Source organism: Salvelinus alpinus, chromosome 17 (assembly GCF_045679555.1).
Source record: "Salvelinus alpinus chromosome 17, SLU_Salpinus.1, whole genome shotgun sequence".
In the NCBI taxonomy this organism is placed as follows: Eukaryota; Metazoa; Chordata; class Actinopteri; order Salmoniformes; family Salmonidae; genus Salvelinus; species Salvelinus alpinus.
Window position 1 is genome coordinate 20,905,667 of NC_092102.1, and position 127,799 is coordinate 21,033,465.

Consider the following 127,799-nt stretch of genomic DNA (forward strand, 5'->3'; position numbering starts at 1 on the left):
TCTTTTTAAGAGGCCATTAACTCAGTTCTCACGCAATTGCATAGCATATAGAAATATTGCGAAACATGGGCTTTAGAGACATTTATTTCATGCCATGCATCAACCAGCTATTAGGAGCTGGCTTTCGCCGCTCACTCTGAATGCCAGGGCTCTCATTAAGAGTTTGATTTGATTGCATTTTCAGTGATGTCAGTGATTAGAAGGACAATGGAGCTCTGAGTACCCGACCATTAGTAAGTTTGGTAGGCTACTAATGAGCAATGGCATTCAGAGTGCAGTGTTGAAGAAGCCCAGCTACGTGGAAATTTAACTGCGGTCATGACTCGTAACACGGTCACCGTAACAGCTCTTCTGCATGTATCTAAAATGTATTTTTCTCCACACAGGGGCAATTGGTCCACTGGCTTGCCCAAGCGTAATGAGGCGAAGACGGGGGCAGACACCACGGCAGCAGGGCCTCTGTTCCAGCAGCGGCCGTACCCCAGCCCTGGAGCTGTACTCAGGGCCAACGCAGCCAATAAAAAGCCCCCCAGTGATGACGATGACGACTGACCACAGGGCTTCACACTCAGCAGGGTACACAACTGTGGGCTCCTTGCCTGCTACGTTTGGATGAAGTTACCTTTCTATTCTCAGTCCATACACTACATGGAATGTGAGACCCCTGCTGACAGAATTTATCTGGTGAGGCGGAAACAAGTTGTGCTTCTGCACATGTGTAAATATTACTTGGTATTTTTTTGTAATGTTACCTGTAGGCTACCATTGATCATCAGATGAGTGGCATTTGCTAAATAAATGCTAAATAAATGACTTGTGCTGTTTTTTTCCCTTTTTGAAAAGAGGCTACATGTGCAATGCTATTGCAGTAAACATGGCAAGTTAAGGGCATCATTCTGAATATATTAGTATTACCATATATACATACAGTTGAAGTCAGAAGTTTACATACACCTTAGCCAAATACATTTAAACTCAGTTTTTCACAATTCCTGACATTTAATCCCAGTAAAAATTCCATCTTAGGTCAGTTAGGATCACCACTTTATTTTAAGAATGTGAAATGTCAGAATAATAGTAGAGAATGATGTACACTGCTCAAAAAAATTAAGGGAACACTTAAACAACACAATGTAACTCCAAGTCAATCACACTTCTGTGAAATCAAACTGTCCACTTCGGAAGCAACACTGATTGACAATAAATTTCACATGCTGTTGTGCAAATGGAATAGACAAAAGGTTGAAATTATAGGCAATTAGCAAGACACCCTCAATAAAGGAGTGGTTCTGCAGTTGCTGACCACAAACCACTTCTCAGTTCCTATGCTTCCTGGCTGATGTATTGGTCACTTTTGAATGCTGGCGGTGCTTTCACTCTAGTGGTAGCATGAGACGGAGTCTACAACCCACACAAGTGGCTCAGGTAGTGCAGCTCATCCAGGATGGCACATCAATGCGAGCTGTGGCAAGAAGGTTTGCTGTGTCTGTCAGCGTAGTGTCCAGAGCATGGAGGCGCTACCAGGAGACAGGCCAGTACATCAGGAGACGTGGAGGAGGCCGTAGGAGGGCAACAACCCAGCAGCAGGACCGCTACCTCCGCCTTTGTGCAAGGAGGAGCACTGCCATAGCCCTGCAAAATGACCTCCAGCAGGCCACAAATGTGCATGTGTCAGCATATGGTCTCACAAGGGGTCTGAGGATCTCATCTCGGTACCTAATAGAGGTCAGGCTACCTCTGGCGAGCACATGGAGGGCTGTGCGGCCCCACAAAAAAATGCCACCCCACACCATGACTGACCCACCGCCAAACCGGTCATGCTGGAGGATGTTGCAGGCAGCAGAACGTTCTCCACGGCGTCTCCAGACTCTGTCACGTCTGTCACATGTGCTCAGCGTGAACCTGCTTTTATCTGTGAAGAGCACAGGGCGCCAGTGGCGAATTTGCCAATCTTGGTGTTCTCTGGCAAATGCCAAACGTCTTGCACGGTGTTGGGCTGTAAGCACAACCCCCACCTGTGGACGTCAGGCCCTCATACCACCCTCATGGAGTCTGTTTCTGACTGTTTGAGCAGACACATACACATTTGTGGCCTGCTGCAGGGCTCTGGCAGTGCTCCTCCTTGCACAAAGGCGGAGGTAGCGGTCCTGCTGCTGGGTTGTTGCCCTCCTACGGCCTCCTCCACATCTCCTGATGTACTGGCCTGTCTCCTGGTAGCTCCTCCATGCTCTGGACACTACGCTGACAGACACAGCAAACCTTCTTGCCACAGCTCGCATTGATGTGCCATCCTGGATGAGCTGCACTACCTGAGCCACTTGTGTGGGCTGTAGACTCCGTCTCATGCTACCACTAGAGTGAAAGCACCGCCAGCATTCAAAAGTGACCAAAACATCAGCCAGGAAGCATAGGAACTGAGAAGTGGTATGTGGTCACCACCTGCAGAACCACTCCTTTATTGGGGGTGTCTTGCTAATTGCCTATAATTTCCACCTGTTGTCTATTCCATTTGCACAACAGCATGTGAAATTTATTGTCAATCAGTGTTGCTTCCTAAGTGGACAGTTTGATTTCACAGAAGTGTGATTGACTTGGAGTTACATTGTGTTGTTTAAGTGTTCCCTTAATTTTTTTGAGCAGTGTATTTCAGCTTTTATTTCTTTCATCACATTCCCACTGGGTCAGAAGTTTACATACACTCAATTAGTATTTGGTAGCATTGCCTTTAAATTGTTTAACTTGGGTCAAACGTTTCGGGTAGCCTTTCACAAGCTTCCCACAATAAGTTGGATTTTGGCCCATTCCTCCTGACAGAGCTGGTTTAACTGAGTCAGGTTTGTAGGCCTCCTTGCTCACACATGCTTTTCCAGTTCTGCCCACAAATTTTCTATAGGATTGAGGTCAGGGCTTTGTGATGGCCACTCCAATACCTTGACTTTGTTGTCCTTAAGCCATTTTGCCACAACATTGGAAGTATGCTTGGGGTCATTGTCCATTTGGAAGACCCATTTGCGACCAAGTTTTAACTTCCTGATTGATGTCTTGAGATGTTGCTTCAATATATCCACAATTTTCCTCCATGATGCCATCTATTTTGTGAAGTGCACCAGTGCCTACTGCAGCAAAGCACCCCCACAACATGATGCTGCCACCCCTGTGCTTCACGGTTAGGATGGTGTTCTTCGGCTTGCAAGCCTCCCCCTTTTCCTCCAAACATAACAATGGTCATTATGGCCAAACGGTTCTATTTTTGTTTCATCAGACCAGAGGACATTTCTCCAAAAAGTACGATCTTTGTCCCCATGTGCAGTTGCAAACCGTAGTCTGGCGTTTTTAATGGCGGTTTTGGAGCAGTGGCTTCTTTCTTGCTGAGCGGCCTTTCAGGTTGTCGATATAGGACTCATTTTACTGTAGATATAGATACTTTTGTACCGGTTTCCTCCAGCATCTCCCAAGGATATACCAGACTTTGAGGTCTACAATTGTTTTTGAGGTCTTGGCTGATTTCTTTTGATTTTCCCATGTCAAGCAAAGAGGCACAGTTTGAAGGTAGGCCTTGAAATACATCCACAGGCACAGTTCCAATGATGTCAATTAGCCTATCAGAAGCTTCTAAAGCCATGACAAGCTTTTTAAAGGCACAGTCAACTTCTGACCCACTGGAATTGTGATACAGTGAAATAATCTGTCTCAACAATTGTTGGAAAAATGACTTGTCATGCACAAAGTAGATGTCTTAACCGACTTGCCAAAACTATAGTTTGTTAACAAGAAATTTGTGGAGTGGTTGAAAAATGAGTTTAATGACTCCAACCTATGTAAACTTCAACTGTATATTTATATATATATATATATTAGTATTGCCAACAGCATGATTATGCCATTACTGTTGTAATATTGCCACTTGAGTCAGGACAAAATGGCTTTGCTGTTGACATGATTTTATTACAAAGATACACTGACAAAAGTTACTCACTGTACATACACTCTTGCATTTTATGACCAAACTTTGTCAAATGAAAAGGACATGTTTGGATGTTTGGGGCAGGTTGAGATCAGTGTTGAAGTGGAGGATAAACACCCTTGAACACTTTACGCACCTTTTTATTTTGCGCAAGCGTTTACCCACCTAATGTGGAAAAATGCATTGAACGTATGGGGAGGGTTACTTTATTCCCCCACCAATATTTTAACAGTACATCACTAGTTATATGGTAAAAGCGGAGGGTGTCAGTGATCTCCCCCTCCTACGTAATGGCAGATGGAGTCATAGTCCAGGGTGAAGACTTTCTCCTCATATCTGTCCAGCTGCACCATGGCTCTGCTCCTGTCTCGGTCCCTCTGGAGAATACGACCTACCTGAAACACACCACGTCATTAACTACAGACACTTCAATTACTTGTATATTTAACATTTTGTACTCCTCAATCCAATCAGTAATAAAAGCTATGAAACAAATCCGCATGGATATTTTACAGGCAAAGTGATAACGATGAGCCTACCAACCCATCCACTCACTCACCTGCCCCCTGTGTTCACCGAGTACAACCATGATGTCCTCAGAGTCAGTCTTTGGCACAATGGTCTCCAGCATCGTCTGTTTCACATCTATGTTATCATGAAGACATAAGGGCATCATTGAAGGAAAAATAGATGAGTAGAGGGAACACCAGTTAAAAGAATATGGGTTGGAGTAGGTAGAATGTAATTCAGCAGTAAAACTCACCATCTAAGAATCTGCCCTCCTCAGTACGACACACACAGATGTTTGGCGACAAGACATCCTCTATTCGCATCTTCAAAAAACAGCATAGGACATTCATTAAATTGATTCTAAAGATCAACACCACAGAACTGTAGTGGGCCGTAAAGTGTCAACAGGCAATGAATTGTGCACCTAGTGTTCATACCTTTGAATTGTAGTATTTTCCCCCTTTGAAGGCTTTATCTACAAAGCGAACTTTCAGGTCTCTCTGGAGCCAGGAGGGGGCAGCAGGAGGTAGCTTTGCCTGGGGCTTCTCTCTAAGGAGAGAAGGGAAAAGGTGATAAACAAAAAAAATCATTTGAAGCAATTATTTACTCTCAAATCATTTTATTATGTGTTATCAAATGAAATGGTGTGAGTAAATAATTGCTTTAGATTTAGAATTTATGAAGGAGTACTATAATCCAACATAAACATGAACTAATCCAAGTCATTAGTTAACCTCTTGTATTGAAAAAAATATATACAAATCCTACACTTCCAACCTCATCCCATATTTTCAGGATCCTCTACCTGTCCTGACTAGAATCCCGGTGTTTCCTTTTTCTCTGGTCCTTCCCTCCATCTCTGTCCCTCTCAGAAGATCTACTTTTCTTCCTCTCCTCTTCCTTGTTACTCCTCCTTTCTTTCTCCTCCCGTCTCTGCCGTTCCTTCTCTTTGTGGGCCCTGCTGAGGCGACCTGATTGGTAGAAAGATAGTGTTACATTCGCAATGTCACTAACAGTCCAAGGGGGCTCCATTAAACAGTTTCATCACAATGATCAAGTAGTCTCATCTGCATTATTGCTATGGTAGTGCTGATACATATTGACCTATTCAGCAATAACAAATAAGCCACATGAGAGCAGTACAATTTGCCTGTTCACAAACAGTACCAGTGTATATTTGACTGACATTGCTTATGTGTGAACCTCCCTCCACTCCAGAAACGGGTCCTTCTGATTACTGACAATAAGAGCAGTGACAGCATGGCTGTTTTGGGTTGGAATGGTAAAAGGCCAGATGGCTCCTTTTCACACAGAGACTCAAATGTCACTTAGCTAAAGGAGAGAGCGAGCCTATGGAATCAGCCCAGCTCATCACTCAACAACAGACCAGTCTGCCCTTTGGTTGTTTTTTTCCCCCTTGTTCTGGTCTAGAACCTTCCACCCATGTAGTGAGTGGGTGTCTCAGTATTGCCAAGACAACAATATTGGAAATAGTAATGGAAAGAACATTTCCATGACCCTGTATGACATTTGTTTGCTCAACTAAATTATTCCAATATTTTACGGTAAACAGGTTCAATGTCATTTCAGAGAGCAATCACAAAACTAACATGGTGGTAGGAGAGACTTACTGAGGTCTTTGCCGTTTTTGTCATATTCTGTGCGGTCAACCAGTTTCAGTGCATATTGACTGATTGTCACAGTCTTGCTACCAATCGCAAGCTTGACCACTACTCGTGCATTGTCCGGATCAACTCCTTCAATCTGTAACATAGGAATGTTGGGGCAATAGGAGGGGTGTTGCGAGGAGGGAGAGACAAAACAGTCAATCAGTGTGCAAAGGCACAAGTAGAGAGACAGTTACATTTGAGCAAAGTAAAGCTAATTGTCTTGCTATGAAACAACAACTATGACGCCTAAGATGGCCTACGAGATAGTGATATGCCACAGTGTTATGTTCTCAGGAGATTGCTGTTGCTTTCTGTAGTTCCAGAGAGTCCAGACAAACAAAGCCAGAAATCTCACCTTCCCGTACAGGTCCTTGTGTGCTCCAGACTCCACCAGCACATGGCCTCCAGGCCCCAGGACTAGGGTCTCCTCCTTCCGCTCATCGCCTGGCTTTGGGGGCCTCCGGGGCCCGCTGGGCTCCAGGTCCCTTATAGCAGAGCGGTCAGCTCCCAGACCCAGACCCTTCGGCCTCAGCTGGTGCTCTATGGGCTTCACGTCCCTAGAGAGAGGAGAGAGAGAGAGGGGAGAGAGAGATTAGGTGGGAGCAGGGTGAAAGTAGATTCTTCCTGGTATGGGGTCCCTCCTGTGTGAGAATGCGCTTCTTAAAATCCACCTTTTTTTTTTTATGGGCTTAATCATAGAATGACATATGGAATCCGTATTCATTTCATAGCATCTCTATGAGCCTAATAGTCAAGATTTGTCATTTAACTTTGAAAATGTATTAGCCTACCTTTTCATGTGGCATAAACACAACCTGTCATGTATTCATCTGATTGTCAAACAATTACTTCAAAAGGCTCATGTAGTCTACTTGTGCATGTTACTCAAGGACGGTGGTTTTTCAGCCTCATTCAGATATTTTTCTGCTTATAATTTCCAACATCTTGTTAGTCAACTTGTCTATAATTAGATAGCCTACATGCAGCTTCTCTTCTGTCATTACTTGATGCTTGTCTAGAATTCTAAATAAAGCCTTGCTCCCCAGAACAATGTCATACATCGATAGACTGATCAATGCATCATCAACAATCTAGTTGACATCGGTAAAGTTCTTTCATTCCTGCTTCTCTCACGGAGCGAGGATTTAGGGACAATGGAGATTTCCAAATAACGCCGGTTTCAAGGAAATCAAAAGCTTTGAAAACGATCCAACATGTTTCTGATAGTATTTCAGTTAATCTTGGATGCATATTTTATGTGGTTGAAAATGAAATACTGTCAGCTTTAATGTTGCTGAAAGAAATTGCTCGTTTAGGCTACACAACAGGTCCCTAAGCGCATATTTTCATTCTTTCAAGATGCTGAAATGAATCCTATTTCTCCACTCCTATTCCCGAGACAAAATGTAGATTTGTTCTGTAATTTTACTGCGAGGAACACTTCATTCAGCAGGAGTTAACATTATAATAGGCTACATGTGAGGCCTACAGTCTACAGTCAGTGTTCAGACTTCAGTTACTATTCCAACGATTAGGCTACTCCACCCATTTGATAGGCCTAAAAGTAAAGAGATATCACTTACAAAACACCAAAAAGTGTTATGAATGACATTGACAATTGCCCATTCATTAGGTCTACACAAGTCAATTCGCTAATTTTCCATGCGGTCATGATAAAGTGTAATAGCCTACAGTTTTCATGGAATCTGTGTATTAATGATCGTGATAGGCTCATGTTTTACCGGTATTGCGTACCCCACACTATTTGCTTTGCTGGGACTTCGTACCTGACCGTTCCGGCTTACTGTCAACCCTGGGTGAGAGTGAACTAGGAAGTATAATGGGATGAGATAGACCCCTATGTCTATGAGTCAATGGGTTTATATTTGCAGACTAGCAAACAGATGGGCTTGAAGATTAAAAACAACAGTGGCCAACCACAGTAAGATTGCATTACTAAAACTACATTATTTACTGTACTCTGGGGAAAACAGCATAATCATCTTATGTCATTACTTATTTTCTGTAATATAAGTCCGATGCCAAAAACCTGATGCAACAAGAGTGGATAATATTGGCATTATAAATAAAGCAGACATAGCAAACCAGATATTTTAAAGGCATTAAAAATAACACAGGGATTGGGGATGAAGACTGACTATGAGGGAGAATACGCACTGTTTGAAGGTCCGCCCGATGCCCTCTCCGGCCTTCCAGCCCATCCCCTTCAGCATGGCTAACCCGTACACCTCCACAGGAACACTGTCATAGTCTGCCTCTGTGGACTGAACACACAGCAATTGATCAGACACACGTCACATTCTATATGCAGTCTCAGATAGTGAGAAAAACAGACATCACTCTTTACACACCCACTGGTACAGTCTAATGCTCTGTACATCTGATTGTCATTTGTGTCAGCCTGCCAGATAGTGTTTCTATAGACTGACAGATGCTTGTGTATGTCCGGACTCCATACACAGACAGAAATAGCTGATTCCAATGTTGTTGTTATACAATCCTTTGGCTCTAGGCTGACAGACTCAGTCAGACCAAGTTGACAGAGGTCACCAACCACATCACAGCAGTGTAGAGACATGCTGCTGTCATTCATGTGGGTGCTGTCTGTCCCAGTGCCATGCTCCTCACTAGCTCCCTTATGGGCTCTGTCTGCTCTAGGGGAAGCTGGGATCCCACAATAGTGGGAGAAGCATGAAGGTGGAATGAGCCAGCTCCTCAGCCCCTCCCTAATACGGTGCCTTCAGAAAGTATTCATACCCCTTGACTTATTCCACATTGTTGTGTTACAGCCTGCATTCAAAATAAATAAATAATAATTCTCACCCATCTACACACAATAACCCACAATGACAAAGTGACTTTTAGAAAATTAAATACTGAAATACCTCATTTACATAAGTATTCACACCCCCAGTCAATATTTTGTAGAATTAATTTCCCACGGTCTGGTGGAAAGCAGACTGAACCAGGTTTTCCTCTAGGATTTTTTCTGTGCTTAGCTCCATTAGTTTATTTTTTGTCTTGAAAAACTTCCCAGTCCTTAGTGATTACAAGCATACCCATAACATGATGCAGCCACCACTTATGCATGAAAATATGTAGAGTGGTACTCAGTAATGTGTTGTATTTGCCCCAAACATAACACTTTGTATTCAGAACAAAAAGTTAATTGCTTTGCCACATTTTTGGCAGTATTACTTTAGTACCTTTTTGCAAACAGGATGCATGTTTTGGAATAGTTTATTACGCTACAGGCCTCCTTCTTTTCACTGTCAATTAGGTTAGTATTGTGGAGTAACTTCAATGTTGTTGATCCATCCTCAGTTTTCTATCAAATCATTAAAACTCTATAACTGTTTTAAAGTCACCATTGGCCTCATGGTGAAATCCCCGAGCGGTTACCTTCCTCTCTGGCAAACGTAGTTAGGAAAGATGCCTGTATCTTTGTAGTGACTGGGTGTAGTGATGCACCATCCAAAGTGTAATTAATAACTTCACTATGCTCAAAGGGATATTCAATGTCTGCTTTTTTATTTTTTTATTCCCCATCTACCAAAAGGTGCCCTTTGCGAGACATTGGAAAACCTGAATCTGTGAATCTGTGTTTGAAATTCACTGCTTGACTGAGGGACCTTACAGATAATTGTATGTGTGGGGTACAGAGATGAGGTAGTCATTAAAAAAACAATGTTAAACACTATTATTGCACACACAGAGAGTCCATGCAACTCATTATGTGACTTGTTAAGCACATTTTTACTCCTGAAGTTATTTAGGCTTGCCATAACAAAGGGGGTTGAATACTTAGACTCAATACATTTCAGCTTTTCATTTTTAATTACTTTACAATTTTTTTATTCGAAAAACATAATTGAACTGACATTATGAGGCATTGTCTGTAGGCCAGTGACAAAAAAAAAATGTAATCAATTTTAAATTCAGGCTGTAACAACAAAATGTGGAAAAATCTCAAGGGGTATGAATACTTTCAGAAGGCACTGTATCTAAAGTCAAGACAGATGTGAGATGACAGTGATGAGAGGGTGGGAGATGGGTGATGAGGAAGATATGCAGAGAGGAAGATGACTGTTGGTCTCTAGGGAGAGGGAGGGCAAGCGAGTGTCATCTCATTCGTAAGATGCTGTCAGATCTGAAGTGAGTACGTGTCATGCACACACACACTTCTCTGTTGGCACGGTTCGGTTTGGTGGAAATATCCTGCGGTCAGCACTTTCACACAGTCTCTGGTTTCAGTCCCAGTTAAACTGGTCAGTCCACCTCCATCTGTCATCGCACACATTCTGTTGATCTGACTTTCACACACTTGTTAATCCATCACGCGCTCTCATTCACTCATGCGTATCATAACTTTCCATCTCTGTTTAGGAATCAACATCTCTCTCGTAATCTGACAACTTTCAGTCTGTTCAAGTTGCCCATCCTAATTTGACCTCACACATAACATTTGCTGTGAAAATGCATTGAATTTACTTCACAGTCTATTGACACAACAAGACCCAAGAACCAGACGGTCACGGATAAGGTTCCTCTGACCCTCGCCCCATACTTACAGACTCCGGTCGCAGGTCCACCTTGATGTGGTCTCCATCCTCAAACCCCTGTGGAGCCTGGTTCTGCATCAGCAGGGGGATGGTGAGGTTGGGGTCTGCTTGGTCCCCATTTTTCCACTGATCAAGCTGCCTCTGAGATTCTGAAAGAGAGATGTGATATTGAAAGAGTGATTAAAGTATTAATGGTGGATTCACAACATTAGGATAAGGTGCTAATTTCTGAGAGGCTATCTTCACTGAAGTAGGAACTGAAGCTGACACAGACATGCACCTTCAATAATTTCTTTGACAGCCTGTGATTCCACTGAGTCCTGCTCCTGAGAGGGGGGTTGTGTTTTGGCCTTATCCCTCCCTCCATCACCGTGCCCCTGGACCTGGCCAGCTCTGTTTTCCTGCCTGCTGCACCAGCGATTCCTTTGGATGAGTGGAATGATCAGCTCCTTTGGCTTCTCCACAGGCTTGATACTAAGACGGACAAAGGAGGTAGAAAGCATTTACTAACTACACAAAACAATTAGCTTTGCAAAGGCTATGTCCCAATTATCTCTCCTTCCTCCCAAAGTGTGCACTTGTTTGCTTTCCTTCACTGACTTGAAAGGAAATGACTGGTATAAGAGATATCGTGAAAATTCCCACAAGCCCATGGCTCCACCAATCCAGATTTTTGGGAAGTAGTGAGGGATTGTACACATTTCAGGAGAAAGTAGATATTGGGACGCACCCCCAGGCCTTTTCTCAATTAGATTGAGTCCTCCTTTTGAAATGGGTCAAAGGTAAATCGAGGAGAGGCCGCGAGAGGGGAACGTCAATGACTGTTTATATGAATGGACAAAGCCATCGATCACGTGACACCATTCATTCCTATGTGTAGACTCAATAGTGCATTTGAAGCCAAGGTAGTCGGTTAAGATGGTGTCTAATGTGGTAAATTTATGTAGACATACATTTGAGTTTGAGCTACTACAGAAAGTAACGTTGCAAGCTAGCTCAGTGCTGCCCCCTCTCATTGAGTACCTCAAGATACTGCAGGCTGCCATTAGCTACAAAGTCAATTATCCTTATTACTTTTCCATATAACTTCTTTAAAATAATTGGTTCAAGGACATACATCTGATGTAATAGAAGCAATTATTGGTACTGTGATTGTCTTCAAGAAATGTATTTATTTACATGATGGACCACGAAGATTGCCATTTTCCCCTTCACTATAATGGGGGATTCTGTTCTCTGCAAACAATGCCTGCAGTACCGAGGTCGGCCTTGAACTTTGTGGGTTCAATGAGAGGGGGCAGTCGTTCTGGTGAATGTGGACAAAAATGGCTTGTATAAAACATACTGAACATCGTGCAATGTGAATGGGCTAAATAACAATGTGATTTAAATGTGTTTTCTAAAGTTGATTATAACAATTATAATAATAATAATATTTAGGCTATTAACTATTTTCCTTTTTTGATATTGTTAAATAAAATTCTAGGTCTGCTAACATTTCCTAATAACATTTTACAAATTTCGACCATTATTATTTTTTACCATCTTCATTGTGGGAGAAATCGCCAGGTCACAGCCTTATTCTTTCTATGTCTTGCTTATTCTTGCTTGCTTCTCAGAGGTTCTATCGAGGAGGGGAGGACACTCTTCAGTTAGCCTACTAACGAATTGACATCTCCTCGAACACTTACCGGTTTCCATGTCGTGGAGGAAAAGGGAAAAGGCACAGCAAGTCGGAAGTTTACATACACTTAGGTTGGAGTCATTAAAACTCGTTTTTCAATCACTCCACAAATTTCTTGTTAACAAACTATAGTTTTGGCAAGTCGGTTAGGACATCTACTTTGTGCATGACAAGTAATTTTTCCAACAATTGTTTACAGACAGATTATTTCACTGTATCACAATTCCAGTGGGTCAGAAGTTTACATACACTAAATTGACTGTGCCTTTGAACAGCTTGGAAAATTCCAGAAAATTATGTCACGGCTTTAGAAGCTTCCGATAGGCTAATTGACATCATTTGAGTCAATTGGAGGTGTACCTGTGGATGTATTTCAATGCCTACCTTCAAACTCAGTGCCTCGTTGCTTGACATCATGGGAAAATCAAAAGAAATCAGCCAAGAACTCAGAAAAAATATAAAAATTGTACACCACAAGTCTGGTTCATCCTTGGGAGCAATTTCCAAACGCCTGAAGGTACCACATTCATCTGTACAAACAATAGTACACAAGTATAAACACCATGGGACCACGCAGCTGTCATACCGCTCAGGAAGGAGACACGTTCTGTCTCCTAGAGATTAATGTACTTTAGTGCAAAAAGTTCAAAATCAATCCCAGAACAACAGCAAAGGACCTTGTGAAGATGCTGGAGGAAACAGGTACAAAAGTATCTATATCCACAGTAAAATGAGTCCTATATCGACAACCTGAAAGGCCGCACAACAAGGTTGAAGCCACTGCTCCAAAACTGCCATAAAAACGCCAGACTACGGTTGGAACCGCACATGGGGACAAAGATCATACTTTTTGAAGAAATGTCCTCTGGTCTGATGAAACAAAAATAGAACTGTTTGGCCATAATAACCATTGTTATGTTTGGAGGAAAAAGGGGGAGGCTTGCAAGCCAAAGAACACCATCCCAACCGTGAAGCACGGGGGTGGCAGCATCATGTTGTAGGGGTGCTTTGCTACAGGAGGGACTGGTGCACTTCACAAAATAGATGGCATCATGAGGTAGGAAAATTATGTGCATATATTGAAGCAACATCTCAAGACAGGAAGTTAAAGCTTGGTCGCAAATAGGTCTTCCAAATGGACAATGACCCCAAGCGTACTTCCAAAGTTGTGGCAAAATGGCCTAAGGACAAAGTCAAGGTATTGGAGTGGCCATCACAAAGCCCTGACCTCAATCCTATAGAAAATGTGTGAGCAGAACTGAAAAGGTGTGTGCGAGCAAGGAGGCCTACAAACCTGACCCAGTTACACCAGCTCTGTCAGGAGGAATGGGCCAAAATTCACCTAACTTATTGTGGGAAGCTTGTGGAAGGCTACCCGAAACGTTTGACCCAAGTTAAACAATTTAAAGGCAATGCTACCAAATACTATTTGAGTGTATGTAAACTTCTGACCCACTGGGAATGTGATGAAAGAAATAAAAGCTGAAATAAATCATTCTCTCTACTATTATTCTGACATTTCACATTCTTAAAATAAAGTGGTGATCCTAACTGACCTAAAACAGGGAATTTTTACTGGGATTAAATGTCAGGAATTGTGAAAAACTGAGTTTAAATGTATTTGGCTAAAGTGTATGTAAACTTCCGACTTCAACTGTAGGTGTCCTAGCCTACCTCTTTCAGGTAATACAGTCAATGCAGTATTAGCCTTATATTTAACTAATTCGTGATGGTTATACATAATAAGCTTCTAACCTTTGTCTCATGCGCAATACGCAAGCACCTGTACTCCGCTGGCCTCTCCTTAAAAAACACTCCTTAACTCTTGGAGTCTCATACAGGAAGAGCTAGACTCGAATAGCTTACTGGACATTGTTTTTTCACCATTTCTTATTCGAATAGGGAAGCAAGCTCTTTTTTTGCTGAATGTTAAATACAGCAGCCAAAAGACGCTCGATGGCGGTAGGCTTTAGCAGTTATTTATTCAGACCCATAACCATTCAATCTGTGAAGAGAAGTGAAAGCCTTCTGCATCTAATTCTAGTCCTAAACTATTCAAGGTTGTCATTATAATGAAGATAAGGACAACAAAACTGGTTCCATCTAACTGTTGAAAGCGAGGAAAGAAAGAAGCAGCAATAGAGAAAGGTAGGCTAATAACTTTAGGGGAAATATAATGAAAAGGTATATACACGAGTCAGTCTACTAATTATACAGTGCATTCAGAAAGTATCCAGACCCCTTGACTTTTTCCACACTGTTACATTACAGCTTTATTCTAAAATGGATTCGTGTTTTTTCCCCTCATCAAATCTACACACAACACACCATAATAACAACGCAAAAACTGGTTTTATACATTTTTGCAAATTAAAAACTTAAATATCACATTTACAGAAGTATTCAGACCCTTACTCAGTACTTTATTGAAGCACCTTTGGCAGCAATTACAGCCTTGAGTCTTTTGGGGTACGACGCTACAAGCTTGGCACACCTGTATTTGGGGAGGTTCTCCCACTCTTCTCTGCAGATCCTCTCAAGCACTGTCAGGTTGGATGGGCAGCGTTGCTGCACAGCTATTTTCAGGCCACTCCAGAGATGTTCGATCGCGTTCAAGTCCGGGCTCTGGCTAGGCCACTCAAGAACATTCAGACACTTGTTCCGAAGCGTTGTCTTGGCTGTATGCTTAGCGTTGTTGTCCTGTTGGAAGGTGAACCTTCACCCCAGTCTGAGGTCCTGAGCGCTCTGGAGCAGGTTTTCATCAAGGATCTCTCTGCTCCTTTCATCTTTCCCTCGATTCCAACTGGTCTCCCAGTCCCTGCCGCTGAAAAAGCATCCCCACAGCATGATGCTGCCACCACCATGCTTCACCGTAGGGATGGTATTGGCCAGACGATAATCGGTGCCTGGTTTCCTCCAGACGTGACACTTGGCATTCAGGCCAAAGTGTTCAATCTGGGTTTCATCAGACCAGAGAATCTTGTTTCTCATGGTCAGAGTCTTTTAGGTGCCTTTTTGGCACTGAGGAGTGGCTTCCGTCTGGCCACTCTACCATAAAGGCCTGGTGGAGTGCTGCAGAGATGGTTGTCCTTCTGGAAAGTTCAGAGGAACTCTGGAGCTCTGTCAGAGTGACCATCGGTTTCTTGGTCACCTCCCTGACCAAGGCCCTTCTCCACTGACTGCTCAGTTTGGCCAGGCGGCCAGCTCTAGGAAGAGTCTTGGTGGTTCCAAACTTCTTCCACTTAAGAATGATGGACGCCACTGTGTTCTTGGGGACATTCAATGCTGCAGAAATGTTTTGGTACCATCCCCAGATCTGTGCCTCCACACAATCCTGTCTCGGAGCTCTACGGACAATTCCTTTGACCTCATGGCGTGGTTTTTGCTCTGACATGCACTGTCAACTGTGGGACCTTTATATAGACAGGTTTGTGCCATTCCAAATCATGTCCAATGAATTGAATTTACCACAGGTGGACTCCAATCAAGTTGTAGAAACATCTCAAGGATGATCAATGGAAACAGGATGCACCTGAGCTCAATTTCGAGTCTCACAGCAAAGGGTCTGAATACGTCTGTAAATAAGGTATCCGTTTTTATTTTTTAATACATTTGAAAAACTTAAAAAAAAAAAGTTTTTGCTATATCATGAGGTATTGTGTGTAGATTGATGAGGATGTATTTATTTAATCAATTTTAAAATCAAAATGTGGAAAAAGGGAAGGGGTCTGAATACTTTCCGAATGCACTGTACAAATAGGCCCTATTATATTGCAAAATTAAAACCAATCTTGTAACTTTGTAGGCTACACATGCTGCACCAGAATTGCATGTTCTCTTCAGCTTTTGAACAATGTGCGTTTGAATGATGTGTGTAATTCCAGTCCATATAATACAATACATTAATACAGTTCACACTCAAAGAAATTTGCCAACTGGAGTTGGGTAAATAAATGAAACAGAGCATATATCTAGCTACATCTATGGGCTTTTATGTTTTTCTGTCGTGCATAATGTGCAGTAGCCTATATCATAAATGGCACAATCATTTGGGCTTGGGCTCATTAAATGTCTTTAATATATGGCTCATAAAATGTATTTAATATATGGCTCATCAGGCTCAGGTAGCATCAGGTTAGAGCTTTGGTCAACATGAAAATTCTAATCAAATCCAGACATTTATATGCTTTATAATGCTTTTGAATGACACTTCCGGTTTTGGCGGGAAATACCAGGTTACCCGGGAGAAAAAGTGATTTATTCTCAGGATGGCACACTTGTAAAATACCGGGAAAATATTCAACCCTAGTGTAGATGAACGGAAGGACACCGGTTAAAGAAGTATTTTCAAGCCTTGAAACAATTGAGACATGAATTGTGTATATGTGCCAGTCAGAGGGTGAAAAATGTACAGCGGGGAGAACAAGTATTTGATACACTGCCGATTTTGCAGGTTTTCCTACTTACAAAGCATGTAGAGGTCTGTAATTTTTATCATAGGTACACTTCAACTGTGAGAGACGGAATCTAAAACAAAAAGCCAGAAAATCACATTGTATGATTTTTAAGTAATTAATTTGCATTTTATTGCATGACATAAGTATTTGATACGTCAGAAAAGCAGAACTTAATATTTGGTACAGAAACCTTTGTTTGCAATTACAGAGATCATACGTTTCCTGTAGTTCTTGACCAGGTTTGCACACACTGCAGCAGGGATTTTGGCCCACTCCTCCATACAGACCTTCTCCAGATCCTTCAGGTTTCGGGGCTGTCGCTGGGCAATACGGACTTTCAGCTCCCTCCAAAGATTTACTATTGGGTTCAGGTCTGGAGACTGGCTAGGCCACTCCAGGACCTTGAGATGCTTCTTACGGAGCCACTCCTTAGTTGCCCTGGCTGTGTGTTTCGGGTCGTTGTCATGCTGGAAGACCCAGCCACAACCTATCTTCAATGCTCTTACTGAGGGAAGGAGGTTGTTGGCCAAGATCTCGCGATACATAGCCCCATCCATCCTCCCCTCAATACGGTGCAGTCGTCCTGTCCCATTTGCAGAAAAGCATCCCCAAAGAATGATGTTTCCACCTCCATGCTTCACGGTTGGGATGGTGTTCTTGGGGTTGTACTCATCCTTCTTCTTCCTCCAAACACAGCGAGTGGAATTTAGACCAAAAAGCTCTATTTTTGTCTCATCAGACCACATGACCTTCTCCCATTCCTCCTCTGGATCATCCAGATGGTCATTAGCAAACTTCAGACGGGCCTGAACATGCGCTGGCTTGAGGACCTTGCGTGCGCTGCAGGATTTTAATCGATGACGGCGTAGTGTGTTACTAATGGTTTTCTTTGAGACTGTGGTCCCAGCTCTCTTCAGGTCATTGACCAGGTCCTGCCGTGTAGTTCTGGGCTGATCCCTCACCTTCCTCATGATCATTGATGCCCCACGAGGTGAGATCTTGCATGGAGCCCCAGACCGAGGGTGATTGACCGTCATCTTCAACTTCTTCCATTTTCTAATAATTGCGCCAACAGTTGTTGCCTTCTCACCAAGCTGCTTGCCTATTGTCCTGTAGCCCATCCCAGCCTTGTGCAGGTCTACAATTTTATCCCTGATGTCCTTACACAGCTCTCTGGTCTTGGCCATTGTGGAGAGGTTGGAGTCTGTTTGATTGAGTGTGTGGACAGGTGTCTTTTATACAGGTAATGAGTTCAAACAGGTGCAGTTAATACAGGTAATGAGTGGAGAACAGGAGGGCTTCTTAAAGACAAACTAACAGGTCTGTGAGAGCTGGAATTCTTACTGGTTGGTAGGTGATCAAATACTTATGTCATGCAATAAAATGCAAATGAATTACTTAAAAATCATACAATGTGATTTTCTGGTACACTTTTGTTGAAGTGTACCTATGATAAAAATTACAGACCTCTACATGCTTTGTAAGTAGGAAAACCTGCAAAATCGGCTGTGTATCAAATACTTGTTCTCCCCACTGTAAGTGCCTTTGAATGTGGTATGGAAGTAGGTGCCAGGTGCACGGTGTGTGTCAAGACCTGCAACGCTGCTGGGTTTTTCCACACTCAACAGTTTCCCGTGTGTATCAAGAATGGTCCACCACCCAAAGGACATCCAGCCAACCTGACAACTGTGGGAAGTATTGGAGTCAACATGGGCCAGCATCACTGTGGAACGTTTGGCACCGCGATGAATTGAGGCTGTTATAAGGGTAAAAAGGGGCTGCAACTCAATATTAGGAAGGTTTTAATGTTTGGTGTACTCAGTGTTTAAATCATTGGTTCAAACAATTGTACCGGTAGAAAGCAAACTGACCAAGGCGGAGAAATCATGGCGGAAGTGAATTCGGAGTTTGAAATGAGAAGCGAATTGAGTTGTAGAAGAGGAAATGACAACAGAAGTCTCGAAGAATGGAATGAAAAATAAAAAGTATTGATAGTTGAAGGGGATGATGGTATATATCAGACAAGGGATTTGTTTCTTGTTGGGATACGATTTTTTGATGAGTGTCTCGAAGAGGGCAAATCATATGTTGGGAGAAGTTAAGTCAGAGTGACCAGGAGTGGGCTTGTCCTGACTAATTGTTTGTCTGAGAAACTGAGGAAGAGGGCCTCACAAGAATCGAGTCACCTGAAGCATCGTGCTCTGAACTCCGGAGTAGAACACCTGTTAAGGGATTCATTTCCGGGGTGTGGATGGAAGTTAAGGAGAACAACCTAGTGACGAGAATCCCAGGTGTGGTTAGTGCCTGTTGCTTGACCCGCATGGTGGATGGAAGAAAGAAAGTTTGTCGGTTCTATAGTTTTTTTTTGATGATGAGCACCTCCCTACTCATGTAAAGCTGAGGTATATGAGGTATGCATTAAGAGCTTTTGTCCCCAAACCATTACAGTGCAGAAATTGTAAAGAATTTGACCATGTTTTAAGTGTGTGCAGACTGGTGGAGTATACAGAAGGTTGGAGTGAAGAACGTCCATTTTGGAGTGCCCTGTAAGGGTGAAAGAGGTTGATGAGGCAAAAGTTAGGGCGGTCCATCGGATCTCAAAAGAGCAAGTGAAGTTGAAGAAATGGTAGTAGATGCAGAAATGCCCATAGTGAATAGGGCTATTTGTCAACCAAGAGAACCGGGCATGCTGTACGTAAAGTTAGTGGATGTGTGGTGTTCAATGCAACTGTGATAAACTGCACGGCTCAAGTATAAAGGAACTCAAAGAAATAGGACATCATTGTGGCTGCGGCAGGAAGCTATCTGGGGCAGCAGGAAAATATCTGAAGCTTCAGGAATTCACAGCGGAAGATTTACAAAGGTTATTGGCGATGGAAGATGTGCTGTCCTCCTAGGCTCCTACTGTGTAGGGATCTGACATGGATAATTATTTTTAACAGATGAGGCATGGAGCATGTTGATGAGTGATTTTCAGGTAGACAGTATGAGTTTTTTTTATCCACATTTGTCTTTTAGGATCTTTTATTTTCATCCCACACAGTTGGTGGTGACAATACACCTTTTTGCATGTAGTTCACTATAAAACCCAAAGAAGAAGACATTTAGCTATGGATGGACATTGTGGCTATGAGGTGGGGGTAACGGACAGGAAAAATGGAGAAAAGTGGAACATATTATAAGTAAATATGGAATGGGGGAATGCACATGCCTTCTGGAAGATCTGATGAAGGTGAAGATGGTGGACAGAAACAAAAAGGTGGAACATATTTTGAGTGAATATGGAGTGGTGTATCACGCATACCTTTTGGAAGAGCTACAGAAGGAAATTGAACATGACGAGAGAAGATGAATTAACTGCGGTGGCAGGTTCGGTGAAGACCACCGAGTTTGAGCCTTGTCCTGAGTTGATTCTGGCCCAGTGTCAGTGAGATTTTTGGAGAGAATGGATCATTGCCTTCTGGCAGATCCATATGTAGTGTTAGGTTGGGTGGAGAAGAGGTTGGGGAATGTTGGGTGGGTGAAAGTGACTCGAAGTGGAATTGTGTTGATTCTTTGCGTTTCTGCCGTCCACTAGGAGCGTGCGCTCTGCACCACGTAACTGGGGACAAGAACTGGGACTTGCTTTCCTCTGGAGCAGGGCGCTGTTAAAAGGAGTGATAGCTGGAGTGGCGTTGAGGAGGATCAACTGAAGTTGAAGCTTCCCGGTGTCTGTGACACCTGCCATTTGGTGAGATGCAAACCCGTTGGAGAGCGGTGTGAAACACACAAGACACGGTCTGTACTCTTGAGTTTTGATGCAGGCTTTACCAGATAAAGTCAAGTTAGGATGTGTCAGTTATCCCGTGAGTTTTTGTCCCAAATCCATTAAGGTGTTTTAGGTGTCAAGCTTATGGTCATGTGGCAGCAGTGTGTAGGAGGGAAACCCCTAAATGTGAGAAGTGTGCAGGAGGACATGAGACAAAGGAATGTGTATTGGTGGATAAAATTGTGTGTGTAAACTGTACGGGTACCCATGGTGCTGGATATCACAGCTGCCCAGCGAGAGAAAGGCAGGTTCAGGTTGCCAGGGTCAGAGTAGTGCAGAAGGTGTTGTATGCTGAGGCAGTGAAGAGAGTAGTAGAAGAAGCCTGGTCCAGGGTGAGGGATCCTAAGAGGATTCCTGTGAGAGGCCAGTAGAGTGATAGGAATAGCATGTGCTTCCGTAAGTTTTTTGTTGTTGGTGTTAATGGCCATGGATGTCAATTGTACCGCAGGAATGGAATGTAAAAATCACAGAGAATAGGTACAACATTTTACTGCAGAAAAGTTGCATGTTTTGACCAATAGTGTCCCATCCTCCCAGGCTGCTGGCCTTGAGTAGGATCAGATAGGTCCAAATTAGTGGAATTGTGTAGATGTTTTAATGGGTGCAGCCAGGGTTAGTTGGTATGGCAATTTTTCACAAAGTGTCATGAATTCATACAAGGGAATAGTAGCCAATGCTACTACAGAATAGTAACATGCACCAATATTTGTTTGCGTGCCGCCATAATACCAAAGAAGAAGAAATGTAGCTACCGGCAAAGAGTTTCTAAACCGTAAAGTCTTTGCTACCGGTAGCTAAATACATAGCTAACTAGCGAATACATAAAGGGACAGCAACATGTTTATTCAACATACAGGCTAGTAACGTTATTAGCTGACTACTAGGCAACAATATGTATTAATGCAACTGTATTTAGACACCAACATTAGAAGCTAGCTAACGTTAGCTTACCTTAGCAATTCTTTCCCATCGACTCCGGTTAAATAATCTCGCTCATCTGCGTTGATAGCTTCATCCCGACTAGATTTTAATTTAGTTACAGTTTTGCTAAAACCAAAAGATATAGCCCCTGATTTCCTCTCTCCTTGTTGTTGATGTGCACTAGATGTTGATGTATCAACATGAACGTTCCTGCTGTTTTGCTCCTGTTGAGAGGCCGCCATGTTTGCAATACAAACTCTATATGGGATGCTTAGGACGTCCCGACCCTAAACATAACAATTTTACATTTAATCTTGGGATGTGGGATATACATTGGGATATTGGGATATGCACGGACCATGTTTTTTGCGATGTAGGAGGAGAGAAAATAGAGTTTTAGGTAATGCAGTTTTATGTGGACCGAAAGCTCGATTTGATGGATCAGTTTAGATACCAAGTAGCGGTGCGTGGGTAAAATCACTGGGGTAATTGTGTTGTTTGCTCAATAGCCTGTTAATTAATATGTCTTGCAACCGTGATATATAGGCTTAACGGCCAAGACAATAAGAATAATAAATTCAACCACACCTTTGTTTTATCACAAAACCGGGTAGCAACCTCTGTCCATTGAAGTCCACAAAGCATATTGTGACAGATAGGTACATGACCTACAGCATGGTCAAGCAAGTTAATGTTTTGGACGTTTTTGGACCACTAAACAACTATTGATTTAGAACCACAAAGAGTTACCAGGAGCTGCCTCCACTATTCCAGCACCATTTCAACTTCAACATCAACAAATCACCTCTGACCGCTTAGTCTAATACAGTGACAACTAAAAGATACCAAAAACAATTTAGTCCAATCAACGTAAGCTAAATATGTGGCTGTCCATGGTTCTGATTTCTGTGTGTGTGTGTGCGTGCGCATTCGTGCAAATAGAAAACATGTTGACTCACCCTACTTGTAGAGAAACACCAATGCCATCCTCTCTTTCATGTTGACAAAACGGTCTATCACTCTGTCATACAGTACACACTTTTATTTAGTGTTGTCCTAGGCTACCTGGCTAAAACGCTTGCTCGCTAGCCTAACTTACATTTATGGGCAACGTTAGCTAGTTAACATTAACCTTCTACATCTAGCTACATATTGAACTTCCATCCTCTCTGGCATGGGGCACAACAATGTATGAATTAATGGTTGGATCAGAATCGCCATTCTAATCATTTGCCAGTACTGTAAACCACAAGTCCAAATCCCTATCTCCATCCATGGCTAATTTAGGAACGGTACAATTTTAGCTAGCAGGCTAGCTAGCCACTGGAGGACAACAACACAACGAGATGCAACAATTCAAGTTTTTCTGTCCATTATGTATGCTCTCAATGGGATTTGATAGGAGTGACGCCAAAATCCAAGCTGGCTTCCCCTAACACTTTTTTTGGGGTGCGCCAGGACCATTCAGTTGATTTTGCTCAGTTTACTCAACGCTGATTGGCTAATGTTTTATACTTTTTTTGTCAAGAGAGGCCAGATGCTTGTTGGCTTCCCTTGCCTTCAATGCTAATGCCGGCAACAATGGCATACTTGTTTGGACCAGACAGCATCAGATAGATGGCCTACACGTAGAGAGACAGAGGGGCGCTGTTTCGCTCACTCAGATGCTTTCTCCTGAGAGATACATTCAGCCTCTTGCGAATTGAACGAAAATTATGAAACAGACAAAAGATACATGATTGTATGTATTTATTTTAATTTTATATTGGTACATTACTGGGGGAAGCCTGGCTTCCCTTGGCATCCATTAATACATGCCACTGTTAGACACTACATTTCACAAAATGCCTTTATTATAGGGAATTTTCTGTTGCACAACTGAATACATTCTACGGAAATGTGTCTTCCCCATTTAACCTAACCCCTTTGAATCAGAAAGGTGCGTGGCTGCCTTAATTGACATCATCAGCGCCCAGGGAGCAGTTGTTGTTTGGGGTTAACTGCCTTGCTCAAGGGCAAAATAGCAGGTTTCCCACCTTTTGGCTCAGGGATTCGAATCAGCGACCAACGCCAGTAGTCGATTGTACCTTTAATATATGTTGTATTTTATATTAGAATAGGCGTTGCAGATTCGATGCCCAACCTGAGTTAGTCCAATGTGTTATTTAAGTTTAGTCCATTACTTCAACATACTGTGTTTGATGTTTGTTATGTCAACCTCTCATCAGACTAGCCTAATGCTAAAAGATGAGCGGATCGGACAAACTAAATAAAGTGAAGGATAATACTGTAGGCCTGCACTGTAGGGGCGGTTCTTTTTCCCCAACTTCATTCCCCCCCCCCCATGCCCCACCTCCCTTGGTGCTCATTTGCGTTATCATTGTTTCTCTTTGCTTTTTGTGACCGAGAACATTATGCTAAAGTCCCACGCAATTTTGACCTGTTCAACTGCCGCAAGGCATCGCTATCGCGCTCTGACAGCATCGCATCTCCAGTTCCGTAACACCTCTGTCCAGTTAAAATCAATATCGCCGCGTGTCTTTTCTTTACATCATTGGCCTCAACTACAGTGTAAAAATTCGGTTTAACGTCTACAACCAAACTGATTTATCAAAAGAAGATAAAAAGCAAAGGGATATGCCGAGAAGAAAGCAGGAATTATGAAGGTGAGCATCGGTGTCTGGACGAGGTTCGTGTGTTAGCCTATCATTTCTGCTACCAACCAATAAGTGAAGAGTTAAACATAGACATAGCCCACGTTAAGTTAAACACCCATGCCATGCATCCATTATCACAACTAACCCCAGGCTGTCCATGGAATAGCCTACCAGGCTCTTGATTTATAGAGTAAACCTGTCAGATTTGCAGTTTTTTTTGCCCGACTGTTTTTTTCCTCTGTCAGATCACGGGTCTCGTGCTCAGCTGTAGAGCATCCTGTACAACAGTGTCCAAATACTCCGTCTGGCGTGCACATCGCGTCTGAGTGTCTCTACAGAAACTATCGATAACAGCTGTCAATAAACTCGCTTAGTCCGATTTCAAATAGCTTGAATTGAATATATTTAGAATAGAAACGTATTTTCCATTTATTTTTTCATATTCAATTGTGACTGTTGGGGTCAAGTGTAGTTTCGGTCGGGTCAATGTATATAGACGCGTTTAAACGTCTCCTCTTTGAACGGCTAAATTGCTTGAAAAGAATGTGTGTATGTCAGCGCCAAGGCAGGTCAGTATTTTTCCCTAAATATTAGGATAACAATGTGACCATGTGTTGTGAGAGTGTGGGCTCCTTATACAGAGGATGAGGGAGGGAGATCTTCCTGATAAAGGTGACAGTTGACTGGTCAAAGTTGACCTGTAGGTTAGCTTTCAGTTTTAGCTTCTTGAATGTTTTCTTTGTACAGTATTGTCAGAATGTGATTGTTCACCAAAATGTTTTTTCTATTATTGTCTAAGAAGTAGACAATATAATCAAGACGGTCTCAACATTGTAAGAAATATAATTTAGTTTCATGCCTTGATTCCGTGTGATACCCAAACAAAAATGTAGAACAGTTAATAATGACAGAAGTAATATAAGTAGTCATCCTACTGTAATACTAGTATTCAATGGACTTGTGCCAGTTTTGCAATTAGTGTTGTCATAGACACAGCTTTTACATATTTCATGCCTGCAAAATCTACTGTGCAGTGTGTGTTTGTGTGACAAACGGCTTGTATGTTGTTAATCAAATGAAATGCACACATGTTCTTGAATATCTGTGTAAGTAAGCATTTGTAAGATTGTGTGTGCTTGTGCATGTTTGTTTGTGTGTCTCTGTGTGTGTTTCACTATCAGTTGGTGTGCAGGGTGTGTCCCTGCTTGTTTTGAAGTGATGGATGTGTGACCCTGACTTCACACAGAGCGTTGCTCTGGGCTCTGGGAGCAGTCAAGGTTATAGTGATATTATGAATCATGAATTAAGGCCAGGCGAACCAGAAACATGTGGCGCTATCCCAGCCACTTGTACTTGAAGACTACTGTCCCTCCACAGCTCGGCACACACTGTATCCCCAAGAGACCTGATCTTTCTCTCTCATCTCCTCACCTATTGACACCCACAGGTTTACCCATTTTAGGACTCAGTTGCTGATGGCATATCCTTGACTTTTCAAGGTCTTGTTTTTGGCATGTGCTTTATCTCTTCATATCTCCTTCTCTTCATCCCCCTTTTTTCTATCCATTCTTTCACATAGTCTTAACCATCTGTAATTAACCTGAAATATATTTGGCCGTTTGCCAGCAGTCTTCAACATTTTTCCCACTAACCAGCTAATGAGAGAATAGCAGATTAAGTGGGAAGTGACATTCTCTTGTGTAGTATTACTTTATGTCACCAGGGAGTTGTTGATTCTCTAATGATGTGCTTGTTCTTCCCTTCACACTCATGCATATTCATGGTTTTAAGGTGTGGTTAGGGGAGGAGGAGGTGGCGGACGGAGGATGTGCGGTAGTTTACCCTTGACAGGGCAGGGCTACACAGACACTCCCCCATCTGTGGACCGAATCTTTGCTCTCTGTTACTGCATTGGAATTCTGTAGTTGTAGCGTTCACTGTCTATTCTAAGACCTTGTCTCAAGTGTAGCAGTTAATGTTTGGGTTGGCCATTCTATTATTAGTACTGAACAGAACTGGCTCCCATTTCCAAGATTGTTTCTTCCCTATTTAACGTGTGTTGCTCATCTATCCATATAATTTGATAGGCACACAGACATACAGCAATACTTTGACTAGATACGTGTTTGCTAAGTGTGCAGACGTAAATAACCCTCCAATCGGGCATGCAAATCAATTTAATGACAAATCAGTAACAGCGTGTGAAATAACAATTGCACTGCAATAATTTGAAAAGCCTGGTGGTGGTATGCTTGAGTCAGTGTGAAAACTAGGATCAATGTCAGGTGGCAGGGAACTGTTGGAGCAGTGTGGAGGGAGGGTCACCTTCACCCATCCATACTGAATCAGCACAATCCTCCACACACTCTAACACACATGCACACGCACACAGGCTCTCCAACTCCCGCTCAGTTCTGCCTCAGGTTACTGTACTGTGATCTCGCAAAACACCAAACCACACCTCTCCACCTCCCTTTTATCAGTTCATTGCTTCTCCAGAAAGACAGCCAGCCATAATGGTTTCATCTTTCCTTTATTTCCTGGTCCTCTCTCTTTCTTGCGCTTTCCTTTATTTTTTCCTTTCTTACTTTCTCTCTCTTTTCTTTCTTTTTTTATCCCATTCTCTTTCATTCTTTCTCCCTTCGTTCCTTTCTGCTTTTCATTCTCTGCTCCGTCTCATGTTTTAGAGAGAGTACTTATCCCTAATCTGAGTCAAAGGAGCTACGATGCCTCACTGACCATTTTAATTAAAGTGAGCTCTCTGCCTGACGATGAGATCTCATCGCTGACCTCATTGAGGAGTGATATGCTTCCTGGCAGACTTGTAAGGAACCTGTTGTTGTATTTTTCTTCATAGGAGTGGAGTACTACTGGATGGCTAAATAACACTGCTTACTTGCCCCATGCATTACTGTGTTCATTTCAGGTTCAACTGAATGTTTCTGTACTTCACTCCTTAGGTAAAGGTGACTCTCTAGACTGCCATCTAAACAGAGGGGTTGTGTTTATGTCTGCATATTTCATTTTCCATCTATCCTCAGATCACTCCCATTCTGTACTGTGTGTTAAGCACCATTGTGAGAGGTGTACAAAAGGATGACATGAATAGACCTGAGGCGCACACAATTCATGGAGGGGAAGAGAACATCTCTGATTGAGGGTATTGAATGGAATATCTATCGGATAGACGGGTTTACAAAGAAATGCATCTTACATTGGGGTTAATGTATGCCACAGGTTTTGTGTGTGTGTGTTTGTGTCCATGCTAGCATGTTTGAGACAGAAGGAGTTATTTTTAGTTTTTCATCCCACAAGCATTTAATCTTTTATTTTTAAATCTGCCACTGCTGTCTGTTTTGTGTTGAGCAATCGCATGTCCTAGATTTAATAGTGAGTGAGCATCAGAGAGTTTTAACACATGTTGCTGCACAGCTAGTTTGCGTAAATATTCTGCAGGGGAGGTCCAAAAACAAGATGCTGATCAAGATTAAAATTGAACGCTAGAAGAAACCCTCATTTGCATTTCCTGTCTGTTTAAAGAGAGTGGCCTTGCTGTATCCATTCTATTAGTTACACTGATATCTAAGGTCGCTGGCTATTTAACATGCTTTGTTAGGCTGACCTCCAATACGGACAAGCCATTGTAGGATGGTGTAAGATCATGCACCATCAAGAGCATTCTGTCTGGTTGTATCACCGCCTGGTACAGCAACTACACTGCCCGCAACCGCAGGGCTCTCCATAGGGTGGTGCAGTCAGCTGACTCAGCCCAACACATCCTCGGGGGCACACTGCCTGCCCTCCAAGACATCTTCAACACCCAGTGTCACAGGAAGGCAAAAAGATCATTACGGACCTCAGCCACCCGAGCCACAGCCTGTTCTCACTGCTAACAGGTGGAGACAGTAAAGGTGCATCAAAGCTTGGACCCGAGAGACTGAAAAGCAGCTTCTATCTCCAGGCCATCAGACTGTTAAACAGTCATCACTAGCCGGCCTCTGCCCGGTACCCTGCCTTGAACCTCAGACATTGTCACTAGCCGGCTACCAACCAGTACTCTACCCTGCACCTTGGATACTGCTGCCCTACTGTATGTACTGTACATCTGTGTACGCAGTGGTGGAAAAAGTACCCAATTGTCATACGTAAAGTAAAAGTAAAGATACCTTAATAGAAAATGACTCAAGTAAAAGTGAAAGTTACCCAGTAAAATACTACTTGAGTAAAAGTCTTAAAGTATTTGCTTTTAATATACTTAAGTATCAAAAGTAAGTGTAATTGCTAAAATATACTTAAGTATCAAAAGTAAAAGTATAACTCATTTGAAATTCCTTATGTTAAGGAAACCAGACGGCACCATTTTCTTGTTTTTTTAATGTTCGGATAGCCAGGGGCACGCTCCAACACTCAGACATCATTTACAAACAAAGCATGTGTGTTTAGTGAGTCCGCCAGATCTGAGGCAGTAGGATGACCAGGGATGTTCTCTTGATAAGTGTGTGAATTGGACCATTTTCCTGTCCTGCTAAGCAGTAAAAATGTAACGAGTACCGTTGGGTGTCAGGGAAAATGTATGGAGTAAAAAGTACATTATTTTCTTTAGGAATGTAGTGAAGTAAAAGTAAAAGTAGTCAAAAGTATAAATAGTAAAGTACAGATACCCCGAAAAACTACTTAAGTAGTACTTTAAAGGATTTTTTACTTAAGTACCTTACACCACTGTGTGCACGCAACTAATAAACGTTGATTTGATTTTGATTTGAGTTGAGATTAGGAGCAGAGAACTCAGATAAATACAGGTTAGAATTAATGAAGGAACGGGCTTAGTGCAGTAGAAGGGTAAGATGTTGTGACAGTGGGTTAGATGTAAGGAATAAACCGGAGGTTGATTTATCCAACAGGCTGGGCTTCCAATAATGTTGATTCAGTTATACAATCCCAGCTTGGCAACAGAAACCATTGTGTTCAATCTTTTCAGTGTGTTCAATCTTTACAAATGCTTTTTAAATGCTTATACTAGGGGCACTTAAATAGTGTTAATGCTTGTAAATGTGTATAAATACAGACCTCATTCCACCAGCACTTGAAAATGTGTTTTGTCTTAGTTTCTCCTCTTCATAATGTCTGAAGAAAGTTTTCTGTGATCAGAGTAGATCTTGTTCGGAGAGATAAAGCTACAGCTATATATAAAAATACATTGACATGGATGAAGGATGGCAGATAGATTGACACTAGAAGCACTGAGATACTCAACAGATCTGACAGTCTCTTCACCGTGAAGGCATTCTGTAATATCGCTACAGAGGCGATACCAGGTGAGATACTGGGTGAGATAGCAAGAAGCATGGGGCTACTGTAGCAGGACTGAGATAGTCTATTGCCTGTGTTATGTCCGGACCAATGGCCTTTTAAAGTATAGCATATGCTGCTCCAAATGATGCCTGTCTAAATGCTCTCTCCCCCTGGTTTTCTCCAGTCCTGTCCTGATAAATCTGCAGAGCTCCACATCTTTTCCATTTTCCAACACACTGCAGGAGCTGCTTAGCTGTGGAATTCAATTAGCCACTGTCTTAATTGAGGCGTTTTGCTTCCACCGTTTTCTTGAAGGTTTTTGAGTATTGTACGCCCTCCAATGTCAAACATAGTGTCTCTTGACTTGTTTTATTTTTTTACTAGACCTTGAATGATTGAACTAAACCCAAGGCCTCATCTGAAACGGTGTTCTCTTTAGTGGGGAACTAATGTTGTGAATAAATTATCACCCTTGAGGTCTAACCTGAACTGAAAGAAGCGGCAGGAAAATTGACCATGAAATTAAAGATATTGCTTGGTTCTAGGGTCTTCCCATTGTGCAGTTTCTCGCTGTTTGGGGTGCTGTTTGGGGTACTGTTTGGGGTGCTGTTTGATGGCATTTATATTACAACGAGAGGGTCAGGTAGGTGATATGTGAGTGTGTGATACAGTATGTGACTGTTTGGTTTTGGTTTCATATTAGTATTCAATCCTAGTACTGCCTATTTTCACAGGAGGAAGATAAATGAACTATTTACAATCCGGTATAGTAAATGGATTGTTTAGTATTCAATGCAAGAAAACAAACATGTTGTATGTCCCTCAGAGCTGAAAAGTACATACTTCAAATGGAGAAAATCAAATGCCTGTTTATGCTTTTCATGTTTTCCCTCTATATGCAGCCTGAAGCAGTAGCTATTCATACTTTCATAATTAAAGAATAACGATCAGATAGGAATGAAGATTGACCTCCAAGAATAGCTTCCACGGGGAGATGAATACGTTAAGGTCTCTGTCAGGACGGACTGGTATGAAATTTCCTCTGAAAGACAAGATGGCAGAGCAGATCACTGGGAGGAGGAAGCCTGTGAAATAGGATATGTATTGGTCAGCTCTTCCCTCTGCTAAAGGCCAGCATTTTCAATACTGGGTGCTTTTTATAGTGCTAGATATCCTTGAATCTGTATATTGTGTTCTCTTTCAAGCCATTCAATTGCAGTCTGAAGTATTGCTGTTTTTATTTGTAATACGTGTCTTTCAGAGAGTTATCGACTTACCGAAGGATTCTCTACGGAAGTTGAAGTGTGATTTCTTTTGACAGCTCTTGTGTCTTGCAAATTTAGCAATGTGTTGTTGAACCATCTTTTAACGGTCAGGTTTTCCTAACTGTATGTTATATTGAATTCAGGACAGATACACACATTTTTTCTTTCTTTAAATATTCAAATGTTAAAATGTTCAACCAGTTGAAAGAAGGACATTTCAGTACAATCACACAGCACTAGAGACAAAGTCTAGGGAACTATGCTGTGTTGACTGGCTGTCTCTGTGTGAGAGAACAGGACTCAGAGGACTCCGCCTCACCAGAGCTGACACTGTTGTCCCTGAAGCTACAGAGATCAAGACAGCAGCTATGAACACCACACCACAGCGGGCATCTCTTGTAAATCTTACCACAGCCAGAGGCAGAGCCATGCAAAACCCAAACATGGGGGAACCAGATAGGATAATACATCAGAAAATAGCATTTAAGCATTTATAGCTCAGAAGATAGAAATCTTTAGATAGAGTGCTTGGGATCTCAAAACGTACTTACATTTAATTCAAACATGATGGAGTCAGGGTAATGCTTTCAGAAAGATGAAAAGATCACATATGTCGATGCCAATATCATTTGTCATGCGTTATTGTTTTCTTATACCATGGCATTGTTGAATACTTGTTTCTGGTTGCCTTGAAGGACATTCTAGAGTGTGCATTCCCTATAACACACGTTATATTTGCACAGTAGAATTCAATGGTTATAGTTCATTCTTACATGTTATATGTTTGAGCTTCTTTTGTAAGCAAAAGTTGAATTGAAAACATTGGCATTGTTGAATTCAATTTTCATAATGGCAAGCTTGGACCGATGGTTAGCTAAACTAGCAAGTCTGTTTGTTTGGTTATCACGGCAACTACTGTATCTACACTACATGACCAAAAGTATGTGGTCACCTGCTCGTCGAACATCTCATTCCAAAATCATGGGCATTAATATTGAGTTGGTCCCCTCTTTGCTGCCATAACAGCCACCACTCTTCTGGGAAGGCTTTCCACTAGATGTTGGAACATTGCTGCGGGGACTTGCTTCCATTCAGCCACAAGAGCATTAGTGAGCCCGGGCACTGATGTTGGGCGATTAGGCCTGGCTCGCAGTCGACGTTCCAATTCATCCCAAAGGTGTTCGATGGGGTTAATTAAGGTCAGGGCTCTGTGCAGGCCAGTCAAGGTCTTCCACACCGATCTCGACAAACCATTTCTGCATTGACCTCACTTTGTGCATGGGGGCATTGTAAGCTGAAACAGGAAAGGGCCTTCCCCAAACTGTTGTCACAAAGTTTGAAGCACAGAATTGTCTGCAATGTCATTGTATGCTGTAGCGTTAAGATTTCCCTTCACTGGAACTAGTGGCCTAGCCCAAGCCATGACAAACAGCCCCAGACAATTATTCCTCTTCCACCAAACTTTACAGTTGGCACTATGCCTTGGGGCAGGTAGCGTTCTCCTTGAATCCACCAAACCCAGATTCGTCCGTCGGACTGCCAGATGGTGAAGCGTGATTCATCTCTCCAGAGAATGCGTTTCCAACGCTGCAGAGTCCAATGGTAGGGAGCTTTACACCACACCAGCCGACGCTTGGCATTGTGCATGGTGATCTTAGGCTTGTGTGTAGCTGCTTGGCCATGGAAACCCATTTCATGAAGCTCCCGATGAACAGTTATTGTGCTGACGTTGCTTCCAGAGGCAGTTTGGAACTCGTAGTGAGTGTTGCAACTGAGGACAGACTATTTTTATGCGCTACGCTCTTCAGCACTGGTTAGTCACGTTCTGTGAGCTTGTGTGGCCTACCACTTCGCGGCTGAGCCGCCGTTGCTACTAGACGTTTCCACTTCACAATAACAGCACTTACAGTTGACCGGGGCAGCTCTAGCAGGGCAGAAATTTGACGAACTGACTTGTTTGAAAGGTGGCATCCTATAACGGTGCCACATTGAAAGTCACTGAGCTCTTCAATAAGGCCATTCCACTGCCAATGTTTGTGTATGGAGATCGCATAGCTATGTGCTCAATTTTATACACCTGTCAGCAACGGGTGTGGCTGAAGTAGCCGAATCCACTAATTTGAATGGGTTTCCACATACTTTTGTATATATAGTGTATCTAGTAAACTTGCTAGCTACTTCAGTGGATGTTGAACACATTTCTCACGGCAAATGTGTTAAATTATAGGAATAATCAATTTGGGGCTCTATGCATTCTCTGGAAAATAATGCAACTCCGTGGAAGGTTAGTTCCACTCCGCTAGTGCGTCGTGGAACACACCTTTCATGTCGTTAATTATTTTCCATAGAAAGCATAGCCCCTCGTTCATTGTCCCTTACATATGGTATTAGATTGTGTATGCCTTGTTTCATGCTCATTCTGTATTTGGTGCATGTGTTTTATTGATTGGGGGTCTCTTTGTTTGTGTGTACTCTGTGTGTGGGTGGAAGGATGTATGGTTGGGAGGTTCAGCTGCAGAAGGTCTCACAGCAGGACAGAAAGAGAGGGAGTGTGCAGAGAGGACCATTGGCGATCAATTAAGAAATAAGCATAATTTTCTACCTATGTTTTTTCTCTGGAAACAGTACCTACTCATGACTTTGCTCTTTTATCACTTTAATTTTCAGACTCACTTGGCTCTGGATGAACAGAAGCATAGTGATGAGATGTTTCAAATAAAACAGAACTCATTGGCCCCCATAGAGCAGACCAGACTGTAACCAAGCTCTGGCTCCTGTCGCCCTGCAAGGTCAAACCGGCGACTCCACTGCCAACCCCAGGCTGTGTGGTGCCTCTCTTTCTCTCTCTATCTCTCGCTCTCTCTCTCTCACTCTCTCTCCCTCTCTCCCCACACCCACGCTCTCTCTATCCCCCTCTATCGCTCCCACCTCTCCCTCCGCCCTCTCTCCTCCCCCTCCCTCGTCCTATCAGCTGTGGCGCCACCAGCCAGGGGAGATGGAAGAGGATACATGGCTGATCAGCCAGCCAGTCAGTCAAGAGGAAGTGATTAGGCCTGTCCCTTCCTCACACTACATAAATTAGTGTCATTAGGTGTGCTGGCCCTGGGCAGGTGGGCCTGGGGGGAGACTCTGCTATCCTCACTTCCTCTGCTAAAAGCCAGCCTTCCTGTCCCTCCATCCCATCCATCCCTGGGTCACTAAGTCACCGCATGTTAAGGCATCAACACAGGGAGCCTTCTGTGATAACAGAGAACTCATTATTAGGACAATAAATAATTACACAGTGCTTAAACATTACCATTTTTGTTCTCCCTGCCTTTCATTATATGTCAGTCCCTCAGTACCGTGTTTCTCGCTTAAAATCGATCTTTATTTTTGTCTGTCTCAGTCTTTCATCCATACACCTACCCCATCCGTCCCTGTGTTGGGTAAGTGTACCGTCTCTTTGTCTCTAAGATCCGTGTGTCTCCTGTGTAACAGTCTGACAGTACTGCTCCCATCCTGTCAGACCGAGGCACTCTCTCTCAGTCACGGTGTAGGAGCACCCGCCCTCTCTCACTGAGCCGCCCACCTGCCACTTCACTGGCTCTCAACAAAGACCTTTAAAAGTCAACTGTTGGAAGAGGCATCACACTTAACTTACAATGCTGTTCTTTTGGAATTCTAGACATAGTGGTGAATCATGCAACTCACACAGCCTACAGTGCAACATGTCCAGTGCAACACATCTGTTGACTGCATACATTGACTGCATACTCATTTCCATAGGCTGCAATATCTGATTCGAAAGCAAACGTTTCCTCAGCAGGAGTTTCAGTGAACATGGAATAATCATGATTCTTCATGTCTGGAAAGAGGCTTTATAGAAGTATATTACAGTAAATGCAGTTCTTATGAGATATAATTGAGACAACAGCATTTTACTGTCAATTTATTTCAGATTTTTCTGTTTGTATTGAATGACCCATATCAATAACAGGCATTCATTTACAGTACCCTATGAGGTCTCCCTGGCAACAGACTAGATCTTTCCATCAGACTGCCACGATGGGAATATACCTACCCGTATGTTTTGTGTGTTTATGTTGCATATTGTGTATATACAATAGAAAAAGTGTTCCATTGAGGTAAAGCAGCATCAGTATTGAGTGTGACAGTTGAGCGTTTGACAGTTTGTTTACTGTATTTCAGTTCGACCCACGGTCAAGTACACAGTGTTTGTATAACACACACACAGTTTCCATGTCATTCTGCTTCACATGCAGGTCCTCTGTGCTAAAGGAGGGAGTGCTTGAACTCAGTGCAGTCCTTTTACTGCAGTTGTTTTGTATTGAAGATATGATATGCTCTTTACATTTTCTCAACAGTACCTTGGGAAACGTCAGGTTAATGAAATCCTGAGACATGAAATCACACCTTAATAACACGATTGTGTCAGTGACACTGTCTTCCCTGTTTCTGTCTCACACCCTCTCTCGCTCTCCCTCTCTCTCTCCTCCTCAGCTCTTTTGCTATGTCTAAGGCAGCCGTGAGGAAGCTGCACTGGCGCTCCAAGGTCCAGGAGAGCTTCATCCCCCTGGTTGGTTCCTCTGGGGAACTGGGGGTGGCCGTGGGTGGCGGAGCTGACTATGGAGAGTTCCCATTCGTCACCGCAACCCCCGGGGGCGGGTTCACAGTGGGCGACATCATCCTAGAGATTGGGGGTACCCCTGTGTTAGGGATGACACTAGGAGATGTCCGGGGGGTCCTTAACTCCTGCCTCCATCCCATCCGCATCAAGACGGTCTCACCAGGTACTGTATGGTTCGGTATGGTAACTTACTGGTCTGGGGACACATTGTGAATGCTGCTGCTTCATCCGTTAATCTCTTAAATCGTTGTCAACCCCAACTTCTCCTTCACATGATAACACTATGTGAATAGTCACACTGCCTCCCTTAGGCAACTCATAGAATAACAAGCTTCCCAAGTGGTTATCCAAACATAGCTCAATAATCACTGATACTGGGAAAAACAAACTTGACACAACTGTAAGTCTCAGTCAAACCACCAGAGTTTGCTGGCCCAAAGTACTTAGCACCTCTGAACGTAATTTGTGAACCGAGTGTGCACTGATTTTACACGTAGAATCGCATGAAAAAGTCAGCAGTCAGACGTCTACTGCGGGCGGTCCCTAAAACACAGTGTGTGGAGAGAGGGAAGTGTTCAAATTCCCGATAACACATGTGACAAGGAGTCCAGAGAGGGCTGTGCCGATGTGACGATACAGTTGTCTATCAACCTGGAGGGGCCTTGGAATTTATAGAGGGGGGTGGGGTGACGGATGTCTTTGTTAGGTCTGAACGGAGCAATATGTCAGCACTATGTCACCTGACCGTGGCTCCCCATGGCCTTGCTGGGGTAGATTGATGGCTGAATCGCCAGCAGGACTGTAAATGGGGCCCTTTAATCCTGGTCCCTCTGCCGCTGGTACATCCATTATCATTCTGTGAGCCAGGCGGTCAGGCGAACCTCCCTACCTGGCTATTGCGACTGCATGTACTTTGAACAGAGATGGATGGGCTGAGCTGTAATGTGCTGCTGTACTGCCTGTGCTGTAGGCCTACACTTCCTCATTTCTCCTCCCCCTCATGCTCCTCCTCTTCCTCCCCTTCCTCCGCCTTCTACACATCCTCCTTCCGCCTCCTCCTCCACAGTCCAGGCCGTCAGGAACACCATAGTGTTTTCAGGCTTTACACCACTAATGATCTGATATGAGACTAAGTAAGTGTGGCAAATGATCCCTTCATTATATCTGTGTGACACACAAGGATTAAAGGGCTTGTACCAACCCTGTCCATGTTTTGACAGACAAACACTATCATTCCTGTCTATGATGACCTTGAAAGCTGATGTGTAGGACAACACCTTACTTAATTGTGATGTGCCGTGTTGTGGTGAAGCAGTGTTCATGGATGTACATCATATGTGCTTTTGTCTAGTACATTCTGTTGTTTCTGTGAAAACAACATAGCTCTGTGAAAGCAAGCACTCCAGTTCATTTTACTTACAGTATATATGACAACATTAGTCTGATGTATTTTTTATATTCATAAAGCACAATGCTGGACAGCTGTTTCACAATGCCAACAAAAGCCTCTCATTATTTCTCACAGGAAGCTGCAGGCCCGGGTCTTGCGCGTCATACTGACCATATGTGGCGGATCATGTGTAGGATACTACCTGTGCTATTACATTTTTATTACAGAGACGTTTTAATAGCAGCACAGCGGATTCAATCTGCACTCACATCTGGGCCCAGCATAGAGTACAGGCCACTTTACCAGAGACAGAGGGTTGGGAAGCAGTAGCAGCAGGGGCAGGGAAGGAGTGGACGTGGTGGTGGTCGTCTGTCAGTGTGACGAGCAGGGAGATGCTCTCAGGCCATCCATAACACCAAGTGACTTGTCATCAGAGGCCGTAAAGCACTTGAGATTAAACGAATAGATCAGAGAGTGAAATAAGTGCCTGGGCCAACAGCCCAGCCTGCTGTGTGACAGCACCACACCGCCTCTGTGTTATTAGGCTATGCATGAGAGGCCGGGAAATAATATATTATGTACTCGAGATGACTGATAAGGTGTTAAGAAGGAGATGTAGTGTTTATTAGAGAGGGAGGGATTGGGAAGGAGGGGGTTGGAATGATATAGGGGTAAATCAAAGCTACTGTAGCAATACAGTCTGGGGAATGTTGGCTTGGGCTGTCACTCTCCTTTTGACAGGGTATACAAATATTTACACAATTCGTCAGTTTTTGACAGTTGCGCTGATTTAGGCAAGTTCTCTCTGTCTGTCTCCGTCTCTCTCTCTCTCTCGTCCCTCTCTTCCCCCCCCCTTTTCTGTTTCTCTCTCCTCTCTCTCCCTGTCTCTGCCTCTCAGGCTCTGCCTTGTGTAAGGACCTCAGGCTGTATCTGAGTAAGTGCTTCACTCCAGGTTCCATGGACAGCCAGCTTCAGCAGGTCATCCGGGAGAACCTCTACCTCCGAGCAGTGCCATGTAAGTCCCATGACGCTGTGCCCAATACCTCTCCCTCTAACTGTGCCCGTTACTGACCCCTGTTGCTGTAACTTGCAAGTCCCCTTGAAGTCCTTTGCAGCTATGCCCTCTAAATCCGTTGGGACGCTATAATTGTGAGTCCCCCTTAGCTGCACCTCTGTATCTGTTCCAGAGGCTGTAACATGTGAGTCCATTATAGGTTAGTAAGTACTTTTTAATAATAGAAATAGGAATTAGTATCTCTATGCTCATTACATATCTGGACATCACATCTCAACATTTAAACACATTAACAAGTTCCTTATCTAATACATTCATTTAGATTTAGAGTAGACCTACATGGCTGGCACTATGAAAACAGTGTTAATTGGTGTGCAATCACAATCAGAGCCGGGAAAGCTGTTTTTGCCACCTCCGTGTGTAAATATATGCACATAGACATGTGTTGAGTGGATTTAAAAAGTGATTTGTCAACCCTGGCTTCATCAGTCAAACATTCAATTACAAGTCAAGTTTAGGTGAGAGAAAGCACCTAGAGGAATATTCCCTAGGACATTTCCATGGCAACTATCTGTATTGTTACACTGTTAACTTTATCCAGTGTGGCAGTTAATCCCCCGGCTTGTATCGGTAGCTTTTTCTGTCTTCATTTTATGCTATTTCACAGGTTCATGTCTGTTATCTCTTTCTTGTTTGTTTACATATTAATTTTCTCTTTATTTTGTATGTGTTTTCATCTATTTATATAGTTAACATCAATTACTTTGTTCAATGATAATGATTTTAAAGTTGTCTAAAACATTTGAAGCAAAGACTTCTGGGTATATAGAGCATCGGTTGCTCTCTCAATCCTCTCTCTAAGGGCCAGAGTGATGTCACAGTGAGAGTGGACTGGAGAGGACTATGGTGTGGATTTCTGTCAAGCTCTTATTTTGGTGTCATATCACTGACTGGTGTAATATCTGTCTGATAGGTTTGGCTTGTGTCATGTTGTCTCTCTTAAACTGTCATTAGTCTGCCTGGCGGGCTGGCCACAGACCACTCTGGCCGTCCATAGCCTGGCCAGCCCACGGCGATGGGGAGTTTGGCGCTAATCTCTTGTTTAGCCAGGAAGTAGGTCATGTGGAACAGTCTGCCAAACCAGTCAGCCTCTCCACCACGTATCTCACACACACACACGCGCAGGTTAAAACTCCCAAGAATTCGCAAGAAAACAGCAAGACATTCTGTGTCTTTGAGCTTTGAACATTGAGACATACAGGACATTCACATAAAAGAGGCAAACACATTCTCCAAGCCAAAGTCCTTTTACATAACAATTCCATTTATCCAGCTTGTAATTAGATGGGGGTGGAGGTGATGGATCAGTCTGATCTTTAGTCTGTAGCATCTGTACTATAAATATGTCCAGCATTTATGGATTATGGATTAGAGAGCCTTGTGTACAGCCGCCCTGGCGCTGCTAGACCCGGGTGGAGATAGACTTGTGACACAACTTCCTGCCTGGCTCTCTAAGTTGGAGTGACAGCGAGGCGGCACGCTCATCCCCTGGCTGTGTAATCCTCTGATCTGCAGGAGATGGATGACACAGTAAGATGCTGCTGCTCTCCCGCTCCCTTCTATACCAACATAGACAAACACTGTAACAATGTTGAAATCCTAGTTTAGCCCACTTGCAAAAACACGAGCAAGTCAGCTCAAATGACACTTGTATTACTTCATGATATACATCTATGCTCCTCCTAATATTCCAGGACACAAACAACCTATTGGGGGAATGAAATGTGTTATTTATACAAATGTAAAAGCATTGAGGTAAATGAAGCTAGTTACCAACTGTAGATCACAGACGGGGTGAATGGTGTATCAATGGAGTCAATCTGAAAGCCTCTTATGTACTTTTCTAGGCCTGCTTTACTGTCTCAGATCAATATGTTTTTAAGATGAGGTGGCAAACCATGGCTTAGCTGGCAGTTAGCAGTGGATGATAAGTTGCGTCCTATTATATTCATGTTTTTTGGATGTATTGCCTTTTTAAATAAGTGGTTCATGTTTATAATATTTTATTTTGAAATATATGCAAAAGAAAAATGTGAATTGCTATTTGAACAAAGTCAGTGTGTGGATATCCTCACTGTATTTGTCTTTTGTTCTTAGAAGACCTGAGAAATAATGGATGTGCATTTTGCTTTGAAAGTATCTCAGTCCCCTCGCTATTTAAACATACTGTGTACTCTACTCTGCATTATGTTGCCCCTGGCAAGAAATATGTTTACACACAGTGACTCTTCATAAGAGCATGACATGAAAAAATGTAACGCTAAACAGAATTAAGTAAATGCAAGTCATTTATCAATAATTTAGAGGTAGAATTAAATTAAAAGCAGATGTGCGTTCGTGCCTCGGGGGAGGGCGGGCAGTAGACAGCTACCTAATGTCTCTGTGGGTTGTTGTGGTGCATCCAGTCATTAGACAGAGACACAACATTATGTGTTGTGTCTCTGTCTAACACTCTGTTTAACACTACATACCACATACTCTCTTCTGGGAACTATTTGTAAATATGTCTAGTTGCATCAAACTGTATGTGTCTCTCCTATCTGCCCTTTACTTTGCATAGGATGAGTCAATTTCAGGAAAGACACAAGGACAGCTGAATTCTTTACCATCCCCAGTAAAGAATGGAGTGATCTCCATGAATTCTAAATTACTAACATATAAAAACTGTTGTATTATTTACATTATTTTCCATTTAGTATATGTTGGCCTGTAGTGATGTTGGCCTGTAGTGATGTTGGCCTGTAGTGATGTTGGCCTGTAGTGATGTTGGCCAGTAGTGATGTTGGCCAGTAGTGATGTTGGCCTGTAGTGATGTTGGCCTGTAGTGATGTTGGCCTGTAGTGATGTTGGCCTGTAGTGATGTTGGCCAGTAGTGATGTTGGCCTGTAGTGATGTTGGCCTGTAGTGATGTTGGCCTGTAGTGATGTTGGCCTGTAGTGATGTTGGCCTGTAGTGATGTTTGCCAGTAGTGATGTTGGCCTGTGGTGATGTTGGCCTGTGGTGATGTTGACCTGTGGTGATGTTGGCCTGTAGTGATGTTGGCCAGTAGTGATGTTGACCTGTAGTGATGTTGGCCTGTAGTGATGTTGGCCTGTAGTGATGTTGGCCTGTAGTGATGTTGGCCTGTAGTGATGTTGGCCAGTAGTGATGTTGGCCAGTGGTGATGTTGGCCTGTGGTGATGTTGGCCTGTGGTGATGTTGGCCAGTGGTGATGTTGGCATGTGGTGATGTTGGCAAGTAGTGATGTTGGCCTGTAGTGATGTTGGCCTGTGGTGATGTTGGCCTGTGGTGATGTTGGCTAGTCAGTTTTGCCCACTGTGGGTTTGATCATGACAAGTTCTGACTCCTGTTCTGTCTTTGACTGACAGATGTGTCTTGGTGTTGATAAGAAGCTCTGCTTAATTACCCCTCTACTCCTAAAACTCCTATCTCTCTCACTCTTTCTCCCTCTCCCTCCCTCTCTCCCCTGGCCCATGGGATCAGTGGGGGGCCTGAGGGGAGACGCATGGAGGAATATGTCAATAATCCCAGCTATCTCCTGCTGACATGTCATATATATCTCAGAGGAGGGCATTGGTAATGAGTCCTAGCCCCCCACACACACATTTCCTACTTCCTCAGTATTAGCATTAGTGAGTCTACTCTGTCCTGAGGGGAGGAGAAGAATTCTACACACGTCAGAGGGCATCAGGAGATTTGCTATCAGATGTTTTATTAGAGGCAGAGCCTCATCTTCTGTTGCTGATTGGGACGTATTACCTCGCTCTAACATGGTATAAAGAGGAGAGACAGGCAGTGTTGTGTGTCTGTGTGTCATTGTCATTGTAGTGTGGAGTGCTGTGCCTTCCCTGATGGTGAGACAGCAGTGCATTAATCATATGTTTTATGGAGTAACTGGGTTTGACTCCCTCCTACTGGCCCCACTCTGCCATGATACAGTATGTGCTCCTCCAGGAGGAGGAGAAGGACAGGAATTTGACCTTAGCTTGTTGTTTGGAAGGGATCCATTTAAGACTGAGGCCTGATTATGTTTTTTTTGGAAGGTTTACAAGCTAGTTTCACCCATGCTGACATGTAACAAGTAAGCAATTGATTTAACCCCTTACACTCGTGGGAATTGGCATATATGGATGGGGATAAATTGAAATGTTTCTTACAGAAGAAATATGGAAAGCATATGCATAACTATGGTAGCTATTAAACCCAGGGTATAACGCCATGTCATCTTGTAACTCTACATCTAACATAGTGATCATAAATGTTGACACTGTATATTACATGAGTTTTATGATATGGAAATGTGAAGTGCACATTTTGACTCACGGGTGTTTGGCTTGCTTGTATGACATCAAAGCAGTATTTATTATAATCCTCAACGTCTCATTTTACGAGTCCTCTTAATTTACAGCCTTTCCCTCAGATTAGTTTTTTTTATACTAAAGTTAGCCCAATTAGCGGGATCAATTTCTTGTCATGTGCGGTGCTCAAGTTCAGAAAGTCTGTCAGTCAAAACCCATACAGAGCTGTGAAGCGCAGAGCCTGAGCTCTGAGGTCATGTATAGCATGTTACTGTACGGCCACTGTGTTCCAATGTAGGCGCTTATCAGTGTCCAAATCTGCAATTTTCAACCCGTATACGGGTACAAGTGTAAAATGCTACTAATCAACCTACAGATATTGGATCTTAATTTGACCAGTTTTGTTGCAGCAATATAATTTTTTGCTGCAACAAGTTTAGTCCATTCACACTTTTCTGCTGATGTAATGGCGCTTGATCAGTGGTTAGGCTATTAGCTGGCCGAAATTAGGCTACATGAAAAGTGCAGTACTGTTAATATAGCCGTGTGTTATTGCGGGTTTTCACTGAATTTCTGTTAATCCTGTGGTGCAGGAAAATTCTCAGCAACAACAGAGTGATCAAATTATGATCTGACATGTGTATCTTCCTTTCATCTCTAAGAAAGAATATGAAGTGCTGTAGACATACAGTGCCTTCAGAAAGAATTCACATCCCTTGACTTTTTCCACATTTTGTTGTTTTACAGCCTGAATTCAAAATGGATTAATACCCTTTTTTTCTCTCACCTGTCTACACACAATAACCCACATTGACAAGTGAAAACATGTTTTTAGACATTTTTGCACATTTTATTGAAAATTTACATAATTATTCACACCCCTGTGTCAATACATGTTAGAATCACCTTTGTCGGCGATTACAGCTGTGAGTCTTTCTGGGTAAGTCTCTAATAGCTTTGCACACCTGGATTGTACAACATTTGCATATATTATTTTTTGAATTCTTCCAGCTCTGTCAGGTTGGTTGTTGATCATCGTCAGCCATTTTAAAGGCTTTCCATAGATTTTCAAGCCAATTTAAGTCAAAACTGTAACTAAGCCACTGAGGAACATTCAATGTCGTTTTGTTAAGCAACTCCAGTGTATATTTGGCCTTGTGTTTTAGGTTATTGTCCTGCTGAAAGGTGAATTTGTCTCCCAGTGTCTCCCCCTAAAAAAACTAAATTGCAGGTGACAAACATACCCATAACATGATGCAGCCACCACCATGCTTGAAAATATGAAGAGTTGTACTCTGTGATGTGTTGTGTTGGATATGCCCCAGACATAACACTTTGTATTCAGGACATAAAGTTAATTTGCCACATTTTTTGCAGTTTTACTTTAGTGCCTTATTTGCAAACAGGATACATGTTTTGGAATAGTTTATTCTGTACAGGCTTCCTTCTTTACACTGTCAATTAGGTTAGTATTGTTGAGTAACTCCAATGTTGTTGATCCATTCTCAGTTTTCTCCTATTACAGCCATTCAACTCTGTAACTGTTAAAGGCACCATTGGCCTCATGGTGAAATCCCTGAGTGGTCCTCTTCCTCTCCGGTTAGGAAGGACACCTGTATTTTTTATCTTTGTAGTGACTAGGTGTATTGATACACCATCCAAAGTGTAATTAATAACTTCATCATGCTCAAAGGGATATTCAATATCGACTGAGCTTACAGATAATTGTATGTGTGGCGTACAGATATGAGGTAGTCTTTCAAAAATCATGTTAAACACTATTATTGCACACAGAATGAGTCCTTGCAATGTATTATGTGACTGTACATATCCTAATTGCACATGCTATATACAGTATCAGTTTCAATACTTTTTATTTCATTTCATGAGGGGTATGCTAATGCATTAAGTTCTAACAGTGAACTGTGGAGACAGATTGGGATGTGTAACTCTCTCTTGACTCACTCTCCAGGCACGACCAGACTGCCCCATGCTGGGGAGATCTCAGGTGTGGACTACAACTTTGTCTCCATAGAAGAGTTCTTCTCTTTGGAGGAGTCAGGAGCTCTTCTGGAGAGCGGCAAGTTCAAAGGTGAGGAGAGGAGAGGTATTTACTCGCTAAGTCATCTCCCTCTGACTTCAACTGCATTTCATTTCATAGACATTCTTTCATGATCAACACACTGTAGGTAGCATATTGTATATTGCAGAGCATAGAGCATGCTAGTCTATCTATAGGGTTAACCCACAAACCAGTCCACACAGTCCCTTACCAGGCAGGCACATGGCTGGTGAATATCATTAATATAATGGGATATAAGAACAATTTCTCAGAGGAAGCCTTATTACTTCCATGTAGTTAATGACACCAGGTCTTGAACAGGTCTCAGTTGCTCCAACCTGCACAACCCACCCCAGTCAGGGGAGGATTAAAGTTGGACCGCTTCCTCTGATTAAAAAAGCAACCCCGGATTAGCATGCATAATTCATATGAGTTTAATGGGCACAATAAATGCCATCTTCACTTTGCCTCACATGTGACATTGATGGCGGTACGGCTCCTGCAAAGCAATCCGGAGAATCAGCGAGTCTGCAGTACAGTTACACTATGGTTGGATAACCTTGACGAGTACATCAGCAACTTAATGTTTCTCTGTACTGGAGCTGGAGGAATAGATTTAAGTCATTTGATTTGTACTGCAGCTGCCACAACAGAAGGATATAATTGAAAAAGTATACTGTACTGTACTGATCCCTAGGTTGGATGGTAAATCTATGTGATGTATGCATTGCACTGGAACACTACCATCATAATATTTAGGATTGACTGTATTTTCTATATTTCATATAATGATAGCCATTTCAACTGTGTGTTTGGGATCTCCATCTCTAGATTAAATCGCTTTACCTCTTGTCCTTTTTATCCTTTTCACAATATTATTTGTTTTATTTGTTTATGTATTTTTATTCTTGCCACCAAAGACCAAAAGCCAAAAGTACCAATATGCTTCTAACAATGCAAATATATCTTATTACCTCACTTTATACGTCACTCTCTCTCCCATCCTGTTTTCTCCCAGGGAACTACTACGGCACCCCCCGGCCAGTACACATTGGTCCAGAGAGTCCTCCCATCACCTACCAGGAACACCGCAACCTGCTCCGGAACTTCCGAACACGCAGCAAGTCGCTTAGCAACCTGGAGAAAGCAGCCGAGGAGGGGGAGAACAGCGAGGAAGATTCTGGCCTGTCAGGCAGGTTTACCAAAGACAGACTGTCCCGTAAGACTATATGGGTGACCAATCTACTACAGTCATATAGTGGTAATAAGTAGTAGTTGTATTAGTAGTAATTATAATAGTAGTAGTAGTAGTAGTAGTAACAGTTGTGGCAGTAAATCATGTTTAATTCAAAACCTTTTTGTGATTTTAAGTTGCCAAAATGTGTGATTTGTTTTCCTCCATTTTATTTAGCTAAGTATGGTGGCCAACAGCTACTGTAAACTGTATAGACCGCCTTGTCCCTCTGTACCTCTGAGTTTTTGATGGCCAAATGAATCAATGATGGGCATGATTAGTATGCTCCTAGCTCTTTGTGAGGCTGTGGCTGCATCGATCGCTGGACCTGCTCCAGAGGAGGGTCTAGCTAACCGCGGGCAGGCTAGGCTGTGTGGCAGGCAGGGAACAGGCAGAGAGCAGGGAGTTGTCCATGGTCCTGACCTGTGCTGCTGAGTCATCTATCGCCAGGTCGGGTGGTGCTGAACAGAGCGCTTGCTGGGCTGGCTCTGACTGCAGCTCTGGGTGTGCAGCAGGCCACATCCTCCCACGCCTAGCACATTCTAAAGGACAGGAGGGTCGGGAAAAGCTGTTTACATATAGTTTTCAAGTTGTATTAGTCGTATGTACGGGATACGCATGGTATACATCGTCCAACTAAATGCTTATATGCAAGTTCCTTCTCGACAATGCAACAACAATAACAAATAGTAAAAAATAAGAATATGAACATAAAGTAAATGACAGTAGAATAGAATAAACGTTTGAGCATAATTATAATACTGGAAGGCACAATTTATAGTACAATATTTACACGTGTTTTGGGGAAGAGGGGCGTGGGAGGTAGTGTATAAACTGAGCAGTACAATAAGATTCTGATAGCAGCAGTTGTGACGTGTGTGTGTGTGTAGCATGAATGCATATATGTGTTTGTGTGTATATGTCTCCGTGGGTGTGTGCATGAGTTAGTGCCTCTGTGCTAAGGTGAAGAGAATCAGAGCATGTGGTCAGTCCAGTTCAAGTGTTCAGCAGTCTGATGGCTTATAGATAGAAACTGTCTCTGAGCCTGTTGGTATCAGATCTCATGTTCCGATACCGCCTGCCCAACGGTAAGGGAGAGAACAGCTAATGTGTGGGGTCCTTCATGATGCTGTGTGCCTTCCTCAGGAACTGTTTTAAGTAGATGTCTTGGATGGGTGGGAGCATGGTCCCAGTCATGTTCTGGGCCATCTTCACCACGTGCTGGAGGGCCTTGCTGCCATGGACGAAGCAATTCCCGTACCTGGCCATGATGCAACCGGTCAGATCGCTCTCGATGGTGCAACGGTAGTATTTGGAGAGGACCCGGGGCGGCATGCTGAATTTGAACAGGGAGTACAGCAGAGGACTGAGGACACACTCCTGGGGGGCCCCCTGTGTTAAGAACCAGTTTGGAGAAGGTGTTGTTCCCAATCCTCACAGCCTGTGGTCTGCCCGTCAGGAAGTCCAGTTGCAGTGGGGGGTGACCAGACCCAGGGCTCTGAGCTTGGTGTCGAGCTTGGAGGGAACCATAGTGTTACTGAACTGTAGTCAATGAACAGCAGTGCATGCCTTGCCTTTTGCGGTTTTTGAAACACTTAACTCAATGGATCTGGATCTGTAAATGTGAATTTAAAGCTGTAAACTACATTCAGTGTAGCCAATGTCCATGATTTCAGAGAGAAAGTTATTCAATGGTTCTATTTTCACTGAGTGTAGGCTATCTGAGAACTTCTATAGTAAGATGTGTCAAACACAAGTTTTCAGTGACATCATTTTCACTGTCCTCTTTATTGACGCTCCAGGTGGATTAGTGGGTATCGGCAATGCATATCCCGTCTCCTTGTCCAGAGGGTCCATTGGAGGGGATGGCAGTGCCATGGAAAACGGCCATGGCAGCACCAGTTCCAGGGTGCGAGCAGTGATGCCTAAAAACTGGGAGGTAGCCTACAGCGACTCAGGAGAGCCTTTCTACATAGAGTGAGTGACTATTCTATTCTATTCTATTCTATTCTATATGGATAGATGCTCTCTTTGACTGGTCCGGGATCAGTTTCCTCTAAATCTTGAATGTGCTGACTTGTAAATACTGTTATATAGCATTACCATGGTGATTGATTGATGACTTTGAGGTGGCCTGTCTGTCACTCTCTTTCAGCCATAACTCCAAGATGACCAGCTGGCAGGATCCTCGTGCACAGAGCAACAGAGAGACAACGCTTGACAAAAATACATGTGAGCTCTCTCCCATGGAAATACTGCCGTAGCGTTTAACTCAGGGTTTCCCAAACTCGGTCCTCAGGACCCCAATGTGTGCACATTTTGGTTTTTGCTTTGATGATTTGAATCAGCTGTGTAGTGTTAGGGCAAAACCCAACATGTGCACACCTTGGGGTCCCAAAGACCGAGTTTGAGAAACGATGGTTTAACCGTTGCACTGCCTAATAATGCTGTCTGTACATTAATTAGACTAGGATCATAGGACCATAGGCACAGTGAGCCTGTTAATAGAGTCAAATGAAATGAAATGAGCTTTTAGTAGAATTTAGATACTGTGTAGTGATTAAGCCCTAACCCGATAACAGCAAGCCAGAACCTGGAACTAATGGCAGGGAGCCATTTTGCTAGCTGCTATGTCTGACAGAGGCCATGTGTTGGGCATGACACTGACAACCTACTATCATAATTATGTTATGTGATTCACAGATAACACAATAATACGTCAACGTTTGACCATTATAGCTGATTATAGCAGTGAGAAATCCCATCTGCCATAATATCACGAGTAAAGCTGGTCTGAATCTGTTGAGTGGATTGCAGTTTACTGTTGTAACCAGCAGGGGGCGATACATATCAGCCAGAGTTTGTTTCCTTTCAAGGAGCTTGAATCTTCTCTGTGGGACATTATGACAGGAAGGAAAAAACACTTTGCCTGCATGTCTATTTATTTCTAAACGTTTTGCACTAAGTGCCATCTGGCCATGAATTTTCAGTGTTGTGCATCTCTCAACTCAGCTCTAAGTGGCACATTCTAAGCAGTTTACACATTCACACACACAGGGTGCAACCTCTCTCTGTCTCTCTCTCTCTGTTGTTCTCTCAACCTCTTCATAGTGACCTTTATTTCCTCTTTACCTTCCAATTGCACAAAACCTCTCTGTCTTTCTCCCTCCCTGTTGTAAGCCTCTCTCTCTGTGTTTCTTTGCCCTTCTCGCTCTTTTCTATATCTTTTCCCCCCTCTCTTTCCATCCCTCCATCGCTCTTTCTCAGTACCAGGGTTCACAGACGAGCCAGGGGAGCTGAGGGGTTTCTCTATCCACACACGCTTCTCTAAAGGTCCCAGGGGGTTTGGTTTCAACATCGTGGGGGGCAGCAGAGCCAGGGAGTTCCTCCAGGTCTACAGTGTCACGCCAGGGGGACCTGGAGCTCTCAACACAGGTAGGAGAGGAGGAAGAAGGGAGCGGAGGGACAGGACAATATACAGAGATGATTGTCATTTATGCAAAGTTGTAAAGTTGTGAATGGATTGAGAATGTGATTTGAAACAGCAAAAATGCATTTAAAACTTTCTTTGATAGTAGAAAACAGACTTTTCTAGAGATATGTTAGATTCCGCTTCCCTACGGTATCATAACTGGGCCAATGTTGATATCATGTTCCTCGTAAATGCCCTCCCAGGCCCAACTAATACTGTGCCCGTGCCCAGTCATGTGAAATCCATAGATTAGGGCCTAATGCATTTATTTCCTTATATGAATTGTAACTCGGTAAAATTTTATAAACATTTCGCTACACTCGCAGTAACATCCGCTAACCATGTGTATGTGACCAATATCATTTGATTTGATTTGAAATCTTAGAAATAGTTTTTGTTCTGCATGTATACATTTCTCTCTCCCTCAATCTCTCTTTCTGTCATTCTCTCTCCCTCCTCTCCCTCAATCTCTCTTTCTGTCATTCTCTCTCCCTCCTCTCCCTCAAACCCTCTTTCTGTCATTCTCTCTCCTGACTGGAGATGGATTATAGTAGTGGGATTTTTCTGTGATCTCTCACAGAGAGTACATCTCAATCAATCCCTAATCCTAATGGTTTGCATGCCATAATCTATCATCCAATGCATCAACACACGTACAGTACCAGTCAAAAGTTTAGACACTACTCATTCCAGGGTTTTTCTTTATTTTTACTCTTTTCTACATTGTAGAATAATAGTGAAGACATCAAAACCATGAAGTAACACATCATGTAGCAACCAAAAATAGATTTTAGATTTTAGATTCTTCAAAGTAGCCAACCTTTGATTTGATGACAGCTTTGCACACTCTTGGCATTCTGTCAACCAGTAGTATTATGTAGTGTTATGTTGTATTATGTATATTATATTATGTCTTTTATTTGTCTTTTTGTTTCCTGTTTGGAGCCCAGGAAGCAAGACAGCGGCTAATTGGGGATCCCAATAAAATATGAAATACTACTACACACACCCAAAAACACATGTACACAACAGTATACGAAGATAGTATACCATTTATGAACTACAGTACATTGTTGTGTCCCTTCAAATTATTTGCAAAGTACAGTACAGAGTGTAGGTTTGAAATGTATACTAATGCAATGGGATAACTTCACCAGTCCTCCCTCTCAACCTCTCCTATCTGTCCATACAGCAGATATCCTGGTTTACATCAACGGCGTCTGTGTCCTGGGAACGTCCCACAAAGAAGTGGTAGAGATGCTGAAGGCAGTTCCTGTGGGCCACAGTGTGGACATGGTCCTCCGAAGGGGATACCCCATGCTCTACAACCCCGACGGCTGCCCCAAGCAGCCCCATCCTGGGTTCACCGACATCTGTGACCCCTTCCTCCCACCCACCACCACACAGCCCCAGCCCTCACACCAGCGCCTCCCCCTCCTCCGCCCATCCACAGCCCCAACCCAGACCCAGTATCATAATCTCAACGGGGTCCTTTCTCACCACCATGACGTGGGTTATATGGGTCCAGGAGTGAGGCCAGGACTAGATGCCAATGGGAATGCCACCTCCACAACTACCCAATCACCATCCTCTTACAGACACTCCAGCGGTCATCTTTCTCACTCCGCTGACCCACCATCGTACAGACGATCCAGTCGCTACCTATCTGACTCCACCTCCCCTACACCACCCTCATACAGACAATCCAGTGGTAGCATCACTCCCACCACCCCCCCGGTCCGCCCGCCCCGCTCACTGAGGGGCCTCGCCCGCCTGCAGGCCTCTGACAACTGCCAGAGTGACAGCGAAGTGGTCTCAGCCATCGGCTCACACAGGTATGGTAGAACACGCAGACACACACACACACACTGATATATATACACACACACACACAAACAATGTCATTTAGAGGTAATTTACTCTCATGGAGAACCCTGACTATCTTTCTTTCTCTTTTCATTCTCTGCAGGGCATTCATGATCCGTAACCACAACAATAACTCCCTCTATACCCCCCCTCAGCCCCTGCGTTACAGAACCTCTAAGAGTGACCTGCCTGAGAGTGCCCTGTCCACCTCCTCCACCCTCCCTGTGTCTAGACTTCCCATGCCCAAGTCAGAGACACCCCGTCTCTCGTCCTCCCCTGGCGGAGGGGCGTACTCCCGCCTCATCAGGCCCCAGGCCTCCCTGCTGAGACCCCCTCCCACCCCTGACAGCCCCCACCTCAGCTTCAATGGCTTCCATGGCTATACCAGCGGCAGCGGCAGCCCCATAAGCATCTCGTCTCCCGGGGCGATGAGCCTGGGCAGTGGCTTTGGGGTGGGAGGTGGGGTTGGAGGTGGAGGGGAGTTGGTGCCAGTGGCCCTGGCTCAGTGTGAGGGTGGAGGGGGAATGGGTTTCAGTGTGACGGCCGGGGGACAGGGGGGAAGGCTGGCCCTTGTCAAGAGGGTCTGGGACAGGAGGCAGTGCTCCTCCCTACAGCCAGGGGATGCCATCATGAAGATCAACGGAGCAGACGTCCAGAGTCTCAGCTTTGCACAGGTACTGAGGAGGGAAAAGAGCAGAGAAAGAAGATAAGGAAAGAGATGGAGAATAAGTATAGGGACATTTAGATCAGATATAATAAAGTGATGCTTTTCCATCCAGGTACAACAGGTTCTCCAGGAACACACCAAACAAGGAGAAGTGGTCTTATTGGTTCACAGAAGAGGTAAGAACATGAGCTAGTTTCCTGCAAACTTGTTCTCAAGTGTTTTATTTTATTTATGACTATATTCTCAGCCCAAGTGATGAATAGAGACTCAAAACATTTCTCAAGAATTCCTTTGTCTTTAGTGATGTTATTTCTCTTCTTCAGGTTCACACCGTTCTTCCATCTCCCCCAACTCTATGCAAAGAGTCCCCTCACCACTTCTCTGCCCCCATCCTCCACCCGTGGCATCAGACAACAATCCTTCACCCCCTGCGGACGTCCTGATCCTACCCCGTCCCTCCTCCACCCCTCCTCCCCCGGCCATGGTGCGCTCCTCTCTGGTCCAGAGCACCAGTTTCCTGGAGTCAGTCCCAGTCACCCTCACCATGGAACCCAAAGACTGGCTGAACGAGGGCATGGAGGATGAGGGGGACAGGGAGGTGGTGATCCCAGGACCAGGGCAGGAGGGAGGGGGACGGAACCGTGTGCCCCGGGGGGTTGATGTGGAGCTGAGGAGGAAGCCAGGAGAGGGGTTCGGATTTGTCATCGCTTCAGAGGATGTAGAGAACAGGAAAGGTGAGAACTGATTGATTTGTAGCAGAGCACTTGCCACATTACGTCTTCTAATTGGTTGGATTGATGACTTTCACTTTTCCCAATTCCCCCCCCCCCCTCTCTTGAATGGTTAGGTATTATAATGGAGTTACTGCAGAAAATAGGAAGCATACCTTTTAAGACGAAATCCCTTATCGTGTCCCTTAACAAATGTCATCACCCAGTGAAAAGATGGCCTTCAGCTTGAAGAGAAAAGCTTCCCAATTGGCCATACTGTTCTGTAGGATGTTGAATATATTATGATGGCTGCATGACAGTCATTGAGTCATGATGTTGAGTCATAGGTCTCTGTCACGTAAAGACAGACCTCCCCACCCCCAGTAGTCCCATGATGACATCATCCTGCTCGTTATGTATTTAGTGTTTTGAACAGCACTACAGATACTATGGAGTCAGAAAACACAGTAACAGTCCAATGACAGCATGTAATGCACTACGTGTATCATCATTATGCTAAAGTTGGGGTGTTGTGCTGCTTCCTTCCGTGTGTGTGTGTGTGTGTGTGTGTGTGTGTGTGTGTGTGTGTGTGTGTGTGTGTGTGTGTGTGTGTGTGTGTGTGTGTGTGTGTGTGTGTGTGTGTGTGTGTGTGTGTGTGTGTGTGCGCATCCTTGTCTGTATCAAGGTGTTATATATTTGTTATAGGGTGTAATATTTTGTGTGGTGCTGCCCAAGTGTGCAAGTGCATTTGATTAATATTTGTTAGTGTGTGTGTGTGTGGGTATCGCATGTGAACTCGCTGCACCTCATGAAAATCAATGGAATCGATAGTGATATTATCCATGTGAAGCCCCATGCCACAGGGCTATTAGGACCTAAGCCACACAGGGTTTTATATGTGTCAGTGCTCTTATCTAAATCAGCCTGTCAGCTCCATTTGCCTCCCACAGAATAACCTTCTGATGATAACACACTGCTTTACACTCATAGTCTTAATGCTACTGTAACCCTACACTGCATCTCTATCACATTTAGTTAACAGCACAGAGATTCTTGAAAGTTAGATCAATCCTTGTCCAGCAGGGACATTTTTTTTTTTATATAGTTAACCAATTTGGATTTTGTTGTGTTATTTAAGCTTACAAATTATATTTAGGGGAATTTGTTTTTGGAATTTTATCAATATTTTCGATATTATTCATTTCCACGTCGGCTCTATACCTGTAAATGCCCTTATCCGGAGCAAGGGATCCCAATTTCAAACCCTCCAAAAAAGTGTTTAAAATTAAACAACTGGCTGAATATTAAATGAAAAAGGATATTTGTAGTTTCTTGCAATAGCCCTCTCTGACTTTAAATAATATTTCTCTTAAAACTGTGATTTCTAAAAAATGTGTCTGGGAATTTGGTCAACTCAGTCAGATTTATCTAAGATCCTAAATTAATAAGGAATGAGCAGGGTTAGCGACACCATAAGGACCCCTTCTTCTTGTCTTCATTACATCTACTGCAACAAGACCACTCATGGTCTGGAAAGTTCTCTACTTTTGATAGATTAAACAAACAATAAACAAACAATATTGAAATCACCATGGTCACAACCATAAACTGTCAACTCCATCTGCCTGATAGATTAAGATAGGATATGAATTTTGGTTCAAATATGTTTATTTTAATTAGGTTTTAGAGTCATGAAGCAACTGATGAAAAGTACAATTGCTACTTTGTATACCACTTGAATGAAGAAGACAAATTCAATTTTTGTCAACTTTTGTCTAACGTCAACTCCGTCAGATTGCTGAAAGCTCTGATAGAATGGTGATGTTTTAATTGGTGATTTTCAAGTGAATCATTTTCTATATTTTACAAGTGTTTATATTGAACTTTTATTTTTAGAGGCAGAAATATGTCTGTTTTAAGTATTTGTTGTCAACTCCGTCAGTGGCTTGTCAACTCCGTCAGTGGCTTGTCAACTCCGTCAGTGGCTTGTCAACTCCGTCACTGATGGCTAACTCCCTTAAGATCATTTTTTTGTTGTCAATATTCAGAAAAAATATTTGAGACAATGTTCTGCAACGTATGCTTACACTATTGATGTGTTTGATGGGCTAGATCTGATCTAATGTTTGCTTTATAAATGTTGTTTTATGTTCTGAATCTAGAAAACATGCCAAAATGCTAACGAAATTTGCCCTGGAACATTATATAGTACAATAAAATAAAACAAAAATAAGTTTGAAGATTTGTATTGCATATTTGAATAATCTATTGTGAGAATTAAACCATAAAGGCCTTTAACCCTTTGACGCGTACGAACACACGGGTGTGATCGTTTTACAGTGGTCCCTGCAGCATACGCTCAAACCAATGTGATTAGAACACTTCATTAGAATGTCTAGTTACGATTGACGCAACAGTCAGTGTTTGAGCTGGACATTTTGCACAAACACAGTCTTTACAACGTAATGTCCTCAATGTGAGCAGTTTATTTCTGGATGCATTGTTCAGACAGTCACAGAAGTAGCAACAACAACATTTGAGGGCCGCCGCCGGTTAACTTTCCTGTTGGGTAACAATCACATTTTGGAACAATGAGCGCATTCTGACATCGCGTTCATAAAAAAACTCACACTGGTGGAACCGTTAGAGATATTTGGAACTCACACCTGAAAAGGTTAAACACTTGTTGGGCAATACATTTACAAATGAAATGCTTTTTATCTTGTCTGACGGAGTTGACATAAATCCAGTACTTTGCATTTTCTGAAAATATGAAATCATTATTAGGTTGTTCCTTTACATGGTGTGATAGCTGATACTTTGGTCTATCAAAATATATATTTCAAATGTTGTTAATATTAAGAAAAATATTTGTGGGAAAAAAAGTAAATTGTCTCATCTTTCAAGAATCTCTGAGCACAATGAAGCTAGTTTGTGTAATCATTATGGCTGTGAAGGGGAAAACATCCCACCTGATTAGCTATTAGCTAGAGGGCACTAATTATATAGTGTAAAACTTCAATTAAATGGCGAGTCTCAAATAGCCACCTGTCCCTTTTAATAGCCAGGCAACAGCACACATTTCAGCAAATAAACCCCTGTTTCAAATAAACACCAGGTGTAAATTAAATGTTTACAAGGTTACCATGAATTACCATGAATTGTTTACAAGGTTTGCTGTTTGCTTTGTTCCATAAAATAATTCAGTACTGACTTGGAGAAATTATGGCAATCATCCTTTTTTATCGGCAGTAAGAAACTGCTAACAGCTGAGAACTGCTGCTAGCTAACTTGCAAGCACAACAAATCAACAACTTAGGGAGATGAGACTCCCAGAAATCAACAACTTAGGGAGTAGAGACTCCCAGACATCAACAACTTAGGGAGTAGAGACTCCCAGACATCAACAACTTAGGGAGTAGAGACGCCCAGACATCAACAACTTAGGGAGTAGAGACTCCCAGAAATCAACAACTTAGGGAGTAGAGACGCCCAGACATCAACAACTTAGGGAGTAGAGACGCCCAGACATCAACAACTTAGGGAGTAGAGACTCCCAGACATCAACAACTTAGGGAGTAGAGACTCCCAGACATCAACAACTTAGGGAGTAGAGACTCCCAGACATCAACAACTTAGGGAGTAGAGACGCCCAGACATCAACAACTTAGGGAGTAGAGACTCCCAGAAATCAACAACTTAGGGAGTAGAGACTCCCAGAAATCAACAACTTAGGGAGTAGAGACGCCCAGACATCAACAACTTAGGGAGTAGAGACGCCCAGACATCAACAACTTAGGGAGTAGAGACTCCCAGAAATCAACAACTTAGGGAGTAGAGACACCAGACATCAACAACTTAGGGAGTAGAGACTCCCAGAAATCAACAACTTAGGGAGTAGAGACTCCCAGACATCAACAACTTAGGGAGTAGAGACGCCCAGAAATCAACAACTTAGGGAGTAGAGACTCCCAGAAATCAACAACTTAGGGAGTAGAGACTCCCAGACATCAACAACTTAGGGAGTAGAGACTCCCAGACATCAACAACTTAGGGAGTAGAGACTCCCAGACATCAACAACTTAGGGAGTAGAGACTCCCAGAAATCAACAACTTAGGGAGTAGAAACTCCCAGAAATCAACAACTTAGGGAGTAGAGACCCTCAGACATCAACAACTTAGGGAGTAGAGACGCCCAGAAATCAACAATTTAGGGAGTAGAGACTCCCAGAAATCAACAATTTAGGGAGTAGAGACTCCCAGAAATCAACAATTTAGGGAGTAGAGACTCCCAGAAATCAACAGAAAATTCACAGTCAACAGCTAATTATTAGAATCAGGTGCGCTAGATGAGGATTGGAGTGAAAAACTACAGGACGGTAGCTCTCCAGGAACAGGGTTGGAGAGCCCTGGTGTAGATGATAGCACAGTATACTATCCATTCCATGTGATTAATTATCTCACTGCTCTCTCCTCTCTTTGTATTTGCCCCTCTGACCATTCAACTCAAATGCAGTTCAATTTTCTTTATGGGCAAAGCTACCATACATTAATGTTGTCGTAGCAGGATTAAGGTTGTAGGTCTTTCGTTTTCTCGCCACGACAGGACAAAGGCTGTCTCTCGCTCCATTATCTTCTCTCTCACCCACATTTCACCCCTGTCTTATCTCAATAACTCTTCTCTCCCTCTCGATCCCTCCCTCTCTCTTTCTGTATCTCGCTCCTCCCATAATCTATTATTTTCTATATACCTCACCTCACTCTCCCGCTCGTGAGCACCCGCCCCCTCTATCGCTTTCCACACCCATTCGCTCTGCAGTAAAACAGTTCAGTCTGGTTTCTCTAAAGATTAAAACTCTCTCTCCTCTCTCTCTCTCTCTCTCTCCCTTCCGCCCTCTCTCTGACTTCAGTGAGACGCTACGCTGGACCTTTCCTCAGTGGAGCAACACCAGGGATATGTTTATTGTTTCCTATTGATCTCACTCCCAGGCATTTGGATCTAAGCATCTCCAGGCTGTTTTAAGGGAATTCAGGCTTTTCTTTGCGCTACGTATGTTATTCAAAGAGTCATGTTGGAAAGACTACAGTCTGCTTTGAAAACTGTCAAGGACTCCAAACGTAATTATGTTGCGTAGTTTACGTTTAATGCACTTAGCTTTGGATAGTGGTGGTATTTATATGTACGTGTTTTGGCTTTCTGGTTTCTGGTTGAATGCTGTCTGTCAAAGTTTGATGCTTTGCTTGAGTTGTCACACTGTATGAGTATGTGTGTGTGTGTGTGTGAGAGAGAATTTTGTTTAATTTAAATTAACATTACAGATATGCACCAGATGCTGTCAATTAGTTCAACAGCTGCAATATGTTTCTCGTCCTTTGTTTCCTCGGGCACCATTGGCGTTTGAGACATTCATGGTATACTGTAAGCAGTAGCTTAAACAGTTGTTGTACTGTATTTGAGGATGTAATCCTACAAGTGGTTATAGTACTGGTAAAATAATCAGTAGTAGTAACATTAGTAATTGCAACAGTAGTGGTAGTGTTAGCAGTTTAACAGTGGCAGCTTAGGTAGCAGCCAGCAGGTATGATAGTACTGTAGTAATGGCAGTAGCAGGTTTAATAGTAACATCTGTTGACGTAGCTGCGTAGCAATCATGCTAGTTATCAGTTGTGCTAATAGCATTAGCAAGCATGTAACGTACCCACTGCCTCTCCTGGCTTTAACACATTTCCTCTATATGCGGCCTGCGGTGCTGGAGGGATCTCTGCACTGCCTGATTGCCTGAAGCATGGGAGCTGTAGAGGTACTGTTATCAGTACTGAGCGGTGATCAATGCAGCGCGTCACAGTCACAGTCAGCCTGCTCTGCTACTGGGCATACTTTACTGCAGTGGGATTACTCCTGACAGACAGGAGAACAAGGAGAGCCAGAGGAAATATATGTGTGTGTGTGTGTGTGTGTGTGTGTGTGTGTGTGTGTGTGTGTGTGTGTGTGTGTGTGTGTGTGTGTGTGTGTGTGTGTGTGTGTGTGTGTGTGTGTGTGTGTGTGTGTGTGTGTGTGTGTGTGTGTGTGTGTGTGTGTGCGCGTGCGCGCGTGCATTGCTGATGCATTATGTATGATAACACTATCTTATAAAACTCTGCTCTGATTTGACCTGATTGCAGTTTCATGCCTGGGTCACCCAGATTGTACTCAGATCTGGAGAGAGAATTTAGTCCTTTGACTCATTTAAAACAATGATTATCCGGATGTGATCCTCCACACACCACATCTGCCTGACTATCATAGTCTGGGATTACACTCTTGTTGATTGTACAGCAACAATGGGACAGATCAGGAAGTACTTAGTGTACTGTATGGTTTTCATACTAAGACTAGGAGGAGGGAAGGGGAGGGAATGTGGCATCTCTGATGCATGAGTATCTGTCTCTGGGTGTTGATGTTGTCTGATTGGTTATATAATGATGATGGCAACACAGGACAGCCAGCTGTCACCACACACAGCCCAGTACACCTAGGAGAGAGAGAGGGGGGCTTTGCGAGATGGCGGAGGCAGGCAAGAGGGTGTTACTGTATGGCAGGGTGAGGGAAACGAGGGAGAGAGAGAAAGGGAGTAGGGAAGAAGGGAGAGAGAGGAGGTTGGCAGATGGTCCTGTAAGAAGCTTTTCAAATCAAATCAAATTCTATAGGTCACATACACATATTTAGCTGATGTTATTGTGGGTGTAGCGAAATGTTTGTGGTCCTAGCTCCAACATTGCAGTAAAGTCGAACAATTCACAACAATACACACAATCTAAAGTAAAAGAATCGAGTTAAGAAATATATAAATATTAGGATGAGCAATATCGTAGGGCATTGACTAAAATACAGTAGAATAGAATACAGTATAAACATATGAAATTGGTAAAGCAGTATGTAAACATTATTAAAGTGACTAGTGATTCCATGTCTATGTACAGTTGAAGTCGGAAGTTTACATACACTTAGGTTGGAGTCATTAAAACTCGTTTTTCAACCACTCCACAAATGTCTTGTTAACAAACTATAGTTTTGCCAAGTCGGTTAGGACATCTACTTTGTGCATGACACAAGTAATTTTTCCAACAATTGTTTACAGACAGATTATTTCACTTATAATTCACTGTATCACAATTCCAGTGGGTCAGAAGTTTACATACACTAAGTGTATGACTGTGCCTTTAAACAGCTTGGAAAATTCCAGAAAATCATGTCATGGCTTTAGAAGCTTCCGATAGGCTAATTGACATCATTTGAGTCAATTGAAGGTGTACCTGTGGATGTATTTCAAGGCCTACCATCAAACGTAGTGCCTCTTTGCTTGACATCATGGGAAAATCAAAAGAAATCAGCCAAGACCTCAGAAAACAAATTGTACACCTCTACAAGTCTGGTTCATCCTTGGGAGCAATTTCCAAAAGCCTGAAGGTATCACATTCATCTGAACAAACAATAGTAGTACGCAAGTATAAACACCACGTGACCACACAGCCGTCATACCGCTCAGGAAGGAGACGCGTTCTGTCTCCTAGAGATAAACGTACTTTGGTGCGAAAAGTGCAAATCAATCCCAGAACAGCAAAGGACCTTGTGAAGATGCTGGAGGAAACAGGTACAAAAGTATCTATATCCACAGTAAAACGAGTCCTATATTTCGACATAACCTGAAAGGCCGCTCAGCATGTAAGAAGCCACTGCTCCAAAACCGCCATAAATAGCCAGACTACTGTTTGCAACTGCACATGGGGACAAAGATCATACTTTTTGAAGAAATGTCCTCTATAATGACCATCGTTATGTTTGGAGGAAAAGGGGGAGGCTTGAAAGCCAAAGAACACCATCCCAGCCGTGAAGCACGGGGGTGGCAGCATTATGTTGTGGGGGTGCTTTGCTGCAAGAGGGACTGGTGCACTTCACAAAATAGATGGCATCATGAGGTAGAAAAATTATGTGGATATATTGAAGCAACATCTCAAGACATCAGTCAGGAAGTTAAAGCTTGGTCGCAAATGTGTCTTCCAAATGAACAATGACCACAAGCATACTTCCAAAGTTGTGGCAAAATGACTTAAGGACAACAAGGTCAAGGTATTGGAGTGGCCATCACAAAGCTCTGACCTCAATCCCATAGAAAATTTGTGGGCAGAAATGAAAAAGCGTGTGCAAGCAAGGAGGCCTACAAACCGGACTCAGTTACACCAGCTCTGTCAGGAGGAATGGGCCAAATTCACCCAACTTATTGTGGGAAGCTTATGGAAGGCTACCCAATACTAATTGAGTGTATGTAAACTTCTGACCCACTGGGAATGTGATGAAAGAAATAAAAGCTCAAATAAATAATTCTCTCTACTATTAAACGGACATTTCACATTCTTAAAATAAAGTGGTGATCCTAACTGACCTAAGACAGGGAATTTTCTACGAGGATTAAATGTCAGGAATTGTGAAAAATTGATTTTAAATGTATTTGGCTAAGATGTATGTAAACTTCCGACTTCAACTGTACAGCAGGGTTGAGTAACCGGGTGGTAGCCGGCTAGTGATGGCTATTTAACAGTCTCATAGCCTTGAGATCGAAGCTGTTTTTCAGTCTCTCGGTCCCAGCTTTGATGCACCTGTACTGACCTTGCCTTCTGGATGATAGCGGGGTGAACAGGCCATGGTTCGGGTGGTTGATGTCCTTGATGATCTGTTTGGCCTTCCTGTGACATCGGGTGCTGTAGGTGTCCTGGAGGTCAGGCAGTGTGCCCCCGGTGATTCGTTGGGCAGACCGCACCACCCTCTGGAGAGCACTGCAGTTGCGGGCAGTGCAGTTGCCATACCAGGCGGTGATACAGCCCGACAGGATGCTCTCAATGGTGCATCTGTAAAAGTTTTTTTGGGTTTTAGGGGCCAAGCTGAATTTCTTCAGCCTCCTGAGGTTGAAGAGGTGCTGTTGCGCCTTCTTCACCACGCCGTCTGTGTGGGTGGACCATTTCAGATTGTCGGTGATGTGTACGCCGAGGAACTTGAAGCTTTTCACCTTCTCTACTGTGGTCCCGTCGATGGTGAAAGGGGCGGGCTCTCTCTGTTGTTTCCTGAAGTCCACGATCAACCTCTTCATTTTGTTGACGTTGAGGGAGAGGTTATTTTCCTGGCATCTCACCACCTCCCTGTATGCTGTCTCGTCATTGTTGGTAATCAGGCCTACAACTGTTGTGTCATCTGCAAACTTGATGATTGAGTTGGAGGCATGCGTAGCCATGCATTCATGGGTGAACAGGGAGTACAGGAGGGGGCTGAGCATGCACCCCTGTGGGGCCCATGTGTTGAGGATCAGCGAAGTGGAGGTGTTGTTTCCTACCTTCACTACCTGGGGGCGGCCCGTCAGGAAGTTCAGGACCCAGTTGCACAGGACGGGGTTCTAACCCAGGGCTTAATGATGAGCTTGGAGGGCACTATGGTGTTGAAGGCTGAGCTGTAGTCAATGAACAGCATTCTTACATAGGTATTCCTCTTGTCCAGATGGGATAGGGCAGTGCGATGGCGATGCATCGTCTGTGGATCTATTGGGGCGGTATGCAAATTGGAGTGGGTCTAGGGTGTCAGGTAAGATCCTTAACTAGCCTCTCAATATCATCCTTAACTAGTCTTTTAGCCGAGTTAGTTTAGGAGTTTAATGAATGAAGCCAATGCGTTCATTTTCTTGATTTCAGTGAATTATTGCGTCATACTTTTTAACGATATTGGTTCATTTTGTAGGGTTGAGATTGCATTTTTCATGGAAACAGACATGACATTGTATAACGATTATCCATTTCCCATGTCAATCCTCAGTTATGATCTTACATTTTTTCAGAGAAGCACACACACACACACACACACACACACACACACACACACACACCATGGGCCACCTTAGCTGCAGTCTGTGTCTCTGATGTTGTGCATGACAGTGAGGGTGAGTCAATGGAGTGTGAGTGATGTTTTGTAAACTGAGTTGAGGGAGGTGGGGCTGGGAAATGCTGGACAGGGTTCTTCTCACAGTCAGGGAAAATGTCAAGCAAGCACAAACATCATAGACTGAATAAAGTGTGTGGTTTGGTGTGTGTGTATGAAAGAGAGAGTGTATTTAAATAGGTCAGTATAGACCAGGTTACTGTCCTTTGCTAATAGTAGGCTAATTATGCAACACATTTCTTGCCTACAGTTTAGAAAAGGACTGCAGTATTGGGATAGCGAAATGGACAGAGGGAATTATTACATTATGTATAGAATTTATAAGAGTCAAGTCTTTGCTTGTCTCTGGTACTAAAAAAGATTGAAACACACACAGTTAGAAGACATGTTGTACTTGAAAATGTTGTCAAATGAACAAGGACAAAAACTCGTCCTTGGCGTGTCAGGGGGATGGAGGGATAGGCTGATTGATGGGGAAATGAAGGAGGAGAGGAGAGCTTTGGAGATGGGAAGATAGAGAGTGTACAGACTAAGTGCAGTCATTGATTATATAACCCTGCCAAAAACAGCATAGGCTTAATTACAGCTTGTTTTGAGGGATTCTGGCCCGAACCAGGATGATTTAGATCCCCTCTCTCTGTTCCCACGTGTCCCTTTTAGATGACCTCGCTCAATAGCTCTTCACTCTAATTAGCAACCAATTCAAACAAAAATACAAGTATTGGTGAGGAACAGGTGAGGAACAGGTTTGTGTCAATCTCTCTCTTCAAGTGTTAAAGTTTCTACTGCAGCACTGTACTTCAACCAATGGTTTGGTGTCTGAGGTTTGAGGAACATGTGCTCTTGTATGATCCTGTATGATACAGGACTAATTAGGGGTTTATGAGATGGTGGAACTGTGGAACTTCACCCTCTCTCTCCCTCTCTCACTCTCTCACTCTCTCACTCTCTCACTCTCTCACTCTCTCTCTCCAGCCGCCTCCCTCCTCCCTCACCGGTTCGTGACGGTGCGTCGGGGCAGTCCTTCGGCGAGGAGCGGTCAGATCCGACCCGGTGACCGGTTGGAGGCGGTCGATGGGCGTTCTGTGGTGACCCTACCCCACCGGGAGCTTGCCCATATCCTGCGCCGAGCTGGAAACACCCTACGCCTGACCATCATCCCCCGTCCTAGCACATGTGAGTGCAAAGAAACACACCTGTATACACACACATATTTACACACATACACACACAGCCTATACACTCACATTTAAGAAGAAAATAAACTAACCTCCTCCCCATTCTAGTTCACAGGGTCACTAAGACACTGTCAATGTTTTCTGTGTGTACATGCATCCAGTACCTTTTTACTCTCCGTCTTCATTGACATGCTAACCTCACCCCTCCTCTCTCTCAGACTCATCCAGCCTATCAGAGACCGCAGACTATGACCCCAATTACAGAAGCAGAAAAGGGCACAGGTCACGACCCAAGGTGAGGGCAGGGGCCATCGGTCCATTATGTGTGTCTGAGTGAGTGTATAATGTCCTCGGTCAGTGCTTCCTTTCCACAGAGACATTCGCACTCGCTTTCACCGTTTCTCTGTCTGTGTATCTTTCTCTTCTCCGGAGACTGACATGCACCTCTCTCTCTCCCTCTCTGTTTCTTCTTTAGCATGACTCTAGGTATTACAGTGTGGATCTAGACCGCGGCCCAACAGGTTTTGGGTTCAGTCTGCGGGGGGGAAATGAGTACAACATGAGTCTGTACGTACTAGGACTGATGGAGGGAGGACCTGCCTCACGCAGCCACAAAATACAGGTGAGTGTATTGTTTTAGAATGTTGGACCAACCGAGGGTACCTCTTTAAAGAATGCTGTGTCTAATGTTTCCCTGTAAAACTGTAAGTTACCTCAACTTTAGGACTGTGCTGTAACTGTGTGCTGTAGGTAAGTGACCAGTTGGTGGAGATCAATGGGGACAGCACAGCAGGGATGACCCACAGCTTGGCTGTAGAGCAGATACGCAGGGGAGGACACCGCATACACCTGGTGCTAAAGAAAGGCAACGGATACGTACCAGATTACGGTAAGACACAGAAAAGGACCGGGGGGTAGAAGTTGGAAGCACTGTAAAACCCCAGAGACACTCCTTCCACAGCACAAACTGTCACTCAGTTTCACTTGATTTTAACAGACTAGGTGGGATGAGGACTGAGGATAAGGTGGCGGTAAACTAGAGAGAATCAGGACATTCAACTGAGCATAACCACTAGAGAATCCTCCTCAAACTGTCAAACTTCTGTTGTTTATCTCTCTTGGCTGTATTATATCTCTCTTGGCTGTATTATATCTCTCTTGGCTGTATTATATCTCTCTGGCTGTCTTGGGTGTATAACCTCTTACCCTTCTACTAAATTACTAACAATGCTTTTCTTTTTTCTCTTTTTGGGGCTTTCCTTCCTTTTATTATTTCTCTCCTTGTGATTCATTCTTTGAACCCTTCATCTCTCACTTTCTCTCTTACCTTCCCTCTTACCTCCCCACCACGTTTTCCTTTGCTCTCTCTTTATTTCCTGTCTTCTTTCCCTGTTTTATTTTACTCCACATCTTTCTCTTCTTCTTTGCTCTTCCTCCGTTCCTCTTCTCTCCCTGTCAGTGGAGCTGTCCAGTCTGTCTCTATGTATGACCAACTCCAAGCTAGGCGAGCCTTGCTTCTATGTCATCGGCCGGACAGAGAATACGCGGTTGGTAATCGTTCCTGTTAGTCCTCCATTTATTTGTCTCCTCCTCAATCCCTATCTTGTCTCTACTGTTGTCCTTACTGTTGTCTTTAATGTTGTCCCTATCTTGTCTCTACTGTTGTCCTTACTGTTGTCTTTAATGTTGTCTCTATCTTGTCTTTACTGTTGTCTTTAATGTTATCTCTACTGTTGTCCTTACTGTTGTCTTTGCTGTTGTCTTTACTGTTGTCTTTACTGTTGTCTCTATCTTGTCTCTACTGTTGTCTTTAATGTTGTCTCTATCTTGTCTCTACTGTTGTCTCTACTGTTGTCTTTAATGTTGTCTCTACTGTTGTCTCTATCTTGTCTCTACTGTTGTCTTTAATGTTGTCTCTACTGTTGTCTCTATCTTGTCTCTACTGTTGTCTCTACTGTTGTCTTTACTGTTGTCTTTAATGTTGTCTCTATCTTGTCTCTACTGTTGTCTTTAATGTTGTCTCTATCTTGTCTCTACTGTTGTCTTTAATGTTGTCTCTATCTTGTCTCTACTGTTGGCTTTAATGTTGTCTCTATCTTGTCTCTACTGTTGGCTTTAATGTTGTCTCTATCTTGTCTCTACTGTTGGCTTTAATGTTGTCTCTATCTTGTCTCTACTGTTGTCTTTAATGTTGTCTCTATCTTGTCTCTACTGTTGTCTTTAATGTTGTCTCTATCTTGTCTCTACTGTTGTCTTTAATGTTGTCTCTATCTTGTCTCTACTGTTGGCTTTAATGTTGTCTCTATCTTGTCTCTACTGTTGGCTTTAATGTTGTCTCTATCTTGTCTCTACTGTTGGCTTTAATGTTGTCTCTATCTTGTCTCTACTGTTGTCTTTAATGTTGTCTCTATCTTGTCTTTACTGTTGTCTTTAATGTTGTCTCTACTGTTGTCTTTAATGTTTTCTCTATCTTGTCTTTACTGTTGTCTCTATCTTGTCTCTACTGTTGTCTCTACTGTTGTCTTTAATGTTGTCTTTTTTGTTTTCTTCACTGTTGTCTTTAATGTTGTCTCTATCTTGTCTCTACAGTGGTCTTTACTGTTGTCTTTAATGTTGTCTCTACTGTTGGCTTTAATGTTGTCTCTATCTTGTCTTTGCTGTTGTCTTTGCTGTTGTCTCTACTGTTGTCTTTACTGTTGTCTTTGCTGTTGTCTTTACTGTTGTCTTTGCTGTTGTCTTTGCTGTTGTCTTTGCTGTTGTCTCTACTGTTGTCTCTACTGTTGTCTTTAATGTTGTCTTTAATGTTGTCTTTGCTGTTGTCTTTGCTGTTGTCTCTACTGTTGTCTTTACTGTTGTCTCTACTGTTGGCTTTAATGTTGTCTCTATCTTGTCTTTGCTGTTGTCTTTGCTGTTGTCTCTACTGTTGTCTTTACTGTTGTCTTTAATGTTGTCTCTACTGTTGGCTTTAATGTTGTCTTTAATGTTGTCTCTATCTTGTCTTTACTGTTGTCTTTGCTGTTGTCTCTACTGTTGTCTTTACTGTTGTCTTTAATGTTGTCTCTACTGTTGGCTTTAATGTTGTCTCTATCTTGTCTTTACTGTTGTCTTTAATGTTGTCTCTATCTTGTCTTTACTGTTGTCTTTGCTGTTGTCTTTAATGTTGTCTCTACTGTTGTCTTTACTGTTGTCTCTATCTTGTCTTTACTGTTGTCTTTGCTGTTGTCTCTACTGTTGTCTTTACTCTTGTCTTTACTGTTGTCTTTGCTGTTGTCTCTACTGTTGTCTCTACTGTTGTCTTTACTGTTGTCTTTGCTGTTGTCTCTACTGTTGTCTTTACTGTTGTCTTTACTGTTGTCTTTGCTGTTGTCTTTGCTGTTGTCTTTGCTGTTGTCTTTAATGTTGTCTTTAATGTTGTCTCTACTGTTCTCGTTGTTGAAAATACCTTTTGTGTCTCTGTGCGTTGAAACCCTCATTGTGAGACCATGATCATCCACATGCTGAAATGTTGAGACAGGGGTGCCAGTTAAGTCAATGAGAACAATATCCCTTGGTTGAATTGATGTGTGTGCAACCTTGCCACTAGAATCTTCTAAGTGTTGCTCAATGCAAAAGAGAGCTAGTGATCTCTACGCTTCAACAATGCAGGAGACATTTTCATGAGAGCACACAATGTTGATATACTGTAATGGTTATAACGAAGGGTTACCTGGAGGTCAGGGAAGTAGCAGCTGTTGAGAACACAACCTGCACACATACAGCTACAGTTTCTTACAAGGATTCCCTGTGAACTCTGGAGTTCCTCTACAGTGGTTATGTAACATCACCTGCTTCTCTAACTCTCCTCATTCTCTCCACCTATTCAATGTGTTCTCTCTGTTCCCTACTTCCTGGGTTCCTCCCTGTGTGTTCATCAGGCCGTGAGCGCAGAGTCACCTCCCCCTTCCTCCCACTGCAGCACCCCAAGGAGCAGAGTGTGGCTGCAGTAGACCTGGCCCGCCGGGCGAGCCGCAGCTACAGGTCCAAGGTGAAGAAGCGGGGGAGGTCTTCGAAAGGGAGAGAAAACAAGAAGAAAGGAAGTAGGTCAGGGAGAGGCAGAGGCAGCAGCTCAGAGGGAGAGGAAGGAGCAGGGGAAGTGAGACACAGCCCTGATTCAGACCCTGGTCCTGAGAGACAGGAGGAGGAGGACAGTGAGACAGGAGGCAGCGGCCTGAGAGAGAGGACTCAGGTGAGAGAGAGGGATAGGAGGAGGAAGAACAGGAACAAGGGAGGCTCTCACAGTTTACCCAGAGATGCCCTGAGGAAACATAACAACGATAACATACACATAGAGGCAGAGAGGGGGAATGAGAGAGGGAGGGAGAGAGAGAGGAGGAGAGATAGAAAAAGGAAAAGCAGGAGTGAGGAGAGGGTCAGGAAGAGGGAGAACAGGAAAACAGAGGAAGAGGAGGAGGTGAAGGAAAGAGAGGAGAAGAAGGATGTGGAGGAAGAAGAGGTGGAAGAGGAGGAAGAAGATGAAGAGGAAGATGCTTATCTCCCCATTACTAACAAAAGGCTGCCCAGGCCCAAGCAAGACTGGGAGGAAGAGGATGTGGAAGAGAGGGAGAGGAAAAGGAGAGAATGGGACATGGAAAGAGAAAGGGAGTTGGAGAGTGAGAGGTTGAGGGAGATAAAGTGGGAGAGGAAGAGGATAAATGATGAGGAGAGAGAAAGGTCTCAGTCCCTGAACAACCTGCTCTCCTTGGAGTCTCGCATGGCCTCTCCACTACAGAGAGATCCCTTCTCCTTCCTAACTCCCTCCTCTGAGCTGGAGCATGCAGAGTCAGTAACCAGCCACTCAGATGGCAGTGTGTATGCTGCCAGTGTCTCTGGCCTCTCGCTGGCCCTCACAGAGGGGTCTGTTCTGGGGACCCCGGCCCTGCTGCTCCCAGGCCCCTGGCTCAAACCCAGCCAACAGAGAATCACTGAGGTCATACAGGAGAACAGGCTTGCAGGAGAACAGAGAAAAGGAGGGAGAGGAAGGGGAAGAGGAGTCATGGAAGAATCGGGAATATAGATAGCAAAGCAAACATATACATGCTGTTTGAGGAAACCGTTATCATATCAAGGGTTCATGATCAAGAAGAGTACCAAACTGTATCCCCTCTCACATACCGGTATATGCTTGCTTTTTAAAACTATACTCAACACAGTTAGTTTTATTGTGACGCTTTTGATATGTCATATTATTTAGTAATATTCTTTGTGCCTTTTGACAGCTGGTTTCTGACTGATTTTACTGTTGACAATGTTCATTTGTAAATATTTTTAAATGTTCCAGTGGAACAGAAATCAGTTTCTCTCTTCTCCTCTGTGGAAATCCCCTAGTCCTCTTTCTGTATACAGCACCTTTCTCTGCTCTCCTTCAGGAGTTGCAATAGAATTGTCCTCCTGCAGTTTTTAGGAACTGGCATGGTCTTTCTCTCTGTAGTGATACATGCCACTGTACTTAAGTATTGGAGTTTCAGTTCCCTTCCACTGTAGATAGAGAGACAGCATAATACCTCATGATACTGAGCAATAATATGCAACAAACCCAGGCTACACTTTGTCCAGGGAATGTGAAGGGAAGGGTTGGTATCGTATAGTACCTGCAACTCCTACTGTCAATCCAACTGTTCTGACATAGATGCTGTTCTGTGTGTTCATTTGATTGTGATGACTTTCAGAGGACCGTGACTTTGACAGCCAGTTTGTGCTGTGTGTGCAATCTATATACTGTCTAAATATTTGTATTAAATACATATCTAAATGCTATTGTATATACAATATTTAATGGAGCCCTGATTAGTATTGTTGGTACTGTGAAATATAATAATACATATAAAAGATAAAGGCTACTGAAAACATTTTAATCAATATTATAGACTTGTGATTTCATGTTATTGAAATGAATGTTGTGATATTGGTTAAGTATCAGGGTAAACCCTTCTATCAAACAAATCTTACCAAAGTAATACAGCATGCATAAATATTTCAATTGTCAAAATGTTATTTCCTGGAAGTAAGAACAGAGACACTATCTATTCTACAGTAGTGCTGTGCCCTCTTCAGTAGTGGTGGAGAGTTGACTCCAAAAGAGTTGATTCCTTGACCACAGAGAGTCAGAGTCGACTCTTAAAATCCCAATAGGATCTGACTCCAGCAGATATCTTATCACGCCACTGACGCTGTGAGACATACGAGATGAGACAGGAGGTCGAAGGTTGCCAGATAGGATTGTATGTTACCGCCACCAACAGCATGGGTACACACCAACAGTATGGGTACACACCAACAGTATGGGTACACACCAACAGTATGGGTACACACCAACAGCATGGGTACACACCAACAGTATGGGTACACACCAACAGCATGGGTACACACCAACAGCATGGGTACACACCAACAGCATGGGTACACACCAACAGCATGGGTACACACCAACAGTGTGTGTGGTGTATCTCTTGTTGTGATGGCGTGTTTTGTCCTATATTTTATTTTGTATTTTTTATCCCAGCCCCCGTCCCCGCAGGAGGTCTTTTTCCTTTTAGTAGGCCGTCATTGTAAATAAGAATTTGTTCTTAACTGACTTGCCTAGTTAAATAAAGGTTCAAAACAATACAAGTACTAGCTAGCTGCACAAGCAACCGTGGTTAACACTACTCCCTGGACCAGAGCTAGTGTTCACAGACAGCACGGCGTCAGCGCACATAATCTTCAGCCGGATACTTCAAAAAATCAGAGTCATTCAAAAAAAATGTGCCGTGGGAACTAGGCTGATGTTGGCTACTGGTTAAGCCTAGAATATTTTGGTATCAAATGGCTCCATATGCATTGCTAATCAATCACCCAGTTCAGCGCACACACTCTGACAATGCAGCTGTAGCTAATTGGAGCTAATTTTGGAATGTTTTGTCAAATTGAAGTCGGAGTGGAGAAAGAGTCGACTCCAACCGCTCTGATAGCAGGAGTCAGAGTCGGATTCAACTCCCAAAATCCCGGAGTCGTTCATCACTACTCTTAAGTGCCACTTGCAGTTGCCTTGGTAACCAAACCCATACTGAACCATTAAGCTGGCTCATACTGTGTATGTGGCATTTGGATAATGAATGAGTAGTGGGTGTGTCGTTATAGTCCCCTGTCATGACTAAAATGATCAAATATCTACGTATTTGTCCTGTCTATTGATCTTCAGTAAAAACAGCCAACGACTCCTGACATTGAGTTATCTGAATAAATAAAGGACAAGATATTAAATCAATCTGTCAGTGCTTTGCCAAACAATTGGCAGACAATTGTAAGCCAGTTATGGGAGTTAGGGCCCAAATATGCTATTTTTGTACAGATGTATTTTTTAAATCCCCAGGTATTGAGATATATAATCAATAAACCAATATATATTAAGTTAAAGTACTGAAAACTAAATACAGGAAGACATATATTGCTTTCAATTGACATCCTATTCAAAACATTTGGAAATGGCGCTGTATGTATTGAATTATATGACCCACCGAAACAGTGTTGTGAGGGAAGCAACTGAGTATGTATAAATTAAAGATGTTGTCTAATTTTAGATACAGTTTTTACATTCTTTTTCTCATGCCAATGTAAAAAAAGCAGAGGTGTCACATCACAACTAGCACAGCACGTCTCCAGTGTTAACCAGAATATGAATCAATTATTACACATCAGCACATGACTACCGAACCAGTCCAGTTAAGCTCCATTTTTTATTGAGAATGTTGTTGTTACTGTTGTAACTTGTGTTTTTCAATGCTTCGTTTTTTCATTTTCCTAAAGAAGATAATAGCCAATAAATTGTTAACGAACTTAAAATAAACTGCTAATAAAATATTTATATTACTTTACATAATTCTCTCATCTATTTTGACAATACGTGTGTGAGTATGAGACGAGGTTCATTGAGAAGATGTTTTCTACTTAAAGCAGTAGATGGCAGTAAAATGTGGTACAGTGCGGAGGGTGAGGGTGGAAATGCATCACCAAATGTGTGCGTGCGTGCGTGATTGTGTGCGTGCGTGCGTGCGTGCGTGCGCGTGTGTGTGTGTGTACGTGCGTGTGTTTCATCCATCTTATCTTTGGTATCACTGGAGGGCAGTGCTTCAGAGCACATAAGGACCCTTTTCTCCTCTACCCTGTACTGATGTTGACAGCCATCAAATCAACATCTCCAAAATCACCACTGAGTCAGAGTTGGGACTCATAGAGGCTTACAAACAAATGAGAGATAAAAACAAGTAGCAGAAGAGAGCTGGAAAGGAAGATGGGAGTGAAAAAGGAGAGAAATTGGAATGAGAGATGTATAGCAGGAGTGAAAGGGGGAGAGAGGTGGTGTCTGAATAGCTTCAGTGTTAGCATGGCAGATGGAGATGGAGTATGTATGGAGATGTTTAGATGCGCCTGGATTGAGAATGTATGAGAGGGAGAGGAGGAACAGGGCACACAGGGTGTGTGTGTGTGTGTGTGTGTGTGTGTGTGTGTGTGTGTGTGTGTGTGTGTGTGTGTGTGTGTGTGTGTGTGTGTGTGTGTGTGTGTGTGTGTGTGTGTGTGTGTGTGTGGCAGATGTATGAGTATCAGGAGAGGGCAAATGGCTGATCTTTTAGTAACACATGAATGATTTACCAGGCTCTGTGGAAGAGCAGGGATTTCACATCTCTCCATGTACTCTCGTATCTAATATCAGGCTTTTTACTATTAGTGTACAACAAATTGCCTCACCTTTAACACATGCACGCCCACATGCATACACTCTTTCTCTCTCTCTCCATCTGTCTTTCTCCAACATACACACACAGTTATTGTGACATGAGCAATTACACAAAGACCTTTACAAACTTTGTACTGGGAAAATGGCAGTTATTTAATCCTGTATTATTAAAAATATTGTGGCACAGAGGCCCTTTAGTGGGCTATTTTGGCTATAGTCTGACGCTTCATTGAAGTAGTGTTGTGTCATTAGGCTTACTCTGAAGAAAACGCACATAGGGAGCCATGAGAGGAGGCAATAGCCTATTACCAATAGTGACATATTACTGTAGGCCTATGCTGGTAATGACTAGGTTCTCCTCAGCATAGCGGTTTGCAATTAAAGTTATTGATAGCGCAGAAAGCCAGCGCCCTCTGGATTTTCTCCAGCTGAGTCAAGTGCGAAATGAATCGGCTTTAGGAAATTACTTTAACTTCCCTTCACTGTGGAGATTTTGGGGAATGTTTACAAAGAATAGGATTTACATCAAACCAGTAATCTGTATAGCCATAATGGCTGAAAACCAATAAGAAAAACAGTTCAACAATTGGAATTAAAGCCATTGATAAATGCATATCATATGCACATAACGATTTCGTTAAATTGATCATAGAAGACCATATTTCAATAAAAACGCTTTAGAAAAATATACATTTTAAGGTGCGGATGCTCTAGCCTACATTTGTCAATCGCCTATAATGTGCATCATACATTGCGCGTCCGCACAAGAGCGCCCCTGAGACCCACGCGCGCTCATAGCCTACAGTTCACAGATTTGCCAGGAGTCCATCTCTTCGCATATCTGTACCACCACTGGTGTGAAGTTACTTCGACTGTTACCATAGTGGATTACAGATGGGTAAAACATTGAAAATAGTTTGATAAATGCACTTTATTTATTTTTATCACATGGGATTTTAGAAAGTGCGCAGCGGATTGTTTTATTGGTTTTCCCTGAAACGTCGGGAACAGGACACAGGCAAGTGGAAACTCCTTATACAGATCAAGTATGTGTATTGAAGACGTGTGGAATATTTTACAGTTATATAATTTTTCAGCTAACAATTTTCGGAAAGAAATTGAACTGTCTAAAGATTTTTAAAAGACTCGAGTTCGACTAGGCAACTCTTCGTCATGGACGCGTGAGGTGAAGCTACACGGTGCGGTAATCTACGAGGGACACTCGGGCAAAATCTATAGCCTAAACCATCCTCGGGCTTTTGGATGTGGTCTGTACAGGGCAGGGGTGAATACTTGGACCTCTAAGAATGAAATGAATCAGTCTTCCAACGTCTTCATTTTGTCTTTTCCAAAGACACATCTAGTTATGGGGTGAAGAGGATGAGGTAGAGACGGCAGGAGGGATGTGGGAGGGAACATGGAATGTTTTTTATTATATAATCTTTGACAAAACTGCTTATTAGTGGGAGAACATAGCAAGCCAATTTCCCGGACCCCTTTTTCCCTCCCCTTTTCATCGGGGGAGACAGAACTTTTTGTGATCATTAATCATTTTGGAGAGAATCGACCTGTTTTCAGACAAATTGACTGTTGAAATGATAACACATCTTGACTGAAGTTGACAAGGAGAACACTGGGCTCTATGACAAGAGTCACTGGTGTGTATTATTTTGATTTCACTGATCTTGTATTACACAGTAACCCCCTCTGTCTGCCTCTCCATAGGAGAGAGGAATATTGAATTGGCAAGATGGCTAATGTGCATTTATTGTTTCAGATTTCAACTATACCTCTCTGTCTCTTTTTTCTCTGCCTTGATCCATCTCTCTTTTTTATTGTTTGATTTTGGTTGATCATTTGGAATGACACCTGATGCCCGAGGTCCTGGATTTCAATCTTCCGTCATCCTTCAAGATGCTGAATCTAAAGACACTAAGCCTTCAGCTAACCACACTCAGTTGTACCCCTTACTTGTTTTTCAACTTTGCACTGTTTTCTTTTTGAAGCCATCTTTTGTGGACGTAGAACAATTGCAACCAACCCCATCTTGCTTTGAGATACTGTGATATGTAATCATTCGAGGAACTGTCGACACACTGTTGTGTCCCTTGCCGTCTCTGAATCTCTGAAAGGCTTTTTGCGTAAAGTAGAAAGGGACAAAAACAATCCCCAAGTTAATTTTCCTCCAGCCCCCCTGTCCGTCCTCCCCTCTCCCCCCCCACTCATCAGGGCTGGTGGGGGGGTGGGATCTGGAGCTCCAGGGTCGTAACGGCGGAGGTGGTGGTACCCTGGAGCCTCCTTGTAGCAAGGCCTTCCATCATGGAGACCAGCCCAGAGAGCCCCAACCGGGCCGTGGAGTACCTCCTGGAGCTCAACAACATCATCGAGAGCCAGGCCAAGCTCATGGAGACCCAGCGGCGGCGCATCGAGGAGCTGGAAGGTCAGCTGGACCGAGTCAGCCAGGAGAACCAGGACCTGAGGCTGGAGAAACCCACTCCTCCACGAGCCCCGGAGCTCCCCGAACAGAACCATAGCAACACCAACCACAGAGCAGAGCAGCCCCTCTCCCTGCCCATCCACCCTGGCAGCAGTAGTGGAGGTAGTGGCAGCACCCCCAGCCCCGTCACCGCCCCACCCCCTGCAGTGGTGGTGCCCCCTGCAGGGCTGAGCCGGGAGAGACGTGCCCACACCAGGCTGACCCGGGGCATGTCCTGTGGCTCGAACCCAGCTGAGAGGGAGCAGCGGGAGAGATTGGACCACACAGACAGCTCTGACACCAACAGCTCCACCATCCGCAGAAAGTGAGTTCTGTTTCTCTTTTGTATAATTCCCATGTTTCCTCCCAGTGCATTCTTCCCACAACCCACTGAAGCATGGGTTGCTTGATGGATATGGTGTTATGATTTTATTCCCTGACTGAGTAAAACATTGTCACTAATTGTCACTGTTCCTTGATGGTAGTCTCTCAGCATCAGCTGGATGTTACCAACATGCCCAAATTATTCATGCCCAATATGTTCCCTGTGGCGGATCTTACTTAATCTGGCTTAAAAGGAGTTGGCATACTGTTCATTTAATTGTGATCAGACAAACAAACAGCTCTGCTACAGTTGTATAACTCCTCTGTCTACCTCAGTGAGTGACATCACCACTGAGTAAAAGTGAAGGGATATTTGCATCCGGATCACTTCAGTTTGAAGGGAAGTGATGTGCTCACTGTAACCACACGGTCTCTAATAGGTGTAGCTGTGTTCAAGGGGCGAGTGTCTGACATACCGAGGACTAGAGGATGATTAGATATTGCTGAAGCTGCTTGGAGCTTTATGGATACTGTGTGTACTCAGGGGGTTAGGGTTTCATTTTACACAGGCTGACCGTTACTGTAATACCTTCTGAGTTTTAGTTCAGCAAGTGCAATGTATAGTCAGTGCATTGTGTGTTTTGTTCAATGCAGTGACTTGCGTGTTTGAGTTCCATTTTATGAGTGTGCTGATTTTGTTATCAGGGTTGTGAGATCTGTGTGAAGGAGTGATTTTTTTTATGCTTTATGTGTAGGAGTGGGATGTGTAATGTGCAGAGGAAGACTGTGTGTGTGTGTGTGTGTGTGTGTTCACGTGTTTGTGTTCACGTGTTTGTTTTCACGTGTGTGTGTTCACGTGTGTGTGCTCGCATGTGTGTGTATGTGGAGAAACCATATGAAATGATTATGCTCTGCTCCATGCCTTTGTCCTTCAAAATCATAAAAATATAGCTTGACGCCCACGTCTGCTCAGAAATGCACTTTCCTTTAGGTTGGTTTCTGAGTGAGAGGTCAGGCCTTATTGGCCATGAATCTCCAGCTAGAGGTCAAGTTAAAGTGAAGGTCTGGAAACACACTTCTGTGGCAAACAATCTAAGCCTCTTTTCAGTTTTACTTCCACACACAGATAATAATATGTGGTCTAATATGTTCAGGTACCAGGCGTATTATCTAAGCTGTTTGGGTGGAGGCAGATCCCTGTAAAAATACTATTGTATACTAACATATGACCATTTCTAGCAATATATTTGTTTTACAGTATGTGTTATGAAGCCATAATAACATCACCAAATCATATTAATCATATCACATTATTTCTCATTTTGGTGGAATACGACTTAATTCCCTCCTTTTGACTTCATCTTAATTTATTTGTTCTCATTAATTGGTTCTCAGTCCCTCATCAGATTGATTCAGACTCTTGACTAGACAAAATCCCCTATTGATAGAAACACATATTAGTTATTTATGTGGGTGTTAAACACACTGATGAATTGCAAATGTAGGACAGTTTGCAGATTCTCCCGTGTTAATGGTAGTGCTTGTGACACATTAGCACTCTAGTTTAGGTTTTAAGCTAATAGCTGTTGTTCTTCAATTTAAGTACCACATTCAATACATGTAGTATACTTAGCTTGGTTGTTAAAGGAGTATCTACTGTTCTTCAATTCAAGTGCCATATTTACAGTAATATGGAGTTGTGATTTATTTTAGGTTATCCTGTGTTGGTTTCTTCTCTGCCCTGACCTTGTCCTCAAACCCTTACCCAACTCACACCATTCAGCTCATTCTCAGGCCACTGGTGAGGCCTGTCATCTGTCAACAACAACCAACTAATATACACAATATTTACATCATCCATGTTTAGGTCACCCTCAGCCATCTAAATATGGTTCAGATCAAAGAGAGAGAGAGAGAGACAGAGGGAGGAGGGATATAGAGATGAAGGGAGGGAGATAGAGAAGAGAGGATGGTAAAGAGAGAGAGAGCGACCCCGACTCAGCATGTTTCGCTCTAAAAGGGAAACAGTGGAACACACACACTGGTTCACCATCTGTTATCAGGGAGGTAAAGAGAGATGGCGGAAGATAGAGGTAGCGAGCAAGAGAGATGGAGGAGGGGAGGGCAGGACAAAGGGGCTAGGTTTAGAGACTAGGTTTTTGTGGCCACTTAGTTTGTCTGTTGGAAGAAAATGTACTATCTCAACATTGCCCCTGTGACTGTCCGGTTCTCGTGCTCTGATTTCTAGGGCTGTGATGTTCAGTAGAATGGCCTGACTTAAAGGATGATAAACTATGTCCCTTCTGCTTCTGAACCACAGTAACAACAGCACAAACTAGCCCATCTCTTCTTCCAGCAGCACAGTGGTGTAGCCCAAACAGCTGTCCCATATTCCATTCCCTCTGCATCCACGAATGGGAAGATGAACAGTGTGAGTTGCAGGCCTTCGGGCGTAGCCACAGGAAGTAAGGGTTCTGGGGGATACTGTCACGTTCGCTGGAATAATTATCAGACCAAGGCGCAGCGGATGTTGAGTTCCACACAATTTATTAGAAAGTGAAACTTAGCTAAACAATAAACTAACAACGAACCGTGACTACAGAGGTGCTACGTGCACTAACTCAAAACAATATCCCATAAACACAGGTGGAAAAAATGCTACTTAAATATGATCCCCAATTAGAGACAACGATTACCAGCAGCCTCTAATTGGGAATCATACCAAACACCAACATAGAAAAACTAGAACCCCACATAGAAAATAATAACTAGGAAACCCCCCAGTCACGCCCTGACCTACTATACCATAGAAAAACAAAGGCTCTCTATGGTCAGGGCGTGACAGATACATTGAAATCATTTTGCAAAAATTAGGCTATACAAAACAATTTCCCCCAAAATGATATTTGTCCTGTCTGAAGAGACATAAATAAAATAATTCAAAATACTACACCAGAGAGCATCATTTAGCCACAGAGGATAGCTTCTCCAAAATAATCTGTGGAGTAAGTTTTATCACAAGCACTTACAGTCGGGAAGGCAGCAATTTGGGAAACACGCACTCCAGCATAGTGTGGCCATAGATATAATCCATAGAAGGATTTTGGAACCTCGAACCTTAGCACTTTGATTGTTAAACTCTGACTGAAAATGTGGCGCCTGACAAGTGACTGGGAAGAGTTTATCGGACATTTGAGAAATTTACTGGCCATCCATAATGCACTGGGTGCGTAACCCATTGGGATGTCCACCCACGCAGCCAGGGTCGTCAATAAACGAGGGATATAGGCTAAATGAGCCATATCTACATGTTCTTAAAAACATAACAAATTACAAAAACACTGTTCGTTGTGGTTGGATGTGTATCATATGTGTCACGTTGGTATAATGAGTCGGGAGACAGGCGCAGGAATGCGTAATAGGGGTTTTTATTTACCCAAATTTAAAGGGGACGAAGACCAAGCATATACAAAATACAGGGTTAAACCCAAACAAAAGAGCGAGGAGTACCTCGAATACATACACGGGGTGAGACCCGAAAACACAGCACAGGTACTCACACGACCAACGGACATTGTAACAATAATCGACAGCCCAATGGAGAACCAAAGAGCACATTTATACAAATCAATCAGTGGGAAATAGGAACCAGGTGTGCGTAATTTGACAGTTCCGGAGGGTCCCGTGACAATATGCAAAACTTTTTAGCCTTTTTTTGTATTGTTTTTTACTTTCCTAAACAATAAATGTCCACCTCATGGTTCAGCTGTCAGAGATTTGAGCACTAAATGCATCAGGGCATTGCATGCATAGACCTATAGGCTTAGGTGTCCACTGTATGATATTAATATTAAAAAAGAAATATAAAGGAAGAGAAGCGTATGCCTAGCCCCAGAGAGAAAGACAGAGAGATGCTGGCGGTATGCTACGACACCAACATGCATTTCTTTAACCTTGTCAGATAGGCTACTGCGTCTGCTATACAGATATAGGCGTACAGGAGAAGACTAATTTTACATTTTTCAATCAGAATATTTTTTATAAAGATAATCATTATATTGTTAGATTCTAGGAGTAACTCTGGTAGGCCTTAAACATTCTTCCTCACCTCAAGTTCAACTGTCTGGAGTCAGGTGGAGCGCCGGTGCGCACTGCCTTCATATCATAGGCCTGCAGTATAATAGGCTAATAGCCACACCACACCAAACCTTCTCAAAAGTTTCTAAACTTTTTAGGGTAGTATCAAAAATGAAGTCAAGGCATTGTTTATAGGGAAAATACGAGCAGGATATTATATCGCTGCAAACATAACATTACAGTTTGAACTTAAGTTGTCCATAGAAAATGGCTCAACAGAATAAAACAAAACATTTGCGAACTGGTTTAAGCTTTAACAAAAGTTTTTAACAGGCTATATTACAGCAATTACCAAGAAAGGCTACTGCCTACAGTACCCCTCCCCCCAAAATAAAAAAATATGTTTTATTGTCACACACCAGATAGGTGCAGTGAAATGTGTTGTTTTACAGGGTCAGCCATAGTAGTATGGCACACCTGGAGCAAATTGGGGTGAAGTGCCTTGCTCAAGGGCACATCAACAGATGTTTTACCTTGTCAGCTCGGGTTATCGAACCAGCGACCTTTCAGTTACTGTTCCCACACTCTAACCGCTAGGCTACCTGCCACCCTAATAAACAAGTTACAGCAATAGGCTAATTATATTTATTTTACAAACAGCCTACTTATAACCTATCTTAAACTAAATACAGAGCACACAATTAAAAAGACAGATCAAACTTAATTTAGCCGACAAAAAAGTCTGAACAGAATTTAACAAACACGTTGTTGTCACGTATACTCCCTCTCCGGCCTCTAGGTCATCAGGCTGCTGATTATCCCGCACACCTGTCACCATTGTCTCGCGCATTTGTGTCTCATGACACTCGACTAGACTCCATCACCTCCTTGATTGTCTTCGCTATATCTGTCACTCAAAATGGTGGTCAAAATTTGTGCACTTGTGAATAGAGTATAATTTGGGATGCAGAGTTTGTTTGTATTCTGTTATGTAAGTGTATGTGCGTTTTTGCATGCTTGTGCAAATGTTTGGGAGTGTCTGACTATGTGTGAAATAGAGAGGGAGACCCACACAGAGGGAGTGTGAAAGATTAATTAGTGTGACCTTAGTATAATTACTCCTGGCCCAGGGGTGATTAGTTATGTGTGTGTGTGTGTGTGTGTGTGTGTGTGTGTGTGTGTGTGTGTGTGTGTGTGTGTGTGTGTGTGTGTGTGTGTGTGTGTGTGTGTATGCGTGATCTCCTGGAATGTCCATTATTAGACAGTAAACACTCCTGGTATCTTATGGTTATCATGGTGTCTTTTAATGGGAGGAAATGACAGTTCTCCCCATGGTGAAAGACTGCACCCCTGTAGCACGTGCAGTAACTTTGATCTAGGTCAAAATTGCTTTCTCATAACATTTCCCTATTGAGTTGCTGAGTATTGCTTCTGTGTTATATAATATAGAAGAAAATAAATAGTTGGAGCTTCCCCTCTTCCTCATTTTCTCATGAGGTTTAGAACCTCAAATGAGCATTGTGCAGGTGGTGGCTGTTTTTTACTTTCCCTGCAGCTCTTTATCTCTCTCTCCTCCCTCCCCCCTCTGCCTCTTCCTCTCCTCCCTCCCCTCTCTGCCTCTCTTCAGGGCACTACATGTAGATATTTCCTCTGCTTTGTAGGCTGACATTAATTCATTTTTGAAATGCAGGGGATGGTATAGGCTTTTGTTGCAGAGGAAGCTAATTCTGTTGAATCTCTCACACACTCACTCTCTCTCTTCCTCTCCACTCCATCCTTCTCTCTCTCTCTCTCTCTCTCCCCCTCACTGTTTCTGTTTCTCTCTGCTGCAGATATGACTCAGAGGAGCTGCAGAAATTACTTTTGAATCCTCTCACCCTCCCTCCCATCACTCACTCCCTCTTTTCTCCTCCATCACCATCTGGTTTACCCTTTCTCCTTTTTTGACTGAAGGCATGATAGATGTTGACGATAATCATCAATGATTACATCATTAATTTGATTATCTGACAGAAGCCCCTCAAGCCTCTTTAACATTGAAGTACTGCTGAAAAGTTACTGCTGAAAAACACTTTGCCTCAGGCAGATCTGGGAATAGGATCTAGCTCAACCTGCTTGACCAATACCAATAAACAGCAGTATGCTATATAAGATATTAAGATCTCTCTGGACCCTCTCTAGTAAAGATGCCCTGAAGGCAGCAGCATCCTCTTCAACAAGTAGTAAATCTCCTCCCACTACATCCCCTACATGGAGGCTTTTACTGGTTGTGTAGTCTACTCTCACATTCTACCCTACAGTCACAAAAACACTTTCCTTTTATATTTTCTTGAGAGAAAAGGCATATTCTATCTAAGAATTGTGATGATGCAATGTATCATATTGTTTGATATCATATTGTGTGTTTCTCCACATGGAGGGGAGTGTAATCTGAGACTGCAGCCTATTCCTCGACCATGGGAGTGTTGTCTCCTGTGATGTGTCGGTCTTTATGAGATCAGGTAGTGTCATGGTCATGATGACCGTGTCCAATTGGACCTGAGCCCCCCGTCCCTGTCTCCTGAGTGGCTCGACAAATGACCTTGGCTCTCTCTGCACGTGCTCGTACTGTATTCACCATTCAGTGGAACTCCCAGGGATTTCATGTCACTGCACAGCAATTGAAGCCAAGGTCTCAACCCTACACACCTCTACTCCCTGGAGAGAGACAGTGTGTTTCTTTAGGTTGTTTCTTTATATTCAATTCTATAGAAACATTTAGGGGTTTTGTCGGTCCACTCTGTTTGGTATTCAGTTCTAGCTCTAGTAGGCTCGAACATAAAGTTGTGCTGCAATGGTTCAAAAACCTTAATGTGACCTTGTGAAGTGTGAAGACAGATTGTTGGATATTGATATTGATTGATGTTAAAGTGGAGTGCACTGTCCTTATCTTAGGTTTATAAAATATTGTGTAATACATGGTTGCTGTGGAAACTGTAAAGCGTTCCCTAAGGCAGTTACGATGTTGTGCTTCCATCCTCTACCCTGCCTCTCCCAGACCCCCTCACTTCACATATTCACACAGGGGTGGGTGGGTTGACGCTGGGTCTAAACACCCCCACCTCCTCTGCTGATGTCACAGCAGCTTGGAGCTAGAACGATCACGATTAGTCATTTGCTCCTGTAAATTAGTGGTTGTGTACAGAATAACAGTTCAGAGTGGTGACATAGTCATTTAGAGATGCACTGTGGTAATCAGCACAGAGGCAGGAAATTAAAATGATGACTTATGACACATTCTTTTGTTGACACATGAGTAGGTTAACTATTATAAAAGATGCACTCTTGACCCCTAGAATGTCGATTCAGTTTAGCATCTATTTTATTTGAGTGTAAGCTAGGACTTTGTTTTCAGTGTTGCACAGTAGACTGCTTTATCATATGAGCTCCAGTACTGGGTCAACTGTAAGAAGGAAAATTCAAAATACATACAACACACACACACACACACACACACACACACACACACACACACACACACACACACACACACACACACACACACACACACACACACACACACAGCAGCCCTTTACACAATCTCCTCCAATAACTACATTTGGGCAACAATTCTCTAGAGAGTGTTCCTTGTGTCCCAGATGTAGGGGTTAACATTTAGGGGGATTGTACTGTACAGCAGAGAAACTATAGGAATTGTCATTTGGAAATGTTATTCTGTGTGCTGTAGGAAGGTTTAGCATTGACTGACTGAGGACATTATATCTGCATTATTACTATACTGATCTGTCCATATATCTATCTATGGCTGTGATTGGACTGAGCCAGTTCGCTGTAGTTGACATGTCAGCTGTCCTTTGGCCACTGGCCATTGTGGATTGCTTAACTATTACCTGATTCAGTGTCTTTGGCATTCAGATGTAGACAAGTGGTAGTTTGACGACGGGACGCGGTGAAACACATGTGCACTCAGCGCTGTGGAGCAGAAGACTGGTTACCGTGGGAACGCTGTGAGCTCCTCTTGAAAGAACTCTGTGGGCGAGAGAGAGAATAGAGAGAGGGAGAGAAGCGAAGAGAGGAGAGGGTAGGAGTGAGACCAGGAGAGGAGTGAAAGACAGGCGATAGTATGGAGAGAAGAGAGAGAGAGATGGAAGAGAGCTGCTGAAGAGAGAGAGAAAGAGAGAGATAAATAGTCATTTTTCATTGGAGGGTAAGCTACAGGTCTCCTCAATTGGTAAAGTTGGGCCACTTTTTCTTTGGTCAAATGATATGAGGGATCATTATAATTTTCACACTGACTAACTGATCCTGTGACAGCCTGACATAATGTCAGTCTCTTGAGTACATCTGGCTTCCCACCTCTTCTACTCTTAATGAAACCTAATTGTGTCTCTCCAAACAACCACCAGAAAACACATCTGACAGGTAAACCCACCCACCCAGCATAGTATTAAAACCCTCATTTTAGGGTAGTACACACAGTGGTATTGTTTACTCTACTAGAGAGCTCCAATAGATAGCAGGTGCTGCTGCTACATAGATGGAGGTAATTGTAATCATGCCCCTCTTCTTCTCCGGTAAATGAGCGCCTCTATTGCCTGGCACTCAGCACCAAACGCCCACACAGGCAGTCCGCGCTGTTGCCAAGCAGCGGGAGACTCGGAGCCCAGAATAGGGGGAGGGGGTTTCGAAAAACACTTAACTTTAGGCTAGAGGCAGCGCACACGGGGAGGAGGAGGGGGGGGGGCGGCTCCCCCACACACACGTTCTCATCTGTAGACGGGGGGGGGTATGACGCAGTAGGCTCCCACACACACACTCCCATCTGTAGATAGTGAATAGAAAAATGTAAATGTTGAAATAAAAGATTTTTCAAGAGGCTTGTGCTTCAGTTGGTTAAAGTAGGTTTGTGCCTGGTTACTGGCTCAGGCTAGTGAATGTGAATCCTTACTGGCCACGAACTGTAATGTGTATCCGAGTTGAAATGTTCAAGATATACGACGCAAAACAGGTAAAGATACTGACCCAATGGCAGAGATGACTGCCATTCGGAAAGTATTCAGACCCCTTCCCTTTTTCCACATTTTGTTACATTACAGCGTTATTCTAAAATGGATTAAATAAAATTATCCTCAATCTACACACAATACCCCATAATGACATCACGATACCCCATAATGACATCACGATACCCCATAATGACATCACGATACCCCATAATGACAAATCAAAAACGGGTTTTTATACATTTTTGCAAATGTATAAAAACAGAAATACCTTATTTACATAAGTATTCAGACCCTTTGCTATGAGACTCGAAATTGAGCTCAGGTGACTCCTTTTTCCATTGATCATCCTTGAGATGTTTCTACATCTTGATTTGAGTCCACCTGTGGTAAATTCAATTGATTGTACATGATTTGGAAAGGCACACACCTGTCTATATAAGGTCCTACAGTTGACAGTGCATGTCAGAGTAAAAAAACAATCCATGAGGTCGAAGGAATTGTCCGTAGAGCTCTGAGACAGGATTGTGTCGAGGCACAGATCTGGAGAATGGTACCACAACATTTCTGCAGCATTGAAGGTCCCCAAGAACACAGTGGCCTCCATCATTCTTAAATGGAAGAAGTTTGGAACCACCAAGACTCTTCCTAGAGCTGGCCGCCCAGCCAAGCTGAGCAATCAGGGGAGAAGGGCCTTGGTCAGGGAGGTGACCAAGAACCCGATTGTCACTCTGACAGAGCTCCAGACTTCCTCTGTGGAGATGGGAGAACCTTCCAGAAGGACAACCATCTCTGCAGGACTCCACCAATCAGGCCTTTAATGTAGAGTGGCCGGACCTCAGTAAAAGGCACATGACAGCCCGCTTGGAATATGTCAAAAGGCACCTAAAGGACTCCGACCATGAGAAACAAGATTCTCTGGTCTGATGAAACCTAGATTTAACTATTTGCCCTGAATGCCAAGAGTCACATCTGGAGGAAAACTGGCACCATCCCTACGGTGAAGCATGGTGGTGTCGGCATCATGCTGTGGGGATGTTTTTCAGTGGCAGTGACTGGGAGACTAGTCAGGATGGAGGGAAAGACGAATAGAGCAAAGTACAGAGAGATCCTCAATGAAAACCTGCTCCAGAGCGCTCAGCACCTCAGACTGGGGCGAAGGTTCACCTTCCAACAAGACAACGACCCTAAGCATACAGCCAAGACAACGCAGGATTGGCTTCGGGACAAGTCTCTGAATGTCCTTGAGTGGCCCAACCAGAGCCCGGACTTGAACCCAATCGAACATCTCTGGAGAGACCTGAAAATAGCTTTGCAGCGACGCTCCCCATCCAACCTCACAGAGCTTGACAGGATCTGCAGAGAAAAATGGGAGAAACTCCCCAAATACAGGTGTGCCAAGCTTGTATCGTCATACCCAAGAAGACTTGAGGCTGTAATCGCTGCCAAAGGTGCTTCAAGAAAGTACTGAGTGAAGTGTTTGAATAATTAAACTGTATACAATACTGTAAGTTGTTATGAGTGTCTCTTCCTCTTCCTCTATAGATAGATAGACTCACCTGCACACTGACATGTCCTGACACTCTTTTTACCCTGCTGTGTGTTGGAGGTAGTCCTTTATTTGTACCGTGTACACCCCTCCACACACCATATTTCCGTTGCCTCTTCCACTTTTACCTCTCCTCTTAACTTGATTATTTTCCCCCCTTGGCCTCCTCCGTATACAACCTCTGTCATTCTCTCTCTCCTCCCACTCTTCGCCTCCTCTCTCCATCCAATTGGCAACAGATTTTCATTCGAATATAAAAAAAATCTGCAGATAAAAAATCTGCAGATAAACAATATGCGCATTTTCCCACCAGAGATGTGTTTCCTTCAAATGGACTTGTTGCGGATAAAAGGCTGTGTGAGATGACGTAGTTAAATTTGCAGTTACATTTAATCGCATTTTCAACTGTACTGATTGTTTTATCACAAAAAAAGTTTGCATTATATAGAGAATGTGTCCACTCTGATATTTGCATGTGCACTCTAGCCAACAGCTTGCAGATACGGTGCGGATATAGCCTACATTATGAGATTATTGTGGACAAAAGAACGAGATAATTGTTTTTTGTCAAATGGCAGCCAAGCATCGATCGTCATTTCACCAGAATAAGACCCTCGCTATTTATTGGAAAGGAGCATCAAGCTCATCACTGTGCACTTTCACCACCCTGTGAAGTTCACCATCATTTATTTCATCTGTAGCCTAATACACTGCATGCTTTCCTGGGTCATAGTGGAAGGACCACGCAACATATCATTGCGTGACTCCAAGTTTCCCTCGATATGGTGGTTATTATGTTTACAGTGCATTCGGAAAGTATTCAGACCACTTGACTTTTTCCACATTTTGTTATGTTACAGCCTTATTCTAAAATGGATTGAATATATTTTTTCCTCATTAATCTACACACAATACCCCATAATGACAAACCAAAAACAGGTTTTAAGAAATGTGTGCAAATATATTAAAAATGTCAAACTGAACTATCACATTTACAAAAGTATTCAGACCCTTTACTCAGTACTTTGTTGAAGCACCTTTGGCAGTGACTACAGCCTCGAGTCCTCTTGGGTATGACGCTACAAGCTTGGCACACCTGTATTTGGGGAGATTCTCCCATTCTTCTCTGCAGATCCTCTCAAGCTCTGTCAGGTTGGATGGGGAGTGTCGCTGCACAGCTATTTTTGATCGCGTTCAAGTCCTGGCTCTGACTGGGCCACTCAAGGACATTCAGACATCATGTTAGAAGGTGAACCTTCGCCCAGTCTGAGGTCCTGAGCGCTCTGGAGCAGGTTTTCATCAAGGATCTCTCTGTACTTTGCTCTGTTCATCTTTCCCTCGATCCTGACTAGTCTCCCAGTCCCTGCCACTGAAAAACATCCCCACAGCATAATGCTGCCACCCCCCTGCTTCACTGCAGCGAAGGTGCCAGGTTTCCTCCAGACATGACGCTTGGCATTCAGGCCAAAGAGTTCAATCTTGGTTTCATCAGAGTTTCTCATGGTCTGACAGTGCCTTGGCAAACTCCAAGCGGGCTGTCATGTGCCTTTTACTGAGGCGTGGCTTCCGTCTGTTCACTCTACCATAAAGACCTGATTGGTGGAGTGCTGTAGAGATGGTTGTCCTCCGGGAAGGTTCTCCCATCTCCACAGAGGAACTCTGGAGCTCTGTCAGAGTGACCATCGGGTTCTTGGTCACCTCCCTGACCAAGGCCCTTCTCCCCCGATTGCTCAGTTTATCCAGGGGGCCACATCTAGAAAGGGTCTTGGTGGTTCCAAACTTCTTCCATTTAAGAATGATGAAGGCCACTATGTTCTTGGGGACCTTCAATGATGCAGAAATGTGTTGGTACCCTACGCTAGATCTGTACCTCGACACAATCCTGTCTCGGAGCTCTATGGACAATTCCTTCGACCTCATGGTTTGGTTTTTGCTCTGACATGCACTGTCAACAGTGTAACCTTATATAGACAGGTGTGTGCCTTTCCAAATCATGTCCAATCAATTGAATTTACCACAGTTGGACTCCAATCAAGTTGTAGAAACATCTCAAGGATGATCAATGAAAGCAGGATGCACCTGAGCTCAATTTCGAGTCTCATAGCAAATGGTCTGAATACTTATGTAAATAATGTATTTCTGTTTTTTTAATCCGTTTTAGAATAAGGCTGTAACATAAAAAAATTGGAAAAAGGGAAGGGGTCTGATTACTTTCCGATTGCACTGTATATCAATATTTGCACATAAAAGCGTTTCCACCGCCATTCCTCACATAATACATTTTACAGATATCCCAGTTCATCTAGTGTATTTTGTTTTGTCAAATTTTGGAACGTTAACTGACAAATTAGCTGTTTCTATCAGCACTGTCATGACATTTTTTTATCCGACATGTACTTTACTTAAAAAGGTTGAAAACCTGGTTAGTGTCACTCTCCTTATTCACTCCCTGTGTGCTGCTATCGTACTTGGCTCCACGAGGGGGCAAAAAGGGGCTTAGCCCCCTCAGTTGAAATTTGGGACAGAGCGTGCCATGGTGTGTGTAGGGGGACTATGGAAAGCCACCGAGGCACAGGGTTTCCGTTAGCCGGTAATTGCCGGCTTTTGGCCGATAAATAAATGAAAAGCCAATAAAAAAATATATAGCCAGTCAAATTGTTCTGGTATGCCCTGATGCTGAGGAGAGAGAGCCTTGGCCTAGGCTACTGTTGATTGTTCTGGGATGCCCTGATGCTGAGGAGAGAGAGCCTTGGCCTAGGCTACTGTTGATTGTTCTGGGATGCCCTGATGCTGAGGAGAGAGAGCCTTGCCCTAGGCTACTGTTGATTGTTCTGGGATGCCCTGATGCTGAGGGGAGAGAGCCTTGGCCTAGGCTACTGTTGATTGTTCTGGGATGCCCTGATGCTGAGGAGAGAGAGCCTTGGCCTAGGCTACTGTTGATTGTGAAGATGGAGGCCTTTTTTACTGAAGTAAAATGAAAGTTAGAGAGTATGCCTATAGTGAAAAGCCTACAAGGCAGGGCTCCAGACTGCAAACATTTGGTCGCATTTTGCAACCCTTTGACACCTTCTTGTGGGAGATTTTTTTTTTTTACTGGTTGCATCGGTGCAGTCCTCATTATCCTCATGATTCCTGTAATGAAAGTGTCTGCCTGCCTGTCCCTGTAACTGTTTTGCTGGGGCCTGTTGCTGTGTAGAGCAGCAAAATAGTTTTCTGATTGTTTAACATAAAATCCAATTGCTGGGAAAACCCAGCTATCATGTTGTCACAAATGAAGAGAGGATGTTTTCAGCTGTCTGTAGGTATAATTTTTATTTCTCAACTCTCAATTATGAGCTCAATAGCAACTATTTTACAAAGATATTTGATATTGAGATACGCAACGTTCGAAATGTGCATTGGCCATTGCGAGTGCATTGCTATTGGACAATAGGCTACAACTGCAACGTTTATTTTGCATTAAATGTACTGTTAGATTAATACATGGCTACTATGAGTGGTTATTATCTTTAGAATTAGTGATATAGTTCATGTGTTTTGAGTTTCCACTTACCCATGTGGTGAATTAGCCCTAAATAAATTAGCCTATGATTTCAGAACACATAATGATACAGGAATATTAATCTCTAAACAAAAATATTCTGGAGCCCTATTTGAACAGTAACATGTATTTGGCCAGACAGCTGTGCATGGCTGCATCTCACTAGTAGGATGTAGGATATATTTTGATTTGAATTTCCGTTCACCTTTTGTTTACTGCGTTTGTTTTACTGTTCATGTAACCAGCCTAAATATGGATTGTGTCATGATTTTATCGATACAATATTTTATTTACTAGGCCTACCACTTGATACTGCTGTTTCATTCATTCACTTTCGCAGTTTTCGCAGTATTCTAAGCCAAATTGCTATTCAGTATTTTTGTTTGCGTGCATGAATAACTAGGCTACTACTTTCAGCATTTAGTTTGCATTATTTTGGTAAGACAGCTGTGTGTGCGGCTGCATTCACATAGGCTGTTTGTAATAGGTGAATTACCCTATCTATCTTGCAGCCTATATTCATTACCAAAACGGCCTTGCTTTAGCATGTAGGTCGCTGTCCATTGTGCTGATACCGCGCAGCGGAGATTGGCGCGAAATCTGTAGCCTACCTGTCACTTCAAAAGCACTCAATGATCTTGGAGTCTGCATTTGAGCTGTATGTTTATTGTGGTGTAGCGTGATATAAGCGGAATTTAATATATACTCAACATAAATATGAAAATATTAATGCAACATGCAACAATTTCAAAGACTTTACTGAGTTACAGTTCATATAGGAAATCAGCAATTTAAATAAATTCCTTCGGACCTAATCTATGGATTTCACATGACTGGGAATACAGATATGCATCTGTTGGTCACAGATACCTTAAAAATAAAAAGGTAGGGGTGTGAATCAGAAAACCAGTCAGTATCTGGTGCGACACATCTCCTTCGCGTGGAGTTGATACGCCTGTTGATTGTTGCCTGTGGAATGTTGTCCCGCTCTTCTTCAATAGCTGTGCGAAGTTGCTGGATATTGGTGGGAACTGGAACACGTTGTCGTACACATAGATCCAGAGCATCACAAACATGCTCGATGGGTGACATGTCTGGTGAGTATGCAGGCCATGGAAGAACTGGGACATTTTCACCTTCCAGGAATTGTGTACAGATCCTTGCGACATGGAGCCATGCATTATCGTGATGGTGGGTGATGAGTGGCATGAACAATGGGCCTCAGGATCTCATCACGGTATCTCTGTGCATTCAAATTACCATCGATAAAATGCAATTGTGTTCGTTATCCGTAGCTTATGCCTGCCCATACCATAACCCCACCGCCACCATGGGGCACTCTGTTCACAACGTTCAACGTTGACGTCAGAAAACCGCTCGCCACACAACACCATGCACGTGGCCTGTGGTTGTGAGACCGGTTGGACCTACTGCCAAATTCTCTAAAACGATGTTGTAGGTGGGTTATGGTAGAGAAATGAACATTTAATTATTTGGCAACAGCTCTGGTGGACATTCCTGCAGTCAGCATGCCAATTGCACGCTCCCTCAAAACTTGAGACATCTGTGGCATTGTGTTGTGTGTTAAAACTGCACATTTTAGAGGGGCCTTTTATTGTCCCCAGCACAATGTGCACCTGTGTAATGATCATGCTGTTTAATCAGATTCTTGATATGCCACACCTGTTAGGTGGATGGGTTGTCTTGGCAAAGGAGAAATGCTCACTAACAGGGATGTAAATACATTTGTGAACAACATTGGAGAGAAATAAGCTTTTTGTGCATATGGAACATTTCTGGGATCTTTATCTTTTGTTTTATTTCAGCTCATGAAACATGAAGCACTTTACATGTTGCGTTTATGTTTTTGTTAAGGATAATTCCAATGTAAGAACCCAAAATAAATGGTGCACCCTCGCCGATTTCAACTGCCCCCTCAGTCACTTTATCCTGGCGCCGGGTCTGGCTGCTATCCTTGCTTTTCTTCACTCTCTCTGCCCTCCCTCCATCAAATTATTCTACTGTAGGTACATGTGTGTATGTGTGTGTGAGTGTGCGCACATATGTGTGTGTGCGTGAGTGCATGTAACAATATAACATACATACACTTTTTTGGTTGCATCAGTGCAGTCCTTATTATCCTCATGATTCCTGTAATGAAAGTGTCTGCCTGCCTGCTCCTGTAACTGTTTCTCTGGGGCCTACTGCTGCGTCGAGCGAGCCACTCTCGCTCTCCTTTCCTGGGGGGGAAAAATGCTCTGGGAGAAAGTAAAGAAATCTTCCAGAAATCCTAAACCAGCAGTATGTGTGTGGTTAGTCTGTGTGGGGGGGAAGGGCTGAGTGGGCCGATAGAGGGGTGCATTGTCAGAAGACATAATAGCTGTGTTCATTGTGCAGAAGTCAGAGCCCAGATGAACCTGTCATTTACTGTTGGTGCTACTGTTCATGTTACTATTGATGTTACTGTTGATGTTACTGTTGATGTTACTGTTGATGTTACTGTTGATGCTACTGTTGATGCTACTGTTGATGCTACTGTTTTTTTTACATTTTTTTTACATTTTTTAGTCATTTAGCAGACGCTCTTATCCAGAGCGACTTACAGTAGAGTGCATACATTTTATTACATACTGAGACAAGGATATCCCTACCGGCCAAACCCTCCCTAACCCGGACGACGCTATGCCAATTGTGCGTCGCCCCACGGACCTCCCGGTTGCGGCCGGCTGCGACAGAGCCTGGGCACAAACCTAGCCCAGCCTGGGCGCGAACCCAGAGACTCTGGTGGCGCAGCTAGCACTGCGATGCAGTGCCCTAGACCACTGCGCCACCCGGGAGGCTTGTTCATGTTACTGTTCATGTTACTGTTCATGTTACTGTTCATGTTACTGTTCATGTTACTGTTCATGTTAGTTAGGGAGATGCTGCTAGATAGATAGCGCTTGCATAACAACATCCGCACAGAGATCTCGCTTCCCTTAGAGTCAGACCCCAAGCTGAATATTCATGACTATTCTAGAATGATACTTTATAATGGTTGAATAATTGGTGTAGCAGGACTAATATAGTTGAAGTCGGAAGTTTACATACACTTAGGAGTCATTAAAACTCGTTTTTCAACCACTCTACAAATTTCTTGTTAACAAACTATAGTTTTGGCAAGTCGGTTAGGACATCTACTTTTTCCACGACACAAGTAATTTTTTCCAACAATTTTTACAGACAGATTATTTCACTTATAATTCACTGTATCACAATTCCAGTGGGCCAAACATTTACATCCACTAAGTTGACTGTGCCTTTAAACAGCTTGGAAAATTCCAGGAAATGATGTCAAGGCTTTAGTGGCTTCTGATAGGCTAAATGACATCATTTGAGTCATTTGGAGGTGTACCTGTGGATGTATTTCAAGGCCTACCTTCAAACGCAGTGCCTCTTTGCTTGACATCATGGGAAAATCAAAAGAAATAAGCCAAGACCTCAGAAAAAATTGTAGAACTTCACAAGTCTGGTTCTTCTTTGGGAGCAATTTCCAAATGCCTGAAGGTACCACGTTCATCTGTACAAACAATAGTAAGCAAGTATAAACACCATGGGACCACGCAGCCATCATACCGCTCAGGAAGGAGACGCGTTCTGTCTCCTAGAGATAAACGTACTTTGGTGCGAAAAGTGCAAATCAATCCCAGAATAACAGCAAAGGACCTTGTGAAGATGCTGGAGGAAACAGGTACAAAAGTATCTATCCACAGTAAAACGAGTCCTATATCGACATAACCTGAAAGGCCGCTCAGCAAGGAAGAAGCCACTGCTTCAAAACCGCCTTAAAAAAGCCAGACTACGGTTTGCAACTGCACATGGGGACAAAGATCATACTTTTTAGAGAAATGTTCTCTGGTCTGATGAAACAAAAATAGAACTGTTTGGCCATAATGAGCATTGTTATGTTTGGAGTAAAAAAGGGGATGCTTGCAAGCCAAAGAACACCATCCCAACCATGAAGCACAGGGGTGGCAGCATCATGTTGTGGGGGTGCTTTTCTGCAAGAAGGACTGGTGCACTTCACAAAATAGATGGCATCATGAGGTAGAAAAATTATGTGGATATATTGAAGCAACATCTCAAGACATCAGTCAGGAAGTTAAAGCTTGGTCGCAAATGGGTCTTCCAAATGGACAATGACCCCAAGCATACTTCCAAAGTTGTGGCAAAATGGCCTAAGTACAACAAAGTCAAGGTATTGGAGTGGTCATCACAAAGCCCTGACATCAAACCTATAGAACATTTGTGGGCAGAACTGAAAAAGCGCGTGCGAGCAAGCAGGCCTACAAACCTGACCCAGTTACACCAGCTCTGTCAGGAGGAATGGGCCAAATTCACCCAACTTATTGTGGGAAGCTTGTGGAAGGCTACCCAAAACGTTTGACCCAAGTTAAACAATTTAGAGGCAATGCTATTAAATACTAGTTGAGTGTATGTAAACCTCTGACCCACTGGGAATGTGATGAAAGAAATAAAAGCTGAAATGAATCATTCTCTCTACTATTATTCTGACATTTCACATTCTTAAAATAAAGTGGTGATCCTAACTGACCTAAGACAGGGAATTTTTACTAGAATTAAATGTCAGGAATTGTGAAAAACTGAGTTTAAATGTATTTGGCTAAGGTGTATGTAAACCTCTGACTTCAACTGTATGTCATGACAGAGTAAAAAAGTGTTCACACTCAGATTTGGTCTGAATCCTTTCCCTAGTGTTCTGCTCTATAGGGTTCCTCTAACATTTCAATAAAATGCCTTCATATTTATGCGGAAAGCGTTTTCATCAGTACATAAATAACTGTAAGTACTGTTACCTCTATTTAATCAGTATAAATAGGGATGTGCTGTGATCTCAGCTACCACATTCAGTATTATCAAAGCCACTGCTGACAGGTTCTTCTGCTTTAATTGGAACTCTTATCATCAGCCACGCTACACAAACGAGCGCTGCCTCTGCAATGTCTGCATAATTATAATCCTTAGTCATTTTGAACCTCTTTCATTCTCTCTCTAAGCCACTATCTCTCTGTAACTGCTTATGCTGATACGCTGATTTCTTTGGGACCCTGTCACACCCAAAGTTTTGGTCAATTCCAGTTGAAGTCAGATTAATTGAAATTCAAGTCATGAAAAGAAAATGTATCAATATAGGAGGATGCATGACATAGTTCACATAGAACGCAACCTTCTTGTCACTCTCCCAGCTTACTGTTACCGGCACTCTCTCAGTGGCTCTAGTCGCTTGGTTAACTCTCTTCCATAAATACCTCATAGTTATCCGCAATTTCATAGTTACATGCAATTTCTTTCCCCCAAATATTTGAAACTCCACTCGCTCCCTCTAACCCATTTAGCTACTTCTGTATGAGGGACCAGTTTAAAACGACTTTCCTGGTCAGGTATAATTAATCCAGGTGACCTGCTGGATCTTTCAGTGAGCAGCCTCTCTCCCTGGCCTCTGTACCACACGCAGCGGGGCCCCAATTTGAAATGACTTGGACTGTCACTGTGTGTCTGAGTGGGAGGCCTGCTGTTACCACTCTAATCTAACTCATCCAAGAGCTTTCCTATCTCTGCTCTCTCTCTCATCTCTGTCATCTCTCTCCTCTATCCTCTTCGTTCAGGCGTTTAGATTCTGCAGATGGAATTACTCAGATTTTTTGGTAGAGGAGAATTTAGATTCTAGACTGACTTCAAAAAGCTTACGGATTTTATGTGCACTTGTACTGTATTACAGAGAGTGGTTTAACTTTTTTTTATAGAAGACTGCAGAAGAGCGGTACAGTGTGGCAGAGTGCAGTGTTGGGTTATATAATCCGTTAGTGTTGGAGTTTTCAGATATAATCCTCCCTCTCTCTTTTCCTTTTCTTTCTCACTCTCTATTTATATATCCCTCATTCTTTCTATCTCACTCCTTTTCTCTCCACCCACCCACCCACCCACCCACCCACCCACCCACCCACCCACCCACCCACCCACCCACCCACCCACCCACCCTCTCTCTCGCTCTCTCTCTCGCTCTATCTATCTATCTATCTATCTATCTATCTATCTATCTATCTATCTATCTATCTATCTATCTATCTATCTATCTATCTATCTATCTATCTCTCTCTCTCTCTCTCTCTCTCTCTCTCTCTCTCGCGCGCGCTCTCTCTCTCTCGCGCGCTCTCTCTCTCTCTCTCTCTCGCGCTCTCTCTCTCTCGCTCTCGTTCTCGCTCGCTCGCTCGCTCGCTCTCTGTCTCCTCTCTCTCTGTCTCCTCTCTTTATCACACACTCTCTCTGTCTATTGTCAGGCCTATTTACTGTACATGCCTGTATTTTTCTTCTCTAACTCATGTCCTCTGTCCAGGTTTTTCTTTTGTGGAGTTGGATGCCATCCTTGACCTTTTTCCAGACAGTCAATAGATGATGATGATGAGAGGTCAGGGTGGTTGGATGACTAAGGAACACCATTGTTTGCAGAAGCTCTGTACCTTTGTTGTCCCTCACTCTTGAGTTTGTTAGACACTTCAGTAGGACAGTCATGTACATTGCAATTCATGATACATTTTTTTATTTTAATCTCTCATATGTCTTTCTTCTGTTTACTACCATTGCTGCTTCACTCAATGACAATGTTCTTGTGTCTTGCTTCAATTCAAGTGTCTCTCTCTTTCTTCATTTTTTGCTCCGTTTCTCTGTCTCCGTCTCTTTTCCTCTCTCTCTGTACATCTGTCTTTCTTTTTTGGTCTTTCTTAAGTGTCAGGCAGTCACCATCTTACTCAAGCTATCCAATCTCTGCTCCCACAAGCCCTACTGCAGCCAGCCCCTATGCCACCCTCCTCCCCACCAGTCTGACTGTTAACAGCTTCTTCAGCCTCCATCAGTACTGCTGCCCCTCGTCTGCCAAACACTCGCAGCAGGCAAGGTAAGGGCCACCTAAGGGCCTTCAAAAGAACCCCAAGAACCATTTAATACCTCACAACAATCCTTACCTCCTGCAAGACCCTTAGAACCCTAAACAGATCCTCAGTCCTCCCCTGGTCACCAACCCTTACTTCAAAGCTTGACCCTCCCTTTCCTCTTCCTACAAAACCCCTTCACTCCCCTGGTTAACCCCCTGGTAACCCGTCACCCTAAGACCCTTACCCTTTACCCAGCCCCTGACCTGTGCAAGAACCCTCCATTGCTATGTCACCTCGTCGTTGTTTCACCATTTTTCACCACCTGCTTTGCCTTTCATCATCTGGTCTCCCATACACCTGTGGGAATGTGTCACCAGTTCAATCCTGACCCTGGCCTATGCCATACTGCCATGCTGCCTCCTCATCTTTCTTGACTATCAGAGAGTCCTCACTGTTGTCTCCATCTTAACCACTGTGTCTGAGAGGGGAGTAGAGGGGATAGCTGTCTTTAAAGGGTGAATCAGCAGTTGCTACATACATTTTTGGACTTAAAAATGGTTGATATGTACCCATTGATTCTTGAAGAATATAACTTAATGCCTCATGAGCTTAATTCACTGTCGGACCCCATCAGAACCAATAATATAAGCTTATTTTACTTCAATATTTGTAAACAAAAGTAAATGTAAACAAACATGGTTAAACACGGTTATGGTTAAAACATGGTTAAACACGCCTCAAAACATGGTTAAAACTATAATGTTGACATCATGGATGGTCAGTCCTTTTATCCATAGCTCTGTCTATGAATTTGAGAGTGGTTCCATTTCTCCAGCTCCATCCAACAGCTTTTACCGAAAAGGGGCAGGGGGAGAATGCTTTGTTATTGTTTCCACTGCTGATTGCTACTTTAACAGCTTAACACAGAGAGAGACACACACGCACACACACACAGAGAGAGAGAGAGAGAGAGAGAGAGAGAGACTCGCTTAGAGAAGAGAAAAAGCAATCTTCTTGAGTGGAGGGTCTGAAGGTAGTCTGAGTCACCACTAAACCCACTGAATCTTCACCTTCTCTCTCTCTCTCAACATGACCCTGTGATGTACTGGAGCAGACACCAGCTTCAGGCCATCATGGTTCAGGACTGCCATCTAGTGGGATATACAGGCCTAGTGTGCAGTCAGTGAGCGCTAGTTAGCATTGTTGCCTGGACAGAGTACTATGGAAATATGACCTAGAATACAGCAGCTGATAGCAAAGAAACACAAATTATTATTATTTATTATTTTTTACACAGGATATGACATGAACATTTAAGACAGCATCCTGCTCCTCTCAGTATCATTTCCACTACTGTATGCGTTGATCAGCTTTTTCTCACGTATTTATGTCTCATGCCTTTTCTCTTTTTCTTGCTGTTTTTCTCTGTTTCTCTGTGTGTTCGTCTGTCTGTCTGCCTCTGTGCCTGTCTCCCTGCCTACTTGTCTGTCTGCCTGTCTCCCTGCCTACTTGCTGGCTGTCTGTCTGTCTTCTTCTCTCTGTCTCCTTCCCTTCCTATCTATCTGTCTATCAACCTGTCTCTTTTCCTCTCTGTCTGTCTCTTTACCCATTCCCGTTGGTTCCTCAGAGAGGAGTGCAAGGATGTGCCCTCCCATCAGTTCTGTTGTCCCTCCTCAGGGTGCAGTAGCCCCTCCTCTCGGTAACCCTGGACTTTGATTGGTCTCTTGGCATCAGTCTGGACAACTGATTGGTCTCTTTGTGCCTAACTGGACAGCTCACCCAATCCACCTGAGTCGGACCCTCTGGGGGACTCTTGTTATTTACTGAGAGAAAACTGGAAGCCTCCTCAATACAGTTTAACATATGAATGACTCTGGAGGGAGCCTCATCTGGCTGGATTTATTCTGATCATCTTCAGAGTTGCATGCAAATTATAGTATTATGATAGTTAGTGATAGTGATTTACCAGATACAGTGCCTTCAGAAAGTATTCAGACCCCACATTTTGTTACATTACAGCCTTATTCTAAAATGCATTAAATAAATACAAATCCTCAGCAATCTACACACAGTACCCCATAATGACAAAGTGAAAACAGGTTTTTAGACACTTTTGCAGATGTATTAAAAATAAAAACAGAAACACATTATTTACATAAGTATTCAGACCCTTTGCTATGACACTCGAAATTGAGCTCTGGTGCATCCTGTTTCCATTGATCATCCTTGAGATGTTTATACAACTTGATTTGAGTCCACCTGTGGTAAATTCAATTGATTGGACATGATTTGGAAAGGCACACACCTGTCTATATAAGGTCCTACAGTTGACAGTGCATGTCAGAGCAAAAAACCAAGCCGTGAGGTCGAAGGAATTTTTCGTAGAGCTCTGAGACAGGATTGTGTCGAGGCACAGATCTGGAGAAGGGTACCAAAACATTTCTGCAGCATTGAAGGTCCCCAAGAACACAGTGGCCCCCATCATTCTTAAATGGAAAAAGTTTAGAGCCACCAAGACTCTCCCTAGAGCTGGCCGCTAGGCCAAACTAATACAATCGGGGGAGAAGGGCCTTGGTCAGGGAGGTGACCAAGAACCCGATGATCACTCTGACAGAGCTCTAGTGTTCCTCTGTGGAGATGGGAGAACCTTCCAGAAGGACAACCATCTCTACAGCACTCCACCAATCAGGCCTTTATGGTAGAGTGACCAGACGGAAGCCACTCCTCATGAAAAAAGGCACATGACAGCCTGCTTGGTGTTTGCCAAAAGGCACCTAAAGACTCTCAGACCATGGAAAACAAGATTCTCTGGTCTGATGAAACCAAGATTGAACTCTTTGGCCTGAATGCCAAGCGTCATGTCTGGAGGAAACCTGGCACCATCCCTACAGTGAAGCATTGGGGTGGCAGCATCATGCTGTGTGGATGTTTTTCAGCGGCAGGGACTGGGAGACTAGTCAGGATCGAGGCAAAGATGAACAGAGCAAAGTACAGAGAGATCCTTGATGAAAACCTGCTCCAGAGTCCTCAGGACCTCAGACTGTGGTGAAGGTTCACCTTCCAACAGGACAACGACCCTAAGCACACAGCCAAGACAACGCAGGAGTGTGTCCCTGAGCGGCCGAGCCAGAGCCCAGACTTGAGCCGGAACAAACATCTCTGGAGTGACCTGAAAATAGCTGTGCAGCAATGCTCCCCATCCAACCTGACAGAGCTTGAGAGGATCTGCAGAGAAAAATGGGAGAAACTCCCCAAATGCAGGTGTGCCAAGCTTGTAGCGTCATAACCAGGAAGACTCTGGGCTGTAATCACTGCCAAAGGTGATTCAAGTACTGAGTAAAGGGTCTGAATACTTATGTAAATATGATATTTTCATTTATTTCAATTTCTTTATTAGCAAACATTTCTAAAAACCAGTTTTTGGTTTGTCATTATGGGGTATTGTGTGTAGATTTATGAGGGAAACAATCAATTTAATACATTGTAGAATGAGGCTGTAATCTAACAAAATGTGGAAAAAGTCAAGGGGTCTGAAAACTTTCCGAAGGCATGGTATTATGACTCCACGGTAGACTCATGAACCATGATTATCTCCTCACTTTGTATATCATCTCTGTCTCACTGCCTAACGTTATTAGCTTTTCTCTACTCGTCTTCACACCTGTAGCCTCTGTTTTAAGTAGTCGTTCTCTATGTTCAGTAGCTACTACACTGCCACCCCAGTCTGTGAGAAGCTAGGCTTATCATAACTCAATGAAATCGAAGGAGGGAAAAAAGCCATTTCAATGTCATGTCCTGGTATTTGTTTGTGTTTGTTTAGAAATGTTAGATGATGTTGCTCCGTATCTGAAATAAACGTATCATGTTTGGTGCATAGAATAATATATCTTTTTTTCTGATGTACTGTAGACCTCTGGACAGCAGGGGGCATAGTTATTATAATCTTAACGGTAGAGTAGTCCTACTTCTCAACTTTGTCTCTGAGACACATACAGTAGTTGACCGGTAACTGTGGGCACAGGCATCTTCAATAAATGTTGGTGGCCAATAGAACATTATATCTGTGTGTATTTATGATCTATGTGTGTTTTCTTTACTCTAATCATACACTAGGTGCTATCTAGAACCTAAAAGGGTTCTTCAGCTGTCCACGTAGGATAACATTTTAAAGAACCAGGTAGAACCCTTTTGGTTCCAAGTAGAACTGTTTTGGGTTCCATGTATAACCCCTTCCACAGAGGGTTCTACATGGAACCAAAAATGGTTCTACCTGGAACCAAAGGGGGACTACCTGGACCCAGAAAGGGTTATCCTATGAGGACAGCCAAAGAACCCTTTTGGAACCCTTTTTCCTTAGAGTGTACAGTACACATGAACACATGAACACACTCAACAAGGTAAACTACAGAGTATAGCAGAAATGCAGTATGACATCATAATACACCAGGTATGGAGATATATAGAGCTGTATATACACTACCATTCAAAAGTTTGGGATCACTTAGAAATGTCCTTGTTTTTGAAAGAAAAGCACATTTTTTGTCCATTAAAATAACATCAAATTGATCAGAAATACAGTGTAGACATTGTTAATGTTGCAAATTACTATTGTTACTACGGCTGATTTTTAATGGAATATCTACATAGGCGTACATAGGCCCATTATCAGCAACCATCACTCCTGTGTTCCAATGGCACGCTGTGATAGCTAATCCAAGTTTATCATTTTAAAAGGCTAATTTATCATTAGAAAACCCTTTTGCAATTATGTTAGCGCAGCTGAAAACTGTTGTTCTGATTAAAGAAGCAATATAACTGGCCTTCTTTAGACTAGTTGAGTATCTGGAGCATCAGCATTTGTGGGTTCGATTACAGGCTCAAAATGGCCAGAAACAAATAGTTTTCTTCTGAAACTCGTCAGTCTATTCTTGTTCTGAGAAATGAAGGCTATTCCATGCGAGAAATTGACAAGAAACTGAAGATCTGGTACAACGCTGTTTACTACTCCCTTCACAGAACAGCGCAAACTGGCCCTAACCAGAATAGATAGAGGAGTGGTACACCCCGGTTTTATTGCTTCTTTAATCAGTACAACAGTTTTCAGCTGTGCTTACATAATTGCAAAAGGATTTTCTAATGATCAATTAGCCTTTTAAAATTATAAATGTGTATTAGTTAACACAACGTGTCATTGGAACACAGGAGTGATGGTTGCTGATAATGGGCCTCTGTACGCCTATGTAGATATTCCATAAAAAATCTGCCGTTTCCAGCTACAATAGTAATTTACAACATTAACAATGTCTACACTGTATTTCTGATCAATTTGATGTTATTTTAATGGACAATTTTTAAAATTTACTTTCAAAAACAAGGACATTTCTAAGTGACCCCAAACTTTTGAACGGTAGTGTAGGCCTGACTCCATCCCCTCATTGTTGGAATTTGAATGAGAAGTACATTACCACCCCCTCCTCTCTGTCCCTTTTCTCTCCCAGCTTTTCTGTTGTGACTGGTGTGTGTGTTTGTTCTATTTGTCGTTATGTAATAGTGTGCCTGCCTGTCAGTCAGCTGGGTAAAGTGAGATAGCAAGGTGCAGGAGGAGGGAGGTTGAGAGAGTTTGGGCGGGGTGAGTAAGTTCCGAGGTGTCAAAAGACTGAAGAATGTAGCCTTGCAGCTCTGCAGGGTGAGCGAGAGAATGTGAGTGTGTGTGTGTTCGTGAAGTGTGTGTGTGTTTGTTAGGGTGTGTTTGTTATCACGCTCCACCAGTCCGTGTGGGACCTCTCTTTAACTGTAGGAGCACGGTAAGGACCTTTGAATTCACTCCTAAACTTTCTGTACAGAACAACAGATGACATGCTGTAACTAGTGGTAAGTCTTGAGTGATTGTCAGTTGGAATGTATGTAATACTTGTGTATGCACGGTTTGTGCTTATTATAGAGCTGACTGAGTCAGTATCTCAGTATGGTGAGCCTCCTGTGCAGCATACATGAGTGTTGCGAAGGCTGTTGAATTCAGCTTTATGTATTTAAACATCTTTTATAGATACTATCGATGTGGATGTGCAGTTTATTGTAGACAATGGTGTTGAAAGTGTCTAGTGAGGATACGTCAGGGTTTTTGATAGCGTTCACTACAGTTCATTACAGTTCATTACAGTAAGTTCATGTTTATGACAGTGAGAGGTTACATTCAGTATCAAAAGCAGACATGCAATGTCTACAACATGTAGGACCGAGGGAGGAAGTAGATTGAGTGAAATTCACGAGAAGTCGTCTGAGTGTGATAATGAATGGGTGTTACCTGTGACAGAGTGTATGTCATTACATTGAAAGAGAACAGAGCAGTTGGGTTATGTCAGAGGCTGTCTCCCTGTTGCCATCGCAAACTCACTCACCCACTCACTCACTCACTCACTCACTCACTCACTCAGTGAGCGTTACAGTAGTGTGTGTATACAGCATGTACAGTGTCAGTGTGTGTGTAATGTCTGTGAGGAGAGAGAGTAAAAACAACGTTTATGTTGGAGATTATAAGAGAGTCAGTTAGATGGAGGAGTGGAATCAGTGGATGGAGTGTAGGAGGCAGAAGAATGCTTGGATGTGACAGATGAATGATTAGATTGTTCTCACAGTATTCACTTCTTCTGAGTTCTACAAAAGAAGTTCTTCAACTCGTGTGTAAATGTGTTTTTCCTGTTTCACACATGACGTGAGAGCCATTATCGACATTTCCATCATCACAACACTAGAGTGGTTTGAAGATGTGACGTCATCAAATAGCAGTGAGGGTTCAAAGCTTAGATAAAGGAAAGTCTGTTGTTGTTCTCTCTGGATGGATGATCAGTGTTGTTTCCCTTTGATGGGTCTTGAAAAGGATTGTATTATTATATCACTAAGCATAAAGCTTGGGTTGCTCTCACCTCTGGTGTCTGTCTGTAAAGCAAATCAAATGAAATCAAACGTATTGGTCACATACATGTGTTATGGCAGATGTTATTGCGGGTGTAGTGAAACGCTTGTGCTTCTAGCTCCGACAGAGCAGTAATATCTAACAAGTAATATGTAACAGTTTCACAACATACACCCGAAAATACACGTAAAACTAAGTAAGGAATGGATTAATACATATATGTCAGAGCGGCATTGGACTAAGATACAGTGGCATAGTATAGAATACACTATATATGAGATGGGTTATGCAATATTTACAGACGATTAAAGTGACTAACATACCGTAGAATAGTATAGAATACAGTTTATACATATGAGATGAGTGATGCAAGACACGGGGACATTATTAAAGTGGCTAGTGTTTCATTTCCTTAAAGTGGCCAGTGATTCCTAATCAATGTCTATAGGCAGCAGCCTCTGATGTGCTGGAGATGGCTGTTTAACTGTGGTGTAGTATAGAATACAACACAGTATATACATATTTAATGAGTGATGCAATATGTAAACACAATTTAAAAGTGACCTTCTATGATGTGCTAGTGATGGCTGTTTAGCGGTTTGTTGTGGAGACAGAACAAGAGAGATGTGATGGAGAAGTGAGGGGTGAAGGACAGACAGAGAGGGGGGGGGGGTCAAGAGGACAGGACAAGGATAATTGTGTGAGAGGAGCCTGTTAAAGTAAGTCTTTGGTCAGTCACAGTGCAGATCAATAGAGTATTATGACTTCTCATCAATGGCAGGGAGCACATGTGTTTTTAAATCCTAGCCACTCTCACCTGTTGTGGACCCATGGAGACATGCTGCTGCCCTGCCTCTTCAACACACGCTGACAGGCAGTCCATCAATAATGAATATGGAGGAACAGGAGGAACAGGAGGCAGAGGGCAGCTAGCGAGGAGGTGACACTGTTTCACACTGCAGATAATACATCTCTTCCCCACTCACTTCTCTCCTCTCTGCGTCTGCTTTCTTCTTCTCGTCACATATTGTCAAAAGTTCCCCATCGGTTTCTAATCTGAATTTCATCCGAGGTGAAGAGAGTTATGTTGGTGCCTTCTGAGTGTACCTGCAGCCCCACAGAGAGCCTCAGTCAGTAGCAGCACTGTGACAGGCCTACAGGAGGCTGATCCATAAAACATGAGGCTCTGATGTGATCTGTGATATGGCCACCCTCATGATTTATACAACAAACTTTTTACTCCAATATCAACTTTGTGTAAGCGTATTATGTGAACACATGAACACAGTCACAAACGCAGGAAAAACATTATCATGTTTAATTCAGTCTAAAGAGTCAAAATATTACAGCGCCCTGTTGTTGGCACAATGGAAGGTGGAGAATATTTGGGGCCTTTCACAAAAAATATATATGTTTTATTGTCACGTACAGTACCAGTCAAAAGTTTGAACACACCTACTCATTCAAGGGTTTTTCTTTATTTTCACTATTTTCTACATTTATAGATTTTAGATTCTTCAAAGTAGCAACCCTTTGCCTTGATGACAGCTTTGCACACTCTTGGCATTCTCTCAACCAGCTTCACCTGGAATGCTTTTCCAAGAGTCTTGAAGGAGTTCCCACATATGCTGAGCACTTGTTGGCTGCTTTTCCTTCACTCTGCAGTCCAACTCATCCCAAACCATCTCAATTGGGTTGAGGTTGGGTGATTGTGGAGGCCAGGTCATCTGATGCAGCGCTCCATCACTTTCCTTCTTGGTCAAATAACCCTTACACAGACTGGAGGTGTGTTGGATCATTGTCCTGTTGAAAAACAAATGATAGTCCCACTTAGCGCAAACCAGATGGGATGGCGTATCGCTGCAGAATGCTGTGGTTGTCACGTGTGCTCCCTCTCCGGCCTCTAGGTCACCAGGCTGCTCGTTATGGTGCACACCTGTCAACATCGTTACAAGCACCTGCGCGTCATCAGACTCACCTGGACTCCATCACCTCCTTGATTACCTGCCCTATATATGTCAGTCCCTTTGGTTCCTTCCCCAGGCGTCATTGTTTCTGTTTCCTGTCTGTTCGTGTTTCTTGTTTTGTTCATTTGTTTATTAAATGATGCACTCCCTGAACTTGCTTCCCGACTCCCAGCGCACTCGTTACAGTGGTAGCCATGCTGGTTAAGTGTGCCTTGAATTCTAAATAAATCACTGACAGTGTCACCAGCAAAGCACCATCACACCTCCTCCTTCATGCTTCACGGTGGGTACCACACATGCCGAGATCATCTGTTCACCTACTCTGCGTCTCACAAAGACACTGCAGTTGGAACCAAAAATCTCCAATTTGGAAATCATCAGACCAAAAGACAGATTTCCACCTGTCTAATGTACATTGCTTGTGTTTCTTGACCCAAGCAAGTCTCTTCTTCTTATTGGTGTCCTTTAGTAGGGGTTTCTTTGCAGCAATTTGACCATGAAGGCCTGATTCATGCAGTCTCCTCTGAACAGTTGATGTTGAGATGTGTCTGTTACTTGAACTCTGTGAAGCATTTATTTGGGCTGCAATTTCTGAGGCTGGTAACTATAATGAACATATCCTCTGCAGCAGAGGTAACTCTGGGTCTTCCTTTCCTTTGGCGGTCTTCATGAGAGCCAGTTTCATTATAGCGCTTGATGGTTTTTGCGACTTCACTTGAAGAGTTCTTGAAATTTTCTGGATTGACTGACTTTCATGTCTTAAATTAATGATAGACTGTCATTTCTCTTTGCTTATTTGAGCTGTTCCTGCCATAATATGGACTTGGTCTTTTACCAAATAGGGCAGTCTTCTGTATACCATCCCTACCTTGTCACAACATAACTGACTGGCTCAAACGCATTAAGAAGGAAAGAAATTCCACAAATTCAACAAGGCATACCTGTTAATTGAAATGCATTCCAGGTGACTACCTCATGAAGCTGGTTGAGAGAATGCGAAGAGGGTGCAAAGCTGTCATCAAGGCAAAGGGTGGCTACTTTGAAGAATCTCAAATCTCAAATATATTTTGATTTGTTTAACGCTTTTTTGATTACTACATGATTCCGTATGTGTTATTTCATAGTTTTGATGTCTTCACTATTATTCTACAATGTAGAAAATAGTAAAATAAAGAAAAACCCTTGAATGAGTACATCGGATAGGTGCAGTGAAATGTGTTGATTTACAGTGTCAGCCATCGTAGTACGGCACCCCTGGAGCAAATTAGGGTAAAGTGCCTTGCTCAAGGGCACAGACAGATTTTTCACCTTGTCGGCTCAGGTATTACAATCAGCGACCTTTCAGTTATTGGCCCAAAGCTCTAACTGCAAGGCTACCTGCCGCCCTAACACTCTAACACTTACAGGAGTAGTGGCAACAGCAGGGGTATCACATTGAGATGAGGAGAGCAGAGAAGGCCTTTGGGAGGGGAGGAGTTAAATGAGAGCAAGGATGTTCAGAGTTATCATCAGTAGCCTGGAAAGCATAGTTAAGTATGTTGTGGTTTCATGTGTGATATGATGCGACCTAGGTTTGGATAAGGCTGGGAGCTCGACGTAAAAAGGCCTCCTGTGTCCTCCTGTGTGATGTGGCAGCCAGCGTGGTGTCCCTATCTTTTGGTGAATAACTGTGTGGCTTTGTCACCAACTGTCCATGTTTTCCACTCCATAAAAGGAGCACTCTCGTGGTGCACAGTGGTAAATTGTATACTATTTATGCGTCAAATGGAAGACAGACCTGCAATAGAGACTGGGTGTGTGAGTTTACTATCTGTTTGTGTGACTAACTACAGTAGACTGCTCAGTGCTATATATTTATGTGCTGTGTGTATACACACTAAGTAGATTCGTTGTAACACACACTTGTAGCATTATGCTCATGATGACTGTCCGTCACTCGCGGCCCACAATGCATCTACACCGACCTAAACGGTGTTAATAATCCATCATCATGGCAACAGTGCTTCTCATCCCTCAACTGCCTCTCCGCCCACATAGGTCTCACAGCAACCGTCACTAAGCAACCCCCTCTTCCTTCTCAGTTTCTCCATTTGTGAGGCTGCGGGGGAAGAGAAAGAAATGGAGTAAGAGATTATGTTACATCAAGAAAATCTGATATCATATATGATGTGACAAAAATATGATATAATTTATGATGTGACAAAAATATGACATCATATATGATGTGACAAAAAGTATGATATTATATATGATATGACAAAAATATGATATTATATATGATATGACCAAAAATATGATATTATATATGATATGACCAATGACCAAACACACCTCCAGGCTGTGTAAGGGCCATTTTACCAAGAAGGAGAGTGAAGGAGTGCTGCATCAGATGACATGGCCTCCACAATCCCCCGACCTCAATCAAATTGAGATGGTTTGGGATGAGTCGGACCGCAGAGTGAAGGAAAAGCAGCCAAAAAGTGCTCAGCATATGTGGGAACTCCTTCAAGACTGTTGAAAAAGCATTCCAGGTGAAGCTGGTTGAGAGAATGCCAAGCGTGTGCAATGCTGTCATTGAGGCAAGGGCTGGCTATTTGAAGAATCTAAAATGGTTCCCATGTGTTTGATGCCATTCCATTTACTCCGTTCCAGCCATTATTATGAGCCGGCCTCCCCTCAGCAGCCTCCACTGATACAAATGTAACAGTTATATTGGCCACTAACATTTTTAGAGGTGCTGGTGGAGTGGTCAGAGTTGTGTCACTGTACAGCTGGCTCCAGTCATTGTGACTACTGTTGTTATTACATGACATGCTATGGTTCCCTGTGTTCAAACAGCCTTTCACAGTATTGTGGCCTTGTTTCACCCTTTTTATCAGAGAAAACAGTGTATTTCTCGGTACAGGAAATGCTGTTGAAAACCACTATGACGTGTGCACATGATGGTTGTAACATCAACACTCTATTACACAAATAACATATTATTCTCAACCTTAACTAATGTGTCTACTGTGGTTGTGTAAGGATCATTGGTGTTGTTTGCCTGTTCTAATTCTATAGTCCGCCAGTGTTCCTTCCTCCCCGTCATATATTTTCTGTCAGCTTCACACCAACCACAGGAAACCACTGCTTCTCAGGGGACGAGAAGGAGAGAAACAGGAAGAAGGGAGGACCAAATAGAGAGAGAAAGAACATAACTTTCCAAATTGTTGTACCCTATTCCTATAGAGCATATTGTAAACATGTGGGCATTTTACAATGACGTTGGCCTGCTTTATAGTCTGAATAAAGCTTTGCCCACATACATTTGCATGCTGCCCCAGTTTCTGTTTCCTTGGGCCTCTGCTCTGTCATTATGTTTTCTTCAGGAAGTGAGAAAGAACTAGAGGGCAGCGCCTGGGCAGAGTGGGTGTGGCAAGGGAAGGGAGGAAGTCAAGGCAGGGGCATGTGACTTGTGACTGTGGTGAGGTGGTTATTCACTGACGGACTGGCCGACTAGCTCTCTGGGTGACTGTTGCTACATGGGATCGAGAGCAGGACAGTGGAGTAGCTGTTGTATTACCTGGAAGATTAGGGCCTGAGGGGACTGTTGGGCTGGATAGGAGGTTGCCTTCTTAGCCTGTCTGTACATGTCTGTGTGGAGAGATGCAGCTCTGTAGGCTACATACAGTAGGTCAGGCAAGTGTGTGTTGTAGTACTGTACAGGCCTAGTGGGAAAAGTTAGCGTTCGTGTGTATGTGTCTGTTTCATAATCTATTTGTCAAAAGTGCAGTCCTGTGCGTGCATGTGATTGGCTGTTATTGTAAACACCTGGTCTTTCCAGACAGGTGTGGAATGAGTGGTATGTGGCACTGGCAGTGAAATGTGGCTAATGACTGCCCTAATGTTTTTAAAAAACGGTTATTTTATTGTATGACAGAGACAGAATGTGAGACAGAGAGAGAAGTCTGAACAATGGTACTAAACTCAGTAGTACATTAACTGCACAGGGAGTTTTCCTGGACAAACAAAGAGGGATAGAGAGGGTACAGAAAGAGAGAGAAGGGTCAGAGAGGGAGTGAGAGGGAAGAGACTTTGGTTCACAAGGCAGGAAACGACACGTGATTCTGTCAGCTCCAGTGCAAGGAACATTTTGGAGGAATGGGAAATTCTGCTCCGATCATGTTTTTCTATTACCATTGGTGTGACTGGAAGGGTTGCTGCACATGATAAAAAACATATATACAGTAGCTGTGTAAATTCTGATCTTTGTTGTGGTGAGAAGCTAAGTACAAAGTGCAAGTGTGAATGTGTGTAAGTCTGGTCCTCTTCCCTCATGAGATCCAGCAGGAGAGGTTTCCTGCCACGCCGGTCTAATTTCTACATGTGAGTGACTTACCTATGAGGAACAATACATCTGTGTTTGGGGCTGGAGATTACTAAGTTAAGTATGTCCCCTTTTCATCAAGCCCTTTCCCCTCTCATTCATCCTTCTGTCCCCACAGTGTGGAAACAGAGACCCAGTGTGCGGAGCCTCCCGGGGCCCACTCAGACGGCCCCTACAGCCAGACCACAGCGTACCTGCGTGGCACAGAGCGCTACAGTGACAGCAGCAGTGGTCCTGGTCCTCCAGGCCCTCGGGGGCCTCCGTGCGTGGCCCCTCCCAGCTCGGCAAGCCTTGCCTGGGCACTGCGAACACGCCATCAGCCTGCCAGCCTGGCCCTCCGCAAGCAGGAGGAGGAGGAGAACAAGAGGTGCAAGGCCAGTCTCTCTGACAGCTATGAGCTCTCCACAGACCTGCAGGACAAGAAGGTACACCGGGGTGTGGGGATGTGTATACAGAATGTGTCTGTACTGTATGGTTTGAACTCAATGTCGTTTGTGTTGTGTGTAGAGAGAGAGAGAGAAACAACAAGTGTGATAACATGCATTACTTTACTGGCAGTGAGTGTTGTGGTAGCCCTGTCTATAACTCCTCTGTCCCCTGTCCTGTCTCCTCTGCCAGGTGGAGATGTTGGAGAGGAAGTATGGTGGCTCCTTTGTGAGCCGCAGAGCAGCCCGGACCATCCAGACAGCCTTCCGCCAGTACCGTATGAACAAGAACTTTGAGCGCCTCCGCAGCTCGGCGTCCGAGAGCCGCATGACGCGACGCATCATCCTGTCCAACATGCGGCTGCAGTACTCGTTTGACGACCGCCAGCCGCAGCAGCAGGGGACCGGAACACAGACGAACTTCACACACAGCGTGGGCATCGGCCCTCCTCATTCACCTGACGCAGAAAGGACAGGAGACTACACACACCTGGAGGACTCCTTCACCAAACAGGTTGGTCAGTCATCTGGTGCATTCGCTACAGCAGTGATATGTTGAATCAAGTGACTAGTTAAATGAGTTCTCAGTTAGAGATTCTATTCCTGTTTGAGTCTCTGTTTTGTCATACTGCAGGTTGAATATCTGTCCCTTACTGTACCAAGATGTTCTATCCTCTCCCTCCATGTGCCGTTCAGGTGAAGACCCTGGCTGACTCCATGGACACCGCCCTGACCTGCCGAGGCGGGCGGGATGACTCCCAGGAGGACTTTGGGGAGTGTGTGTGGAGCAGCAGCAGTAACCCCTCCTCTCAGAGAGGCCTGTGTGAGAGACCCCGGGGAGGGGGAGGGGGCCTCAGCATGCACGGAGACAGCACAGCCACCTCCTACAGTGATGTCACTCTATACATGGACGACTGCATGCCCTCCTCGCCTCTCTCACTGGACCGGGCTCCCAGCAGCACAGACACTGAGTACTGGGGCCCTGGGGGAGGCGTGGGGGCCCGTGAGGACAGCAGGGACACTGAGGGAGGGGGTAGCAGTAACAGCCGTCGCAGCACTCCCTGCACGGAGTGTCGAGACTACCGTCTGAGGGGCGCCCACCTGCCTCTGCTCACCATCGAGCCCCCCAGCGACAGCTCCGTGGACATGAGCGACCGCTCTGACCGTGGCTCCCTCAGCAGACAGATCTACGAGCAGGAGCCAGCGGGAGGAGCGGGCTCTCCTCAGGGAACACTCAAACACTCCCCTAACACTCCCCGCTCTGTCCCCACAGCCGCAGCGCAGGGCCAGACCCGTGCCCCTGGCCGGGGCCCCCCCCTGCCCACTCAAATCCCCCACCACGTGGCACACCACCATCACCACCACCCTCACCACCACCACCAGTACCCAGACACCCCCTCATCCTCCTCCTCCCCCCAGCAGCCCCCCACCACCCCCCTGTCCTCCTCCTCCTCTGCTGCGCTGCCCCCTGGTGGCCTAGAGCAGCCCTGTCTGTCTGACGGGGACAACGACTCTCTCAACTCCACCACCAACTCCAACGAGACGGTGAACTGCAGCTCTGGCTCCTCGTCTCAGGACAGCCTGAGGGAGCCCCTACCCCCTCTGGGCAAGCAGACCTATCAGAGAGAGAGTAGACACAGCTGGGACTCACCGCCATTTAACAACGACGTGGTGCAAAGACGCCAGTACCGCATCGGACTCAACCTATTCAATAAGTAAGACTTTTGCAATCCATTTATATTTGACATTTAAACTACGTAAAACAACCACGTCACAATCAACCACATATCACAATCATTGAATGTAAAACCTTCAAAACAGAAAAAGTAGTGAGTCAGGATATAGTGTCACCGAGAGGGAAGTGGGAGTCGTTCTCTTGTGATTTGTCATTGTCATTGATTGGTCTCTGTGATTCTCAGGAAGCCAGAAAAAGGGATCCAGTACCTGATCGAGAGAGGCTTTGTGTCCGACACTCCGGTCGGGATCGCTCGCTTCATCCTGGAGAGGAAGGGCCTTAGCAGACAGATGATCGGAGAATTCCTCGGCAACCGGCAGAAACAGTTCAACAAGGACGTACTGGAGTAAGGGAATGAGGGACGGAGAGGTGGAGGATTCCGAATGGGAGTATACAGTAAATAGGAGATTACTAGAAGTAATTGGAGAGGCTACTGTTACAGTAGTGACTGTGTCTCCTGTGTGTGTTATAGCTGTGTGGTGGACGAGATGGACTTCTCAGGTATGGACCTGGACGATGCTCTGAGGAAGTTCCAGGCCCAGATTAGAGTTCAAGGAGAAGCCCAGAAAGTAGAGAGGCTCATAGAAGCTTTCAGGTGTGTTCAATAGTCAAACTCACGTGTCTATTGTGTTGTTAGACACTCTGTGGAAATAGATTGAATGTACAGTGAGAATGTGTGTTGTTGTTTTGGAAATCCCTCTTAAATCTACACTACTACTCTCTCTTGAAAGTACTTGAAACGTGTTCTCCTTTCTCCCCCAGTCAGCGGTACTGTGTGTGTAACCCGACGCTGGTCCGCCAGTTCCAGAACCCAGACACCATCTTCATCCTGGCCTTCGCCATCATCCTCCTCAACACGGATATGTACAGCCCCAACGTCAAGGCAGAGAGGAAGATGAAGATAGAGGACTTCATCAAGAACCTCAGAGGTGCAGTTGGAACAAGCAGATCCATACACACGCGCACAAACAAAATACTCCAAGTAACATTGAACTTAAGGTCCTCATGTGAGAAACAAGATTCTCAGGCTGGCCCCCAGACTATAACATGGCAGTATACCGTGATCAGTGATGACTATTTCCACTGCATTTGTCTCGTCCTTTTTGGGTTGTATGAGTTTTGAACTTAAAAGTGAGCCTGCTACCTCCCAGACACTCATAACGCAAGACACTTTCCATCAAAGAGTTTTTTTCAATCAAATGAGCAAAATATTTAAACACAGCAGGAAGTAGACTGATATAAGCGCATTTAACGCATTAACAGCCTCTTTCCCTGTGTGTCTACCAGGAGTGGACAACGGCCAGGACATTCCCAGGGATCTGTTGGTTGGGATCTACCAGCGCATCCAGAAGTGGGAGCTAAGGACCAACGATGACCACGTGTCCCAAGTGCAGGCGGTAGAGAGAGTCATAGTAGGCAAAAAGCCTGTGAGTTGTCTGGGCTTGAAATGTAACTGTAGCCCCGTGTCATTTCCCTGTTTAGCCTGTCAACATCTGTGGTACTATGTGTTGTTGCTATGTGTTACTGCATTGACAAGCTGTAACACTAGTTTGTTCTTTGTGTTACTGCTCAGCCTTAAGGAGATTTAATACTAAACTATTTTCTTTCTTTGTGTTTTGTGTAGGTGATGTCTCTGCCACACCGCAGGCTGGTATGCTGCTGTCAGCTCTATGAGGTGCCTGACCCCAACCGACCCCAGAGGACAGGAGTTCACCAACGGGAGGTCTTCCTGTTCAACGACCTGCTGGTGGTGAGGCTTCCTAACACGTCCTCCTAACAATGGGAACTCCTATGAGAGCCTCCTGCTAATGCATATGGAGAGTTGGAGACCATCAGGCTATCCTAAACAATGTAGAAATATATATAATGTTCTCTTTTCCCCTCCGTTTACAACCACATGTTTTCCATGTGCCTTCTCAGGTGACTAAGATTTTCCAGAAGAAGAAGACTTCTGTGACGTACAGTTTCAGACAGTCCTTCCCTCTAGTGGAGATGCAAGTCCACATGTTCCAGAACTCCTGTGAGAGCCTGTTTCCTCCTCTGCTTCTTCCTCATATTCAACACTAAACCCCTCCAGACATCTGCACATTTACTTATCAGTAGTTTTCTTCTCTGTACGCTCTGTACTCTTTCTCTCCCTCTATTAAGCTGATGAATATGCTCCTCTCGTATCTTTGATTGAGTTCACTCTCGTTTCACTCTGTATGTGTCTCTGTCTGTCAACATAGGTCATAAAGTTAACAGCCAGATGGTAAATGTTATGTTTTTACATTATTCTCTTTCTCTGTCTGTCTCGGTCACCCAGACTACCCCCACGGTATCCGTCTGACCTCAGCAGTGTTGGGTGGAGAGAGGAAGGTTCTTATCGTGTTTATGGCTCCCAGCCAGCAGGACCGCACCCGCTTTGTCAGTGACCTTAAAGAGAGTATCGCTGAGGTGCAGGAGATGGAGAAGTACAGAGTGGAGTGTGAGTACACCTCCCCCTGTTGGTCATTATGGGGAACTACGGCTGTGTGTGGCTCGACAGTGTAATAGAGTAACTACTGCTTTCCTGCATCTTACCCTATCCACCTGTAAGTGGAAAACAGGAAGAAAGGTAGTGATGTGTATTAACTATTTCTTTTGTCAATCTTCTTCTCTCGGTCTTCCTCTCAATCTCTCTTTCTCTCCGTAGCCGAGTTGGAGAAGCAGAAAGGCGTGATGCGGACTGGCCTGCTGACCGGCTTGGTCGGAGGTGGAGTGGGTGTGAAGGGTGAGGTGGCGAACGGCACCCTGGGAAGGCCCAGTCTAGATGACAACTACTCTGCGGGAGAGGGACTCAAACGCTCGGCGCTCAGCTCATCTCTCCGAGACCTATCAGATGGAGGTAAAACATACACACACAAACACACACACAAGAAAACACACACACACACACACATACACTACTGTTCAACATTTTGGGGGTCACTTAGAAACGTCCTTGTTTTTGAAAGAAAAGCACATTTATTGTCCATTAAAATAACATAAAATTTATCAGAAATATTGTGTAGACATTGTTAATGTTGTTTTTTAATGGAATATCTACATAGGCGTACAGAGGCCCATTATCAGCAACCATCACTCCTGTGTTCCAATGGCATGTTGTGTTAGCTAATCCAAGTTTATCATTTTAAAAGGCTAATTGATCAATAGAAAACCCTTATGTTAATTGCATAATTATGTTAGCACAGCTGAAAACTGTTGTGCTGATTAAGGAAGCAATAAAACTGGCCTTCTTTAGACTAGTTGAGTATCTGGAGCATTAGCATTTGTGGGTTCGATTACAGGCTCAAAATGGCCAGAAACAAATAATTTTCTTCTGAAACTCATCAGTCTATTCTTGTTCTGAGAAATGAAGGCTATTCCATGCGAGAAATTGCCAAGAAACTCGTACAATCTTGTACAACGCTGTGTACAACTCTCTTCACAGAACAGCGCAAACTGTCTCTAACCAGAATAGATAGAGTGGGAGGCCCTGGTGCACAACTGAGCAAGAGGACAAGTACATTAGAGTGTCTAGTTTGAGAAGCAGACACCTCACAAGTCCTCAACTGGCAGCTTCATTAAATAGTACCTGCAAAACACCAGCCTCAACGTCAACAATTGAGGCGACTCCGGGATGCTGGCCTTCTAGGCAGAGTTCCTCTGTCCAGTGTCTGTGTTCTTTTGCCCATCTTAATCTTTTCTTTTTATTGGCCAGTCTGAGATATGGCTTTTTCTTTGCAACTCTGTAAAGAAAAAGAATGGAAGGTCTTTTGAGCCTGTAATCGAACCCACAAGTGCTGATACTCCAAACAAGGACATTTCTAAGTGACCCCAAACTTTTGAACAGTAGTGTATATTTATATATATATAAAGTACATACAAACCACTTCCTGGAAATTGTGTCTTATGCTAATAAAATACTCTCAGTAATCCTGCTGTTTAATAGAGATATTCTATATGATCTTTTTACTGACTGACTGTGTTCTTTATAAGGATTCATAGAAATTCTTCAGACACTAATGTCTGGACACTGAGAGTAGAGGGTACCTGGTCCATGGGGCTGCTTGAGATTCTTCCTTTGCTTCTTCTGGTCTCATCTTGTTCTATTATCTCTGGCACATGAAAGAACACTAGCTTCTGCAAGTCATATCTCTCACCTCTCTGCAACCTCACTCTGCAACATTCTGTTACTCTATTTCCTCTCTTTCGTAACCTGCCTCTTCCTGGCTGGGTGCAGGGAAACGTGGTCGCAGAAACAGTGTTGGCTCCCTCGACAGTACCATGGAAGTAAGTCTGAATGGACAAACTGAATGGTGTACCTGCCCCTTAATACGTATACCTCAAACATAGCCATCCCAGTATATCCCTTTAATAGAGCCATAAACGCGTAGTCTTTCCCCTTGTCCTCATCCTTGACCCTGACCCCTTCCTCAGCATGCTCTGTGTGTTTGATGTGTGTGACTGACATGTGTGACTGACATGTGCATGCGTGTGTTCTGGAATGAGCTTTTCATACCTCTGTGTTCTCACAAAAGCCTGTGCATGTTCTTGTTCTCAACTCTTGTTCTTCTCCATTCTTGCATTGTCAAAAAAAATAATTCATTGGTTTGTTGTTGGTTTGCAGGTGTTGTGGTGTTTGTCATTGCAGTGCTTCAGTGATTTGTCCAAGGCATTCTGATAGGATGTCATATGCATGAATTACTTCCTTTCCAGAACTCCTTCTCAACTCTACTTCCTCTTCCTCTTTGTCTTCCTCAGGGTTCCATCATTAGCAGCCCCCAGCCGCACCAGCGTTACCCGGTTCCGGGCGTGGTCCCAGGCTGCTACCCTACAGAAGACTACCGGCCGCATCGCCCCATCCTGAGCCCCGGAACGGGGGTGGGGGGTGGGCCGGGGCAACAACACACCGCTGCTGGGACGGGAGTTGGGGGGGTTCCCAGCAGTGTAGAGAGAGCGGGGGTGGGGAGCGGCCCTGGGGGGGGCAATACGGGCTCCTTCCTGGGCTCTCTATTTGGCAGCAAACGCGCCAAGCCGCCAAGTCCCCTTATACCACCGGGGCCACCCTACCCCGCCCCTGTCCCCCCACCCACTACGGGAGGGCCCCCTCCTCACTCCCCATCATCTCTGTGCCAGTCGGAGGGGGGCCCTTCCAAGATCCAGGCCCTGCATGCTCAGTACTGCCACACGGCCGCCGTGCAGCCCCCACCTCCCTACTACCATCACCATCGCTACCACGTCCTAGCTGGCCCTCCTCCCTTGCCAGGTGGGGGCGTGCCCCCTCATATCCTTCAGAGAGGGCCGTTCCCCTGTCGCCCTCCTATTGGCCCCCCTCACGCCCAGCTCCAGCAGCTGGCCCATCTCTCCCAGCTTTCCCAGCATGGCATGCAGGGTCGCTACAGCAACATGGCGGTGGGCTGTCCTCCCCCCCTTTCTCCTCACTCCCAACATTCTCAGAACCCCCAGTTCACCCTGTACCACACACAGCCCACACACTCTATCAGGGCGGGCGCCATGCCAGGCAAACCTCCTCTGACTTTGTCTCACTCCCACCCGCACCCCCACGCACACTCCCACACCCACCCCGGGCACCCCCTCAGTGCCGCGCCGCACCCCGCCCCCCACCCACATCAATCTCGCTTCATCTTTGGCACGCTGCCCCACCAACATCAGCATCAGCAGCCGTCCACTTCCGTCAACACCCATCACGCTCCGCCCGCCGCCCAGTATCAGCCCCTGTACCCTCCTCTCTCTTCTATCCCCCCTCCCCCCCCCCACTCCCCTTTACCCCCCCCTTCTACCCCCCTTATCCCTCTTATGCCTCTCTGCCCTCACCCCCCCCAGCACCCCGGGCAGCCTCAGCAGGGGCCCCAGGTGACGGGAGCTGGGGCGACTGGCACAGGGGGCAGCTCCAAATCCAAACCTATCAACCGGATCAGCACGGTGGTGTGAGCAGCAGAACGTGGGGCCACAGAAGGCAGAGGTCAGAGGGTAGGATGGAGGAAGGGGGCAGAGCTAGGGACAGGGATAGAGCCAGGGCTAGTAGAGGTGAGCAGGACAGCAGCAGCAGTAACAACAGCGCCAGTGACAAGAAGAAACGCAACTTATTTCGCCTCTGCTACTTTCACCTCCGCTTCCCACACATGTAGACCGAGAGAGCAAAGGAAAGAGAGTTGGAGCTAAATTGCATGCACATACCTGAACACATACAAGACACACAGGCAGAATAAACACACATAAAGCAATGCCCACATAAATGTAGGCACACAAATAGGTTTGGATATAGGCAAATAATTTTCTCAGGTGAACTCTATCAGCTCTCAGCACACAAACTCATAAGGGAGAGTCACAGGTAGGAGCAATGATGTTGAAGTTGGCAGCAGGCAGGAAAAAACATTAAAAGACACACACACACACAAAATCAACAATTTCTCTAGCCATAGAACTGATGCTGGTTGTAAATGTATAGTAGAGGGCCTGTACCCAGTGTTTCACTGTCTGAAGTATTATTGGAAACTCTGGACTTTGCCAAGACATGAGCTTGAGAGTGTTTTAAACATAAGTACCAACATGTAATCGTGCAACGTTATGAATGGGGCAAATCTGACGATGAAAACACGCAAGATTTGGTTCTGGTGTTGTTGAGGTAGGACAATGCTGACCAACAGAAAGACCATCTCCACCCATCTGGATATGAAAAAGACTTCACCACTAAATACATTCCAGCAGGGTTGTACATTGTAAACAGCCATTGAGGATAGTTGCAAAAAGAATCCCCTCGATTTTGCAATAATTTATTCAGCTTCATAATAGGTTTGTCAATTACCATGGCAGGTCTTCATCACTGAAAGGTATCCTTTTTTAAAGTAGACCTCAGAGACATTTGCTTTGTCTTCAACTTTTATGACTCACGGTTCAATGGCAGTCTTAGGCTCTATGGTCTTTTACATGTAAAGAGAAGTCAGCTGGTTTCATAGGGTTTACATGCATTCCCTATAGGGTGTGTGGATTAATGATGCTACCAATAATATTTTTGAATGTTTTTAAGCTTTTTTGCTGTTGTATAAATGTTACATATGTAATTGCTGAGTATTATGAATATTGTCTAATAACATAACTGTTTTGATCCAGTGATTAATTCGATATTACAGATGTTTGATTGATAAAAAAATGATTATACAGAGGATATATACATTTATTCATTCCCTCATACTTGTATGTAATGAGGGTGTTATAAAGTGTGATTTATTTTTGTTCTCTATGATGGTTGCCATTGATAACTTTTATTATCAGTTATTATTATTGAATGTTAAAAATATTAGTTCATATTTAGGACAATTTTTGTTCTTAGAGAGTTGTGTACCCTATATCTCCCTCAATTTTGTCTGTTTATTTTTAGGAGACTGGTGATTGTGTGAACTAGTAGTTGCACAATGTAAAAAAAAAAAAAAGTTAATTGGAGTCAAAATGCATATGAATGAATATGCTTTCCCACCTCAGACCCCTCTGAAAGATCCCCTTAAGGGCTTTGACCTTTTACCTGCTCATGGACAATGATCCTCATTTCATTGGTGACCCTGTCGTTTATGTCCTCCCTGTTATCCTCCCTGTTGTCCTCCTTGTTATCATGGGACTCAGTCAGAAGCATCTGGTCTTGTTGAGAGAGTTTCTCACATGGCGTGTGTTTGGATGGTCTATGTCTTTGAACAAGCACGCTTTGTAATATAGTTTTGTGGTTTTGCACACGTGGTGTCTTCAAGTCAAAAATTGAATTATTTTAAACACCCTCCTCACATACCCCCTTGCCAGTCCTCAGAGAACTCTAATAGCCTACACCCCAGCACCCTTACTGAATGGGCTTGTCATTAGATCAAACAGGTTTGTTAATCTTCTCATCTCTGTTGACCATCTTTCTTACTTCCTCTCTCTGTCCTTCTATTGCACTGTGTTTGAACAATGGTAGATTGAACAAGGGATTAGCGTTTCAGGATAAAGGGAATCATTTAATTTTAGGATGGTGAATTGTAGTTAGACATGCTAGACAATACTTGAGGACAAAGAAGAGACAGATTAATGTTAAAAGCCAGAACAAGAATATGGGTAGTCAAGGAAAAATGTAAGGTTTTAGGGGTGGTTGAGGTTGAAGTTTTTTTGTTGGCTTTTACCTGCATAATTCCCTCTGTACTGTCCCTTTGTGACCCCTCTTGCATGAATATATCTGCACTTATTGAATGGATTGTACTGTATAAATCTGAATGTACATATTATATTGAGGCGTGCGTGCGTGCGTGCGTGCGTGAGTGTGTGTGCGTGTGTGAGAGAGAAAGACGAGTAGGGGACTTTGGTTTGAATATTGAATTATTTTTATTTTAGACTGAGGGTGAGAGAATAAATTGCAGTAATTAAGTGTTTGTATGTCAGAGAACTAATTGATATTATTTTAAACATACAGGAAGTATGATCTTAAGAATTTAATTTGTGTATGTAGTAAGTATTAACTGGATGAGTAGAGAATTGAGATGTGAATATTTATTGCTTCTGATATATTAAAAAGTGTCCTTGCAGTGAAACAATCTTCCGTCTTTTATTAATGTCTTCATGACAGAATAAATGTCTGCAAATGTGATGGACAGCAACACATTTTCTTTATTTATAGCTTACTGTGTAGCACTTTCCAAGCACTTTAGAACAAAATGTATGGGTGTATGACATTGGTGTACTTCCTGGTATTCAAACCTGAAATCAGAACAGAATTATCTTCTACCAATCAAGAGGTACAGCTGTTTTAGGAACCGCATCAACTACTTTCATTAAGCTTACTTCACACTTTTGAATTAACTGCCATAGAACTTTCAGAAATAGAAAATTTGGCACTGGGGGGGGGTGAATGACACCAGGACTTTGGGGGGTTGACTCTGACTCCTGCTATCAGAGTCGTTAGAGTCGACTCTCAAAATTAGCTACAGCTGCAATGTCAGTGTGTGCACACTAATGAATTAGGTGATTGATTAGCAATGCATATGGAGCAAGGTTATTATAGTTTTGTGATTTTCTATTAGTTTTTATTTCTGTTCATTTTTAGATTTGATTTGAAGTTCAGTTCAGTTTCAGTTAGTTTTCAGACTTGATTTGTTCGTTTTTATTCAGTTTAATTTTGATAAAAACATTAATATTTTGTTTTTACATGATTTAGTTTCAATTTTAGTGTTAGAGACAGAAAGTAGCCTTATGCATGGGAGGCTAGGAGCCATTTATGTGTTGTAGGCCTAAAGCAGGGGTATACTCAAGTACTATTTGAGACGGTCCGGGCCCACAAATTTCCTAGGTGGCAAAGGTCCAGAACAATATTGTCATTTATCAGCGTAATAACAAAACCCCACCTCGCAACTCATGTGACCTCCAACTGTTGAAAATGTTCACAAATTTGCAGGTTTAAAGCTAATTTCCTACAATTTTACAAATGTTTCACATCTTATGTGTGTTCATAGGATACCAGGAGTTGAATCCTGGCCAAATTACAAAAACAAAATAATAGCTCTCTCACCTTGTCTTTATCCTGAAATTCTTTGTGGGTGCTGTTCAGATGAACTTTGAGGTTGGCCGGGTTTTCCCCTTTTATCTCTGTTCCACACGCTGCCATCTTCTGACACTACAATACATTTGTTTGTGTCCGTTCTAGCAATGTACTAAAAATAATCCCATATGAGGCTTTGTCTTTTGTGACCGACCACTGCTGGTGTTGGGTTTGCTGCCAACCTTGTTCATTGGGTAGAAAACACTCTGGAGTTTCTAAAACTGTTAAAATAATGTCTGTGAGTATAACAGAACTGATATGGCAGGCGAAAACCCGAGGAGAATCCATCCAGAATTGTTTTATTTTGAGGTCACAGTCTATTCAAATGCTTGTCTATGGGATATTCAAAGGAATTCCTCCCAGATTGCAGTTCCTATGGCTTCCACTAGATGTCAACAGTCTTTAGAAAGGGTTTCAGGCTTGTTTTTTGATGAAGGAAAAAGGAAACCGCTCACTGCTCTTGATAGTATCACCAATATTTAATAAACTTACGTATCGGCCACACGGCCTTCGTCAGAGCTTTTGTGATTTTTTAAAATGTGCACCCTTATGTAGACCTGGCCCCAGCCACATCCGTTCTGCACATCGAAGGGGGTTGGAGGCAAAGGAAAAACAAATAAGTGCTACCAAATATAACAATATGCATTTCATAAATATTACAAAAGTGTATAAATAAGGCGAATTGAACACGTCTGTAAAATCTCAATGAGGACATAGCAAGTTTTCACTAGTCATTGGGTACATCGTCCGAAAAACGTCAGAATAATCTACAAGAGACACATATTTCATGTTCAAATTCAAATTCACAACATAACACACATAAGCATTTCATCATTAAGTCCTTTAGGAAATAATGTCTGGAGGGTGAAAATCCGAAAACATTCTCTTTTACTCAAGAGTATTATTAATTTCTTCTCCCCTGTCTGATATCTTAACTTTCTCTATGCCACAGAATCTAAAGGTGGAAATGTCATGCTTCAGGTCATTGAAATGTACAGCGACTGGATAATCCCTGTCGTTTCTCCTGATTGAATTTTTATCTTCACTAATTCTCTGTTTGACAGAGCGGGTGGTTTTACCGACATAACAGAGCCCACATGGACATTTAATAATGTAAATAACATGGGTGGTGGAACACGTAATAATGTCATTTATTTGGAACCGTTTTCCTGTGTGGGGGTGGCAGAAATATTCACACTTCATCATATTGTTGCACTGTGCGCATCCACGGCATTTATAGCTACCATTTGGCAGAGGGCGTAAAAGAGCTTGGCTAATTTTCTTTTGTGGCTGGCAGTTGGCATGAACCAATTTATCGCGTAAATTGCGACCTCTCCTATACACAATACGTGGTGGATATTTAAATTCAGCCGGCAAAACTGGGTCCGATGATAAAATATGGCAGTGTTTCTTGACCACACCTCCCACTTTTCGCGACTTCAAAGTATATGTAGTTGTGAACATTACGGAGTGTTCTTTGGCTTTAGCGGGTCTTTTTTGTAGCAGTTCATCTCGTGTTTTTTCCAATGCCAAATTATGAGCTTCATCCACACATTGTGACGAATAGCCTCTTCTTAGAAACCTCATGCGCATCTCTGCTGCTGTTTCTAGATAATCCTCTGTGGAGTGGCATATACGGCGCAGTCTAAAAAATTGGCTTCTTGGAAGTCCTCTTTTTAATGGCACAGGGTGGAAGCTGTCACCCTGTAATACAGTATTTCTGTCTGTTTCTTTTCTATACAGAGTTGTAAACAGGGTTCCATTTGATTTCTCAATCCACATATCGAGATAATGAACACGTTGAGTGTCACGTTAAATAGTGCATTTGAGATTAGGGTCAATGTCATTGAGTAGTGCCATAAAATCTGACAGTTCAGGCTTGTTTTTTGAAAAATGTGTTAGTAGTTGTAGTTTTTCAAGGTGGCTCTCATTTGGACTGTAGTCTTGTGGCGCACGTGGATGAGGGCACGCACTTCGCTATTTATCTCCGGTATTGAACATACTACATTCCGTCTTAAATTGTATCTTTATTTACATATTAGGTTACCTGTGGATTGAGTAGAAATGTTGTTTGACTTGTTTGGACGAAATGTATTGGTAACTTTTGGGATTCCTTTATCTGCATGTTGAACAAGTGATACTGGTGGATTACTGAATCAAACGCGCCAACTAAACTGACTTTTTGGGGATATAAAGGACTTTATCAAACAAAACGACAATTTGTTGTGTAGCTGGGACCCTTGGGATTGCAAACAGAGGAAGATCTTCAAAGGAAAGTGATTTATTTTATCGCTATTTCTGATTTTTGTGACGCCTCTGCTGGTTTGGGAAATGTTTTTAATGCTGGTGCATGCGGGGTGCTCTCCTCAGATAATCGCATGGTATGCTTTCGCCTTAAAGCCTTTTTGAAATCTGATGGAGCTGTTGGATTAACAAGAAGTTAAGCTTTTAAACGATGGAATACACTTGTATTTTCATGAATGTTTAATATTACGATTTTTGTATTTTGAATTTCGCGCTCTGCAATTTCACCGGATGTTGTCGAGGTGGGGCGCTAGCAGCACGTCTAGCCCAAATTAACCAACAATGCAGTTCAATAAATATAGTTAAGAAAATATTTACTAAATAAACGTAAGTATAAAATAAAAAGTAACACAATAAAATAACAATAATGAGGCTATATACAGGGAGTACCGGTACCGAGTCAATGTGTGGGGGTACATCTTAGTCGAGGTAATTTGTACATGTAGGTAGGGGTAAAGTGACTATGCATAGATAATAAACAGCGAGTAGCAGCAGTGTAAAAACAATGGGGGGGGGGTCAATGTAAATAGTCAGGGTGGCCATTTGATTAATTGTTCAGCAGTCTTATGGCTTGGGGGTAGAAGCTGTTAAGGATCATTTTAGACCTAGACTTGGCGCTCCGGTACCGCTTGCGTGCGGTAGCAGAGAGAACAATCAATGACTTGGGTGACTGGATTCTTTGACAATTTTTGGGGCCTTTCTCTGACACCGCCTAGTCGGATCCGCCCCTTTTTTTCAATTTTCGCCTAAAATGACATACCTGCATATTCTTGATACCATTTGAAAGGAAACACTTTGAAGTTTGTGGAAATGTGAAATGAATGTATTAGAATAACACATTTGATCTGGTAAAAGATAATACAAAGAAAAAATTGTGTGTTTTCGTGTATTTTTTTTGTACCATAATCTTTGAAACACAAGAGAAAGGACATAATGTATTATTCCAGCCCAGGAGCAATTGAGATTTTAGCCACTAGATGGCAGCAGTGTATGTGCAAAGTTTAAGACTGATCCAATGAACCATTGCATTTCTTGTCAAAATTATGTATCAAGACTGCCCAAATGTGCTTAATTGGTTTATTAATAACTTTTCAAGTTTATTACTGTGCATTCTCCTCAAGCAATAGTATGGTATTATTTCACTTTAATAGCTACTGTAAATTGGACGGTGCAGTTAGATTAACAAGAATTTAAGATTTCTGCCAATATCAGACATGTCTATGTCCTGGGAAATGTTCTTGTTACTTACTACCTCATGCTAATCGCATTAGCCTACGTTAGCTCAACTGTCCTGCGGGGGACCCACCAATCCTGTAGAGGATATAGGTCCTGGATGGCAGGAACCTTGGCCCCGAACCTTGGACCATTAGGCTCTAGAGAGGGTGCACAACTGAGCAAGAGGACAAGTACATTACTGTGTCTAGTTTGAGAAACAGACGCCTCACAAGTCCTGAACTGGCAGCTTCATTAAACAGTACCCGCAAAACACCAGTCTTAACGTCAACAGTGAAGAGGCGACTCCAGGATGCTGGCCTTCTAGGCAGAGTTGCAAAGAAAAAGCCATATCTCAGACTGGCCAATAAAAAGAAAAGATTAAGATGGGCAAAAGAACACAGACACTGGACAGAGGAACTCTGCCTAGAAGGCCAGCATCCTGGAGTCGCCTCTTCACTGTTGATGTTGAGACTGGTGTTTTGCGGGTACTATTTAATGAAGCTGCCAGTTGAGGACTTGTGAGGCGTCTGTTTCTCAAACTAGACACTCTAATGTACTTGTCCCCTTGCTCAGGTTTGCACCGGGGCCTCCCACTCCTCTATCTATTCTGGTTAGAGACAGTTTGTGCTGTTCTGTGAAGGGAGTATTACACAGTGTTGTACAAGATCTTCCGTTTCTTGGCAATTTCTCGCATGGAATAGCCTTCATTTCTCAGAACAAGAATAGACTGACGAGTGTCAGAAGAAAGTTATTTGTTTCTGGCCATTTTGAGCCTGTAATCGAACCCACAAATGCTGATGCTCCAGATACTTAACTAGTCTAAAGAAGGCCAGTTATATTGCTTCTTTAATCAGAACAACAGTTTTCAGCTGTGCTAACATAATTGCAAAAGGGTTTTCTAATGATAAATTAGCCTTTTAAAATGATAAACTTGGATTAGCTAACACAAAATGCCATTGGAACACCATCAGTGATGGTTGCTGATAATGGGCCTATGTACGCCTATGTAGATATTCCATAAAACATCTGCCGTTTCCAGCTACAATAGTAATTTACAACATTAACAATGTCTACACTGTATTTCTGATCAATTCGATGTTATTTTAATGGACATTTCCAAACTTTTGAACGGTAGTGTACATAAAAACACAGAATGTGTGAAATATGGGTCTACTTCTCTGCTATTTAAATCTGAAATCAAAATGTTAACATCTTTTACCAATTCAACAATATAGCTGTTTTGGTAACTGCATCAACTACTTTCTCTCAACTTTTACAAACAAATACAATTTAGTCCACTTTCCCAACAACTTACATAAAAACTATGAGCTTATGAAATCTTGGTCTGCTTCTCTGTTTTTCAAATCTGAAATATAAACAGAAATATCTTCTACCAATCAAATGATATCACTGGGAGAGCCCATTTAACTTTTATTTAAGACTGATTGTGCCACACAGCTCACCCCAACCCATAAAAATAGCCCACTATAACAACCCTCACACTCACTAATCAAACTACAATAGTGACCCCACTTCCTATAGCTAACCCGGCCATGGCCTACCTGTCTTTTAAACATGAACTATTACTACTGTAATGTACCGCTACTAGAAGTTCCGGGGCTACTTAGGCTACTCCGCTTGGTAAACGCCCTCCATGTACCTTTTCTTATGAAAATAACACAATTTATTTGCAGTATAACTATTGGAATTAGGCCAGGCATGCAAAAGACAAATTGTTAGTTTATCAATAGATTGTTGTGTTTCTATGTCCTGCATTGGTATAGGTTCTGAGATTAAATAGGTGTCACACCCTGACCTGTTTCACCTGCCTTGTGCTTGTCTCCACCCCCCTCCAGGTGTAACCAATTATCCCCTGTGCATTTATATATATATTTTTTTTTTACCCCTTTTTCGTGATATCCAATTGGTAGTTACAGTCTTGTCCCATTGCTGCAACTCCCATACAGACTCGGGAGAGGTGAAGGTTGAGAGCTGTGTGTCCTCCGAAACACAACCCAGCCAAGCCGCACTGCTTCTTGACACACTGCTCGCTTAACCCGGAAGCCAGCCGCACCAATGTGTCGGAGGAAACACCGTACAACCATGTCAGCATGCCCGGCCTGCCACAGGAGTCGCTGGTGCGCAAGAACATCCCTGCCAGCCAAACTCTCCCCTAACCCAGACGACACTGGGCCAATTGTCCACCACCCCATGGGTCTCCCGGTTGCAGTCAGCTGTGACAGAGCCTGGAGTCGAACCTGGATCTCTAGTAGCACAGCTACCACTGCAATGCAGTGCCTTAGACCACTGCGCCACTCGGGAGGCCCCCCCTGTGCATTTATACCTATGTTTTCTGTTTGTCTGTTGCCAGTTCGTCTTGTCTCGACAAGCCTACCAGCGTTTTTCCTGTACTCCTGTTTTTCTCTCTAGTCCCTGTTTTCTAGTTTTCCTGGTTTTGACCATTCTGCCTGCAATGACCCTGAGCCTGCCTGCCGTTCTGTACCTTGTGACACTGCCCTGGATTACTGACCTCTGCCTGCCTGCCCTGACCCTGAGCCTGCCTGCCGTTCTGTACCTTTCGGACTCTGCTCTGGATTACAGACCTCTGCCTGCCCTTGACCTGTTGTTTGCTTGCCACTGTTGTTGTAATAAACTTGTGTTACTTCGAACTGTCTGCATTTGGGTCTTATCCTAAGGTCTGATAATAGGAAACGATGTCCCGCTCCTATTGCACAGCAGTACTGTAGCTTACCCATACTGTCAAATATTTTACATAAACTAGCGGTCTATTCACTCTGTTGGCAGGATGTTTTAATCTTTAGCAGTAATGTATGCTGTATCTGGAAAATGACTGTCACTTTCTGGAAGAGAAAACAATACCAGTGGTTGTGGACCTGTCCTCAGTGGTTGTGGACCTGTCCGCAGTGGTTGTGGACCTGTCCGCAGAACGTTTCAATTCAACAATGTTTTGCATGGACTTTTTCCCCAACCTAAATATTCTGAAACATGGTCTAAAAGGCAGGCTACAAAAAAAATATGCAATTACGGTACTTACAGTGTCTTACTAAGGCCTACTTCAATGTAAAAGATCAACTGTTCACTTGTTAAATTTGACTGTATAAGCCTACTACTACTACTACCTAGTCTCCCACTGAAGGCTACTATCAGCTATTTATAAAACAGTCACTCCTTTACAAATTTGTAACAGATTGTATGAATTGGAATTCGTAATATATCATATGAATTGCACAAAAAAAGATATATGGCAGGAGGTAACATATCATACAAAATGAATGAC

At 43.4% G+C, this 127,799-nt stretch overlaps 4 protein-coding genes across 14 annotated transcripts in view; 3 read left to right on the plus strand and 1 right to left on the minus strand.

The window, feature by feature from the left end:
• Positions 1–813, plus strand: part of pqbp1 (polyglutamine binding protein 1) — a 6,870-nt gene extending 6,057 nt beyond the window's left edge. For both annotated transcript variants that reach the window (XM_071347898.1, XM_071347897.1), the window contains exon 7: positions 387–813. In XM_071347898.1, coding sequence (XP_071203999.1) covers positions 387–552 — 166 coding nt within the window. In that variant the 3' untranslated portion in view covers positions 553–813. The remainder of the gene's footprint in view (positions 1–386) is intronic.
• A 3,111-nt stretch (positions 814–3,924) lies between these two features.
• Positions 3,925–21,875, minus strand: LOC139542463 (G-patch domain and KOW motifs-containing protein-like). The gene is made up of 11 exons (XM_071347903.1): positions 21,628–21,875; positions 11,008–11,201; positions 10,737–10,876; positions 8,323–8,429; positions 6,500–6,701; positions 6,106–6,238; positions 5,280–5,445; positions 4,912–5,023; positions 4,728–4,797; positions 4,524–4,609; positions 3,925–4,359 (listed from the first exon to the last, which is right to left on the minus strand). The coding sequence occupies exons 1-11, from the start codon at positions 21,837–21,839 to the stop codon at positions 4,231–4,233; spliced, it is 1,551 nt and encodes a 516-aa protein (XP_071204004.1). The 5' UTR covers positions 21,840–21,875; the 3' UTR covers positions 3,925–4,230.
• Positions 21,876–24,010: 2,135 nt separating this feature from the next.
• Positions 24,011–71,238, plus strand: LOC139542464 (membrane-associated guanylate kinase, WW and PDZ domain-containing protein 3-like). 4 transcript variants are annotated; one of them, XM_071347907.1, is made up of 17 exons: positions 24,011–24,263; positions 35,315–35,604; positions 37,730–37,846; positions 44,177–44,296; positions 45,285–45,485; positions 47,303–47,477; positions 47,656–47,732; positions 48,768–48,935; positions 50,165–50,807; positions 50,942–51,512; positions 51,618–51,681; positions 51,829–52,239; positions 63,149–63,349; positions 63,570–63,646; positions 63,827–63,973; positions 64,102–64,240; positions 67,266–71,238. In XM_071347907.1, the coding sequence occupies exons 2-17, from the start codon at positions 35,325–35,327 to the stop codon at positions 68,402–68,404; spliced, it is 4,530 nt and encodes a 1,509-aa protein (XP_071204008.1). In that variant the 5' UTR covers positions 24,011–24,263; positions 35,315–35,324; the 3' UTR covers positions 68,405–71,238. The 4 variants fall into 4 exon arrangements, with proteins under 4 accessions (XP_071204008.1, XP_071204006.1, XP_071204005.1 ...); XM_071347905.1 differs by lacking the exon at positions 24,011–24,263 and adding an exon at positions 24,384–24,823 and having other exon boundaries at positions 50,168–50,807; XM_071347904.1 differs by lacking the exon at positions 24,011–24,263 and adding an exon at positions 24,385–24,823.
• Positions 71,239–72,887: 1,649 nt separating this feature from the next.
• LOC139542465 (IQ motif and SEC7 domain-containing protein 1-like) lies at positions 72,888–117,508 on the plus strand. 7 transcript variants are annotated; one of them, XM_071347908.1, is made up of 16 exons: positions 72,888–73,758; positions 73,878–74,901; positions 95,855–96,022; positions 109,364–109,670; positions 109,864–110,184; positions 110,334–111,385; positions 111,590–111,751; positions 111,878–112,000; positions 112,168–112,334; positions 112,693–112,832; positions 113,030–113,155; positions 113,326–113,425; positions 113,711–113,872; positions 114,080–114,271; positions 115,649–115,698; positions 116,170–117,508. In XM_071347908.1, the coding sequence occupies exons 2-16, from the start codon at positions 74,420–74,422 to the stop codon at positions 117,358–117,360; spliced, it is 4,743 nt and encodes a 1,580-aa protein (XP_071204009.1). In that variant the 5' UTR covers positions 72,888–73,758; positions 73,878–74,419; the 3' UTR covers positions 117,361–117,508. The 7 variants fall into 7 exon arrangements, with proteins under 7 accessions (XP_071204009.1, XP_071204010.1, XP_071204011.1 ...); XM_071347909.1 differs by having other exon boundaries at positions 72,888–74,901; positions 112,693–112,817; XM_071347910.1 differs by having other exon boundaries at positions 72,889–74,901; positions 110,367–111,385.
• Positions 117,509–127,799: the final 10,291 nt, after the last annotated feature.

Excerpts from the sequence above, each read along its gene's own strand:
- LOC139542463 (XM_071347903.1), bottom strand. The coding sequence starts at position 21,839 with ATGGCGGCCTCTCAACAGGAGCAAAACAGCAGGAACGTTCATGTTGAT. Across the intron at positions 10,877-11,007 it reads TGTCAAAGAAATTATTGAAG|AATCTCAGAGGCAGCTTGAT; the intron begins GTGCATGTCTGT and ends TCTCTCTTTCAG. Across the intron at positions 4,610-4,727 it reads GGAGGGCAGATTCTTAGATG|ATGTGAAACAGACGATGCTG; the intron begins GTGAGTTTTACT and ends ATGATAACATAG.
- LOC139542464 (XM_071347904.1), top strand. The coding sequence starts at position 24,741 with ATGTATATAGACGCGTTTAAACGTCTCCTCTTTGAACGGCTAAATTGC. Across the intron at positions 37,847-44,176 it reads CTACCTCCGAGCAGTGCCAT|GCACGACCAGACTGCCCCAT; the intron begins GTAAGTCCCATG and ends CTCACTCTCCAG. Across the intron at positions 47,733-48,767 it reads AACGCTTGACAAAAATACAT|TACCAGGGTTCACAGACGAG; the intron begins GTGAGCTCTCTC and ends GCTCTTTCTCAG.
- LOC139542465 (XM_071347908.1), top strand. The coding sequence starts at position 74,420 with ATGGAGACCAGCCCAGAGAGCCCCAACCGGGCCGTGGAGTACCTCCTG. Across the intron at positions 112,833-113,029 it reads TCATAGTAGGCAAAAAGCCT|GTGATGTCTCTGCCACACCG; the intron begins GTGAGTTGTCTG and ends TGTTTTGTGTAG. Across the intron at positions 113,156-113,325 it reads TGTTCAACGACCTGCTGGTG|GTGACTAAGATTTTCCAGAA; the intron begins GTGAGGCTTCCT and ends GTGCCTTCTCAG.